The following is a 138,903-nucleotide window of genomic DNA, read 5'->3' as shown; positions in this document are numbered from 1 at the left end:
TGTCACTGATACTCTGACTGAGTTATATTTGAACAAAATGTCGGGAAAAGCACAGCAAAGATGCAAACGTTTCCACATTCAACCGCTTAGAGCAATAAAACTGATTTGACAAATAAAAAAAAAAAGGAAAATAACGTGGAAATGTCGCTTTCATTGACGTTCCGAAGTCTGAGAAAAGTATGGGATGACGATGCTTACATTAAATTAAATTTGTTTTACATATGACAATGCCGCCTTAAGTGCTCCATAATGATTTAGCAGACTGATCACATCCCTGAGATTTCCGGGAAATTTTAATTAATTGATGATAAATTCTTTGGGACACCAAATATAGTATCAAAAGTGATTAATTGGAGAAATTCGGCTGGGATTGGTCGTTGAGTAGAGACTGAAGGATATAAACAAACTATGAAAACCGAATTTAAGACTATTTCAATCAAAACTGCACCTTAGACAATAGCTTTAACCACGTTTTATAGTAGGCGTTGGCTTACAATATAACGTATGGTTACAGTGAGTAAATAAATAGTTGTCACTCTTGGTTGACCTTTGCCCTTTGTATAGTAGACAGTTGGTTTATAACATTACGTGAATTACTTGTAAGGATGACCTTCGAGTGGAACACCCCTACTTCATTTAGATATTGTAGATAAGATTGCTTTGTAACAAAGAAAGCTAATTGAGCAACGAGCTTATAACCTTTGAACCATCGAATATAAATTTGACTGTCACACTGAGAACTTTTAACAATAAAAGTGGAAGAATCTATTCACAACGTATTAAGCAGTGACATACATCCTAGACAATGCACAGAAGTACAGTTACCATTGAATGATGAATGTTGGATAAATCATTTCTCATATAAATTTAACTAAGTATTTTGAAATAAATAGTGTCATCTGTTACAACTCGAATTAATTCAATTATAAACATTCCATTGAAAATAATAGAGGAAAAGAAATTTTGTTTAAAATCACTTGAAAAGTACAAAGGAAGTAGTGTTTAAAAAATTACAGTCAGAAGGAAAAGAAATTAATGATAATAAATTAGTTGAAGACAACAAACTTACATCTATCATTGGTACTCTGAAATTTTAAACAAAATATCAAGAAAAGCATAGCAAATAAAAGAACAAGTCCACTTCAACTGTTTAGATTGATTTGATTACTTATTTGTTAGTAACTATTCGTATTTTTCGCTACACATAAACATAAGATCAACAAATCATTCTACTCTTATAAATTTGATTGATACTATAAAGTGTGCAGCAACTCGCTTTATTGTATGAAAATATTTCTTTCATTGGTGTTTTAAAGTGTGAAAATAGAATGGTATAATGACGCTTACATTAAATTAAATTTGTTTTACACATATGTTAGTGTTGCATTTGTGATTTGATAATTAAGCAGTGATATGTGGTCTAAAAGTCTATTAGTTTTAAGTGGATCTAAATTTGTCAGACATAATTGTTAAGTTTGTTATGAATGAAATACTGAATAGAGAAGAATTAATCGTCTAACTTCAAGAAATTTCTATTTCAATTTTTTCATTTTTTTTTTTGTTGAATTTACCCGCCGAATGGATATAAAATTGATTGAAAGGAGATTAATTGGCCGCACAATAATGTCTTAATCAAATTCAATGAACGCTGAAGGCATTTATTTTTACTTATTGCAATTTCAAATTCATTCTACTGGGAACAATTTTCGCTCCTATTTCACATTTTGGTAAATGAAAAGAGCGCAATGAGTTAGAAAAAATTGCAACATTTAACAAACAGAATTTTCTTTTAAAGACATAAAAGAAAGAAATATTTACAAAAAAAAAAAAAAAAAAAAAAAACTTTGCAAGAACAAAGTAATAAATCATGAGATCAAAAGGTTATTGAGTGGTACTAATATTTGGTTCCTTATATTTTATAAAATATAAAACAGGAAGTAAGTTTATAGTGCATACAGTAGGAATTATTAAGTGCAGGTGGTTTAAGTAAGAAGTGCAAGTATGCGTTTATTGGTGTCAAAAAAATTTTCCACACAATCAAAAAGAATTTCCAAAAATTCCAAATCTGATAGATTGTGAATTGCTTTTTTTGATTAAATTTAGAATTATTGACTCAGCCAGTTATGCTTTATAACCAAATGACTCATACATATGTCAAAACGATGAATTAAAACTGTCAACAAATGAGTGTTTGCTTGAATGATACCTGCCTGAAAGTGTATACCTTGAATTGTGTACATGTAATGCCATTCAGTTTTGATGAAAGATTAAAATTAGCTTAGTTAATAAAAGATTACTGTAGAGCCATAAGTTGTGTATCATTGCGCCACTTTGATCATTAGGGAAACAGACTGGTATATATGTATCATAAAACTTGAAATGTTTGATAAATGCTGTTGATAATATATATATATATATGTATACAATATTTTTTATTCCTTCGCTTAGATTCGAGTACAACCAAGAGAAGAAAAAAAAAAATTCATATGGTTTTCGAATTCAAATTTATTCAGAAAATGGAAATTCAATACCTTCGACAACAAGTAATGCCATTCCGTCTTCACAAGAAAACGAAAAAAAAAAATTGTGTAAAAAAGTAGGCTAGCTATTGTATTTTTCTATTTAGTACAAAAATGTGGACAAAAACAGAAATAAAGGCATAAATAGAAAATAAAAAAAAAAAAAAAAAAAACAAAATAGTATTACACTATTACCGGCCAATTATCAAACAATCAATTAAGGTGCAAAGTACTCAAAAAGGTAACTTATCATCACCACAGTTAAACATGAATTGCATTGATAGATGGAATTTTGCTAGGATTTTTTTTTTTTTTTATTAAATGTTTCCAACAGTTGGCCGAGGCAGATAGAAATGTAATATAAATCGCTGATATGGAAAATTAGATGTGCATTTGATGGCGCTAAACTTTTATCTCATATCTGCACTAATTTTAGCTTACGACCGGTCCCTATAGAGAAATAAATCATCTAATTTAGAAATAGTGAGGCAAAATCATTTAATTAAATTGGAATTGGATAACTTTTCAGAAAGAAATCGAATTCTTCATATGCTGCATTTACACTTGTATTTATTTTGTTTATTGGGTTTTTTTTTTCAGCGTTGACTTTATGCAAGATCTCTGAAAAAGAAAAAAAAAAGAAATATGTGAATAATTAAAATTACAAAATTAAAAATGTTTTGAAAGATGATACCAAAACAATTTGAATTATTTATAGTAATCATAAAAAAAAAAAAAGTATACAGTTATGATATTTTTTTATTCAGTAAAGTGAAATTATTAAACAAATTTTGATCCAAACTTAAAGTAAACCAGAATAGAGAGAAGTCAACATACGTAGTTTTCAAAGGAATGCCATCACCATCGGTTTTATTTTCCTTCATATAACTGGGCGGTTGATCTGGAATTTGAAAGCCAACGAAGATGAAATATGACCAAGCTGCAGCAATTGCGCCAAAGAACGGTGCCACTATTGGAATCCAGAAATAGTAATTATGATAACTGCAAAAGAAGCTAGTATAAGATATCGAAACGCTTTTAATAAATATTATTAGCGATCTAATGAGTTACTTTAAATATGACTTTACAAGTTATCAGTACAACAGAAAAATCTACACTTAATAACAATTCACTAAAATTTAATTAACATTAAAATAAATAAACATTAACAAACGATTATCAAAATATCAAATTATCAAACATAGATACTATCAAGCTATACGACAGCTATTCATACAATATAAGAAGTGTCTGTATATGAATCATTTGTTGTGATTATTTAAGAAAAAAAAAAAGACATCAATTCATCATACCTAAAAACTTCCCAACCATATCCGATCATAGCAGCAAAAAGACGTGGAGCAAAGTCTCGAGCAGGATTAATAGGATATCCAAGATTCATTCCAAATGCCATACCAATCATTGCAACAACTAATCCAATAAGAAGTGGATGAATTGCAAATGGAATTTCTAGACGTTTGTCCGTGATCACACATGCAAAAAGAGCCAAAAATCCTGTACCAACAAACTAAAAAAGAAGAAAAAAAAAAAAAAAAATGGATAAAATAAAATATTCCATTTGCAATTTTACAATATATATCTATTCCTTCAATTAAATTTAAATTTATATTTGAAAAGCATATAAAGTGATAGCGATAAGAAAGGCAAATTTTTCATACTCTTTTTTCCTTTAAATTTTAATAAAATTTTATTGATAAAATTCAATATTTTGTTAATAAAATATACATAAGAGGCCAATAAAGTGATCTAATACTGTAATATAAGAGCAAATATTACAAACACATAGAATTCAAAAAATTTTTGGTTTAAAAGTTTAGAAATGGAAAGAAATAAATTTGCATTAAATTACTAAAACTAAGCTTATTTACTACAGAATATATTTATAGTATAGAAGAATAGTGATTACTTGATCCCAAAATGCGATCGTATTTGAGACGTGAGGCGCAGGCATTGACGTGAACAATCCAGCTGTACCATTCGGACCTGCTACAATGCGAAGATCACCCAATACATGATGAGTTTGATCTGAAATCATTTCTTACTCTTTCATATGATATAGAAATTTATTATAAATGATAAATTAAAATAATATTAAATTGGAAACATTACTGAATTGGAATTAATACCTAGATAAACAGTATACGCAAATGCTGTGCCGACAAAAGCGCCAAGAACTTGCACGATACTATAGTAAAAAAAATGTGAGAGAGGCAATTTTCCAAGAGTATAAAACATTAGCGAAATTGCTGGATTCAGATGTCCTCCTTAAAATATCATTGCTGAACTTAAAATATTAATGAATTTAAAAAAAAAAAATAAAATAAATAAAAAGTAGAATATGGAATATATTTCTTCGTAAGATTAAGCATAAAAGTATCGTCACTAAGAGACACTGCTCATTTGAAATGCTAAATATTTTTAATGAATTTATTTTGAAATTTCATTAAATAATGATTTATTTAGAATAACTTTTGAACTTGTACGGAAATTTTTGAAAGCAATTTAAAAAGGAAATAAATGAAAATTTCTCAGCATGTCAGTGTCTTTTTCTTAAATTTCTAACTTATTGCTCTTTATCAATTATTCCCATAAACAAATAAACAAACAGAAGCTATTATACCTGATGTCTTTGAACAGGTATAAACACAGAACATGATCGTAAATCCCCATCCAAGATTGATTTGCATCCATGTATTCAACTGTTTATGAGATAAATCGAATTGATGTACTATACTGATTCCAAGAAACTAAAATATTTTTTAAGTTTAATTAATTTAATTTATTATCATTTGTTATAAGTTAATTTTTTTTCTTGAAAAATACAATTCGTTATTTGACTACATGATTTAAAAACCTAACAGATAAAATTTAAAAAAATTATAAAAGAATAAATTTACTCATTTATTTTTATTAAATGTATTTATAAATACGCTTCTAGTCAATGAATTGGGCTAATTTTTATGAGGACGAAATAAGCAAATCTCTAAATTATTATTAAGAATGTATTATTTCTTGTCAAACAATTGATAGAAAAAAAAAAAAGAAATAAACCATTAATTTTAACTTTTTTTTTTCTTTCATATTTCACTTAATACATTTCTTTTTTCGTTTAACTTTTTTTCACCTTTAATAAAATATTTAAAACTTGAAAAAATTTAAGAACTCAAAAAAACTTATAAGAAATTAAATAATTTCTTTTATTTAACAAAATAAATTGAGGAAGTTTCCTTAACTACAAAAATAACCAAAAATTATCAAAAATTCTCTATAAAAAAATGAGGAAGTTTTTTCACTTTATTTATCTAATTGTTCCTCGGGATAGTTTATAAATTTGACAATTTCATATTGAAAGCTATGCAAACATCAGTATGTGCATCAAAGGTCATTCTCGATGAAGCATAAAATATGCATGGGAAAATATAATATTTTTTGTTGAAAAAAAAAAAAAAAAAACATCAATATAACTCGAATGTTTCAAATAACTGATTGTAACATTACTAAGTTTTCTCCTTCAATAATTATAAATAAAACATTTTTTTAATCCAAATCAAAGAAAAAAATCAAATTTTCTTTTAAGTTTTTTCAGTTAAAAATAAGGAAATCTTTTATAAAAGAATTTATATTTTCTAACATTTTATAGTTAAATAAGGATGCTAATCAAATTGAATTTTCATGATAATAGTAACTATTGTTTAGCTATGCTATTGAGTTAGAATAGATCTTAGTATGAAAGAAATTTGTCAAATCTTACCAGTAATAGTAAAGAGCCATAGAATTCGGATAAACAATTAACTACAGTGCGATTTTCAATGTGGAATATTCGTCGAGCTTTTTCCAGTGGTGAATCCATCATTTTATCGCCCGATAAATTCTTAAAAAAAAAAAAAAAAAAAAACTTTTTAGAAAGAAAAAATTTTGGAAAAAAGAAAACGTCCGAACAATGGGTAAATACTTGCGCTGATCATAATTAAAGTTAATCTTAACATTCAAATATAATTAGATAATGGTAATGAATGATAATAGAGAAATTTGGTAGAACAAAAAAAAAAATTTTATTTCAAAAAGTTTAGCAAATTCTTAGCAAAATTTAATGATCTATTTATGCTGCTATGACAAATGCTATTCTTTAAAATAAGAATGATGCAAGAGATAACACTAAAAAAATGATAACTTATCACTTACAATAAATAGACGATAACTTATCACTTACAATAAGTAAACGATAACTTATCACTTACAATAAATAGACGATAACTTATCACTTACAATAAGTAAACGATAACTTATCACTTATAATAAATAGACGATAACTTATCACTTACAATAAGTAAACGATAACTTATCACTTACAATAAGTAAACGATAACTTATCACTTACAATAAGTAAACGATAACTTATCACTTACAATAAGTAAAGAGTAACCTATAAGTTGTTATTGTTAAAAGGCAAATATAATGAACTCATTGCGAAAAGTATATTTATACTTTGCTTCGTCTCGACCATATCCTTCATAATTTGTACTTTGCTTCTTCATCTTCTTCTTCCACTTTTTACTTTCCCTTCCTTCCAGTTCTATCATGAGGAAGTACACCCTACCCAGAATGACGACATTCCAGAAGAACAACTTGAAAAAAATTCATATAATTTAAACGAAATTCACACGTTTAACTCTAACAAAAAAAAGAAAAAAGAAAAAAAGAAGAAAGATTGGTCCGTCTTTTTTTTTTTTTTTTTTTGTAAAACTATCTTATTCTCTTTATTGAATAATAAATTAGACAAATGTTAGCAATATTAGTTCCTCAAGAAGTACTTCCTTTTTACAAGCAATAAACACATGATTAATTATATCTATATTGACAACTAATTAGTTCTGAAATAATATTCAATTTGAAATTTCTTTTCTTTCTCATTTAGTAAAAATGTTATGGAATAATATAAAGTATTACCTAAAAAATAATGAAAAACTTTTTAATTGAAGTTTTTTCAATCAAACAATTAATTATAATTGTTCCCTAGCTTCACTAAATTAATTTTTATTAATTTTATCAACAGCTTATAACATCTTTTGATGATATTTGAAGAGAAGAAGAACTAACGAAATGAAAAAAGCTAAATGTTATTTATCAAATTGTCTCATTTTCATATAGTTATGACTGATCTTCATTTATCGATTTATTGTATATTTAAATGAAATTTTGATAATTGAAAAAGATCAATGAAAAATGAATTGTACAAACAAAACAGTGCAAAAATTCTTTTTCACATTCATTTCATTGTATCTTCTTTCTTTCAAGTGCTATTTTACATGGAAATGTTTGTTTTTTTTTTTCAAAAAAAAGAAATTTAGCTCAAAATTAAGTGAAAAATTCAGGGTTTATTTAAAATAAATTTAATATTTACTCAAAATTAGGTGAAGAAAATTTTTTAAATTTACACTGAAATTTCGACATGAAATTTGTGCTTAAATAGTAATGATAAATGCAAAAAAAAAAAAGTTATGCTCTCTCCTATAAATGTAATTAAAAGTTTGTTGCTTATCCAAACAGATAGTTCCATCCCTTTCAATTAAAAAAAATAAAAAGGTTTTTTAACCAAATAGAATATGTGATAATTTAAAAACAGATTATCAAAAAAAAAAGAAAGAAAAAAATTCATTATATAGCTTATAGCAAAGGATTTCATATCTAATAACAACGGACAATCATATCCGTTACCATTTATAATATTAAAGCAATCTGTGAAATGTAAACTATGAAAATATATTTTCATTAAGATTTATTTGATAAATGACCATTGGTCACCATGGCGATGATAATAAGTTGAAAATAATATTAAATAATATGAAAAAAAAACAAAACAAAACAAAACAAAAAACAAAAAAATCTATAAAAAATAATGAGAAATGCTACAAGTGGTAGCTATGGTGAAAAAAAAAAAAAAAAGCGTCGATATGCGTAAGTACGAAATGAAGCATAGATGCATCAAAATTTATCGAAGATTTTCAAAAGAAGAATGGGACAAATTAACTTAGCATAATATTGAGAGGATGGAAGAGAGGCGCAAAAAGGATTTGGGCTGGAAGAGAGGCGCAAAAAGGATTTAGCTAAGTTAGAAAGGATACTTTAGCTTATGGCACCTGTCCTTCAAATCTCTATCTTTCATCAACAAAACTATAAATGCTACTGCTGCTAGTGGTGCTGGTGCTGGTGCTGGTGCTGGTACATTTGTAGTAAAAAAAAAAGAGAGAGGAAATATAAGCGCGCACAAAGCACTAAGTCGTTTAGCGCTTAACACTGTTTTCCTTTTTTTTTTTTTTTTCTTCTTGACTAGTACAGGCCAAATTTGATCAATATTCACTTCAGAAAATTGAAATAAAGAAGAAAAAAGTTTCCTTATAGCATTAAATAGTGTAAGCAAAAAAAAAAAAGTAAGTAAGAGATATTATTTTTGGCTCTTAAAAGGAAATTTTCTAATTGCCTCTTTGGGCTTTTATATTATAATGCAATTAATACTGCGTTTTTTTTTTTTTTTATAAAATTAATTATATAATCAATTTTTTTTTTTATTCTTATTTTTGTGCCTAATGTTTTATTCTATTGATTTTTCTATACATTTCCAATTTCTTTTCTTGTTGGTATAAAATTTCAAACACACAAACGATTATTGCGTATAATTTATCATTTTTTTTTTTTTTCTTCTTTTTATGTTCCTTTTCGTCTTTCCGTTTCTTTTTTTTTTGTTTTTTGTTTTTCTTTTTTTTTTTAAAATCCCAAAGCTTAAATAGCAGAATGCATCCACAAAATGATTGGAAGTTTCTTTTCTTTGTTTTTTACCGACTCTGTAAATTGCAGTTGAAACATCGGTCCATTTAATCATATTTTCAAACCTTATTTTGCTTTATAAAAAGACAATTTATTTGTATAAATTTAATTAAACTTATAAAAAACAGGAGTTAAAAAATTTTGAATTACATTAATTGCATGAATAGCAGAATTTTTGAGATTTTAAAAGAGTTTAAAAATATTCGCATGTTATTCGTTCCATAGATAGATATTACTAAAATGAAAATGACAACAACCATAAAAATCATATGTGATAAACAAATTTTTGAAAAGTTAGTCAATGCTTAATGTCATCCCTAAAGCATTAAGTGTTTTATAAAAGAAGGAAAAATCTCGTTGTCAACATGATGTCATGCAAAAGATGCGCAAGAATTTGAAATGAGCATAAATTATTGCAAAATGTATGCAAAAATGCTTACATCAAACATAATATTATACAAAATTTTTAACAGTAAAATAATTTTATGCAAAAGATATTAGCGAGAAAATTCCAATATCATTGCGGTAAATTCAATGTTTCAAAATTGTTCCTTCATGAATTGCTATCTCTTTTAGCAGCATTACTAAATACCCTACGTCACCAGAAGAACATTGGATAGAGATTTTATTGATATTAAAAAAAGATAAAGCTTGAATTCTTTCTTCTTTTTTTTTTCTTAAATTTATTCACAAATCATTGAAACGAACGAATGAATGAATAACAAATGATTTAAAAAAAAAAAAAAAAAATTAAAGTGATGAACAAAATTAAACGAATGGATGCAATTAATCAACATACAATTTTATTATTGATATTGTTATCTTTCCAAAAGATTAAAAAAAAAAAAAAAAGAAATCAAATTAGTAACATTTCAATTAAACTTTGCGTGAATTTATAAACTAAAATTATAAAAGAATAAAAAAATTTAGCATATCAAACATTTTTCATAAAAAAAAAGTATAGATTAGACTTCAAAATAAAAAAAAAGAAAGAAAGAAAGAAACTGTAGTTTGAAAATTTGAAAAAGTAGAAGGAATAAAATTCCCTAAGGTGGAAATAATTTGAATCATACCATTTTTCTTCCAATATTCTCTCTTCATCCCTCTCTCTCTCTCTCTCTCTCTCTCTCTCTCTCGCTGTCATCTAAATATACTTTTTGACTAGATGGCTCTTCATGACTTGAAAAAAAAAAAAGAAATGACATTTTTTTCCTTTTTACAAGCCTACAAATAATGCTGTCACAATGCTATTGTTTGCATTTTAAAAGAGATAACAATTTATCCAAATTAGAGATTTCAAACAAATTATCAACTTTTAAAAACGAAAAATTTTTGACATTTATAAAAATGGTATTTTAATTTATTTCCTAATTCATCTTCATTATGATTCATTATTAGTGAGAAGATACTGTGAAGTAACAAACAAAGCTTTTTGTGCTTTTTTTTTTATCAGAGCTTTTCCCAAGTTTTCTTGTTAAAAATTGATAAGTGAAAAAAAAAAAAAAAAAAAAAGAACTTTGAGTTTTTCATCAATGAAAATTTCAATAGATATTACCATACATAAACTAATTTTTCAATTTAAAAATGTAATAGAAAAAACAAAAAAAATTGCCGTTGAATTTTCAGAAAGATTGGAAAAGTTATTTACATCTAAGATTTTTAATTTTAAAATAGTGATTTCAACTCTGTGAACAAATGCATACAATTATTCCATAGAAAATGCAACATGAATCTTACAAATGTTTCCGGATCCTGAAATTCATACCAGTATCGAAGGAAAAAAAGAAAAAATATGAAATTTCTGGGACAATTAAATCAAAAAAAATCATTTTGCTTATCAAATCTGTATTTTCTATTATAAATTTGAATTTCTATCAATTAAATATACTTAAATTTGATGATCCGGAATCATCCGTGAAATTCATGATGCCTTTCATATCGGATATTATTAATTTTCTCATATATTTGATTATTTTATATTTTAAAATGAAAATCCTATTTAACATTAGACTCTATGGCAATAATATTAACCTCCACTACCACAACTTATGCTATTTTTATGAAACAAAACTAACAAATATTAAAAAATTTAAAAAATTTTTTTAAAAAATGTATTCCATTAATTATTGTTTAAAATATAAAAAAAAAAAAGTTGGAAAACGGATTTTTCAGATATATCATTGAGTAATAATAATCAGATGGGAAAAATAGACGTACTTCTCACATAGCTATGAGAATACAAATTTTTGTATTGTTTAAATGTGATTGATAAGGGAAAGTTTATTAAAAACCGTAATAGAGCCAAGCTAAAAATGAAATGATGGAATAACAGGTAAACATTAATAAGGCTAAACGTATGGGTACTTCATATTTAAATATAAATGTTAAGAAAACAAGCAAATTTTTAGTATCCCTTATTTAACTAGGTAGAATAAGTAATAATTAGGTAATAATCACAGAAAATTAAAAAGTTATTATTAATTACCATTACGCTAAATTATTATTAAATAACAACAATGAAGTATATAATGAATATATTATAAAAAAATTGCTCAACTATATATATATAAAATAGATGAAATAAATAAATTCTGATTAATTTCTTGGAGCTATCTTATAGCAAATGATCTATGAACTATTCTATTTAATTATAAATGAGTTATTAATTAGATGATATGATAAATGAAGAAATGATTCTTTCGTTACAGTTAAAAGAATTGCAAAAAAGAAAACAAATGAAGAAATTAGTGAGAGAGAAAGAGAGAGAGAATATTAGGATATCATTTGCTCTTATCAAATCATTGAATCATTCACGCTTACTTTCTTACTTTTCCGCTTCCATCATTAATTCATTATCAGTGATTGTCAAGCAATAACAATAACAATAACAACAACAACAACAAATCTGATTAGGTATTAACGGATGGAACTGAAATTGTAATAATTGTTCCCTTCTACTAGTCTTCCTTATCAGTATCAATGCTATTAAACTATGGGAGTGGCAAAGAGTATCTTCTGAGAAAGAAAAAATGAAAGATTAGTGAGAAAATGTTTGGTTTGTATTTGAAAAGAAAAGAGATGAATTGAAAAGGTTGCAAAAAAGTTGAGTCATATCATTTTTGTCTCAAAGAATGCAACCAAAGAGTGTTTTGCTTGTTTGTTGCATTATTTATTATTATTATTGTTGATTACTAAAAGCAGAATTGATGTGGCAATGATAAGAAATTGTTAATTAAGAAATGAATAAATTTATAAAATATTTCCTTTCATTTTACATATATTTCAAAGCAATAAATGAGAAGACAAGCTTTTAGAGAAGAAAAAAATTCAAATATTCAAGATATCATCAAAACACATTCAATAAATATTAATTAAATTTGAAAATGAAAAGTAAAAAAAAAAAGAATTTCCATAAAATTAGAGTATTAGTTAAGATTAAGTCGATTAATTTCGTTAAGTTTTTTTTTTTTTTTTTAAAAATGACCAATATAGAAATAGAAATAGAGAAAAAAATTCCATATGATTGATAAGAAAAAATGAAAAAATGATTGATTTCATGAGGGAATATTCGAGAGTCTACTGCACCATATCATATAACACATGCAGTACGGATTGATGATAACAGCTCAGAAGTGGTCGTGTAGAAACGGAAACATTCACAGTTCAAAACTCAGATTTGTTTGCTTTTTCATCCATCAATCTATCACGGAAATGAAACTTGAAAATGAATCGTTCCTAATATCACATAACATTTAAAACTTTTACCCTCAATTTTTAATTTACTATTTCAAAAAAAAATTCAACTTACATTTTGTATGCTATGAATTAGTAAAATTTCGTACACGTGAAAGATAATAAAATATTGAATTTATGAAAAAGAGATGAGAAAAAGTACAATCTAAGAATCAAAAATGATTGAAAAGTTTAACTGAAATTTGATAATTCATAGTTTTATTTATTGCATATGAAAAAAAAAAAAAACGAAGAAAAAAAGAAAAGAAAAGAGAAGGAACGAAAAAACAAAAAATTTGAAAATTTAAAAGTTTAAAGTGAAAAAATTATAGTAGAAATGAAATTGGTGTTAAACTGAAAAGAATTTAAGCTGAATTCATTGAAAATTACGAAATTTATCGTTTGATAAATGACGTGAATGACGAGGAGTGACGATGATGACAATGAAAAGTTTTGATTTAAACAAAGTTAATAAATGCTACTACTTGCTGCCACTGCCAATGCCAATGCTAATGCTACTGCTAATGCTAATGCTGTTTTCAACTTCATAACAATTTGCTGTTTTTGAAAAACGTTTAAGTTACAGATATCATTTGTTAAAAAGAAAGAAAGGAAAAAAAAAAAAAAAGAGAGAGAGAGATAAGATGAAAAGAGAAAAGATTTTATGAAAAATGAATTAGACTTTTTCGTTTTGTTTCTGAAAGATTGAAAAAATAAAAGTGAAATGAGTGTTTTTTTGTTTGCACTTTCTCAAATTTTACTCGCTAATTTTTCCAAACATCCTTTGATTTATATTCCTAAATCTTAAACCATCAAAAAAACAAGCGAAAAAATTAGCTTTATGAATGAAATAAATTGATAATCAAAATTTTCAGCGAGAAAAAAAAAAAAGAAAAAAGTATAAATAAATTTGAAGTTAGAACGCAAATTTTCACATGAAAGAATTGATGGAAAGGAGAAAGAAGGAAATAATTTTGATACCTTCGTTTGAAAAAAAATTGCTAACAATTTTAAAGTAAATCTCGAGAAAAAAAAAACGGATGCATAAAAGTTTCGAAATTCCATATTTACTATTCATGCAAAAAAAAAAAAAAATGCTATAACAATCTTTTTGAAAAAAATTTTTTTTTTAGAGCAATACTTTAATCAAAACTTATTATATTTTTGAGAAATTATTAAAATGATATTTCCAAAAACATTTGAAAAGTAATACACGAATTATTTAAAACATATTTCTTTAGATGATTCCAAATTTCTAATCATTTTCGAGATGAAAATTTAAACAGCAAAATTCTCGAATAACACTAGAAGCATTAGTAATTAGCAAAAAGATGACAGTGATTACTTGCTAGATTATCTTAACCTGTTAATTTCTTCTTCCGGAGGTTTTCCTGAAAACGGAACTACTTTTAGTAGATTCAAATTTGAACTCTCTAAATGATAAAAGACATTTAAGTTAAAATTTGGTTCAAATTGAATTCAAAATATGAACCAAAATTTGATGAGAAAATACATTACATTTATAAATTCTAGGCGAAGTAACAATTTCGAAACAATAAAATGAATGATAACTTTACAAATGCATCTCAGATTTTTTTTAAAATTAAATTTGAAGGATTTAATTCCATCAAAAAGTTCCTCTTGTCGATTGCAAAAAAAAAGGAAGAAGGATTTTCAGAATACTGTTATTAATTCCGGAAAAATCTCCGAATAATGAAATAATGAAAAACTTATGACAGACTAACAAAATATGATTAAAAATTGATATTATTTTATGGAAATTTAGTAGTAAAATAATCACTTAGTCACTTGCATTTAATGATCCCAATTGAACTTTTGTGTAATTTGCATAAATATAAGAAATCTAAGAAAAGTGATGGAATAAATCAGTGGATAATATTGCTAAAAATTTTATTGAATTAGTTAATCTTCTGGAAAATATAACTAGAAAATGTTATTACATCAAAGAATTTACAATTACCAATTAAATTTATGTAAAATTACAACCTAATTCGATAAAACTTAATAAGCTGAACTTAATAAGCAATTTGTGTCATACATACATCTATTGATAAAAGTGAAAATTATCATCCAGTAGTATTGTTAACAGTAATGATAACAAGAAATGAAAGGAGAAGAGAAATTTGTTTGAATCAGTAAATTACTCATTAAATACCTATGATCAGTTCAACGGTACAAACATCAAACACAACAAAAACTGTCACCGACTGTCATTTCAAATGAAACTTATCTGATAACTGACACACTATCACAACAGATAATAGAAATTATCAGCAATAACAAGGAAACGAGTAGAAGGAACTATCATTGATAACAGGAATGAATCTTCATCTCTCACGCAACTCACGCAGTCGTCAATTCGTGTAATCAGTAATACTAGCATAACAGTAAACTAAACTTACGTACGTGACAATAACGTAACATTAGGGAGGAGAAGCAATGATGGTCGAGATTGATCTCACAAGAAGATATTATGGTGAGGAATGATGGGAGAAGGATGATGGATGCTTGATAGGTAGGTACGAAGAGATGTCACATCGCACCGACCGCATGCATCATCGATCGGAACGGTCTACCAGTGATGTCATTGCTGGTTGCTTATTTGTATTTTTGCCTCGTTCCCTCCAATTTTGCCCTAATTTTTCTTCTTCCCTCCAAAAAATATCTCAAATTAAGATTTAGATTTTGAATTAGAACTAATTTACATTGTCACATTTATCAATAAAACAAAAATCAATATTATGTCTTATCAATAAATTCTTATCATTATTATCATATCATTTATTATATCAAAAATGATTCATTTCAATTTTATTACTACGCTTTTTCTTTTTTTTTCTTTATTATTTCATTTTATCAAAATATTAAATAATTATATCAGAAAATTAGATGAAAAGAATAATATAACAATGAAATGATAATTTTTTTCAAATAAGCAAAATGTAAAATAAATTAAAATGATAAACAAAAAAAAAAAAGAAATAAAAGGAACAATTGAATTGTCTTATCATTGTAATATTGTAACTGTTAGCTAATAGTTAATCACACTGTTAAAATTTGATAGATAACATATCATTTATTTATTTATTTTTTTGTTGATATATTATTAAATTTGATTCATTTGTGATTTTTTATTTTATTTTATTAATATTTGATGCAATTTTTTAAATTAAACGTAAAATAAAATAAAATATAGCAATGAGTTATTGAGAAGACTAAGCTAATTTAAACATTCTTAAGCTTTATTCTAGTAATCACTTCAATCAGTTGTCTCTTCTTTTACACAATAATATTCAAATTACACTTCAATGCTATCAAATATTCCATTAAATTAGGCCAATAAACAAGGATTAAATTACTCACATAGGCCAAGGATGTAATATTTGGTCCAGTTACTCACATGGGCCAAGAATGTAATATTTGGTCCAATTACTCACATAGGCCAAGGATGTAATATTTGGTCCAAGCATACTTTTTCATCAAAATAATAAAATGAATTAGTAATGTTTGTAAGGTTGCTTTTTGCTAAACTGGTTGTTTCTAAATTGTTTACGGTTAAAAAAAAATTTTTTTTTTTAGGCTGAAAAACATATTAAATAAATGTCTTATGATTTGTGTCATAAATATCATCAACATCATAAGTTTTTAAAAAATTCCTAATTTTTCATCAAAAAATTTGCAATTTAGATAATTCTTTGATCGAATAATAAAAAAAGAAAAACACATATCGAGCAGAATTCATTTCTGATCTATTCTTATTTTTTATTTCATTTTTTTTTCTTTTTTTATTTTGTTTTTTTTTTGTTGTTATTTTATTATTTTCACATTTAAACCTTTCTTCCTTACATTTTTTTTTCTTTCTTTTACACTTATTCATTCCTTATTTTTCTGTGAATTTATTCATTTGATAGAAGTCAAAATTTATTTGACTAATTTCAACTATTAAAATTTAACTGATGCATTTGATTTGATTTTCATGATTCTTAAACGAATTTGTATAGAAAAATATGGAAGAACGGAGCAATAAATTCAAATATTTAATGCTATATTATTTTGATTAGAAAATATGATATCATTTAATGAAAATAATATATTGGAATTATTGAAAATTATATTTTCTGAAAAGTTTAAATAATAAATAAATATATTATATATGAATGATTGCTACATTTGTTGTAAAATAGATTATTTCAAACTTTTTTGAACGATAGCATTTTTTTTTTCAAAACAAATAAATTGACTAAAGTATGTAAACAAACAAATGAGTAAGCAAATAGAATGGAAAAAATGTTAAAATTTTTCTATCCCATTTTTAACTAATTCTATTCCATTTTTAATTATTTCTATTCCAATTAATTCATGCATATCTAATTTTATTTTAATTTCAATTAATTTTAAGATAGTTGCATTTTACCTTTTGCAACGAATGAATGTCTCTTTTCATGTTTTTTTTTTTTTTATTTTTTTTTTGCTTTTTTCCTCTTTACACTTCCATTTCCGCCTAGGCTGCTGTATCGATGAAAAATGAAATTCATTATTTATTTCATTTTCAGTCTCTCTCTCTCCCTCCCTCTCTCTCTGTCTCTCTCTTTGTATACTTTGTCTTCCTTCCTCTTTCTCTTTTCTCTTCCTAGCACACTAATTTAACATTTGCATAAATAATTTTAAATAATTTTAATTTGAAAAGATGTTCGATGATGATTGTTGCAGTGTATGTATGATTGATAATAATGGCATTGAGGTATTATCAATCAAATTTCACTGAGCAAATTTCATTTCTGTTTTTTTTTTGAAAAAGTTCATATGAATGTTAGAAACAAACATCAATTAATTGTTAAAATATTAAATGAATTGATGATGCTATAAGCACAAAGAAAACAACAAAAATGGCAAATAATATTGATAAATTTTCGACTATTTATCATATTTCAACAAAAAATGAAATGATGACAGTGGAAATAAAAAATTTAAAAAAAAAAAAAATTATCTTCATCGTTTCTTTTTTTTTTTTGTGATTAAATTTTAAATTAGATATCAAAAAAGAAAAAAAAAAAAATTATACTGAAAAGAGACAAAATGAAACATTTAAAAGGGCAAGTAATATTGATAACTTTCTGACTATTTACCATATTTTAATAGAAAAAAAGACAACATTGGAAGTTAAAAAAAAGAGAAAAAAAAAAACTAAAATGATTCATTGGCTTTTAATAATTATTTTTAAATGAAATTATGACATTTATTCAAATAAAGCAATTGCAAAAAGAAAAAAAAAAAAAAACTTTTGCCATGATAGCATTTATTATAATGAAAATGTGCAGAAGGGACAATAATAAATATGAAAATTTTATTCTAAAATTTTCAGATAAGCTTAAAATATTACCCAAATGAAATTCCCAGGTATGAATAAGTGTAAAGTAAAACTTAGATATGAGCGAATTATTATTTTTATTGAGATTTACAATTAGGTATTAATATGTAACATAACCACAATTAAAATTTTTGGTTTGAAATAAATATTAAATAAATATCTTAAAATTACTTACTTAAAATTTGAGATAAACTTATTATTTGCAATAAAAGTAAAACTGAAATAATTGAAAATTAAAAAAATTTTTAATCTTTTGCTTTTTTTTTTTTTTTGTCTTTATTTTTTCATTTTTCTTCTTTCTTTTTCATTTATTTCTGTTGGAAAGAATTTTTTCTTTTTTTTTTTTTTTTTCATAAGAACATTTAATGTAATTTCATTCAAAACTTTTAAAGATGATAGCATTTTGATAAACAATAAAAACGATATATTTTTCTTTCTTTTTCCTTTTTTTTTTTTTTTTCTTTTTGTAACAAATAAAAAACAAAAAAAAAAAGAAATTCAATTTTTTGTTATTATCATTGTATGGTAAAATTGTATAATTCCAAGGATAAATTTTTGAAATAAAATAAGGAAAGAGCAAAGAAAAAAAAAAAAAAGAAAAAAAATTGTTCGTTCGTTGATTCGTTTGGTTGGTTGGTTGGTTGATTGGTTGTTTGGTTGATTGGTTGGTTGATTTTCGCTTCGATGATTAAAACCCAAATTTTACTTTACAACAAAACTTTTAACGTAGTAATAATAGCTCATCTTGCGTTCCTTATTCCCAGTTTTTCTTTTTTTTTTTTTTTTTTTGTTTTATAAATTTATTGATATTTTGATTATTATCTTATGAATCATCAAATCGAAGTTGTTTAATGCTTTTTCAAAAAGTATCACTTTTCATTTTTTTTTTTTTTTTCTTAACGAAATATATCACCATTCATTTTACACATATATTTTGAAATTCTAAAAACTTGAAAAACATTAAATGCCATTAGAAAAATTTCAAATTTAAATCATTACTGTATTAAACAAATGAATTTATTTTAACAAATTTTTATTGGCAATCAATTAATTAATTAATTAATTAATTAACATCTTTTTTCTTTGTCCTTTTTTTTTTTTTTTCATTTTTGATTTTTTAGTTCAAAATTAAAACTAATGAAATGTCATATATGAAGTGACAAAAGAACTGATACAAATGTCAAACAATTTACAGTTTACTGAAACAAAAATGTAAGAAACGATTGATTTTCAATTTTAACATTGAAACTAATCGTTCAATTTTTGCTTACGTCATTGAAATTTTCTTGGTAAATTTAAAAATAACTTTTTTTCTTTTCTTTTTTTTTTTTTTTTTCAAAAGGAAATAAAAGTACAAAAAAAGCATTTAACACTAATCTGATAGATAGCAAAAAAAAAGTGATAAGATTGATAAGAACTGAAGAAATTAACAGATCAGTCTTTTGAATATAATAATTAATAAATTTAATCAATTTATCTTTGTACACATATAATAGACCGAATTTAATTCCTTAATTTCATTTTATTCATTTCCGGAAATTTTATTTTATTCTATTTCTGATCTGACTTATTTCTTTAATAAAATTTTGCAAGAGAAAAAAAGGAGAGAGGAAGGGAGAGAGAAAGAGAGAGAGGGAGGGAAGGAGGGAGGAAAAAAATGAAAAACAAAAACTCATTCACTTATTTGTACGAAATGATTGACATTCAATACACAATTTAATTCCGTTTTTCAGTTTAATTATTTCTCAGAGATATACCGTATAACTGCTATATTTATTATAAAAGAACTAATATTATTATTATTTTTCAAGGAAATTATTTATATTTATTTCTTCAGAGCTTTAAATCACTTAATTATTTTCTTTTTTTGTTTTTTTTTTGTTTTTTTTTGTTTACATCTTATTAAATTATCACATTTCAATGATAGATGGATTACGGTGGTGTAAAAAGTTGAATGATATATACTTCTTAAAATCTAACTCAAATAAATACTATCATAAAATCATTTTTTAATTTTTCATATTAATTCCTTTCTTCTTCTTTTCTTGCAAATGATAATTAATTCAAAAGAAAAAACATACAAAAAAAGTGTGAAATTATGAATGAATTTAAAAAAGCACAAATATTTTATAATTAATATTAAATGTAAGTAAATTAAATGGAGAAAAAAAGAAAAATTTCTTCAAAACCTAACAAAATTGCATACATTACAATAAAATTTGATAAATTTATTTCTTCAGAAAAAAAAAAAAAAAAAAAAAAACGAATGAAATATTAAGTAAAAAATTAATTCTATCTCAATTTATCAAAAAAAAAAAAATTATTCAAAATTATAAAATAAAAGAAAAAAGAAAAAAGCAAATTGATCGTACTTCTTTATTTATCAAATATTCTCAAACTTTTCCGTCTTTTTTTTTTTTTTTTTTCTTTCTCAGACCGGTTAGGTATTCATTATTGAATCGATGTGAGAAACGGAAGAATCAAACGATCAGCAACTTTTTTTTTTTTCCTTTTTTCTTTAGTTTTATCTCATTGAAAAAAAAAAATTATTTTCAAGTATTTGAAAATAAAAAAAACTGAAAAAAAAAAAGTCCCAATAAATTTCATTTTTTCCTTACAAAAATTCCCATTAAATTTCATTTTTTTTTTTTTTGTCTCCCCGCAAAAATCCCCGTCAAATCGCACTGTTTTTTTTTTTTTTTTGTTTTTCGATTTATTCTATGACTAAACCTACGAATATTTCACTATTAGCTTACATCGTTTAAAAGCATATTGATTTGTTTTCTTTGTTTTTTTTCCTAATCATTTCAATATATTCTCGAAATTAAAAAAAAATTTTTGTTGCAATATTTTAAATTTTACTATTCAATTTTTAGTTTTTAATTCACAAAGTTTTTAAAGTGCTAAATTAAAATAAAATGGAAGATCATAAGTCAGCAGAATTTCTAAATTTTTTTTAGATAAATGAAGTGCAAAAAGTTGAATTGAAAGAAAACTTAAAAAAAAAAAAAAAAAAGATATATTTATATAAAAACACAAAAATTTCAAACAAAGTTTTGAGATAAAAAAATGAATCATAGAGGATGAGAAGACATTTGGTAGAATTAAAAGTTCTAAATAAACTATTTCGTATGAGTGAGAGTGAAATGAGTGAAATGATGCTTCTCCCAGATAATTTCTAAAAAGTTCACATCTGGCAGATAGAAGAATTTATGCTTTTCTAAGGAATCAATTGATCAGTTTGACGTAACGTCTATTTACGGAAAGTAATGAATTGTAAATTTCTCATCATGAAATTTGTCCATTGGTTGTTTACTAGCATCAATCAATTTATTATGCTAACCGGAAATGCATACCAAGAGCCGATTTACATTTCTGGTTGATATCTAAAATTCGCTTCTTATCTAATTTTATTTAAAAAATATTGCAAATTCTTATATATAAATAATATGATATTCAGATATAGAAATTATCAATTTAGTTTTCAAATTCATTAATTTCAAGCTCAAAGTTTTTTTGACGCAAAATTCAATAATAATTCTTACTGCAATTATAGGATCATTCTACAATGAGACAAATAATAATTCTTACTGCAATTATAGGATAATTCTACAATGAGACAATTTGAAGTCAAAATTTAAAAAAAAAAAAAAAAAAAAAAAAAAAAAAAACAAAGTTAAAATTTTAGAATTATCAAAATTTGTGAAATTTTCAAAGCATTTTATCATCAAAATGATTACTTACCGGTCCATTAGCAACAGTTGTTGTAGTATTGTTTTCCACTTTCGTTGCTACGTGTTCCATCTTTACCGTTTCTGTGTTATATTTAAGTTAGCTCTTTCTAAAAATCAAAAGAATTGAAATTTAAACTGCTAAATTTAATGATTTTACTCAATAACGAATACGCTTATTTCATCATTAGCAAATTTAATAAAATAGAATCTAGCAAGAAGAGAAAAATTTTTAATTAAGATTAAAATTTTTGAAAAATTAATTGCTGGAACTATTCTGATAATATTATACCTTTTACTCACTCCTATCAACTATTATTTATTTCATCAATCTTTTGTTATAGTGAAATTATTGTTAACTTAATTTTTTAATTTATTTTTCTTACTTTATTTTTAAAAAAAAAAAACTTCTTTTTTTGAACAAACAAAAAAAAAAAAATGTAAACAAAATAACGAGTTAAGAAAATTATATCAGATATATCTGTGATAAAATGCTTTTTTTTTTTTTCAAAAATGTTTAATTTACAATACTTTCAATACTTTTGGTATTTGAAGTAAAAGTAAATGAAAATTTAAAAGAATTTTTTTTAAAAAAAAAAAAGAAAAAAAAAATGTAAAAGTACAAGTTTAACAAACGCAAGAGAAGGAACTGATGAACCAATGTAATAAATGATTTCGAATATTTTACATACTCTAAAGTTTTTTTAATTTATTGTAATAACAAAATTACTGAATGTGACATTTTTATTTCCTTTTGGGACCTTTTATTTCACATTGTCGACCTTAAAATTTTTAACATTTTTCATATTTTCAATCATTTCAGCTAACAGCTAACTAAAAAAAAAAAAAAAAAAAAAAAAAAAAAGAAAGAAAAGCAAATAAATAACATTACTAGTAAAGTAATAAAATTCATTCTCAAACAGATCATTAATAATATTATTGTGAATGTTTTAATCATTAATTAATATCACTCAATTATTTCATTTTTTACTTAAATAATAATAATTCAAATTAAATAATGAAAATGTTATTTAAACATCGAGAAAAATAGCTATAAATGTTTGAATAATTTAATCTTTGAGCATAACTGTTGATATATTTGTTAAAATCATATGATTGAACTGTTATAGTTACAGTATTAAACGACTCAGTGATAAATATTATCAGTAACCTTTGACCAAAATACCTATTTATAGCTTCATTTATTACTAAAAATAACATTTCAGTAAATTTAATTTATTATTTCCTGCCATTTGAAGCATAGTTAATTTAATCGACCAATGCTAGTTGATAATGTAAAAATATATTGAAGAATAAGTGCAAATTAAATTAAACTTCGCAAATGTCCTTTTATTTTAATTAACTTTTATGCAACTCTGTTATTTGCTCTTAATTTCAGAACATATATTTATATAATTTTAATACTGATTAAAACATTCAAATATAGCTATCGTTTAAAAGAGAATTTAAAAAGTGAAAGAAATGAAACACTGTAAAGTAAATTAATTGCACTCATTGAACTGATAAATAATTTTAATATGAAATTTAAAATGAAACATTAATATTGCTTAAATATTAAATAATAACCACTTAGCATCGAAATGTAATTCACAACTAAGAGGATCAATGATTAGCATTTTAGTGCCATTAATTATCAACAATCTTCTTATCTGATAGCAAGCAATCATGAATGATTAATTAGATATGCAATATTTACTTTTATCATATATCACTGATCAATTCTTTCCCATATTCCTTTCTATATAGCTGTTTAATCTTATTAATTAATTCCTCAATTTTTTTTTTTTCTTTCATTTTATTAATTACGAATCGATAAAAACCTAAATATTCGGCACATATAGTTAAAGTAAATAGAAATATGAAACGAAATACAAATTAAACGATTTGAAAAACTTCATCGAATAATGCTGAAATTATCCATTTCAAGTCTTAAAAATTTCATTTAATAATAAATTATAATAACTTTTGAAAATAAAAAACGTTAAAAATGATTAAATTTGAAATTTATGGCAAGCAATACTATTTATAGAGAAACGATTAATTTTTATGATTTTAAACACGCTGAAAGTTTTTGCCAAATCGAAAAGAAATTCAAAAGTTTTTGTAAACATTAATTTAAATACTTCGAAGAGATTTAATTTTAATAGAAATAATTGATTATATTATAGCAAAAATGCACACAGTCAATGATATGCAATAAGCGATAAAAGCGGAAATTATTAATTTCAACATACAAATTCGAATTTCAAATTTCAACAACGTTAATCTTAAATCTTTTGAAGAAAAAAAAAAAAGAAAATTCAGGTATGTTAAAGATGTTTAATACAAATATCATTATATTTGTAATTTTTTACAGCCAGTTATTAAGACTAATTTTCAAACTTGAAAAACCACTGCTGTAGATTTTCAAAAATTTTCCAAAACTGGATTTTTTTTTTTTTTTTTCTGAAATAATTTCTTGTTTAAATTAATGTGGATGTAAGTAGATTGAGTAGATATAAAACATTTTAACTTTTCAATGTTAAATAAAAGTTTACTTCAGCAATACTAACCAAGAAAAAAAAAAAAAAAGAAATTCGAAAGAATCGAATAGTTATCCATCTTATCAACTATTTTATGATAATATCATTCGCAAAAAAACAAACATATCTCTGATAAATTTGATCAATTAAAAGTTTTTTTTTTTGTTCAATTAGTAATTCTGTCAAATAATTATTTTATTTTCCATTTTTTTGTTTTTTTTTTTTTTTTTTTTAGTTTTTTCCTGTGCAATAAGAAAAGAATATCGTTTCTACCATAGAATCTTGTTCGAACAACTATCTTAAATTTTTCATTTAAGAATAGAAATTAAAAAAAAAAAAAATGAAAAAATTTTTGTGACTTTTCAAAAGATTTGACAATATACACTGTAAGAAGAAAAATTAACCGAAATGCTATATGATTTGTAAAGTTTTATGTATATTTAGTGCGAGCAAATGTTGCAAAAAAAAAAAAGAATTAAAATTTTATAAATAAGAAATTTTAAGAAATAAATTAAATTAGTAATTTAACAAGTAAACTTATAGTAAATATGGCTAATATCTGAAAATGATAACTTATAATCCTTTAAAAAGATTATTGAATTATTATTGCTAACAATCAGAAGATAAATTAGTATGATTTAATAAAACAAATCTTTCATAGAATACAATTAATAATGGTAATCAAGAAGTTGCATTCAAATAAATCAATACTTTAAAAAAAAAAAAAAAAAAAAAAGAAATTTTTAACTCTAAAATGTGAACGATACGATGACTATGGTGAAATGGTGTGTGAATTTATAAATAATGCGACCAAACAGATGCTGCAAGAAAATTATAAATGTGTTCTAAAAGTTTGAATATAACTTTTTTGAAAAGGAAAAATTTTGATGATTAAATTTTATTGATTTTTATACAACAATTAAATCATTACATAATTAATTTAATTAATAAAATCGATTAAATTAATTGATCAAAATCAATAGATGCATATATTGACATCTAGTAGAAATTGTAACTTAACGATGGCAACAAATCACAATCATACATTCATCCTTTGGCATTATTACAAACGATGAAACGAATAACTTTTGTTTACACCATTCTCATTTCATTTCATTCATTCATTCATATTAGCAAATATTGTAAAAATTATTATACTTTTATCATTTTGACTATGTTGGTTCGATCACATTCGTCGTTGGTTTATTACTATAATATATTTCTGAATCTGTTGCAAACTATTTTTGTGTATTATCAAATTTCTTTCTATCGAAATACACCTCTTTTCATTTCAATATATCAATTCAGTTAACGAGTTCTATATTTCCGGTGGTACCTTATCCTTTAAGCCTTTTATTACCCAATAACGGTATGCTTTTACTGTCGCATTGATCAAAAATATGAAAATGCATTTTAGCAATGCAAATTCTGATTTATTTGCATAATATTTATCATTTTATTGCTTAAATTACCAACTTATTATTTACAGATGAAAGCTGCAAAAGCAATACATTTCGTTGTTAACATTTGATAGTTCATTTATTCTTGAAATAAATTTCTTATTTAATAATTTATGACAATACATCATTCATTCCATGAATATATATATATTTTCATAATTTCATTGGTGGAAATTTCAAAAAAAAAAAAAAAAAAATTCAATTCAGCTTTTTACTACTTTTCACGTTAAATCCGTGATATAACACATTTGGTTTTTTCTTTTTGTTTATTCCTGTAATTCAATCTGTCATTTGTCACATAAAGATTTCATTCGATTCTTTTACAATTATTAATTATTTCATTTAAAAGAGAAAAAAAAAATTCGATTCATTTCATAATATAAATAAATTTTGCACTTTTATTCTTAATTGACTACTCTTAAAATGTGCTATTTATTATGACAAATGTGAATGGACTATTAATTATCATGAATGACCTAATTTGAGCTGACAGTTGAACAGGTCATTTCCCTACCATATTCTCTTCCCTAAAATTTGTTATTCTTCTAATTGTTCAATTCTACTCTTCTAATTATTAATTCTAATTTATATCAAATCCAAAAAATGAAAAAAAAAAAAAAAAGGAAAATTTTTTGGTGATATGAAAAATTGTGGCAAAACAGAATTCAATAATCAGAAATAGAAATTCATTGTAGATATTCAGTATGAAAGACAATTAAATGTTTCATTTAAAATTTAAATATTGAACGACAACCGAATGAGAGTAAAACTATAAAAAAAAAATTGTCAACCAAAAGTAGTTGACAAAAAATACATGGCCAATCTAATGCTAGAGAATTATCAGTTATCTAATCAATAATTGGAATAAAACCTCTTGAATTGATTATCAATAATCAATAGTAGCATAATTAAATTGCTACTAATAGACGGATAAACAATAAACTATGATAATATTAAATTGAAAGAAGTGATTATTTGAAGTAGAAAATTTACAGAATACGAATTGAAGAATAAATTTTGATCTGAATTTTGCTTGAGCATTATTCAATCGGATTTTACTAAATTTATGATAAAAAATCACTTTGTTGCTTCAGGAAAATCAATTGAATTTGTCCCAGAAAAATAATATAAAATTGTGAAATGAGAAAATTTAGAATTGTGACAAAAAAAGAATGAATGAAATGTATGTTTAACGATGATGGAAATATTTGATTTAACATGAAAACATTAAATAACAATTGATGTCTTTATTGAATAAATATTCCACAAATATTTACATATCGGATTAAAAACTGATCAATGAGACAGGAAAATATTGTCAACCGTATATGGTCAGTAAGTAGTTCAGTCTTCTTAATAAAGCAAACTTTCTAAATAGCGTATTAAAATGAGAATAATAATTGCGAATTAGAACAACATAAAATGCAAATTGGAGTAAATTTGACAAATATAAATTTTACACAAGAAATTTGATACACTGAAATTAATAAATGCATAAATAACCAACTGTTATCTGAAATGATAATAAGTAAAATGATTAGAAGCTATCACTAATTTCTGATTTCAATCATTTAATATTGCAGAAAATTATTAAAAAAAAAAAAAAAGAAAGGCGAAAAAGCAAAGAATTAAGAAGTCTATTATTTTATTACTTAAATATTCAATTAATATTTTATTTTTTAAAAAAAAAAAAGAGAAAATTTGCATTACTATTTTTAGTAACATCAATACTTAACTTTTTTAGAATTCTTCGTACTAGACAACCCAAAGTTAAACCTAAAAACTTTTTGTCATTATTATTAGCAGTATTATTGGTTTTAGCCTAATATTTCATTCCATTTCACATCCTAATAGCTTCTCTTATCACTCTTTTGCATCATATCTCCATTTATCCATCGAAATATTCCAAATTAAACTCTGATGCTTACTAGTCAAAAATTTAAATCATAAATCAAACATACATTCCATTCCTCAACCATTCATCTTTTCTTTTTCTCTTCATTTTTAAACTAATTCTCTTTTATTACTTTACTTGTAACTTTCATTCTAAACAAATATTTATAAAAATCCTTCGTTAGAGCATCTTTCTTTCCGTTTTTCCGTTTTTCCGTTTTTTTTTTTAAGTTTATGTTCTAGTAAATTTTGTAGTTTTTTCATTCATTTGTGAAAAAAAAAAATTAAATACTCAAATTATTATTCAAATTTAGATAAGTGATTATCACTTAGGATAGAAAGATGAAAGGAGAAAATGTCAAACTATTAATCAGCTCGCATTTTTTACTTTGAAATTTAATTAAAGCAATGTTTTTCAAGTTAGTTTATTTATGAGTCATATGTCCTTGAAAAGCTATGATTGATGATTTTTGCTTCTGTTGGTATTTCTCGGGATGAATATCTGTTTACATACATTTTTCAATCCATCAAAATTTCAATTGTTCCTACCAAAAACTCCTTTGTTACAACATTTTTTTTTTTCTTCGAGAATAGTCGAGAAGAATTAGAATAGTGTTTTGGAAGTATCGAAATAATTTTATTGTGGAATTTAATCATATTAAAGTTAGATCAATTTATTATTAAGTTAAACTTAAGTCTAATTTGTTTATGAAAAAAGAAAATGTGACAAAATTTAGCTTTTCAACTTTTTTACCAATAATATTTTGTATTTTTTTTTTTTTTTAAATTTAAGTTTGTTGGGTAAAATTAAGTTTCATATCAGAAGATTTAAAAATTTTATAGCTAAATATTGCTATTATTTAATCGCTTCCTTATAATCTTATAAAAATTTCAAACGATTACACATAATATATCATTTCCAAAATTTTCTAATTTGGAATTTTCTAATCTAATTTCTAATTTGGCTAATTTTTGAAAATTATTGCACTAAAAATGATAAGAGTTTAAAAAATATTTGTTGTTGATTAACTCTAAAATTTCAAATTGTGTCATTTTAAAATTGTCATCGATTGCAATCTTTTTTTGATGGAAGTTTTTAGGACATTTTCCGGCAGTAAATTCGAGAAATTCATGAAAGATTGAAAAGGAATGAAAGGTGATTAATACTTTATTTGGGAAATTGATAAAGAGGCAAATTATAAGTTAATGCATTTTGGGAAAAAGTGCTTGCAAATTATCAAATTTTAATTCCAAAATTTTAAAAGTTTTCCGATTTACTCAAATTCTTATCTACTTTTTACTTTCGTATTACTTATTAAATCAATTTCACATTTAACAGTGAAAGTTTTTAAATAAACAAAAAGAATTTATCAACAATTACAAATTTGCTACTTCACTTAAATAAACATATTATTAATCGAAAACCAAATTTTGGTAATTAATCAATAGAGAATAAAGTTTTTTTTTTTTGATTTTATTTTACGAGTAAACAAATTAATTTAATTTAATCTTTTGTGTTTTTTTTTTTTTTTTTTTGGGAAAATCTAAAAAATTTTTGATAAGATCGATTGAAGAAAATGAAATGATGAAAAATAATGCATTATTTATTTAAGTAAACAATTTTAACTTAACACTAGCAGCTGTTAATTTAAAAATTAGATCAATAGAAAGTAATAACAGGAAGTTATTAATAACAGATAAGTTGCATTTTCCCTTTTTTTTTTTTTTGTTTTTATTGAACATTTAACAATAAGATTGATAGCATCGGATATTAGCTAAGGTTATTGGTGCAAAATTATTAATTTCAAAATAAAAGTTTAATAAAATACATTAAAATATTATAACAAAAAGTTGACAGTAAATGAATTTCTCATTAATAATACAACGAATAGAAAACTATGAAATAATATAAAAAGAAAAAAATTTTACATTCAAAATTTGAGTTAATTAATTGATTAAAAGAGATAAAATATGTTGAAGAATGAAAAAATTTTATTTTTGTCTTTGATAATAATAGCGTTGTTAAAAGTAAAATGATGTTTTTGTTCATAGCTACAAACTTATCGTTGCTAAGGAAGCATTTATAGACATTTCAAATATTGATAACATTTTAAGAAAAATCTAAATATATGCTAAATGTTATTGTTAGTATTGATCAGATTACTGATAATTTGAAATCAAAAAAAAAAAAAAAATATTCCACTGATTAGTAATTTAAATTTGCTGTTAGAGGAACAGATGTGAATCAAAAGTGATAAAAAAAAAATTAAATAATGTAAACATTTCTTTTGTACATTTCATTTTATATTTTCCTTTATATAATGATTGCTATTTGTTTTTTTTTTTTTTGAAAATGTTTCTGTTAAAATTAATTTTGTTTTTTATTCATTTGCTTATTTTATTTAATATTTGTTTATTTATCTCTTTTTGTTGCTATCGTTGTTGAATCATTTGTTTTTTCTTTGTTTGTTTAATTTGAGACTTACTATTTTTGAATTTGTGCGCATTTCATGAAAAAGCAATAAAATTTCCAAAAGTGATCTTTGTGTATGGGAAAAGAAAAAAGTGAAATAAAATTGAAATTTTTTTTGCCGGAAGTGCTTATGGAATTCATATGATCTCATTTGAAATAGAACCATTAAAAAATGATAAATGAAATTTAAAAATTCTCAAAAAAAGACATTGTCAGAATACTTTATTATTTCAGTTTTATTTTCATTTGCGAAATATTTCAAATGACTGTTTAAATTTAAAATGGCAGTTTTAAGATTTCCAGAATTCTATTAGCAGATGACAAATTTTAAAATAAAACAATTGATTCCTAAATTGGTTGAATCTGACTCGCTGCGTTTTCTATTTTTAACTCTCAAAATTTTCTAAAATTCTCGATTTTGAATGGAGATAATTTGAAATACAATTCCTTCCTTACTTGATAAATTCAGTTAAAAAAAGTTTTTTAAAAAGTAATCCGAGTTTTTTTTTTTTTTTTATTTCTTATCAGCGAATTTAAATGATAACCTAAAATTGTACATAAAGTGATGGATACGAAATACATTTCAAACTGAATATAAATTTTCTTTTTTTTTTAAAAAAATGATTGTCTTCTTACAAAAATACTTTTCTTGAAGCATTCTCGATAAAGTAATCATAGCTGAGTAAAATTTCTAGCAAAGTGATAAAGCGTTTAAATTAAGTATGCTTATAATCTCAGAATGAAGATTGAATAAAATTTAACAGTTAAATGGTAGGTCAAAGAGTTATCTTCAAAAATTAACTTACATAATTTCAACTTACTAACTTACATAATCTTTAAAAATTAATTTACTCGATTAATTTTTTTTTTTCAAATTTCAAAGTGTAAAATATTTAAAGAAATAAAAATTTGGAATAGAAACGTTTAACAAAATATTTTATTTAAAATTTATGTAAAATACTAGTAATTTTATTACTGTAATGATAAAACACACATTAAAAAAAAAATGCTGAAAATGGCTTTATTGTTGCAAAATAACTTTATTGATTCAAAAATAATTCATGATAAATGAATTTAAAAAAAAAAAAAATGAATTTCAAAATAATAATTTTCAGAAAATCAATCCTAAAATTTCGGCAATACCAACAAAACAATTTTGCATCGGATTATAATTCATTTTTTAACAAATACAGTTTTCATAACAAATTCCGATTTCTGACTATAACAAATGATTGGTATTGCTGGCACGATCAATTTGACAATGGCACAGATGTAACTTTGTTTTCTTTTTTTTTTTTTTTTTGTGAAATTTTTAAAATTTTAAAAGGAATGTAGCTGAAATAAAGTTTACTAATTTTTGAAATTAATCAGAAAAAATGTATATTGGATCATTTTATTACTTACTTATCATAGCTAACCTTAAAGTAAAGCGCTTTTTGATAAATTTAAAGAAAAATTGTAAAATCTACGTTATTTTGAGTTGAATCCCATTGCTACTATCCTATTTTTTTTTCTTCCAAAACTAACATTTCTTTCTCGAATATAAAATTTTCAATATTTCAAAAAAAAAAAAAAAACTAAACAGCATCCGAAATTAATGGTAAAATTTTATTCCTACACGATGTGGCAGAAGTAACAATTCTGGTTGCACTCCCTGAATCTATATTTGGTGTCACATATTGGAGTACCCTTCTTTCGGACACAATATTATGATCTAATGATCTACCAGCTTCTTGTGCTGATCCACTACTTACATCAAGTCGTAATTGATCTGGATTCAATGACTTTAACGTACCACTGATATTATTGCTAAACCTATCCAACATTGGAACAAAATTTGACTGTGTTCTTTTACTGCAATTTGGATTCTGAAAAGTAAACATTTTTTAGAAAATGCTAATAAGAATAGATTAATTTAATTTATTCTCAACTTTTCAAAGAAATTTTAACTTCATAATTCATTGAATTTTTCACTTTTCACTATTTCTCATTACAGCAAAAGAAAAAAAAATTTTTTTTTTTTTTTGACTAAAAAAGCATAATTAAAATTAACAATTAAAATATAAATTTAACGCTTTCATCTTTTTTCCAATCAATAATTTATGTTTCTTATTTGTTTCAGTATAAAACTTTTTGCTAAAATTGAGAAATAAATTCGAAAAATCTTTCATTTTATACTGTCCAAAAGATTATGAGAAATATTTCTTTCATTTCTTTTATCTATTAATTATAAATTTTTTTTTTAAAAAAAAAAAAAAAAAGAAAGTGCAATTCGATGTAAAAGTCATTAACTATTTAAAGTTTACTTTTTCATCTTCCTCCTCCATCCGTCGTTTTGAAGTAAATGCTGCTATTTCATTGATTTTTACACATTTAACATTATCTTCTTTTTTCCTAAACGGTGGCATAGAACGTCGATTAGTTTCTTTCGAAAAGTTTGATGAAAGTGATATTGCTGGCGTAGTAGACGTTTTTGTACGTGAAGGTGAGTTGCGTGAACGAATATGATGACTTAGTGAAAAGAATGCTAAAAATTAGAAATAAATCAATGAAAAGTTGTAATAAATATCAGTGAATAAAATGCCACCAATTACTTATAAAATATCATATGCAAATTTTAATGAATCAATTTAAGATATTAAACTTACCACCGTTAGAAAGTTTATTTTTACGTTGTCTCATCAGCATAGTACCACTATCCGATTCTTGTCGATATCCAAGTGCAGCATTTTGTTGACGTAATGCTCGATTAGTACGTGTTTGAATTTTCCATTTTGTTATTGCTTTTGTAACAGTCGCAAAAGTTCTGTACAGAAACAACGACAAATTCAAAATTTTATTCTAATTAATAAAATGATTTAATTTTTTTTCCTTTTTTTTTTTTTTTTTTTGTATATTTTAGTATGATATGTCAAGATAAAAAGATTTAATAATTAAATATAATATTTGTACAAACTTTGATGATAAAGGCTTTTCAAGATGATATCGAGCAATATTTGTACCAGCTAAACCATGTTCTACGACATCAGCGCCAATCTGCTCCTCGTAATCTGTAACCCGTATTCCAAGAGGACTTTTACCCAAAATCTGCAAAAAAAAAAAAAAAAAAAAGAAAGAAATGATTGATTAATTTGGGATTAATGTTACTGCATGGAAAATATAATAATTGGAAATATTACGATAGCAATAATATTTTCATTGAATTAAAACAAAGAAACAATAAGAAAAAAAAAAAAAGTAAGGAAATGAAAGAAAAATTGAAATTAAATTACAATTAGGGCAAGAAGTCCGGCGATAGCGCTATAAACGAGAATAGTTATTGTGCAAAGCATTTGTATTGCAAGCAATTTAAAACTTCCCGAATATATCAAACCATAATGTCCACTTGTTACTGCCTAAATTTCAGGTAATAATTTTAATAATAATTGATAAATATACAAAACATTAAGCATTATTACTTATTATCAAACTATCATTGCCTCTTTTATATTATTGAATTATTGATTAGCTTTGAAAATTTAAACAAATTTTTTTTTTTTTTTTTTGAAAAATAAATAAAACGTTGTCTGATGAAATTATACATACCAGCACTTGATCGTCTTCAGCAAAAATACCAACTGCGCACATACCCCATATGGATGATGTAAGATGAATTGGTATAATGCCAACCGGATCGTCAATTTTCAAAAATTCCAGAGCCGGTATTACTGAGATAGAAATGGTTGAACTAATTGCACCGATCAGCAATGCATGCCAGGGTCGTGCAACGGCGCAAATTGCTATATGAAATGAACTGTTTCAAAAATTGAGCTTCCTGTTATTTTTGTAGGAAACATTGGAAAATTTTAATTTGAAATTGATAAATTGTTTTAATATATCTTTTGAAAAAAATTTTTCATTAGAATTGTAAGGAATTTGAAATAAATTTGATCGAAGAAATCAAAAAATTTTCTAATATTTTTGATATTTTTTCTTTAAATAGATTAATAAACTTCAATTTTTCCTTTAGTAAGATATTATTGTTAACCAAATATTATTTTAAACTATAAATAATTTTAGCTAAACGAATAATTGCAATTAAAAATTAATTAAAACACTTTGAATTCAAAAAAAAAAAAACAGTTTTGATAGAATATTTAAATGTAATGCAAAATCAGTAAAAAAAAAAAAAAAAAAAAAATTAACCTGTAATTGCAACTACTGAAGAGAGTAAACCAAAAATTAAATAATTAACTTGTAATTTTCTTGTTTTAGCAAAACTGAATGTAATTGATGTGACACCACCTCCAATTGAACTCATTATTGTTGCCACCGATGCCCTAAAATATTTCTTTCCTCCTTTTTTTTTTTTTTTTCTTTAATTCAAATTGTTCAAATTTCTTTCCTTTTTTTTTCTCTCTCCTTCTCTCTCTCTCTCTCTCCCTCGGTTCCCTATAAAAAAATGTTTAATATTTCTCAAAACTAAATTCCAATGTTTAAATTGAGGAAATGATAAATGCTTTAAAGTAAATTGCTTCTTAGCTCAAAAATGCAAAAATGCTTTCAACACTTTTCATGTTTTTTTTTTTCAATAATTTTACATCTTTCCAGATGATATGATGAATTTATAGAAAAATATTGCATCATTTCCGGATTTGAAGTTTAATCGTTCATGCTGTAGTCATTAGTTCAACTTTTTCTAATATCCGTTTTTTTTTTTTTTTTTTTGAGATAACTGATATTTAACTCTTGATAAATGAAATATCAGATATGAATGTAACCTAGCTGCAAGTCGCCAACGACCATTTGTGACACCCCAAGCTGATCCAGAATTAATTCCGAACCAACCCCACCAAAGCATAAAAGTTCCAAGAAGCGCATTTGTTGGTGAGCTCATTTGATGCACCGAATTTTCATTGAATCGATTTCGTCGTGGTTTCAAATAAATGGTAGCTACTAACCCAATGATACCACCAACCATATGAATCTAAAATTTAATTAAAATTTGACAATATTTTCTCGTCTTAATAATACATTCTGTACAAAGGAAAGTTGATTAAAAATATGATGCGCTATTGACAGAGTTAATGCGCTATTGACTGAGTTAATGTGGTAATATTTGACAATTTTTTCTTGTTAATTCTTTTTACTTTCATATTCTCAATTGTACTTTTCATCAGTTATCCATTGATACTTTCTTTTTTTGCTTCATTTGTAAATATTTTAAAAATTGTGCAAAAGTATATGAAAGTAATTACTACGATATTTACATAAAATTAGTATGTTCTGCACTATACGCAATTGTTCTCACATTAAATTCATATATTTTTGATAATATTTTCAATTGTTGTTTTTTATTTAATAACAATAATAATTAATAATAACAATGATAATGATAATAATAATAATAGTAATAATAATAATAATAATAATAATAGTAATAATAATAATAACAAATGAATTACACATGAGCAGCCAGCAAAGTCAACGACGCCTAATTTGAAAAACACTCCTTGACTGTCCCATACCCAATGAGAAGGTAATGCTTGTATTAGAATTACAATACAACCCAATAAAATATATGATCTGAGTTTGGCACGTTCAGCTACAGCACCTGAAAATTTAAAATTATAATTTTGAAATAAAATCAAAATTTCATCGAAAAATTATTAATTATTAAAGATAAAAGTTTAATAAAACGAAAGATTTTCATTCATTGAATTTAGAAATAAAAAAGAAAACAAAAAATTTGCTCAAAAAAAAAAAGAAGAAAAACTTGTTTTTAGATCTAAATTCTTATTTAAATTAAGCAATTACTAATTTTAATATCACTAAATTTATAGAATTTTTTTTTTCTGTGTTTTTTCTTTTTTTGGGGACAGAATTTGATAAAAAAAAATATATCAACCGTACCAGAAACAATTGTTGATGAGGTTGTTGCAAAACTAAGCTGAAATAGAAAATTTGCATAAGCCCAGCCTTCATCACGTGGGGAATCAAAGTCCCTGGAATTGATAAATTTATATTAAGGATTTCACTTATCAGATAAAAAGTAGTGGAATGATAAGAAGATAGTTTAATGAAAATTTTAAACTTATAACTTATGAATTCTTGAAGCTTTTTGAAATTCTGAAAATTGAAAATTCTGCTGAGCCATTTTCTTCACCTTTTCTTAATAATGAAATAGTTTATAATCAATAACACAGCGTTAACTTTTAAAATTATTTCTTAGAAATTATATTTTAAATTAGAAATTTTTCATATTCTAAAATGCAATGTCTTTTTCATTTCGTCAATTTCACTTTTTTCCTTTCCAATATTTCAATTTTTCATATATCAAATACCGATACATCTTTTTTTTTTATTATCATAAGAATGTGCTGCACAATCTATTCAAATGATTAAAACATATCATTAATTCCTTTCAAAAATAACAATGAGGCATTTTTAATTGCATCAAATATTGATCACATTTGAGGACTTATTTGAAGAAAAAAAAATTTTCTATTTTTAAATTTCAAAATTTTCATTTTAATCAGTAATTCCTTCCAACCTTTTATTTTTGCAATAGGATTTATTATCAAATGATAAGTAGAATGATATGATATGATAAGGTGCGCTATTTATTGTAAGATATGTTATAGGAATAGATAAAATAGAATGAAAACATTAAATGATCACAGATCAAATTTGAAATGATTATTATTGCAAAAAAATTCAAAAATTTATAATACATAAAAATATTTTCATAAGTCTATCAGTTAATTTAAAAACAAAAAAAAAACTTTGCTCCAATGTTTCAAATTGTTTCATTCTCGAATGAGTAAATAATCGCCTGATTGGTTTCATTCTCAGATAAGTAAGTAATTGTCAATGATTACATTCTGTGATAAGTAGGGAATTATCAATTGCTTTCATTCTCGAATAAATAAGTAATCGCTAATTGGTTCCAAAAATGAAACAATACATCTACGTCGATGATTTTTCTTTTTTCGTCTTTTTTTTTCTTTGCTTTTTTAATTTGATTATTATTTTTTTTTTTTAAATATTATAAACTGAACGAAAGTTATTGATTGAAAAAGTAAAACAATTGAAAAATAGTAAAACATTTTGATAGTGAAAAGAAAATAGAAAGTTTTGTTACAACGATAAGTAGTGATAAAAAAGCAGTGATAAAAAAAAGAAGGAACTAAAGATAATTTCGATCTGATCTTCGCTTCAGACATTTTAACATTTTACTAAAGAGCAAATGATTAAATACACAAATAATTATTATAAATGATATGAATTTGTTTTAATAAATTGAATTCTCAATAAATTTTATTTTCAAAAATTTTTATAATTTATAATATAATTTTGTTACAATATACAAAGAGTTTAATTCTCTATTATAAAATTTGAAATTTATTTTGAAAATGAAACTAACCTTTGAGGATTATAAAAAAATTTGCCCCATCCTGTGATGGCATTACTGTATGGTCCGTTACCAAAGCTCAGTCCATAACCAAATGCCCAATAAGCTAAGCCACCAAAGACGACGTCAACAACATTTTTCACCATAATGTTTACTTCATCTTTTGCTGCCACACTACCACTTTCTAATAATCCAAAACCTAAAATAAGAAAAAAAAAATTACTTATTAATAAATTTAAAAAAAATTTTTAACTTTCATAAATTTTATTTTTAACTGGAATTTTTAGCAAGAAATTATAGTTTTAATCTTCAAAATTATTTCTCCCACTTCTTATTTTCTCATTATTTCTATTGTTCATTTAATATTTACAATATAATAGTGTAAGCCAAAGAAGTTAAAAATATTTTAGGAATGAATTTTTTTTTTTGCCACAAATAAAAATATTAAAATAATATTCACACACTTTTATCACATTATAATTTATTAAAAATTAATTTAAATCTATGAAAATTTTATAAAATTTAACAATTTAAAAAAAAAAAAAAATTAATAATTTAAATATGAGAACATTTACCTACCAGAATGCATAGTAAAAATGATGAAACTACTGGTAGTAATCCATACCGCATCATCTTGATATAATTTTTCAACTTCCACACTATATGGTAGTTTAGCATGTAATGAATAATGCTTCGTTTCTAAAATAAAAATTGTAAAAGTTTTAAAATATTATTAATTCTTTAAAAAAAAAAAAAAAATGAAATAGAAAAGAAAAAGAAGAGAAGGAGAGAGAGAGAGGAAGAAACTAAAAATTGAAACAGTAATTAATAGAAAAATTAAAAATTGAAGTAATAATCAAAAGAAAAAAGTTCGTAAAAAGTTGAAAATGAAATTAATAACTAATAAAAATTAAATTAATAAATAATTTTGTAACGTTGGATGCATTTTTTCTATCATAAATTTTGTATCAAATTATTAAGGTATTTCGAATTTCGAATACGTCTTTACAATGTCAAAGATAATTCTTTCATGTGTTTATAAATAAAATTTATTACATCAAAAATTTCGAAAATATATTTATACAATACCATTTCATTTGAAAAACGATAAATTTATAAAATTTAACTAACTCAGTCAATAAATGACCAAATTAAATTAGCATTTAGAATTTGACAAATTTAGTTTTTATCATAAAATCATCCAATGGAATTAAATATTTGATCAATTTTTTTTTTGGGAGGAAATAAAAACTCTCATTCTGTTTTTTTTTGATTGCATTAAAAAGAAAAATAAATTCAAACTTATTTGCATTTGATTTGATTTTCAAAAAAGTTTTCGTAAATTGAAATATTCTAATTTAATAATTTTTTAGCTCTTTTTTTTTTACATTCAATTTCTGTTTCTTATTTTTTTTTTTTTTTTTTTTTTTTTTAAAGGAAAATTCAACTATTCAATTTTGTATTAAAGTATTATGCATGAAAGGTTTTTCTTTCTTTTTAGCTTGAAAAAGTGAAAATACTTTCTTCTTCAATACATTTGCAATTTGTTATGTTTATTCTCAGAAAATATCAAATTTGACGCATGCAAGTAAGTTTATGATTGAAGATTTCTCGAGAGGACAAACAATTATAAGAAGATTTCTCGAGAGTACAAACAATTAGATATAAATTATTTAACTAAATTCATTATCAGTCCATACTAATTATCTGCAAAAAGATTATGCTATTCATGTGTAATTGAAATGCTAAAATTTGTTACTTTTTTTAGCTTTACTTGATTTGATTAAAGTTATTTTTTTGTGATAAAAATTAAATATTTTGATTTTTGCTGCAGCCGAATTGATATTTCTGCAAAAAATTTTAATAAATTTTTTCTTTTCATTTTAATAAATTACTTAATAAAACAATTTTTTTTTTTAATTTTAACAAATTACTTAATTAAAGCATAATTGTTTTTTGAATGTAATTAATGGAATGAAAATTAAAGACTGATTTTAATTGGAGCAATTTTATAACTTTTGAATTTAACAATATTTATTATTAAATTATATAACTTTTCATTATCCTCAAACATTCGTTTGTATCTTTGAATTTGAATAAATTTATTTATATATAAGCTAAGAAAGAACTGCAAGATTTATTGATTTGAAATTAAAAGATTTCAATTAATACAAATACATCTCTTTAAGTTTTTATTTTTTAACTTTTTAATTTTTCATTGAGCTTTTAACATCTGCGAAGGAAGTCATTCTTGAAGTTTTGCTTTCTTTACTGTGAAATTAATAAATTAGTAAATAAACCAACAAATTTAACACATATTTAATATACATTGATATAAATAAGCGATCTTACGTAGATTTAGTTCATTTCTTTTTTTTTTTTTTAATTTAAAAAATTATTATTTTACTTTAAAATTCAAATTCTTGAAATCATAATTCACTAATTTGAATAATAAATTTGTCTATGGTCAAATAATAAACATTGAAACGAAGTTCGCTTCATGAAAATTCAATTTAAATTACAATTTTAATGTAAGTTAAATGAAATAAAGTCGGCTATAATACTTTTTAAAACTTAGTGAAAAGCTACGAAGAGTAAATGTCGAACTTTTTGCATCATTGAATCATCGTTTTTCCGCCGTGGAAGATAATTAGCGAAGTCTAATACGAAAAAACTTTATAGAGTAGAAGAAATTTCAAGATAATATATAAAATTGATTTCAAAAATAGCTGATTCCTTAGTTTTTTTTTTTTTTTTTTTCCTTTTTTCTTCCTTCTACTTCTTTTGCAATGAAAAGTAAATATATGTTTCTATGCAATAAAATTATATAAATTTAAAATTTTTGTTAAACAATTTTCTTTGATAAAATTTTTTAAATTTTCAAATGCAAATTAAAAAGTATGCAAATATTTTTAAAATTTCAAATGCAAATTACTTTCATGCAATTTGATCAGTTGAAATATCTAATTTTAACGATTGATAAATGAATAACAGTAGTAATTCGGCAAACTATTCCAAACAGATTATTAAAATTTCATATTTCAAACGAAATGATTGATGTTTTCTTTTTTTTTAATATCAGCTGAAAATTTTGCTAATTTCAAATATTCAAATAATTATTGAGTGAATAAATTTGAGCAGAAGTTGAAAATAAATAGGAGAAAATTGTAAATTGGCAAAAATGAAATTTTAAACAAATATTTTTTTTTTGTAAACTTTTTTCTTTTCGAACATTAGAAATTTATTAATCTTAGAAAAAATCTGCAAAACTTTTAGGAAGAAAAAAAGTTTCTTTTCTTTCTCAAAAGTAAATTTGTGTAAAATGCACAACTTACATTCATAGATTTGCTTGTTGTACAGAAATATAAATTTCTGTTTGAACCAAAGAAAATGATCGAAAAAATTTTTAAAGTATGAATTTAAATTTTAAAAAGAAAAAAAAAATATAAAAGAGAAGAAAATAAAAGAATGCTTTAAGTGTGTTTTTGGATTATTTATTGAATGAAATTTTTAAATAATACATTACTTTACAATGAGGCAAAAAAAAAAAAAGCTATCAAATTGATGAAAAAGAGATATCAGCGCAAAAGACCAGCTAAAATATATTTTCTCAAATGATATTCCCAAAGAAATCTCAATCGTTTTAATGACCTAAAAAAAAAAAAAAATGTTAAAAATTTTTTTATCAAAATATTACGAGAAAAAAAAAAAAAAGAAACGAAAGAAATAATATGATTAAAATTCGAAATATGTTATAATTTAAATGAGTTCGAAAAAAAAATTTTTATAAAAAATTAAATTTGTTAAAATTGATCATTCTAAACATAATTTCATTAATAAATAATTTCATTTCGAATAAGTAATATGTATATATATTGGAAATTAAAAAATTAAAGTGCAAATTTTATTGCTAAGAATATTTTTACTGTTGCTGGCATAATTGATGGTAGTGATGAAAAGTTATTTCAACAAGTCGAAAAATTAGTTTTAGAAGATTAAAAAATTAGGCGGCAAGTTTTGTTATGTTAGTTAATTTTTTCTTTTTTTAAAAGTTATTTTAAGATTGAAAAAAAAAAAATAAAAGAAGGAATATTTTAAATGTTAATTTGAGGAAAAAAAAGACACAACAATTTCTTTCTCTTTCTCTCTCTCTCTCTCTCTCTCTCGCAATAAATTTAATTTTTTGTTTCTAAAATTTTAATTGAATGGAGGAAAATTTGTCGTAATTTTATATCTCAGTTAAAATATTTCCAATTATTGAAATTCTCTTAAAAAATACATTTCGGTATGTACGGTCCTTAACAGAAAATCATTTTTATTAAACGTAACACTTAACAATTAAATGAAATTTTATTTTATACGAAATTTTATTTGTAATAATTATAAATACGCTAATCAATCTTAAATATTTGTTAAAACATTTATCAATTTTATAAAATTACTATTTCATTTTAAATAAATAAATTATAACAGAAACAAATTTTTAACTTATTAAGAGAAAATATAAACTTACGTATGAGACTGAGCCTGGCGCTCGAGCCATTCATTAGAAAAATGACGTAGAGAAATTTTCTGATTAATCAATATTTGTTAAATTGAATAATCTGAAGTAATCTAAATAAATAAAATTTTACAAAATGATAAAAAGAAATGTTTAAATATATCACGTTTAATACGTTTAATGCCGTGTATTACGTTAATTTCATTTTCTCTTTATATGACGTAAAAAAAAAAAAAAAGAAAGAAAATTATAAATAATCAAAATTCATTCCTTAAATTAAAGTTCATATTTGAAGTTACATAATTGGAATCAATTTTGAAAACATAAGTTACTTTATTTTTATTTTTTATTTTTTATTTTTTGATCATACTGTAAGACAAACAGAATATTTAAAATATGCAATTAATTCTATTTATAACTTAAAATGTACTTTAAAGGATGAAATGAAAATTTTTGTATAATATATTTAATTATCACTAAGCATTTTTATAAAACCAATCAATGCTATTAGACATTACAAACATTTCAAAATAACAAATTTTAAAATAGAATTAATTACATAAAAGATAATAGTGTTTTTTTTTTTTGAAAACTAAGTTTTATTTTTTTTTTTTTTGAACTGCTTAAAAATTAAAGTTTTTTCGAAAGAAGTATCATTTATAAAAAAAAAAAAATTGAATTAAAAGGAATGATTTAATGATAATGCTGCAGTTTAATTAGGTTTATTTATTATAAGTTTGATAGAATTGAAATATTAATCTTAGATTAACATTTTGGATAGAAATGTGAAAAAATGAAATTAGTTTGAACATTTCGATGAGATATAAAATTTAAAAATTTATATATAAGATAGTCTTGAATGAAAAAACTTTAATTTATGATAAAGATAAGGCAAATAAACAAAATTGATAGCAATAGAAGAATGATTACAAAAGTAGCAATTTGATAACTTTTAATATAAACTGATACTGAGATATTTCGATAAATGAATTATAATTAAAAAATTTTAACTGATAAGATATGGATTTTTATTAACAGTTAAAAAATAATAATTAAAAATTTTAAATGATAACATATAGTACAAAAAATTGAAATTTAAATGATAACATATAGTTTTTTTAGTACAAAAATTTGTTAATTAATTAGGTATTAATTAGTTACATTTATTATTATACAATGATTCAACTTTTTGAAAGTTTATCAGACTTAATTGTTTGATCGTTTTATAAATAAATTCAATGCTGGAACATATGTATTATTGATTAAGTTAATTTTGATTATGATAAAAATCATAAAATCTGTTATAAGAATTAGCTGATACAATAAATGATAAGAAATAATTGTACAAGTATCATGATTTGATATTTAAAATTAAACATTTGTGAAGGGATGAAATCGTTGTTAGCAGCATTGATATTAATTTAATGATGATTGGAAAAGATCGGAAATATCAAAAAATTTACTAAAACATCTGGAAGCAATCAGTACAGTATAAAAAAAAAAAATAGCTTTAGTCTAGCAATTTGTATATATCCAATAAAAAAAAAAAAATTATCATTTCATTCTTATACTATTAAATTAGCTGTAAGAATTTAAAAAAATTTTAAATCTGAAGAATGGGATAAGCAATGAATGATAAAAATTGCCATAATGATAAGAATAATTATGATTGTAGTTATTTTAATTTTGATAATTGAAGTATTTTATGATAGATAGCTTAGAAAAGATAAGTTAGCATATGTAGCTAACTGACTAATTATGTTTTTAATTGAAGGATACTTCGATATTTGAAATGTTGTAATAAATGGGACGAAGTGCAAAAAGAACTTTCGAATTGCGAGAAATTAAAGTAAGCAAATAATGAGCCAAATTGTTGTTAGGGCCAAGAAAATTATTGATATCAAATTTTGATTGCTTGGCATAACTAACTTTAGCAAAAATGTCATATATAGTTTTGAAAAAGCTGCCAGTTACTAAGAAACTTCTTTAACATTATTCTTATCTCCTCTCTCTCTCTCTCTCTCTTTCTTTTTCCCTCTCTCTAATATACCATTCCTTTTTCGTTTACTTCAATCAAAGCTTTTAATCGAGAAAAAAGTTTTTTTTTTTTTTTCAAAAGGAAAAAAATTCGATATTTTTTTTTCACTATTCTTCAAATAGAAGTTGAAATTTTATCAAATTTAATTTTTTGAAAAAAAAAAAAAAGATTAAAGGTTAAATGAAATTTAATTCAATATGTATTTGTGTAAAACAATGATCAAAAGAATATGATTTTAATATAATTGTAAAATTAAACAATCGGAATAAACAAATTTCAATATCCAATGTAAAATTTTGTCTTTTGCAATTTTACTTACCAAATAAGCATTTAATATTAAAATTAAGTTTATAATTTTAAACTCAATGGTACCCATGAAATTACTTTATTTACCTTTATTTAAAACAAACAATAATTTACTTTTTAAAGGGGCAAAAAATATTTTTAATACACTTTTTAATAAACAAAAAATATTTTAATACATACTTAAATAAACAATGAAAATTTGAACTGTTTTGAAAATAAATTTGCAATAAATTTGACCAAAAATTAATTTTAACTAATTTAATAGTTATGGGCAAATTCGAGAAATAACTGACGCATATTTGATAATAATTTATAATCATAATAAAATATCAGATTATCATAAAGTTCCGTTTCAATTCCATTTCAAATTTTTTTCAATTTTGAAAATGAAAAAAGAAATGCATAAACAATAAAATTTGAGAAATATCTATGATTTTCCTTTTTCTTTTTCTCATTCAATTTTTTATTATATTTGTCATTTAATTTCTGTTTTATTTGAGAATAACTTATCAAAAATAAATAATCATTACTAAATTTATGGACAAAACTAAATCTTTAGCTTATTTTTCTTCACAATTTTCATTAAAACATATATTTTTGTTTTCAAATCAAATATTCTCATTAGCTTATTAACATTCAAAAAAAATGTATAAACAAAATATAAAACACTGCAAAGAATAATTAGCATTTGATCAATAACAAGAGTAATTAAATTTATAACTTAAATGTTATGAACAAAATATAAACTTAGTCAAACTTTACTACACATAAAAACAATCCAATTTGATATTACGATTATTTACAATTATTTTAATACTATTTTGTTATCAAATGAACTTTTTTTTTTTAATTTAAAATAAAATTTGATGAAGGAAAAAAAAATGAGAAAGCATTAATATTTAACATAAATATCAATCGTTTTTGATATTACTTAGGGAAATTAATTCAAAATATTATAAATTTATTAAATGCAGCAAATTGATTAGAAAATTGAATTTAGATTGCAAAATAATCACTTATCACAAAACAGTTAAATTTTATCAATAAATGAATCATCTGAACCTTCTAACATACAAATATTATCTCTGTGCTTTACTTTTTACTTACAATAGTTTTCAATTTCAAATAATAATATAAATTTATCAGTGAAGGATGAATTTTATCTAATTTTTTTATTTGGTATTTTAAAATTTCAAAAATTATCAAATTTAAAAATAAGTATCAAATATAGCTAAAATATTTCTATCAATTTTAATAATGCTTAGCACATGCATAAAGCGATCTAAGATTTAGCAATTGCAAATTAATGAAGAATTTAAATTGCAAATTATGGAAATAAGAAATTTATTAAAGAAATATTAATAAATGCTGATTTTACATTTGGAATTGTATTAATTTTAATTGAGTGAGTTTTTTTAAATAGAAATAATTAATTGAATTATAATTTGAAAAATGATTGCATAAAAGTACATTTGAGATTTTTACATTATAAATTTAACAATCCTTCTTCTTTTGTTTGCTTTTTTGATTGAATTTATTAAAAAATAATTATGTAAATTAGCATAAAGACATAAAATTACTATTAAAACATTTATACTTAAATTTAACTAACAAAAGAATCGAAAATTTGTAAGAATTTTACGAAATGAAATTAAAAGAATTTTTCAGGAATTTTTATAACTTCTTTAATTAAAAAATGATTAATTAGCTCATTTTGAAAAATTGCAAGAACAAAATTTTTAATTAAATTTAATCTTTCAGCTAGAATGCATTCAAATTTTGGTGACAAATGGGTCTGAATTGTTTATATATGACATTTTTTTTTGATACAATATTGTTTTTTAATTATCAAAATTTGATTTGAAATTTTTTGAACTGACGAAATTACTAACAGTACATTTGTATGTTTTAAAATTTGTAAAATTATTAGTGGCAGCAATATATCATATAATATATCATCTACTGATAATGATAATATCATTCATGAAAATTGGTAAGAAAATACAATTTTAAGAAATTCATTAAATCAATAATTTCTTTTTACATTTTTTAAAAAGTTACTTATAGTTGCAAAATTTAACACAGTTTAATTTATTTTTACCAAAAAAGAAAAATAAAAGTAAATAAATTTTGAAATGTTCATCAGTAAATTTGAAAAGCATACGACAAATGTTTGAAGCATTATGCAAATTGCTCATTTGAATATCTTTTTACATCATAAATTTCATTTAATTAAATTAAAAAAAAAAAATTTAATTCAACTTATTTTTAAACTACTCTATTAATAACTATTATTTGTATCGTTGCTATAATAATTCAATTCTTAATAATCTAATAAATTTAATGAATAAAATATGCAAATAAAGCTAAAAATTCTTTTTTAATATCAATAAATTATGCAAAATATTTTTTTTTTCTTCGTTTTGCTTCAGAATATTAAATGATTGTTTGATGGAATTTAGGAATAAAATTTAACAATTTGATGAATAAAAGTAACAATTTGAAGCATATTTAAATGAATAATTGTCATTGTAGAAAGAGCAAAGAAAAAAAAAGAAAAAACACATCAAAAGATTTATTATTACTTATTTTCTTACTTTTCTTTTTTTTTTTTTTTTTTTTAACTGTGACATTTTTAATTCAAAAAGTAAACAAAAAATTCATTAAATCAATAATTTCTTTTTTTTTTACATTCCTTAATATCTAACAAATATTCCTGAATATTACTTATTTATAAAGTTTTTTTTTTTTTTAAATTGACATGTTTATATTATTCAAAAAAAAAAAAAACACTTGAAAAAAGTTTGCGTATAAATTTGTTCAAAAATTTTTTGCTTTGATCAATTTACCAAAAAATTTTGAAACATTTTGTAATAAATTTTGCAAGAAAGTTTTCATTATAAATTATTTCATATTCCTTATTAAATAAAGAAAAAAGAAAGAGAGAGAGAGAGAGAGAGAAAGAGAAAAAAAAAGTTGTTTTTAATTAGAATTTGATTTTAAACAATAATTTATTTGAATTTGGATTAAAATATAAATCAATTCGTCAAATAAACACGCAAAAAAATTGATTCAAAAATTTTTAATTTAAAATTTTTTTTACATTGATAATTGAACCATTTTGATTTGAATATAAAAAAGATAAAATTAAGATTTTAAAGATATTATGTACATGTTTATATAATAATATTTTACCTATTTACTTCAGTTATTTTTCCTTCCGATAAGACAATTTATCAGTTAGTGTCCACTTCAGCAATGATTATTTTATTTAATTACATTATGCAGAATAAGCTTGAATAAGATATTAATGAAATTTGTTATTCAGCTAAGTCAAATATACTTTGGAATTTGTGTCACCAAAAATGATACATAATTGATAAGTTTGTCAAATTAGTGATTACAAGAAAAAAAAAAAATGTAAAATTTTTGAAGACTAATAAAAGCTCACATTCTGCCAAATTTTCTAGGGAGAAAAATGCTTTTTGAAATGGTTGACTTTTTTTTTTTTTTTTTTTTAAATCTAAATCTATGAAAAAATTTTAGGAAATAACTAAAATAATAATTGAAAATAATTTTATTATGATTAATTAAATCGCAAAATTTTTCTGTTTCAAAAACAAAAATGATAACATTATCATGCATTTTTTAAGCTCTATTTGCTAATTAAAACTTTTAAATCAAAATTTAGAAATGTAAAAAAAAAAAAAAAAAAAAATTCACTTCAAAATATGATTGTTTAAGTTTTTTAAAGATTTGTTTGAATTTTTTTTATTGTTCATATGTTTATCAAATATTTAATATTTTTGTAGATTAATTGAATTTTTTTTATTATTATCTAATATGTTGAAAAAAATCTAGTTAAAAAAGCATAAATTCATTTCAAAAAAAAAAAAAAAAATTAGACGATCTGTCTTTAAATTTTTGAACTCTTTGCTTTGAAAAGTATTTCATTGATATTTTATCACTTTTTATACTATTAGATTTACCTAATTTTTTTTTTTCTTTCCATCGAAAAGTGGAAAAAGTGAATATTTGAAAAAGAATAAAATGAGTAAACAGTGGTTTGGTTAGTAGTTTTACTTCCCCTAATTTCACTACATACCCGTACTTGTCATGATGCCTTCATCACTATTATTCAATTTCCAATTGAATTACCTATGCCTTACACACATGCCTCAAGAGCTTAATGGAGCATTAGTCTTAGAGGGCAGTAAGTAAGCATTAGACGATGTCTTTAAATATTCAACCAGATGGGCTTGACATTAGCTTAAGTACCCTTGTATTTGGTGATCCCTCCTATTTACAGCATACTGCTAAATTTTGCTATAAGCTTTTTCCTCTATATCAAATTCTTTATTTTTATTGCTGCTTTTTTAAGTGGAAATAAAATAAAAAAATGATGACAGTTGATGTTGAAAGTAAAAAAAAAAAAAAAAAAAGAATTCACAAACATTTCATTTATTTACGCAAAAATTTCAAAATTTTTTTTTTAATAATATATTTTGCCTAAAATTAGATTAGGAAAAGAAATCATGGTAATAAATAAAATGAAAAGTTTTAAATAAGATAAGAGAAAAAAAAATTTATAGATGAAAAATTTAGAAAAATTTTTTTTTTTGGATGAGCAATACGGAATTTCAGTTTTTTTTTTTTTTTTTTTTTTTTGGCCGTAAATTTCATTCAACAAAAATGGATGCATTTTTTCTTTTTTTTTTTTGTTGTTGCTTTTAGCAGTTATCATGTACCATAAATTATTTGTAAGCGTATTTTCAAGAATGGAAAAAAAAAGGAAAGAAAACTTTATTTTCAATTCAATAGAAATCATTGCACCAATCAATTCCATGGAGGAAATGTCTTCTTCCATTTTCTATTTTTTTTTTTTTTTTACGATGAAACAAAAAAGGGAACGGGAAAAAAAAAAAGGAAGAAAAAAAGTATATAAAAGAAGTATAATTATATTTAGAATTGGCGAAAAGTTTACTGAAAAGTTTACGAAAAAAAAAATATTATCCAAATATTCACTTCACACTTCGCATTTTCTTTTTTTTTTTTTTCGTTTTTAAGATTAAATATATTTAAGATTAAAATTATTTGTTGAAAATGTAAATTTCTACTTCATTACATATATAATATTACTGTTCCGAATTAATTATACCAAAAACATTAGCATTAATACTTAAAATTATAAATGGAAAGGATCGATTGATTTTTTAGCAAATCATTAAAAATTTCCGTTAATATTATATCTGAAAGATTTTACAGTAACAGATAAATCGCTCTGCTTAATTATTATTGCTTGTGATAAACAGCGGAAACATAAACGAAATCACTATTTGGACTTTAAAATATAAAAAGTTTCAATTTACTACCAATTTAAGACAGGTAGAAGATTAAGAAATGCACTTAAGATGTCAATAAGAGCAAGGGTAATTTTCTACGCCAACAATATTTTGTCTTATTTGCTTACCTTTAAATGAACAACTAATAAAGACTTGTTCTTTGGTGGTATCTTTCCTAGTCTCTAAAATTTATTGTAAAAAATATTGAAAAATATTAACAAAACACTAAAAAAAAAAGGAGAATTGACAATATTAATACAAATGCAAATACAATTAATACATTTAACAATTCTAGACAGATAGAATGAAAATTTCAATAAAAAAAAAAAAAAAATCAAACATATTTAATATACTTTCTGAGCAAATTGTTCAAATGTGGAAAAATGAGACATATGAGCAAGAAGGCAAGAAGTCAATTTAAATAAATGACTCTGTTTGACAAAAATTCATGTCAAGCAGATAAATGCGTGAAATTACTGCTGTACTCAATATGCAGTAACTTTACAAACAAATTTGTAAACTGTAAACTAAAAAATTGAATTATACGTTTGGAAGCTTATCAACTAATAGCAGTTTTTTAGCTTCCATTACATATCAAACATATGTTTCATCAAATTCTTGTAATTAAAACGAACAATATTTACTCAAAATATTGGAAGAAAAAAGAACCATTAAAAAAAAAAAAAATCATTGAATGAAACATAAGAAAATACGTCGCATCCATTTGCCTGAAGAGTAGGTTCAATGTACAAACAAGGAATAAACAGATACGAAAAATATTGAAAATGGAAATTTGTTTATCGCTTATTCCATGATTTAGCGCCACCACGCCCACCACCTCTCGCAGAATGTCGACCACATGGTCCACCTCTTCCCGAATTTCGATCGCGTCCACCGCGAACTGCGACACCCTGACTATGTGCTTGGCCCGAGGTTTTACGTGTTCTCCTTGTTTGTTGTGGAATATCAATCATCAGTGCATCCAAATTCAAATTGTTTGGAAAAATTATGTATCGTATGTTATTTCCTGAAGAAGAAAGGAAAACTCCATGGTCCGGAAAAATCAAACTACCACCTGCCTCATTCACTCCAAAGCTACCTAAGTTAACCGGCCTTTATCCCGAAGCCTGGACAGAAATAATGAATATCTCTGGCAACTGCCAGAATAGTACTTTTGAGCTTTCTATATCTTTTACAAAATCCAAGCAAATTATCTAAACACTGTAACCTTGTGCACCTTTACAGGATACAACCAAAGTTGATAAATTTGTGTATATAACACAAATATTTGAAGAATTTGTTAGTGGTCCTATTTTGTTCCACTTAGTTAATAATTTTCCTACATAACTTAGTGTCATGTAAATCTGACTTGCATTTTAAGCTTTTATACCTATTAGTACCACTCACCATTATCGTTTTTTAATAATCTCTATAGTAAATGTACCTCTAATTGAAACTGCATCCACAGAAGCAGGTTTCTCACTTTTTAACGTCATTGAAACACGGTTTAAATGGAAATTCATTGCTAGATCAACACTGCTAACATAACCCATCACCACCGTACCATTTTTTAGTTCTATTGTGACAAATTTATTACGTAATCTCATCAAAAAATGCATCAACATCATACTGAAATCTGAAATGAAACAGATACAAAGACCACAAAAATTTCTAGTGATCACGTTCCCACGAAAACGCAAAACGTGTGAACCTTTCCTGATTGCAAATTAAAAACAATGGTTCATACTCCATCTTTCATTCATAAACTGTATTCAGGACTATCTGAAGAATCTATTTTTAGCAGGACAATAGCACTCTCCCCATATCATTCTGTACTTTATTGTATCACGAACAAAATTAAAGGGAAACCATTAATTCGACTGATTGATGGCCATTTTTCTGTAACTTGAAGCATAATTACATTACTTCCGCCTTAGAAGACACATCGTCATGCACACAGCGATTGGAATCTACCCGTTAGTACAGGAGATAACAGACTTTAGCCACCTAAACTTCATTACCGCGAACTACGAAACACTTGCCCTATTAAATCCGAGATCACTGTTATTAAATATGAATGTTCATCAAATGTTAATGTCAATTGTAACGTAGCATACATCCATAAATATTTTAAGATGGAATGGCTGAGCAGTGGTGATGTCTTCGTGTTTGCTTAACGCTATCCGGAAATATAACTTACTTCTTGACATAACTTCATCCACCTCCTTATAAGCAAGGAATATATGGTCACGTTCGATGTCCTAGGAGCAAACTTTAATAGAGATCGTAAAAAGTAACAACAATGGACTGTAAGGATAATAATGCTACAAAATGAATCTGAACAATGTGGATAACAAGGATACAAATTTCAAAAAAGTGACAAAAATTCTCAGCCGAAAAGCTTTCCAGCGAAACATAAAATACATTTATATTTCCAGCATAATTCAAAAAATGAAACAATTTTCCAATTTTGAAAAGTATGAGAATAACTTACTCAACTGACGAACAAAACTGAACTACGTGCCTAGCTTCTGCTTACAGCATCATAACATAACTCATAACTGTTCTGCAGCTGACTGGTAATCTATTCCTTTACACAGCCATTAAAAGAAGTGTGAGATAGAGGAACATGAAGTAAATTACTTCTATAATCACTGTAAAATAAACTGCATTATGAAGAGTGATAGTGAAAAAGGATGTAACAATTAATTTCTGTTTCATTCTGTCCGTATAAAATTCAACGCATAAAAGATAAAGCATACATAATAGCCGCAAAAACTTATCGCCCACCCCTGAAACCACCACGACCACGAGGCCCACCTCTACCACGTCCGCGTCCTCGTCCACCACGACTCGGCGCAGATCGACCACGTCCTCCACGTGCCGGCTTTTTGCGAGGTTCATCATCAACCAATAATGTATCCAAAGGAATTGTGTCAGGTAAAATTATATACCGGATATTATTTCCTAAAAAAGATCCTTTGATAGTTATTAGTATTGAAAATTAAACCTTTTTTAAATAAGTTCATTAACCAACCAGCTTATCTAGATTACTCTGAATTTATCACAACGCTGAAATTAGATTCTCAGGAACTTATCCATGCTGTATACAGTACAATACTTAACAGAGAGCAGGACACTTAACTCTAAAAAATCATAAATTTAACCTCTGATGGATAGTGAATCTAGGGAAACGGGTTCTCTATTCTTGAGTGTCATTTTGACGGTCCGTAAATGGGTATTCATTGCTACGTCGACACCAACAATGGTACCTGTTACCAGCGTTCCATTCTTCAATTCTATTGTTACACTTTCGTGGGCCAGTTTCATCAAAAAACGCACCAGCTTCATACTGCAGTCTGAAAAGATAAAGATGTTAGACAAGCGTAAACACGTAAAGATTTCCGTTATAGTAGAAATTTGACAGTGATTTAAGAACATAATAAACGTGAGAGCAACGTGAGAGCAACAAATGAGAGCTAAAAACAAACGTGAGAGCAACAAATGAGAGCTAAAAACAAGTCGCCGAAGAGAAATCTGTTTACTTACATACAGATAAACAATAATCAAGAAATACAATCCCAACAAATTGATAAGCTGAATAAAAGTTACGCAATAAGTATATGATGAAATTATGTCTAACTGAAAACTGATCCATTCTAGCTGTCAACAAATTACACACAATCTATTCATAGCAAACTACGCATCAGAGTATACCTGAATAGTCTTAACACGAAAGTCTAGCAAGATTTCCGATCATAAAATTTTGGACCATAAAATTTCTAAACACTGACATGACAAATTCAGTGCTCTAACACTAGGCTATAGATAAGTCCTAAGGAATCATCGAGCACCAAAAACCTCTCACAACCTCGGGGGACACACCCCACCACCACCCACAATCACGAAATTCAAGACCATGATCATCTACCGTATCCTGCCCTGTTGTTGCATAGAAACAGCTATGAGAAATGCAATGAAATCTCAAATTGACGATTTATAGCTCCCAAACAATACTCCGGATTGATCGTTCGTTCTTACATTTTTCAAAATTTCTGGATATGTGTTCAAATACCATTTCCCTTTTCTAGAAAGTTACATATCATGACAGAAGGCTTACATTATAGGAATATGGTATAAAATATAGTTGGAATAACTGAATCAGATTTTTATTACCACTTAGTTTTATGCTGTAATGCAAAGGTGACACTAAATAGAGAGAAAGAGAGAGAAACTACTCTCGGAAGCTACAAAGAAGCTGAGAAAATAATATCACCTCGTCCGGTTAGTGAATTCATTCGGATAGTTCAGAAGCTGACATTGTCTTTCTCTCCAAACGACACATCTACTATTAACAAAAACCTTCTCTCTCTCTTTCTTTCTCCCTCTCTCTCTCGGTAGAGTAACACTTAATGTTTACGTCACTCTTAATCAATTACGTGTCCCTCCACCATCGTATCTAAGTTTATCATTCATCTCGACGACTCATCAGCACTCCTTACGCGATTGGTGTATGCTACGATGACGTATGGTTTGGGACTGGATGGAGTGTATGGGTACACTGACTTAAATGTAGCGATTACAGTTGTTGCGAGGGGTGTGTTGTGATAGATTAGCAATCGCTCAATAAATTGCTAATTTCTGGATGGGACACTTTGACCTCTTTTTTCAGTTCTTCATGGGGTCTCGAGTTTACGTGGGAAGATTGTCGTATCGAGCGCATGAACGTGATATTGAACGTTTTTTCCGCGGCTATGGTCGCATCACGGAAATTTTACTCAAGAATGGTTATGCTTTCGTTGAATTTTCTGATCGTCGAGATGCAGAAGATGCGGTCCATGATCTGAACGGTCGTTCCTTACTCGGCGATAGGTTTCTTTTTTTTTTTTTTTTTTTTTTTTTTTTGTTGCCTTTGAATATCAAAAGAATTGCAGTTTATTGTTCAGAAAATTATACATTAATAAGTCAATGAATGCTCGGACACCATAGTCGTTCACTAGATCAGTTCTGTAATATAAATGTAGTAGTTGTTGGTTAAGTGTGCTCATTTGGGTATTGAATTTATATCTGATGTTGTTTTTAGGGTAATAGTGCAGAATGCCAAAAGTCGTCCGCGCGGACGGGATATGTATCGAGAACGGATGCGTGAGAGATCGCGTTCGCGAGATCGGAGGCGCAGTCGGAGCCGTGATCGAAAGCGAAGCCATAGCCGCGATCGGAAAAAGAGGTTTAAATTACTAATTTTGAATTATATTACACACACTTTCTCAATTTCTACATTATTTTTTTTTTCTACTATACTTTTTCCTACAAAATTTTCGTAGAACTTCTAACGTTAGAGTATGTTCTTCATAGTAAATATTAAATTCAGGAGCATGACCGAATATCACGGTAGGTTTCTAAAAGCTCAAATAATATAGCTTTAAATTGTCTAATTTCCTCAGAAAATATTAAAGCAGTTTTTGGGATTGACTGATCTAAATTATTACTTTGAAGAAGTTAACATGTAAGAAATAATTTTCAGGGTATCTTCAGACTGCTTTATTTGAATAAAATATAAAAGGTTTGTTTGATTTGGGTAAATAAATTTTAGAAGACATTCATCAAGTGAAAGTGAATCTCCTGAAGACAATCGTCGCCGCTCATCATCAAGATCACAGAGTTTAAGTCCGAAAAAAAGCTCCAAGAAGTCGGATAGAAAACGAAAGCGTGACAGAAGTTCATCAAGTCGTTCCCCCAGTCCAGATGCGAGAAAATCTAAGGACAAGCGTAAGGAGCGGAAATATCGGAGCAGTTCAGAAAAGGTGAACTTAAAGCTTTTACTGATATTTCTAATAGAACATAACTTTGTTTCAGACAACGTAGAATCTTATAAAGTTTTTTTATACAGATTTTTACTTTTATAGAGGTTTCAATCATTTTAATATTAATTCTAATAATCTTTACTTGTTTTATTTGATTTCTGTTATTACAAAAATTATCACTAGTTGGTACTTTAAAATTCTTCCTTGTCGCCACATTCTGAACATTTATAACTAACATACGTTTGGATCATGTTAGATAATATACAATTTATAGCGAAGCCATAGCCGTGATCGGAAAAGTTGTACTTGATTTAATTTCATCTAATATGTTCTTTGAAAAAGATTAGCTGATATTGAATACCAACATTTTACATGATTACCAGAATTTTGGGCTTGCAGGAAGGAAGTTTGGATCGTAGCGGTGCAAATGCATGCAGCATCATCGTTCGTGGTTTTGAAAACAAGGGCAAATTTGAGAAGGTTCAGTTAATATTTCATTTTTATATTTTATCTTCCCTGTAGTTCATCATCTGATGAATTGGAACTTTGATCTATAACAAATCACACTAAACTGGACAGAATTCACTTTTCTTGACAACAGTGGCGCATCTCGCTTTAGTTGACACTATTTGACATGATGCCAGAATTTTAGGCTGGGCCTAGGACATTAATGTTGTATGATTTTTCAATGCCCGTTAAGGACTGGAAAATATCTTTACTTGAGGACCTACTTCGAGGATTACAAAACCAGTGTAGTTATCGAGAGTTTAACCAGATTTAAAAAAAAAAAAAAAAAAGCGTGTAACAGTGTGGTACCACTGTGTTAAGCATTGAAAACAAAATATTCGGATTCAGAAGTTTGATGGGATATGTTTTTATGCGTCACTACTGCTACCAGCGCATCATTGTCCGAGTGGTGCATAAATGTGAATGTTGTGTTACAAACATCTACCGTTCGTTCACGTTCATCCACACAGTTCATGCATTCGTTCGTTCGTTCGTTCGTTCGTATACTCACCGCGCACTCAAATCATCCGGTTCATCCAACCATATCCAAATCTTGCGTGTATTCGTTTTCCATGGCGTGACGTTCGTGCATACATCCGGTCGACAGACTATGCAACCGCCTCATCACGTGGTGCGCTCTGTTCAGGCAACTCGTTCCGTAGCTGCATTGCTCAGCCCTATATTATCGTCCGTAACCATTCATCTGGATTGTTGAGCACACGAAATGCATTATTAGAAATTAGCGGTACGCCGCATTGCTCTTGATTCTGGATTTCGATGGTTCTTTTTAACTTTTCTTCAATTTTTTTCTGAAAATTTTGTCTCAAAATTTTTTAAAATTTGTCCATTATTTCAACAAATTTGTTTTCAGCGTTTAAAGCATATTGCCAAGAAGTATGGCGATCTGACAGATTTTGAAATGCGCGATGACAATACTTGGTATGTTTGATTATTTGGTCCCATAAAAAAGAATTTGATTCTTGCCATTTTGTATTTTTTTTTTTTTTTTAAATTATTGCGCAACATGAATGCAATTGAGAGGGTTAAGGAGTTGTTTGCACATAGAGATTATTGATCTTTTTTTATAATTTTATTGGTGGTGTAACATCACAATTGTTGATTACTTATCTCTTAACGCACAGGCATTTTTCCGGTCTCATCATACCGGCGTTGCATTCCTAAATGTTGTTTAAAAAATATTAAATTTAAGTAGTAGATGGTTATAACATATTTAGATAAAAGTTAGTATAATTTTTTTCCAAATACGTAATTAAGACCACTTGTATTCGAGTTCATAGTAATCCTTTATGTTTTCAACTTTTTGTATAATATTCCTTTCGATATCTTTTCTGGTCAAAGAAGTTTAACCCACTTTTTTTCCCTCTAATTTTTCCATTAGTAACTGATACAGGAAGGAAAGAAGTAGTGTTCAGTATAATTCATTGAGATCGATTTTTTTTTTTCGAAAGATAAAGTAATAATTTAGTTGTTTTATGAGGTATTACGGTTTTGGAATGAAGTATAATACTTTCTTATCGTTAGAAAGGTAATTGTCTTCAGAAAACGGTTAATGATTTAACTCCAACAAAAATATGTATGCATGTGTGACGTGCATGCATGTAGTGTCTTAACGGTTGGTTAAGTAATCGATTGATCCATTTTGTTTCTGTGCAGTGTCCTTGAAATCCACATCCACTGTTGTGAAGACCTTAATGTTTTAATGACCACCTTCAAGGGTCTTAGATTTTTGAATTAACGTTTGAATAATTTTTTTTTAACAATGAACCGCACAAAAATACACGGAGTAGGGATAATAATAATGAAACGTACATTTGAAACCAGTCATCTTAAACTTTAGAATGAGGATGTTTATTCAGTGTAAAAAATGTTCTCTATAATTGGTATGGCGCAAAAATAATTTTGAGTAAGCTAGAGGAAAAATTATTTGGATCAGCCGTAATTTGTCACTCACCTGAAACTTTGATATATCTATTTTCAAAAAATTTTATCTTTATCACTTCGAATATGGCAGTGAATGATTAAAGCAAATTCCGGATTAAGGACTGCAATCCAAAAGGTTTTTTTTTTGAAAATTAATGATATTTAAACAGTATCTAAATATGCTTTTTCAAATAAAGACTCCGGTTTTTTTATTATTTCATCAATGGATTTTTCACCAAATTAATGTTTAGAAAAAGTTTATCCATTCATTTTAAAAGCCTATTCCATTTCTGAGAACAGTTATCTATTTCGACACTTACAAAACTACCATATAAATGCTTAAAAACAAAAAAAAAAAAAAAAAAAACTGTTCTTATTTGAGTAAATTAAAAGTATCAGCAAAGTGCTAATATATTTGACAACGATGAAAAATCTATACATAGCTTATGTGCCGGTAGATTACTATATGTGACTGTTACACTTTTCTTTGAGTTTAAAATAAAAACTGCTTACCTCGTATAGAATTATTTGGAACTTGAAAATTTAATAGAACTTATTGCACTAGGAGAGAACTTTTCTGGATATTAGTAAGATAACTCTCCGAGTTAAACAAAACTGTAAAAACTGACGTTGATGGAAGCAGAAGACACACTTATATCGCAGATGTATTCGTAACTGCTAGCGTATAACTAATTTATCTCGAAATGTGACATGATTTTCAGTTTAAGTATACTATCACTGTTGTGGGGAAAACACTAAGGTTATCTGCTGGTATTGTACTTTGAAAAAATCAATTCGGAGTTCATTTTAAGTACGTTGTAGAGAATGAATGAAGCCGAAAGACTACAAGTGGGATAGTAGGACAAAGAGAATCTTTCCACATTAACAGTAGATTAGAGGAAGAAGGGAGGAATGGAAGTATTTGAGAATAACAGATGAAACAGATGAACGTTGTTTAATCATATGAAATAATTTTTGCGAAGTTTCCATTTTGCACAGTAGGGACATAATGAGGACAGTATTGCACAGATTAATAAATAATGTTTTTATGTATATAATTGTGATTCGAAATGATTCACAAGCAGTTATCTCTTCGTGAAATGTACAACAAGTAACTTGTGCATGAATAATTGTAACTATTTTGCTTAATTCAAAAGATGCCATTTCCTCCGAGCAGTTCTAAAAATCATTGAGTGATTTGTTAGTTACATTCATATGACTTATCACTTATAGCCAACGAGTTAGATCATTGATAGCCAACATGTGAAGTTGTTTGCAGACAATCTCTCTTAGTGTGGTCTGTTGCTAGGCTTTCACTCACAACGACAGCTAAGGCTTTGACTCATTCATGGATTGTGCTGAAGACAAGTTTTGAGACTATATGGCTCAGTCGTACGCTTTTTGTGAACTACATTGATTTCGTCATCTACATGCATCATTTTGTGACACTGAGAGAGAAGCTTTGAAAAGTTGAGGTAATTCCACAATGTGTGAAGAATATAATTAGATGGTATGTCATTGTGCTTGAATGATTCTCGAAGAAAGTGTGTAGGAGATAGGCTCATCATACGTGTGGCAAGTGAGTGGATTTTCTTGTGGAAAAATGAATGAAATAGAGAAAGAGCGGCCTAGTGAAACGGTTATAGAAGCGCGAATAAAAAAAGATGGTGGTGGGAGGGAGGGACAGAAAGGAGGAAGGGTAGGGTAGAAATGTATGAGGTCGGGAAGGTATTTAAAGGGTGGGTGCTTGGCTATGGGTTGGGTGGATTTCGTAAGAGAAGTAAAGGAAGCCTTTGAGGAGCTGCTGGCTGATGCTTCCAAGGGAAGAAAAGGGAGGTATGGGATAGGTTCTGCTTGCGAGGGTGTGTCTGTTGGCTCTGATTCAAGGGCATCCCGTCCGACCTTGCCCAAACCATTAACATCAATGCAGTCAGCGTCGTTCGCTTCCATTTGTTTTCAAAATTGTTGTCAGAAGTGCGACTTCTGCCCGCCATTCTTTTTTACGTTGTTGTGCAATGCAGTCTACCCATGCTCCGGGTATTTCCGTCATTCATCTCGGTCCGAAACCCGATTCAGTTGCTTTACTCCTGTCAGTTGCTCAATGACGACTAATTTTGGTTTATTAATAGGCTATTTGCCTTTTACATTTTCTACCCATCTCTCTGTAGTGAACTTACGCCCTATAACGCTAATTTGGAAAAGACAATGGCCTAGAGGTGGACACGCATACCTTGTCGAGAAATACTTACTATTGATATTTTTTCCTCCTTTTTGTTCTTTCATAGATGGTAGCACTACAGTGCTTGAAACTAATTAAAGTATTGGGCACTTATGTTGCTTCCTTCTCCTTCTCCTTCTCCTGTTGTTTCTTGTTTCCATCAGTTCTATTCCCATAAATCTTTCACTCTTTTTCTGTATCTTCTCATACATACTATTGCAATAAGAATGAAAGAAAAGTTCTGTTTTTGATAGTTTTGGTGGAAGAAAGAAGTTGAAAATCAGGAAGAGCAAGTTCCAAAATGCATGCACGGATGAGATGAAAACGAATGAGAAGAGAAAGAGTAGAGCGCTCCAGTAAAGCTGACGGCCAGTAGTTAACTATCATATCTTACGGGACGTTGAGGAAATGAAGTGGGTTGCTAGTGCTGCTGCATCCTACCATCCGATAAGCAAGCACATTTTCACAGCGAGCAAGCCACCATCTTATCTGTCACATTATCCTTCTTCTTCACTCTTTTGTCTCCATACATTGGCTTCTTGAAAATGAGGCGTACTGTTTCATTTTGTTCATGGTAACTGGACATTGTCTCTTTGTACTCTTCGTCACACCATTGTCTTTTAATTCCACTTGTCCTCACTTGCACTAGCACTATTACTCTAATCACCGACAAGTTTTCCCATCGCTAGATTCTTCGTTTTTTTGTTCTCATCAAAATATTTCCTTTGAAATTAACTGCACACAAAAGTGTACAAATGGTTGTGTGTTTCAATGTTGCATAGGCGTAGTATAATAGGTAAAGGAAATGAACAGAGTAGGACGAAAAGAAATTGAATTTCCTGTTTTCATTGATTTACACATCATTTCGAGTTTGCGTCTGAAGTGTTCCTTTGCATTATTGTGTGCGACATCTGAAGGTAACTTTCTCGTAATGTATTTTTTTGGATATTGATAAGGTTCTATGGCAGCGCTTGCTAAATGGTAAGGAAATTTGTCATATTAGCAATATCTGGTGACAGGTTTCATCCGGTTCAGATCAATCTCATGTGATAACTTGAATTTAATTGACATTCTGAATAACCAGAGTGATCAGTTAAAAGGCTTTTTTATCCGTTCAATAACTAAATTTTCAGAAAACAAATAAGGGATAAATTTTGCACATTAGTTGAAAAGTTATATTTATTAAGGTTACGAATCACAAGTTGCTTTGTTTTTCCAAACACGCATGTGTTTATTATGTCGGCAAAGAGGTGAGCAAACAATGTGATGATTCTTTCACTTACTGTAGTTGTCAAATCTCCCATATTAGGAAGTTGGAATGTACCGATAATCAAATTCGACTTTGCTTATTGTCAATCCAGTGTTATTAGCAGTTGCATGTTTGTGCTATATTCTAAAGTATTTCCTGCTCACAGCGCAAGTTCTACTGTTTTTTACTTTGACGTATTTTCGACGTTTTTATTGGAAGTAGATTTCGTCTTGCCGTTTCTTTCATTTTTCTTAAATCGTGTGTTTAAAATTGGTGGTAATATGTGCTTTAAATTGGAATTACTCTTGTTTGGATACAGTTTATAACTCATTTAACGTTTATAGTCCAAGTGGAAGAGATAATGGAACTGTAGAATACTCGATTCACTTGCCGCATTTTCTGAAGCAGCTCTTTTTAGGATTTGTTTATTCTTTAAAACTATTTTTGCTAAGATGTGCATGGGTATTTTATTTCTCTTAAATTAGGTGTTCACATAAACAGGAAATTTTCGTCATTCTACTGCGTTCCTGTTCAAATGACCCCCGACGTGTATACACATTCTTATCGTTTTGTACATTACACACTAACAATGCATTTGAATCAAAAATCTAAGCAGATCTGCTTTCACTTGTTTACTTCTTTCTGGATTCCTATTTCTTACTTCAGTTTTTGCTGCACTTCCTTCCTTCAACAAATCTATTACATGGTGGTGCTCTTAGATATGCGTAATTTTGAGAAAAACTGAAATGTAGTGTTCACATTTCTCCAACTGTATGCATTTTTCATTTTTCATATTCGTCATGCTTTCTCTTGAGTATATGGAATGGATGACTATGTCATGGTTTCATCTTTTAAAAAGTTTTATTGGAGAGAAAGGAAGCAGGAAAATGACGGTTGAAAGGGACGGGGCTATGGATCGATTTGAAGAAATGTATCGAGGACGTTGCCCGTTTGTAGCTCCTTCCCTTCGACCTTTTCGTATTCTTTGTGAAGGATTGACGTATCGTTGCTCTCACGTTCTATTTAGGATGTTCATTTTAATTGACCATATTTTATCCTTTATCGCTCATCGATTTCTCTCCACTTTTAACGGTGAAAATAAAATCCAAAAACAAATCAGTCAGGAAGGATTTGTTTAGTTGACTTTCTGATCCCTAATGCATTTTTAATGCAACTTAAACGTATAGTTTCATATAGTGAATTCACACTGGCAGTTTATTTCAATAAAGAAAATCGAGTAGAATCTATTTGCCTGTGCGTAATGTTTCCATAACTGTGTATTTCTTTTTTAGTCAGTTTCCTGAATTTTATTGCTTCGCAGTTTTTACGTTTCCGAAATGTTTCGTATGTTCTTCGTATAAATGAGTTATATATTTTCATTTAATAATTTTTTAAGTAAAATTAGATTGACATCCATGGATGATATACATAATACTTTTCTATAGTTAGTAGTTGGTCGCATGTTTCATGTTGAACTAAAGGAAAAATGCACTTAGTATCGTATGCCACGCTTTTTCTGTGTGCTGCTGCCATAGTTGCTTTTGCATATTTGTGAATTTTATCATCTATAGATGGGAAATTTAATGAAGCGATTAGGTTGGATTAGGATATAATTTATTGCTATGCTGTGTGATTTTGTTAGAAGTTTCATTGTGACGTGAAGGTATTATTTGTAGGTATCACCAAAGGTGAAAACTTATCATACTGTCATGGATTGATATGGCAGTTTAGATTAATTTCTCTTTTTACTGTTTCCTGCTGAATATGCTCTTTATTATCTTAAGTAATTTGTTTGATATTAGATTGTTAAGAGTTACATACAAATATTTGATATTCACTAAAAGTATACTCTGTTTGTAGGCACCTTGGATGTTTCCCCTGGAAAAACCCTCCCAAGGCGTCGAAGTCTCGAAATAACAGTTTTAATTGTATCAACTAAAACTGTTATTTCGATATTATCTGCTGATAAATTTATAGAATCTTGATCCGGATGATTACGAGTGCTTTTCTGTGTAATATTAATTATATACAGATTAATTATTTTCAGTGTCATTGGGTATACCTCTCGTGAAAGCGCAACAAAAGCACTTGAGAAAATGAGCGGCAAAGAAGTGGATGGACAAACTGTGCAGGTGTGTGACATTGTTCATTATCACTGTGCGTTCCGATGCTTGCAATGCATTTTTATTTATTCTGCAACTGCATCTGAATTGCATTTGTCTGCACGTACTAAAGGGTACGGACACGTACGTATATGTCCAGAATCCAGTCAACCTTATGTTTGGCCATCTTCCAGGTTGCTGCTGTCGAAGAAAAGCAGGCAGGAGCGGGGGGAAAGCATTCGGAAACCACGAAAGAAACTGAACGAAGCCCATCTGAGGAGAGAAGGTTTGTATAATGAGAAATTGTCGTTAGTTTTGAATTTTTGTTACATTTATATATATTTTTTTTTTCAGTCTTAAATTCTAAGTCAGTAGTAGATCCATATTACTAGTTATGGATTCTAATATCCATCAGCTATGTATGGACTGAGTTTTAGTTTCTGTATGCCTAATAAATTTTCGATTACCATTTTTGGTAACTTTGGGAATCCTTCGTGTTGTGTGTGTGTGTTTTTTCTATCATCTAATTTTCTTCGTTTCCGGTTACAACAAAATGAATTTGTAGTGTAATATCATTTTGTATAAGCTTTCTTCAGTTCATGGCAGTTATAGGTGGATATTACTGAAGTTGACGTACACTAGGGTCATCATATTTTAGAATTATTATGCTGTTGGGGTATTTCTGCATCCCAGTTATTTCTTAAGAAAAAAAAAAAAAAGATTTCTTGATAGTTTGTAATGGTTTGGTGATAATCAGGTAAGCTTAGCTGTGTTATAGCTGCGCTCTCTAGGTAGACAAAATTTTCGGTTCAGAATATGTTGATCTCGATGATTTGTAGTCGATCGCGTACCAACTCGGGCTCATCAGCGGCATCGGGTGACGAAGAGAAGAAAAATGGCAGTGTCGACGGTAACGAACATTCAGGTGTAGCAGCAGCTGTAACTGATAGCCACAAGAAAGCAAAGAATGGCGAGGAACATACTGGAAACGCGGTTACTGCCAATAACACAAGAAATGTTCCTTTTCTTTTAAATATTTCAAAAGTTTTTTGTGCTCAAAAGAAGAAAGATATTTGTTACGAATTTCAACTAACTTTTAGCTTTTTCTACTCTTCAATTTTTTATTTGGTTCTTAAATCTTATTTAATATAAAGGGATGTCGATTGGCGGGAAAATATAAGCGTTGTGATTTCTTTCGGGTTTTTTGTTTTTGTTTCGTTTTATTTTTTCATTTTTTGAAAACATTGAAGACATTTGCTTACTAAGCATTTGTTCAACTTCTCTTTAATTTCTCAGTAAAAGTTATATTTAAAAGGAAGAGCCATTTATTCGATGGACAAATGTTTTATTCTGTCAGTTGATTATCTTTTAATTTGAATTGGAATTTTAGAATCGTAAGCGCACATCTGGTGCAAATGATGACGGTGAAAAGAATGGTGACGATTCGGAGACCAGTAACGATGCTGTCACACCGGAACTGAAGAAAAAAAAGAGTGACACAGAGGAGGTTGGGGTTTTTGCTTCTTGCAGTTAAGTGAAGCTCATGAATATACATAACATATTTATGTTGAATAGAAATGAACGAAGTAGGTGTTTATTATAAGCATTCATTTCCTTTTTTAGTATGTTATGTTGTCCTTTTTAGATTAGATGGAATTTTTTAAATCTTGCAGTAGGTAATCATAGAGGTGATTTTTTCTGCTAGCAACACAATAATGGGAATTGCTTTGGAAAGTAGTGTGTTTTTTTCAATGTTTATCTACATTTCTTCTCTTCAGGTTTTAAATATAGTTTAACATAGGCCAAAATTTTTGAATGGTCTTTTTCTCTTTTTGTTCAAAAAATTCACTGAATTATAGTTCTTTTTTTACTATTGTTTTCAATGGTTTTAAGGTCAAAATTCTCTTTTTGTATCTTTAGACTGAAACTACAGAAGTCGACTCTACTGCAACAGTTGGTGCTGAATGAGCTGTTTCTTGCATTGATTTGGTTGATCGATTTAAGAGAAAAAGGAGAAGATGGAGCAAAGTTTTTTAATTGTAATCTCTTTTGTTGTTACACGCACCTCAAATGCTAATTTTCATATTCACTGAATTTTCTGAATTCCGTTTACACCTGCTGCACTTGGTTTAATTTATTAGATGCAATGTCTTGGCTAAAAATAATATTCAACGGTATTTCGTTTTCACCTACAATGAATTCTCATAATGACGATATTTTTTGTTTAATCCCACTATTCCATAATATAACAATCTATATTCATTGTTTACTCATGAAATCCCTATGCCTATTCAATCTACGTTTTCGCGGGCGTGATTTTTTTTTATTTCATACATCGTTTTCTTGTATACCTAAAAGTGCGTGGTTTGTTCTGTAGTTCTTAAGTTCATGGTGTAATGTTCATTTTTTTCTTTAAACTTAGTGTTGTCCTAATGTAATTGTTGTAGTAGGAAGCCAAGTCATTGTTGTTGCTGTTTTTTATAACTAATTTGAAATTTAATTTCAATTATGGATTTCTCTTATTTTTATCACCATTTGGGATAACTTGCAATTGGTTAATTTTTCTCATCTTTCCAGATTTTAAAGAATTGAGATTTCTAGTTATGCAAGAATCAGTTTAGCTTTTTGTTTTAAACTGTATTTGTCAGTTTTCTAGACTTGGAATTTAAAATTTTGAGATTTAAATTATGTTACTCTGTGCATCGTCTTTAAATAAATGAATGTCCACCGTTACCTATATTTTGATATCGTTACTGGCAAACTTATTATTTTTCCGTTATGGAAAAAATAGGATGTGATAGAAAAGGGCAACTTTGAGGAAGGCGAAAAGCAAGGGTTGCTATTTCAAAAAGAAAAAAAAATATCGAGAGATGTCTGGTATATAGACTCAGTGACAACAAGTACATTGCAACAATGTTGTTACTTAGCTGCCTTGATCTCATTGGCTCTAATTTTCCATCGTTTGAGTGCGTTACTGCAAGTCATAATCGGTCGTTGTTCGTGATCGATGTTGTCTTGAATTTGTTACTTTAAATTCATGTCAACTTCACACTTTTCCTTAAAAAGACTTCCATTAGACTTTTTTCTTTTGACTCAAAAAGTGGATGAAATAAGTGAAATGAATCTTTTCTTTGTGTAACGCAGTTATACTCCAATAAAACGGTGGGATTTCAAAATTGTTCTGAAATCATTAAGCATATTTCAGGTTGAAAGCATTACTGAATAGGTATACCATCATCATAATGAAATGATATAGCTTCTTTTCATCTTTTTTCGTTTTTATTTTCACTTTGATCAAAGTTTTGGAAAAAAGAACTTTCAAAAAGTCAATATAATTTCAATTTATTTTCCTTCCTCTTCCATCCGTTTCTCATTTATCTACCAAATATCCATTCTTCTCAACATTTAATAATTATTCATCAGCCAATATATATCTCATAGCACTTCATTTATCCAACATTTCACTACTAATACATTGTAATTGAAATTATGAGTGGTAAATATGCATAAAATATTTATGATTAATGAGAAAAACATTAGCTATTAGAGAAATATTTTAATAATTTCTTGTTCTTATTTTCGTTTTAAATGGCTTCTTTTATTTTCAACAAAATTCTGACAAATTTGATTAACCATTTTATATTAATTGACTTGTTAACATTCAATTCAGATTTTATAAATGGCATAAAATATCGTTGTTTATTTGTCGATGAAAAAATGCGGAAATATCAAAAAGCTAAAAAGTGACTGCATGCAAATTATTTGTACATAATTGTACTCGATGAGTTATTGAATTTAAAATTTAAGCGATTTGAAATGAAGAGGCTTTCTTGTTTTTTCAGAGGAAAAAGTTTATGGCGAAAGTTGTAATGTAAATGGAATATTACATAAATTTAAATATCAGAATTTGAAATTCGTAGATCAAAGTTCACATGCATAGATGAGAATAATCCAAACAAGTAAGAAAGATTTTTATGATTAGATGAATTGAATCTTTATAATTTGCTACGTTTTTTAGTTTTGATATATGAAAAAATCAATAAGCATATGGGGGGGGGGGGGGGGGGGGGGGGGGTTAAGAATGTTGACAATTGATGCCACTTGAGTCATTCATTCATTATTAAACATTGAAATATAAGTGTCACAGCTATAATGACAATCTTTTAGGCTCATAGATTTATTAATATCAGATAGATAATCCAGATCTGATGATGAATGTAGTAATAATTAATTTGATTTAAAACCAGAATTCCTCGGTTTTTTTTTCACCTAAAAGATAAATAAAAGCAAATTAGCGCAATTGCTTTTTCTTTAGAATTTTAATCTACCTTTAAAAAAAAAAAATTTAAACAAACAGATGTTGAAAAATATAGATTATCAGCAGTATATATATATATAATTCATAAACAATTTTTATTTTTATTAATAAACAATATGCAGTAATTTCAGTGAATTTTCAATACGATACTTTTCCATTGGTACTGAGAAATTCGATCACAAAGAAAAAAAAAAATAAGAAAAATAGGAAAGAAAGTGTTGTAATTAAAGAAGATAATTCAAAAATTCTTTCAATAATTTGAAAAGGCACTTCATTTCTTTCATTATAAATGGTCTTTCAAGAAGTATGAAAGATTTTTAGAATACTCAAAATAGATATGCATAAAGCAAATTTCAATCCTATTGAGTGCTTCTTACTGTATGTAACAAAATATATATATATATATAATATGAAAGTTTTCATATTTTGTCATTAGCTTATGATAAATTAATTACATTATTTATTGTATGAATTGCTGCTATACAAGAATAATAGACTTTTCGAATTATTGAAAATTTCAAAGTAAAATAAGTTTTAGCTCACAGAATTCTTTTAGACTTACCGAAGAACTAAATTTATCAGTGCTAAAAATCCAACTAGATGACATGTCATTTTCCGTTTGCTATTATTAAGAATGAAGTTGACAATCTTCTTTGTTAATCTTGATAAAATCTCGATAAAAATTTTGTTGATCATTTAAGATAAGACTGAAACATTAATCACTTTGTTCTATGACGATACAGTATCGTTTCGATTAATCAACACAATCATTAAATGTGCCACAAAATCAACCACTAATATGTTTAGCTTACAGTTAACCATTTCATTTGTATTACAGTATACCGAAATTGATTCATCGATCATTGAAATATAATTTCAAGTAGTCACTGATTGCATACAGTGATAAGCGAAGAGAAGAGAGTAATACGAATGATAATGATATGATAAACATTGCAATGACATAAAAAATAGGCAAACAATAAATAATTTAAAAAATATTGCAGAACCTTTTATTTTAAAAGTTAATTGAAATTTTCAACGTATCATTACATCTATTATCTATTCTTATGTACTAATCTTATACCTTAAAATAATGCTTGGTAATTAATTATTAGATGGAAATAATGTGAAAATTAGCAATGATAGGATAGGAAATATGAAATGTTCAGAAAATATTTTAAATTGACAATTATAACAAAGTGTAATTTATATAGCAAAATGTAATTTATTGAATTTTAAAAATTTCAATATTTGCTATCAAATTGACTGAATGAATGCAACTAACATATCGATTGTTACTTAAATGTTAAACAATATGGTTGAAAATATGTCTTTGATAATATGTTTACGATGAAAATCATTTCAAAAGTGTTTCAAACAATTTAGATGGATGAAAAAATTTTCTCTTTTACAAGTTAAAAATAATCAAAAGATATTTTCAACTGTATCACTTAATTTGATTCGTTAAATGCATTTAAACAATCGTTGAAAATGTTAGTTATTTTATCAAATTGATTGAAAATTTTAAAATTCAATAAATTGATTGAAATTAGGATTATCCATCAACAGAGATCGATCTTTTAAGATGGGGGAAAAAAAAACATGTTTTTTTTTTCCCCCATTTTGAATAAACAAATTGATTGATTCTTTAAAATCAATAATTATCTTAAATGGTGACAAACTAGACTCTCACTTAAAAAAATTAGTAAGTGTATTCAGAAAAGCAAACCAGGATGACACCAAATGGCAGAATATTGATATTTTGAGGAAAGTTGAAATGTGAAAAGGAAATGAATGCAATTCAGTTGTAATCAGATAAATAAACCAAATTTGATTGTTCGGAGGGTGAGTCATTTCTGCTGATTTTTTGCATTCAAATTCATCAAATTTAAAGTCGAAAGAAGAAAAAAAAATCCTAAATTTCTTCAATCCTAAAATTTATGCTCCAAGAAAGATCACCTGGAAATCTTAAATGTTCAAATGCGCTCTTTATTTGTCATTTTTTTTTTCATTTAAATAAATTGATATCTATCATAACAGTTTATGTTCTTAGTTTTAGATCTTCTGAAAAACTTCTATTTGGTATTAAAATTAAAATCAATTTGGTAAATGTAAAATGTAAATACAGGTAGAAGTTACTAGTAAAAGTAAATTGCTTACATAATTTTTCCACTCTGATAAATATTATGACAATCAGTAAATGCTTTTCAGTGATAAATAATTTAAAAATATGCTGTATAAATAAATTGCAAATAGCTAATACACGTAATGAAATTACGCTTAATTTCAAAAATCTAAACTTTTGGGAAGGATTTACCTGTGAAATTAGAATTCATTAATCACTAGCAAAATAATTTAACGATTAATGACAAAAGATTATTTTTGATTTATCGATTGCTAAAGAAAGAATAAACAGATAGTTGCAATTTTATTAATTTAAATGCTAATTTAGTAAAATTGAACTGACTTTATTTAATATAAGTGATTATGAGATTTCAACAATGAAATTTTTCCTGCAACTTTCTCCGATAATACTTCATGGAAGGAAGCTCCGATAGTAATATTAAAATATTTATCAATCTTTGATTAAATTTTTAGAAATTATTTAACAACTAGCATTATTATACGTTAATAAATGACAAATGTATTCATTGGAAAGTAAAACTACAATGAATTAATATGTTATGAGGTGATAACAATGAAATGAGTGATAACATATCCAAACAATTACAATAATTTTTAAATGCTTAATAGAATTGCTAATAATTGCTCAGATATTATTTACAATATTTTTCAATTTTTTTTCCAATAATATTTTTTCAATGAATGTTACTATCACTGAAACAATAATATTTATTGTAAACACAATTTGTCACTTCAACCTTTATTTGTTTACAAAGCATTTGTACTTCATTTAAACAAACAATGTCAAATTGATTAACTTTCTAAATCATGACAATAATATGATTCATCCAATTTTATTACTAATTTATGCCAAAATATGAATCGCATAAAGTAACTCTTCATAGCAAATATATTTAAGTAAAATAGTTAATTATCAACTAGATATGGATCAGATAGGGTAGCTTATTTGTTTAAGAAATAGTTTTTTAACCATTTAAAAAATAAAGGATTATTGTTTTATATTGAAAGTTTAAATAACATAATACATTTAAACGAAAGAAAAATTGAGAAAAAAGAAAGTTTAAGAAAAAGGAATGAATTTTGCTTAACAAATAAGCGGAACTTATTGTTAGAGTTCAAAGTCGATAAGTAAAAAAGCTTATTTGCCTAGCAGAAAAAATTTAAAATTGTATCACTAATTAGGGAATATTTGCAACATATTACTTTTTATGCATTTATTACATTCATTCTGCAAGTTATAATTGCAATCTTTTTTTTTGTATAAGCAATTAGCATAATATCCTTATCACATAATATTAGCAATGTGAGCAATTGCGGTATTTGCAACTTTAATTATTTTTATTCCAGAAAAATAATATAATAATAAGGTTAGCAGAATATAAAAAATAGTTGTTGAATTTCATTTGTAAGCGGAAATGTCGAATTAAGCTATTCATTTAATTTCTGCTAATTTTTTTTTTTTTTGCATTCCAATTATTTTTTCGTCATTATGTGGAGGTTGTTTTCATTTTCTTTCAAACAAAATAAAATATATTAAAAAATTAGTATTTGATATTAATAGTAAATTTGATATTTGATAATAAGTAACAGTAATACTAGTAGAAATAGTAGTTCTATTCCAATTTAATTAAGTAATTTTCATCAATAGAACGGAAAATAAACTTCAAAAACTAATCCATAATAAACTTTGATAATTTATATAGAAAAGATGAATTTACTACAATTGAGAATAAATCAATATTTCATGAACAACTGTTCTCCAATCCAACCCTATCTATTAGCAATTCTTAGTGTTATTATTATTTCGTTTAAATTTCACATTTTTCAAATATTTTCTCATCATTTGAACAAATATGCGTCTTCTTGGCTTCATTATTTTTATTCTTTTAATGGTAATATCAATTGCTGAAATTCTGGTATGCTTTATAAATTAAATTTCAATAAATCGAAAAAAATGAAAACATTTGAGAAATTTCATATTTCACATATAATTTATGCCTAACTTGTATGCAATCATATTGGAATATATAATTTTTAAACACTAAAATTCATTCATTTTATTAAGAATGATTAAATACTATTGTTTAATTGATAATATTATCAGTGCTTCATTTAATGATACATACATATTATCAGATGTCATACATATATATAAATCTACTTTCTCTCTTAATTGATAAAAGCAATTGTTAGTTATCAGTGATTAAAATGTTGAAAATGTAGATGAAAAATATGCCTATTAATTATTCATTTGTTATGTATTTGCTAATTTAATTAACATAAAATTTTATTTTATAAATTTTTTTTTTTTAAATTTACTTTGTTAATAATGCAAATTTCAGCTTAATATCCATTATTTCATATTTTACTGAAATTTAATTTATAGATCCAAACAAAAGTTATTTTTAATTAATTGACTAAATCTTTTTCCGTTCCGTTTCGTTCCTTTCACTTTTTTTTTTTTTTTTTTTCTTTTGAAGAAATGCAACGATATAACAACACGAAGAGCAATTGAGAAACGCGGACGACAAATTAATTTAAAATGTCTTGAAAATAAGGAGCAGTTGGAGAAGTGTAAAAACCATACAGCTGTCGATATTGCCTGGAAGAATTTTGAACAAATTAATGAAAATTACTTTACGGTTAGTGTAGAAAATTTCATTAGAATTGAACTAATTTGAAAAATTTTTCCTTTCATTTCTCTTCAAATTTAAAAAAAATAATTGAACATATTAAAATGTAAACTTTATCTTATTTTTATCTAAAGGCATTGGATTCTTGTAAGGAAGGAAGACGTAAAAAGCGACAATGCGCATGTAGCAGCAGTTCATCAAACATACATCATGATGATCCTAACTTAAATCATGATTTTAAATATTCTAAGAAATTAGAAAATCGAGTAAGACGAAATGTACATGGTAGTAGTGATAATAAACATGATCAGGTAAAATTAATCATGTATTTTATGAGATTTATGTTAATTAAATCACTTTGCAAACAACAAATTTAGGAATGATACCTTTCAAAAAGTTTATATTTCTGAAATTGTTTACTTCGTTCTTTTTTTTTTTTTTTTTTCTTCATTTTTAGGAAGTTGACAATGATTACTCCAAGGATTTCATGCGATTTAAAAGAAATGATTGTTTGAAAGATAGTAGACGAGAAAAAACTCGTTTGCTTGAAAAATTCGCAAGATCATGTAAACCTGATACCCTGTTAGTTTTAGTTCATTATATTGACAAATTTAAATCTTAATAATACTCTTAGAAATTCAAGAATTGCTTCACATAACAATTATTTATGCAAATTATTTTACAAAGAAGTAAGAAAACATTATACATACACTTATTCTAATTACTTTCTTAATTACTTGTTAGAATTTTCATTTCAATGGCTAACCCAATTTATTATTTGAAATACTATTCACACCATACGTAAGCTAAAAAAATTCAAAAAACTCCCCCTGCTATTATGTTTAAAATTATTAATTCTAACTTATTTTCTATCCTAATATAAAATAGACTTCAAGTATTAAATAGGCTTCTTCACACAGATTAACTGGAAAATATCAATTTCACATAATTTCAAAAATCTACAAAAAGACTCTGGCAATATAAATAAAAAATCCTTAAGTTCTTGAAAAATTTTTCCTCTTATTCCTAATTTTTTGAAATATATATATATATTTGTTCTTTCGAAACAAGTAACAATGATTAAAAATCAACAGTTTAACTTTTGATATATTTTACGAAGTGACATTTACTAATTATCAATTTGCTTAATTTACAATAACAAATGAGCTTACCTTCTTTTCAGATACGATCGAGATAAGATAAGTAAGACCTGCAAAGATAATTTGAGCAAATTATCGAAAGAAAGACACAAAGCTTATAGCAATTATGTGACATCTTTCCGAGTTTGCTATGGTTCTATCAATTAAAGTTATTTATCACATGCAAATAATATCTATTTTAACTAATATAATTTCGTTGCCTCTAAATAGCTAATTGCAAATGAATTTTATTTCAAAATGTATTATGGATCATTATCTTCTCTTCATTTTATAATTCATTAAAGTTGAACATGTCTAACATCAATAACTATTCGCAGAATGTCAGGTGTAAAGCTCTGGCAATATCAAATACTATGTAGAAAAATACAATGAAATTTTCATGCATTTTTTTCGTGATATGATTAAGAAAACTGTTCTTTTATTAACTCAATTTATTACTGCTTAGGGAAAACACCTAAGATATAATTGATAACGAATCGAATAAATTCGAAAAATCAAATTAGTTTAGAAAAATCACAAATGATATTGGCAAAAAAAAAAATGCACTGCAAGCATATAATTTAAAGAATAGAAAGTGTAATTTGGATAGCATTCTTCAAATAAAAAAGAAACAGTACAAGAGAAAAGAAGAAAAAATCATTGCAACGGATTAAACTACAACAGATGATTTAATTTAGTCAATGAAAAGAGGTAACACAGAAGAAATAACTAATATACATAGTAAAATTTGTGACATAAAGTAGCTACTCCTACGTTATTCTCATAAAATCGAGAAAATATGAAAATAAAAATGATAACAGTTGTTTATGATAACAAATCATTTGAAAAATGATCAAAGTAAGCAATATCATATTGACATGACTAGTTAAATTACATAATCAATATGGATAAAAAAGCACAAAACTAGATTGACAGTGTAAATGTGTATGGAACTTAAAAATTTTGCTTTAATTTTGAACCTCTTCCTATACCGAAGCAATAAAGCATAGCAATGCAGATAAATATTTGATGTTAATTAATAATAAATTATAATTAATAATTTTTGTAGAAATTAATAATTTAAGTATAAATTAATAAATTATAGATGAAAAGCTGAAACTAATAATTTTAAACATCTAACATAAGTAATTTCTGACCAATAGAAGAAGTAATTGGAAAAGGAGAGAATTTAATGAAAACAGAATATGAGTGAAGAGAATAGAGAGAAAATGCGAAAGCAGATGTACATTATGCATATATAAACTTCACCGCCTTTTTTCATTGCCACCGTTTTTATTTCGAGAAATACTTAAAATGAATCAAGAAATACGCTTTTCGCCTACTCTTTCCAAAACAATAGCAACACGGCATGGAACATATACGCAAAGATGATTTCGTCGACCAGCATAACCTTCCGGGAAAGTAAAATAATGCTGATTTTTATCCAATCGATTAAAACCACCAAATTCAGAGTCATCAGTACTCAATGCCAGTGCATATCTTAAAATATTTTTCACCTATCTGACACTGTCACATATTATTTATATTAATTTCAATTTTTTGAATCGAAAAAGTTCTTAAAATTAAATTGCTGTTTGAGAAGTTAGTAAAACTTTCATTATGACCATATTTCTACTTCTATTTCTTCAATTTCACAGTAGCCAAATTCAAAACGCTTCTATTGATAGCTCGAGTAAGCTCCCTTCCTTTCCAATTTTTCTTCCAACCATACACATGGACAATTAAAAAAACTGAAGAAATGCAACAGTATATATTATAAAAACTTACTCTCCTGCCACTTCGATACCAATTTTGTAATCCGAGAAACTCTTGTACGTATGGAAATTGAAAATAAAAAGAAGGCCAGCACGTTCGAATGCTATAACTTTATCATCCTGATGCTTCCACGAAGTATATGCCTATAAAATTATATACCATAGTTTCATTAAAAATGATTATTCATTTACAATGCAACTGAATTCAATGAATCAATTGTTCTTTATAGAATTTCCCTATGATTATTAAAGAATTTATTTATACCGGCCCACGTGATAAGAAATGATGTTTCTGTTCCAATTGGTTCATAGCACGATCAAAATTATTCAAGTATTTGTATCGAAGAAGCTCATCATCTACTAAATTCCATTGCCTACGGCAGTAATAAAATGACTCGTTGTTACCCAAACGTGGAAAATCAAGCCATTCTGGGTGACCGAATTCGTTACCTGAAAAGGAGAAACTAGATGAGATAAAGTTGTGAAGTGAAAATTTAAAACCAATAATAACTATGCAATGTTATAGTGATTGAGCTTGTCTCAGTTCTTACAGAATTTATTTATGGAAGACTGTATAGGATTATCACTAAATTTCATGACAACTTTCATCTATCACATACTTTTTGGGAATTACTATAAAATTTCATCTAGTTTTTGCTGAGAAAAAATAAGGATGAAAGAATTTCTGCTCGGAAATTAAACGAATGAATTAAATAAGACAGTTCTTAATGGTTGACATTAGATAACAGATGATAAGAATGATCAGATAACAGGATCAAATTAAAAAGATAACAAGCATGTGTAGTACTTACAAAAATTTATCTTTTAGAAGAAATTTTTTGCCACAATTAACTTATTATTATCAAATTTGTTCTAAAAAATTTTTGTCACTGAGATTTTTTTCCAAACAAAAAAATATTGACAAATGTCCCAATTTCTTTACAAATAATTCATTTGAGAATTTCAGAGTTTCAAATGTTTTCAAGAAAAAAACCGACAAAGCAGCTAAAAAAGGACCAAATGTTTAATTCATCCTATTTTTTCTTCCTGCTGAAGTAACTTTCTATCAGTTAATTTGTTACTACAACAGTCATTAGATGTTTAAAGCGTTGTTTAATAGGAAGAAATGGCTAAGGGATGTTAAACAGTAAACATTAAATATATAAGGTTGACATATAGACCACTTATACACACAAACAACTGTTTTTACAACCAGGCATTGTTGGTGCCGGTGAAAAGAGAAGCATAATTAGGGATTTAAATCCATCAAATAAGTATTAAATTTTAGAAAAGCACAATTTTTTTTTTTTTTTTTTTTTTTTTTTAGAAAAGAAACTTTACCAATGAAATTCAACCATGCTTCGCCACCTAATCCATATGTGATAAGACGAATCATTTTATGCAGTGCTATACCACGCTCAATTATAGGAGTTAATGGTGATGTATCAGACATGAAATCGTACATTTCTGAAAATTCGCTCCCTGATGACTATTAAAAATTATTTTTTCCCCTCCTTCCAATTATAAGTTGGATTTTTTTTCTTTTTGAATATATCTTATTAAGAAATCATTCGAAATGTAACATTTATTGAAGAGGAAATAATTAACAGAGTTAACCTTTATCCATCAACCAAAATGCAATCGTCTTATCACCAACAAGAGCCTGATCGTGTGATTCAGCATATGCAATATGCTTCTCAGCGTATCTGAAATTGGTTAGCAACTCTAGAGATGTTGTCAAGTAACAAAGAAATGTTGCAATAACAAGGAGTAATAACAAACAAAGAAAACCTTGAATCTTGTCATCACCTTCTATTTTCCAGCGTAAATACCAAATTAGAAATATCCCAGTCTTCATCAGAGAAATGTTTGAGAAGTTTAATCCACAAATCCGGTGCTGCCATCGCTAAGCGATAATCGAAACCTTGTCCACCTTCTTCAACTGGTCGACATAAGGCTGGCATGCCACTTACTTCCTGAAACGGAAAAATTATTAAAACCTGAATGCACCGTTCATACATTGCAAACAACAATTATTCGCATTGTAAGGGAAGAATGTAAATAGTAAAGGATGTGAATTTTTTCCATTTTTGAATTCCAAGGGAATCTGATTTTAAAAGAATGAAAGAAATGAGGGAGAAGATCCTTATTTAAATCGAAGATTTAGCGCTATACACTAGATATATAATCCTGAAAAATAGACCAAAATAATTCTAGCAAACTGTTTATTAACTGCACAAAAAACGTAAAATATTGGTTTTATTATAGCACCAACGACCATATCAGTTAAGATTTGAAGTTTAAAAATTGATCTATGTTTATGTGTATATGTCTGCATGCAGTGATGATAAAAATTGAACTAACTTCAGCAATTGTCACGACATTGGGAAATTTACGGTGCAAAAATGAATTCGCAAGCATTAAATAAACAAGTGAGTCAGTATCAACATTCAGACCGAAATACATATCGTAACCGCCATCTAATGCATCGGCTGAAATAAGAACCTTTTTTTCTAAATTATTAATGAAATCTGATAATTTTAGCGATTATTTGATCTAAATTAAAAATTCGAAAAATAAAATAACTGAAGCTAAAAACACAGAAAATTTAAACGGTCGATAAAAAATATAAAACGTTGTTGGAGTGAACTTTCTTTTTCTTGATCGGAAAAACAAAGTACACTGAAACATGACATTATTTTGTCACCGACTAAAAATGAAATTCGAAACAGCGGTGGAAACAGTCATTGAATCCCTCTAGTATATCTGAAGAACATTTAAAATTTCGCCTCCCTAACTTGTCCGATAATAAACTTTTTGTTCGCAGAATTAATCATAACTGTCTAAAGCTAGTTACAAATTGCTAACAAAACTTTCTTACAGATATATAATGGTTCACTGCTGGAAACAACAATAACACCAATTATACAGTTATTCACCAAAATTATATACCGAAAACACGGTTTAACGTTTTTCAGGAAATCTCTCTCACAACACAAGAAACTACTCCATATTAGCGTGCTATACGATTAAAATTAGAATAAGCCTGATGTGAGCCATTCTTACCCCATACATATGGTTGTATTCGAGATACTAAAGTATACTTCGTATCAAGCAAAATTTTGGGATGGAACATATAAAAAGAGCATTTCCGGTCACTAGAACTCATAAATTAACCTCTCGTTTTTCATAAAATTAATAAGTTATTTCAGTTTATCATTTACCAATTCCATGAGAATGGTATAACATCGATGTTACACCATCAAATCGGAATCCATCAAAGCCGTATTCTTCAATCCACCATCGAAGATTGGAAAGTAGGAAACGAAGAGTTTCAATCCTGAAATAACTTTTCAATTAAAAAAAAAAAAAATCAGAATGTCCTCTAGTGATATTGTTATTAGTGCTTTTATTAACAATCTTCAATTCGATTAATAAAATTCCAATTAAGGAGAGATTTTGACAAAGACTTCAAGAACTTTCTGTGTGTAATCGAAAAGTCGTGAATCCCAAAGGCTATGATATCCACGATTATTGTCATGAAAATAACTATTCTGAGTACCATCCCATTCATTCAATCCATCTTCTACATTCTTTGAAGCATGCGAATGTACCACATCAAGTAAGATTAGAATACCCGCTTCGTGTGCTTTATCCACAAGATATTTCAGGTCTTCTGGCGTTCCGCAACGGCTACAAAACATTGCTCATTAAAGTTTTCGAATTTTTTTGAAGACAAATTTGTAATTCACAATATTAGTAAGCTTAGTTAGAATAATCACCACTTCTTCTCTTCTGTTCTCTATATCTCACTTAAAATATAAGCTCCTAAAAGGGTAATTTAAAAAAGAAACCTTGATGGTGCGAAGAAACTAGTGACTTGATAGCCGAAACTAGCATAGTAAACGTGTTCCATAATAGCCATTAGCTGAATAGTATTATAACCTGAAACATATTACTTGCTATCCGCAATTGAAAAATATCCTTTGAAAGGGAAAAGAAAGTACCTTGTTTCTTGATTCTCGGGATAACATCATTTGCAAAATTCTTGTAGGTATTGACTTTTCCTTCCGAACTAGATATTCCAACATGCGCTTCATAAATCCGTAATGATTCAGGTTTTGATGGTCTTGGATGTTTAAAACGATAACACTCCGATTCAGGTGGGTTATAGAAGGGCTATAAAATGAGGGAACATTTCATTTGATCCTTTGAAAATAGCAAAAATGAGGGAACATTTTTTCAAATATTCATTTGATCCTTTGAAAATAGCAAAAAAAGACAAACTAGGAAGTAAGAAGTAACTTTTTAAGCTTCATGAGAATTTTTTGCTTTTTGCTCTCAAACTTTTTTGAACTTTATTTTCACACTTTCAATTTATCTTTTGCTTTAAACAAAATGAGGAAAAAACAAGGAAATCGATAGTTTACCATGTGATAAACTGTTGTTTCTTTCGGCCGTGTAACATAGTGTGCCCAAGGAGACAGTTTAAAATGAAATACGCCATTTTTTTTTACTGCGACCTAAAAATAGCAAAAAATAGTATCATTTATATTATAACTATTTAAGTCATGCATCATTCATTCATACAATTTTGAAATTGGAAATATTATCAAAAAAATTGCCTATTTCACCAATATAATTGCACTATCAATAATATTGGGAGCATACGATTAATCCTAGCATATCACTCTTAATAACAGAAAAGCACCTTGATAATCGATCCATGTTTAATCGGACAATTACCATCTTTATCAGCTGGAATAATTAATTCCCATTTGCCATATTCTAGTTTCTTGTATGGATGAGATTCAGTGTTCCAATCGTCTGCAGCAAAAAATAATTACATTCATTAAAACTACTCATTCTATTACTTGCATTTCCTTAACTTTATTTTGCTTGGTGCAATTTGCATTTTATTAAAGATGTAGTGAATTTCCAAACTTACTAAAATCTCCCACCAATGATAAAGCTTCTGCTCCTGGTGCCCATTCCAAACAACGAACTGAATTATCCCTCATCACCACAACACCATATTCTCGATAAGCTGTTGTGAATGTTTCCCATCCACCACACTAAATATGAATCGTGATTGACTATCACCAAAATTTAATTCTTGAGAATTAATGTAATGAAAAGAAATATACTCTTCCAACCAACACAATGCTATTTATCAAACGAAAACAGCAAAATATTCTAGGAGATCCAACTTAATAACATACCTTTAAGAATAATGATTACTGATTCAAGATTTTGCTATATGGCATTACAAAATCTTAACCTCTTCAATTCTCTTCGAATAATCAAGGAAAACTCCATATCTGCGACATATTTCAGTCTGATAATTCCATAGGTATCCATCCAACTTCAACAAATTGTCAAGTTGAGGAGGTCTGCTACTGCTGCTACTCATCGATGATTTCCTACAAAATGTTACCTGTTGTTTATATTGTAATAATGAAATTCTATATCATCAAATTTTGATCTCTGAAAGGACACTTTTCATTACGAAATCAAAAGGACAAATCACAGTGCAAAAGAAAAAAAAAAATCATAAATAAGCCTTTCAACCTTAACTAAAAATACCGAAGTAAGAGGAAAGAAAGAAAGAGAAGAAGAAATAACTTAAGCGAAAAGAACTCTAACGAAAGAAATATTTTAAAATATCGATCAATTTATCTAAATGCTGACAATAACAGATTACACTATCTCGAGAAAATTCTCATCACACTACGAGAAATTCTCATTATTTTCATATTACCAATACAATGGCACTATAAACAACCAAAATCAGATAATTTGAAAAGCTTTAAGACTTAAACATTTGTTGAAAAAAGAGAGAAGAGAGGAAGTGTTATGGAAAACTGCTGGGAACTTCATGAAACAATCAGAATGAATTTTAATATTGTAGAATAGCTAACATACACATACATACACACACACACACACATACATACACATACATACATACAACTGTTGATCAATACCACTGATTGATAGCTAAGTAAAAAAAAATACACACACACACACACATACATACACATACATACATACAACTGTTGATCAATACCACTGATTGATAGCTAAGTAAACAAACAGAAAATGAAAAAAAAAAAGAGAGAGAGAGGGGGAGAAAGTAAAAAGGAAGATGAAAGATAGATCCGCTCTAATTCTTAATGGTTTCGCTTGGCAAATAGCAGCATACCGTCATTTGCTAAGGTCGAGAATTAAGTATTGAATATGGTCGAAATGAAGAATTGAAATAGTAAAGTTTAGTATGTCTCATCTTTTTTTTGTTTTGCTTAACCGTTCGAAATTGTTTTAATCCACAATAATGGCAACAATTTATGCTTTATTTACATTTGTTTCATTCAGTATTACAATTACAACCACTAATCTTCGTCCATCGTTCTCACTTTCCCTCTTTCTCTTTCTCCCTCTCTCTCTCTCTCTCTCTCTCTCTCTCCCTCTGGTTGATTCATCAAACTGAGAAGAAAAAGAATTTTTTTTTTTTGAAAAGAATGTAAAATTGCAGAAATGAGACCGAGTGGAATCTCATTCTCAATGATATCAATCTCTTTTCCATTTTGACAATTTAATATCACTGAAAATAATTAGCAATTCAAATTAATTTTGTAAATTCAAATAAATGAAAGAAAACGAAAAAATTAAATTAATTAGAAAAACGTGCAAAAAATGCAACAAGAAAAATATAATTACTAATTACAATATGAATATAAGTATTGAATGATAATAAACACTAATAAACTTAATCACTTTTTCTATCACATTTTGATGCTATTTTGTTATTGTTATTATTATTATTATTATTATTATTATTATTATTATTATTATTATTATTATTATTATTATTATTATTATTATTATTATTATTATTATTATTATTATTACTATTATTATTATTACTATTACTATTATTGCTACTATTATCATTATTATACGGGATTTTTCTCTAATTCTCGCATTGTTGCATATATAATTTTGTCCAACTTTTTTATTGCTATTTTCTAATTGAATTGAAATTTAATTTCTTCAATCTAATCCTTTCCACTTTGTTTATTTGAGTAGCTAAATTTGCTTTGCTTTTATATGAAATTTCAATAATTATTGGAAGACTGTGTGTTGCATTTAATCTGATAAAATCACTCCATAATTTATCGCTGTAGGAAATAGTTAAAGTTTATTAGCATAGCTGTTCAATTCTGAAATAACATTTTCAGCTTTAATAGTTTCAGATCGATAATGATTTATTGGAAGAGTAAGAAAAAAGAGCTATTTTCCAACACTAATTAATCACGAACTTTTCGAACTAACCAATGTCTTGCCTTGCTTCAATAATAGATCGATCTGTTATTTAGATTTACTTCATTTAAAAAAGAAAAAAAACGAACGAAATTTGGAATTGCTTTAAAATAAATGAAAATTTTTCTTCTTTTTAAATAGGTTTTTATATTTGATAGACTTTTGCCTTTTTTTTTTGTTTCAATAAAATGTTTGTAAAGTGTTAACTTGAGGAGTATTAGAAATAGAAAAGAATTTAAAATATTATATTCAGAAGTTAAATTTTAATTTGATATAAATAAGAATTATAATTTCAGCTCAAAGTTTTAAATGTTGTAGAGTAAGAGATGAGTAATGATAATCAAAACATTTTTGTTTATTGTTCAACAATTTTGATTTATAATGAGACTTCTCTCGATAACATCAACAGAAAGCGCTATAAGAATTTGAATTTAACAAACTTTATGCGTTGATATGTCGTTTGTCCTTGCTCTATTTTCATTATTAAACTTTAGTAAAATCTTCCTGTGAAATTTCCATCGATATTTCATATTTTTCCTTCTAAATTAATACTAACATTACTGTTACATAGATGAAATAACTTACAAATTAAACAATGTCGGCTTAGACTACCAATAATAGTTAATTTGAAATTTAAAAAGTGACATTTTCCTAGTTCTGATCATTTGTCATCAATTTTAGAGGTGCTTAAACGTTTGACAATTGGAATTTTGATATTTAATTTAATAATACTTGAACAATGAACCACAGGAAATATTTGCATTTACTACTAGAATATTCGTTTATCAAAATGCAATGATAATGATAAGTAGAGAAGAGTATAATGCTAGTTTCTTAGCTTCAGTTAATTATTAACTAGCTTAACTACTTTGTCGACGCTGTATTATAGCATTAGGGAAATATTAATAATGACTAATACTTTTAAAAGTAATCAACTATGTCTATGAAGTACTTAGGTATTTAAATATATAATCAAATTAGTAGATTGTAAACCATAATTTATTGAGGCATTGTTAATGCTTATTTCCAACCACTGTGACTTTATTTGTTTACTTTGTTTGTTTGTTTTGTGCTTATCAGTTTAATCACAGAATGATTTGATGCATTAATGGTCGAATAAAATGTAAACTTTTTAATTTACGTTCTTTTTTTTTTTTAATCATATCATATTTTCGTTTAGAAATTTCTTTAACATTTCCAAGTTTATTCATTCTATTCTATCGATATGAAAAAATATGTATATATATATACATATACATATGTACATAGCAATTAATGAGAAAAAAAAAAAAATGATGTGAAATAAATACATTAAATTTGCTGGAATTTTTTAAAAGTTCAACCATTTTATTTGTTTGGTTTTCTTAAATTTCCTTTTTTTTTTTCTTTTGTTCCTACAAAACTCTTTGTAATTTTTGCTGACAAAAATCAAACATTTGAATTAAATTTTATAATCGTATACATAATATATAGCAGTGTAAATATTATTAATATGAAAATGAAAATTTCGCAGTTTTCCGAATCTAATTGAATGATTTCACATAAAAGTTGAACAAATTATTTACTGAATAATGTTTACAAATGCTACTACCACGCAATGGTAAACGTTCATTCAGCAAAATGTTTACAAGAATGATACGATTATTTCCAATCATTTTTATCAATCAATTAATTCATTACTGATTCACGATCTCTTGTCTTATTCATTTTGTTAAAAATGACAATCGATATTTTCTCCATCAATCATCCAATCTTTCTTTTTTGTTAATTTCATGTTCAATTTTCTCTGTGTAAAAGTTCAATAAATTAATCGTTCAATTGTACATATCGATTGTCTTTGCATGTCTGTATGTATTGTTCTTAATATATGTATCAGTATCTATGCATCAATCCCTCCATCTATATACTCTCTCTATGTATATTTTTGTTAATTGGTTAAAATAATTTCAAGTTTTTTTTTTTTTTTTTTTCCAGTTTGGATGCATCCTACTCCTACTGTAAATGAATATTTTCATTTTTTTTTCTTTTCTATTGTATTTTATGAGAAGAATGAAAAGAAATATAACTGATAAAACATTTTAAAAGAATTTTAGAATGACATTATGATGGTATTTTTAAGCAAGTGATCACTTTTTCAACTCTTTCTATTTTTCTAGTTTTATTAAATAGTAACAAAGCTTAAAAAGAATTAAATGCCATAGAACTTTCAAGCAAAAACGATAAGGGAGAAAAATCACAAACCAATCACTGTTGTCAACTGGAACAAAATACAATAACTGGAACTGTTTGTGATTAATTTGTTATTAGCCTAAGCAAGATATAATGATCCTATGTACTCGTGCCGCGGCCGTATCTTTCATTTCTTTTTACTTTTTATTGATGTTAACAAGAGAGCTTGGCGGGAGTTGGTGCAAGAATAACCTGTTCTTAATTTGGTGGAGAATTCTTGTTTGAAATCTATCAGCATTATATGTCTCAGTTAATCAATCACGTTTCGCCATGTTTTCCTACGTTACGTGATAATTTTTTTTTTATTATGCGATAATATGTAATACGTGATGCATATTACCTCAAACATGAGTTTATTCATAAATTTATTATTTGAAAGAATATGAAAGGTGTTGAAAGCATCACGATTAAAGATTATGCTTTATTGCTTTTCCCTCTCTCTTTCTTCTCTTTCCATTTTTCTTTTTCCCTATATCTTAATTTGATTTACAATTTAGTTTCTCAGTTTGAATTTAAATTGAAATTTGGATTAAAAGGCTCTTAGTAAAAATTCAGGGATTGAACATTAAGTTATTTTTATAGTTTCATATTCTTTCTCGGAAACATATATTTGATCTCACGCATGTTGAATATTCATTTTACTAATGTGATGATGTTTTAATCATATTCTTTTATTTTGAGAATTTACAATTTGGCATTAAATGATGGTAGGGAGGCAAATTTCGCATGGTTTTATTGATCTAGAGAGATGATCCTTTCCATTACAACAGCAGTGCATATTATGGTAAACTTTTTTCAAATTTTTGTGTAAAAATTCCAGACTTAATATAATTCCAAAATATGAAGTGTAGTAATTAAGATTCAGTTGTCTGAGATTACCCCATATAAGACTTCGTGCTTCATAAACTTTGTAGCAAAAGCCTCTTTATCTTCTTCCGAATAATATATAATTTTGAAGACCGTTGCATGAAGTGTAACGGTCTTCAAAATTAATTGTCCATGTATGGTAAATATATTTTGTGGTTTCCATGAATATCGTAAAATTTTATATTATGCCAGGAAAAAAAAGTGTTTTTTCTTAAATATGGGAATAGAAGAACTGCAGTTACGTAAATTCGTAAGCCATCACATTAACCATCGTTTCTTCACCAGAGAGAACAGTTTATTTTGCTATTCTGTTATCAGCAAAAGTAGTCCCGGTAGTTGAATAAGCAAATATTGAATTATATCCAAAGAAATGTTTATGCAACGGCAGTCTGTGTGATGTTCCTATCAGCTTTTACGCTTAGTATACTGTCTTTGTAAAGCAAAAAATAAAATAAGCAAGCAGTCCATTTGGTAATTGTTTTTATCAAACGAAAAGAAACCACATTTATCATATCACTTATACCAAGTTCTCATAACAAATACAAAGTATTTACTTTTGCACTTCATTATACTTCGTTATATGTTTACAGTTTAATACTAGTATTTCAGATCAACAACATTATATTTCTACCAAACCGTCTACGAATTTGCAGCCACTAATCGTTAATGCTGTAAAACAGAATGGCAATAAAATATTTACATTTATCAATGAAGCAATTACTCCTGCTTCTTGCAATGGCAACTTGTTCTTATTTAATCATTGGTAAATCAGTCATACCAACAAGGTCTGCTACCGCATTATTTCTGAATAATAAAAACGGTCTGTGCTAATATAATAGCTCTGATTAGATTGTGCATATGTTTATGTGTTTCATGCTGATGCACATGTGTGTTTGTATTTATATTTCATATGTGTACAAACAAGCATTTGCAGCACTAATTTGTTTGTCCATTTGCCCAAATCATCATATTTCAATTTTGATATTTCATTTGTGATGAAAATATGTCTTATGTGGTAATATGGTAAATCCGTAAACTAAAAAGATGGTAGCGGATAATATATTAAACAAATGAATGACATTTCAATGACTTTTCAGATTGAAAACCACAAAACCGCGTGACATTTTAAGTATCGAACAGCAACAGCAGAATACGGTTAACAAAAAATCACTAGTTCATAAAGAAAAAGCTGAAGGAGATGAAAAAAGCGTTGTTGAGCTTGTTCAGAATGATCATGAAATAATACTGGAACGAATAAGGTTCATTTTTTAGTCGCTTATTTCTATTAATATTGCTAAATTCTTTGTCATAATTTTTCCGATGTTTAATTTCTGTTAAGTTAACTAGTATATTATAAATAGAGATTTTTATTATATTTTTATAACTCTCCCAAAAGAAGAAATAGATAATAACAAAGAAATAATTACCACTGAATGTTTTTTATATTTTTTAATTCTTGTATCCACTAAGACTAGCAGACAGTATAGGAGGAGATATGGTGAGGGAACTAGAATCCTGATTAGTGTATGAGTAATTTTTGTATGAATGATTATCATAAAATGCATTTGCTCTTCAAAGTTGTCTTTTTTTCTAGATCACCGGATATTGATATGCAACGAAACGGAACATCAACCACGCTAATTGTTAATATGGATGATAAGCCACTTGCAGAAGATATTCCATTATTTGATGAACTTGAAAATCGCTTGTTAAAAAACAGGTCGGATGATCTAAAAAAGATATGTCCAGATCCAGAAGATAACAGGAAGTTGAGTAAGTTGTGTAAATTAGTTGGAAAATTTTGTTTTTTTTTTTTTTTTTTTTTCTCCATATAACTTTTATAAGCAAACTGTACAGCTGTAATACTGTTTTTTTTTCTTTTTCTTATTTAAGTATGAATTTTAGTTTGTAACCATATGTTTCCTTTAACACATCATCCTTTCAGTTGGGCAATTGCCACAAGCTGTGCTTTTAATAACAAACTTAAAAGAAGCCGAAGTAAAGAAACATTATCCATATTTAAGACCTGGCGGACACTGGAAACCAGAAGATTGCATGACTGAACATAAAGTTAGTTGATTGAGATTTGAACTTGTGTGAAACAACATGCATTTATTTTTGTTTTCCATATTCAGGTATTTTTTAATTTAGATTTCGTTTTTTTTCTCTTTTTTAGTGACTCCTTGTTTAATATGAGGACTTCAATACTTTGTAAGAGACTAAGTAAACAGCAATTTCATCTGAAATCTTAGCATTTCTTGTAACCTTGTGGAAATCATTAAGTGCTATAAGAAGAGAGGAACTGTACATAATTGTTTTTTTTTTTTTTTTTTTTTTCCAGATAGCTGTGATAATTCCATTTCGAGATCGTCAAACACATTTGACCCGTCTTATCGATTTTCTTATTCCAGTGTTTAAAAGGCAGGAATTGGATTTTCGGTTTATTGTAACAGAACAGGTATGGTAATCTAGCTAACTTCAATATACATTCAGTGTGCAAAATTCTCAAAAATTTCAAAATATGTCTGAAGACATTATCACATAATTTTCTGAACTTTTTAGTCCTTAATGCTGTACGTTGCATATAAATGCTGTATATAAAAGAATCATTCAACATAATTTCGTCCATATGATTTGATGTGTTTGACTAGCAAGCAAGATTTTTGTTTATTAGTTGACGTGAAATTCTAGTATTTGTGAAAGTTGATTTTCCAGTATGGCAATGGTCTATTTAACAAAGGCCGAATAATGAATGCAGCGTTTCGCTTAGCTGAAAGTCTCAATGTAAGCTGTGTTATATTTCATGATGTTGATATGTTTCCACAGAATGATCGTAATTTCTACGGTTGTCCACCAACACCACGTCATATTGGTGCTTTTGTTAGTAATCTTGGATATCAGTAAGTTTTTTTGAAATGTCATTACTTTTTTATTATTTAATACTGTCAGTTTCTGATTCATTTGCAAATTCTTATTCTGTAACAACTGTCAGTCCGATGCTTAATATTAACACTTATACTTTGCTAAAATCATTACGAAACGTTCCATTCCAAAACAGCGCTTAAAGTTATATCAAAGTCAAAAATGATCGTTCACAAAATGAATGTCTATTTTTTTTTTTTTAACTTCCCTAATTATTTCCTTAAGCAGCTGTGTCTTTTTTGATTCTCCCGTGTCTTTTGTTTCGAAGTGAATTACAGTATGATTGCATACAGCTATTCCATATTGAAGCTTACAGCTTTCTTGGAAAAAATATCTGGGAAAGATAGTGATTCGGTATGACAAAAATTATCTTTTGTAGATTATGGTATAAAGAAATAGTTGGTGGCGTTCTAGCAATTAGCATGGATGATTACCGAACAGTAAATGGTTATTCGAATATGTATTGGGGATGGGGTGGTGAAGATGATGATATGGGTTAGTGTTAACAGTTTTGCGTCTTACTGTAAATCTTGGAACTCTAGTTTATGCATTTGAATTTGCGACTGCATTCATAATTTTATGAAATGGTTAAAGACAATGTCGGAAGTCTCTTTCAAATGGTTGTTGTGCCGACATGCAGGTGCGCTGCAAAAGAGCGTGTTGTGACAAAAGCTATAGTCTTTATCAGAAATGGTCTTAAATATGCGAAATTAAAAGAAATCACATGCTTTAACTTACTTTGGTTTGCAGGGAAACGAATAATGGCACAAAATCTAACCATTGAAAGACCTGATGTTACCACAGGTCGATTTACCATGCTGAAACATGTCAAGAGGAAACGAATTGCACCAAAATTAGTGTACGTCTCATATTACTACCCTTTTTCCATAGCCATATATTTTTTTATTCACTTGGAATTGTGGAAATTCGAAACGAGATTCAGCCATGTCTAACACAATTTAGCAATTAAGATAAATGATATAATTGTTGATTTGTGTCTTATTTAATATATTTTAAATATTTGAATGCGCAGTTTCAAGTAGATTAAATAACACGCTACTTACTACCATTAAAGTTATGTCATCTTAATGCAACAAGCGGTTATATTTAGACAAGCAAAATCCTATTCTTTTTTGCAGATATAAATTGTTAGATGATGCTGAAACACGCTACCGAACTGATGGTCTAAATGTTACTTCATGGAAAATATTAAAAGTTTGTTTTCGATAATTCAAATAACCAGGGGCTTTTCTGCTGTTTTCTATTTAAATTTAATTTTTTGATTTGAAGAAAAAGTTTTCGTTTCACAATTTCATAAAAGCTGGCAGTTGAGTTATTCCTCTTTGTTTCAAGCTCTGATTAGAACTTAATTCGGAAGTGAGTAATTTTTAATTTTTCAGGTTACATTACGGCCATTATATTATCACATATATGTTGATGTTGGTAAGCCCCCATCAGAATGGGTATGAAAGTTTTTGGTGCTCTACGACTAGGAATATTTTTTCATTTTGCGAAGTTGTATGGTCTTGAAAAGACTAGATTCTGCTCGTTATATAATAACGCTAAAGAAAATCCGAAGGTGGGCCAATATTCTAGCGAAATGGTAAAATAAATTTGGTCCATTAGACGTGCAGAATTGACCATATACTTTTTTTTAAACATTTTTTTTTTTCAAAACAGTTTTTGAATTCATCACATGCTGAAGTGGTATCTTGTCATTTGTCGGATGAGCTTGTTAGTGGATTTGCGTCCAACTCAGATCTTCGTCACTTGTCACGAGTTTCTGTTTTACTATACATATCTTTTTTTAAAATGCTAATCTAACTTATTCCTCTGAACAATTCACGACTGCGATTGCTTTTGTTGAGGACATGTTAAGGGCATTATAGTTGTTTTGCATATTTCATGGTACAGTTTCATATATATATATATATATATATATATATGTCTCGAACATAATGTGCAAAGACCAGACTTAGTGATTTCAATATGCGCATAATACTAGTTTTTTCAAATGTTTTTCTATCAGTTTTGCTGTTCCTTCTGCTGCATACACTGTAAGACATGGTAATACATTTGTTTCCAAATATTCGAAATATGTATAACTGGTAAACATGCATATAACTTCAGTTGCCATTAGCCAGCTCTACGTCGTGAAGCTTCTTTTAACCTAAGCGATTGAAATGCACAAGTTATTCACAGTCAAAAAAAGATGTTCTAATTTTGCATTGACTTTGTTGTTTAAATACTCACCACTCCTATGTTCAATTTCGATTTTTGTCGCAGGCAGGGAAGCTCTATCAATTTTCTGATCATATATTGTTGTTTACTATGAACTTCATAATCCGTAACTGATTTATTATTTTTGATTTTTTGCTTCCAAATTTCCATTTGATCTCAAGGCTATAATTATTGTCCTTATCTTTAGATTTTTCCGATTCAATTTTTCAGTTGATCCCCTTTTAACTTCATCTTTATCCCTTTACAAACGACGATGATAATGGACGAAGTATGCAATGACAATGAAATAACTGATGTATCTCAGAAAATATATTTCACTGACATTCATCTTTCTTCCTTTGTTAGCTTTCCTCCAACCCCCTATCGTCGATGACAGCATATTTGTTATCATAGTGATATTTCACCTCCATACTGCCTGAAATCAAGAGGTTATTTATCAATATTTAACCATGTAATTATCGGATATTAATTTTTTTTTTATAAATAGTAGGTCAAGCAACATTTTTTTTTTAATTCTAAATATTACTTCCGTTTTATAAATAATAGGTTAAACGACAATTTTTTTATCATTATAATTTTGCGATATTGTAATCAATACATCTTTTTGTAATTTTATATAAATTCTGGTCGAATTGAATGATAAATGAAGTAGCTAAGATGTGATAAAGCATCGTTTGCTATTTCATGTAGTTGCCTATATCAATGATTGTTTTCTTTTTTGTTTTAGACATAGTACGAATTTCTTAGTTTAGCTCATAGAACTATTCTATTGTTTTATATTTCTCCCCATTTTTCCATCATTTTAGTGCTACATTTGCTAATTTATGTTAATTTTGAGTTTGGCATATTCAAAAATTTCAGTCATAGAGTAATCCAAATTCCGTGTATAATTTCTGTATGAAAAGATTTGCTGACAAATTTCTCATATTTTTTTTTTATGAAATTTTAAATTGAAGCGGTACAGACTTGAAAGAAAATATTGATCATCCTTGTGTCATTTCAAATTGTTCATGTTTTGTCGATAGCTCAACTTTTCAAGCATATTCAGAAACACACTCAGGTAAGCATTTGTGTAACTGGTTTTTCTTTCCAGAATTGAATTGATCGGTCCATTGAATTGAGTGTTGCTTTTAATCAGGTATTATTTCCATCTGTTAACTGATTTCTTTTTTCCTTTGATGAGTACTAGTGTTGGAAAGCGATTTCATACCAGTAAAGAATACATAACCGGTGAAAAAAAAAAAAAAACTGCTTTCCTCTCGTGAAAATGTGTATTTCTGTTTTTAGTTCTGCTCTATACTTGATGTAATTTATAGGAATTTAGTTTTCTTTTTATATTTGATGATATTATTCTGAAATTTGTTAGTCACATTGCATTCGGAGCTTGTTTGAATTCAATTTATAAGCATGTCAGCATTTCAATCTTATGTTTTATTTATTGTTACTACGTAATATTTATAAATTATTGCAACATAAAACTGCAACAATAAGATTTTTTTTACTTTGTATCAAATAGAAAAGGGGTTTTAAGAATTCTAAAGTTTGTCCTATATATACTAATACCCTGTATATCCTATTTATCATTTGGTTGAATCATGATAACAATCCTGAGAATATTAGTCCATTAGTTTTAGTTTTGTTTACTATGTTCTGTTGTGGCAAGGGTTGTTTTAAAAAGGGAAAGCCATAGGTGAAAAATCGGATTTAAATTGTGGAAAGTTCGAGAGCGAGAGACAATATGCAACCAAAATTTCATTCGTCGAAAACCGCTCAGTCAATAGGAGATGGTGTATTATTTTACTAAAACAAATGATATATAGCTCAAAAAAAAAAAAACCAAGTTAATAAGCCGGGGTATTAAGCTTTATACTGGAATTATTAAATTAAGCTCAATAAATTCGACAGTCAAGCTATATTTGGCTTAAGCTGATACTTATTGAGCTTATTTGACATTCAGTGGAATGGAAGTCTCGTTTGAATAGAGTAACTTCGTTCCATTATTGCCAGAAGCTTAAACTTAAATACCTAAGGATTGTCGCGTCAGATTGAAATTTTATACCTAAAAAATTTAGCAACGTCAAAAATTTTATAATTCTTTAAAAGATTTCAATAGTTTTAATCATTAGTGTGCTATCCTTCAACACAACACATTATTTTAGATTAAGAAATGTCAATTCTAAATTTCTTGGCATACTTTTTTTACTTTTTAATGGATAGCAGAAAGTGAAAAGATAAAACTTTCAAATATCAGTCAAATTATTTGCCTTCTAATGACATTAATAAATATGTTGCCATTTATAATATCAGACTAAAACTTTACATTATCGGTTCAATTTGATTTCTTGTTAGCAAAAAAAGAAAAAAGAAAGCTATGTTTTATGTTTAATATCACTTCAAGAAGTTAAGAAAGCTAATCTAATTAACGATAACTATTCGTCCGCCAAATGATAAGGAGTTCAAAAATTAAATTCAAATAGTATTACTACCACTAAGCTTGTTTACTTATTCAGATTATACTTAGTATTTGGTATTTTATATTAGGTATTATAGACAGTTAGAAAATGTTGGAGGACAAAGTAATTGACATTAAATCAATCAATGCAATTCTTACATTATCATCAGTGACAAAATTGGATTTGCAACTTTTCTAATTTTATGCAAATTTTTTTTTTTTAATTTTTTTTTTTTTTGAAAAAAATTTGATTTATATTCACATAGATGAATCACTGATATGTAAACAAGATGACATATAGACGGTGCTGTCGACGAAATAATATTTTAATTGTGATTGTGTTCGATTTTATATTGTTGTTTATTTATTTTGGCAACAAATATGCGTGCGTTTCGTAATGAAATTTTAAAAGCAAACTTAATTTTTAAATTGATTGAAAATTTCCTTTTTTTAAATATGCTAAATGAATGGGAATAAAATGATAAAAAATATTTGCTAGCATATATAGTATTACTATTTGCAGAGAATACACAATCATTGTAAAAATAACAGTAATATAATAAGTTCAAAAAACAACAAATTTCAATTTATTAATCAAACTGTAACATATATGGAGATCTTTAATCTTTAATAATTAGGGCTAAAGTTCACTTTCAAAAATTCAAAAATTAACAGAATATATTACTACGATACTAATTAACAATATAAATGCTAATTAAAGAACGAAATTGCTTTATTCCTCTTCTTTTTTTTTTTTTTTTTTTCATTGAATTTAGTCTTATAAAAAAGAAAAAATTTTCAAAATAAGTAATAAATTTGCACTATGGAAAAAAGTAAATTAGATAGAATTCATGAAATAAAAGATATTCATTAAATTTTCAAATTTTTGTTAATCATGTAAATTTAGAAAATCTCATGAAATTGATTTTAAAAAAATACAAAAACTCTCCGAGAAATGAAGACTTTATATAATTTAAAGTTTTTTTTTTTTTTTTTTTTTTTTTTTCAATAGAATCTCTGACAGTTGCTTGGTAAATGATTTTGGGAATATTTTAGTAAAATACAAAGTGATTACATGGTGTATACGGAAAGAGAAATTTTGAAAAAGGAAATGAATAATGAAACTATGAAAATGTTTCAAAATGAATCGAAAGCTCAAACAATGCTAGTATTTTGGTAAAGTTAAAAATGAAAAAGAAAAAAAAAAAAGTAGCATATTTTTTAAATTGTTACAAAGATGGAAAAGGACAAAAATATGTTTTAAAGAATGAATAAAAGAATTTTTGAAATCTTTCACTATGAATTTTTTTTGCAGATTTTGTAGTATTATTGATAAAAAAAAATATTTTCCAATGAATTTTTACAGGATTTCAACATCAGTACTGAGACAGAAATTTTTAAAGCTTTTATTGTCATCTGTCATCCATCAAACAACACTATCAAACTTTATAAGACATCAATTTAAAAGGCCTTTCAAAATTGATCAATTTAAACAAAAAGATTACATGAATGCTTCCAATTTCTGTCCTACTTTTGATGAAATTACAGATTTCTGTTAGTAAATTATTTTTGATGATTTTTTCGCTTTAGCAATTTAATTGCAAAAAGTGAAAGAATTGAAATGGTGCAAATGTGTTTGCTTCATTCCATTTTAATCAAAAATTTTTATCAAAAAAATTTTTTTATGATAAATAAGTTTATTATATGATAAAATATTGCTATCTTCTATTATTGCAAACTTCTGATATGTTGTAAATAATAAAATTAACATAGACAAATTTGACACTGATCATAAGCACTCTTTTAGCTGGGCCATTATCAATGGGTCCATTATTGATAAATAATTTGAAAGAGCAAGAAGTAGCCCAAAGACATTCATATATTAAATCAGGTGGTCATTGGAAGCCAAGAAACTGTCTAGCAAGACATAAGGTTACTTACTTTTGCTTTTCATTCAATTATTCCATAAACATAATTATTAAATTTTAGAAATGATTTAAAAATCGCTTATTTAATTGATCCTACAAAATATCATCTTATGACGTGTTTCACGTGATGAAAAGTGTCCTAATATGTGATTGAATGTATTTACACTTTAGATATTAATTTATAAAATTATGATATCAATTTGTAATGTTTTACAGATAGCAATAATAATTCCATTTCGTGATCGACAATCACACCTAACACGATTGCTTGACTTTTTATTTCCAATTCTGAAACATCAGAATCTTGATTTTCGATTCATCATTACTGAACAGGTTAATTACTCAAAGTTTTGCTTACCTTTAGATTATAAATATGCTCATTCATTTGTCACAATTTATTCTATTAAATTATATTATCTAAATTATATTTACTTCCTCATACATTTTCTTATGACAAGAAAACAGAAAATCAAGTTAAAATCAACGAAAATAAAATCTTAAAAAAAAAAAAAATTTAATATTATAAAAAGTTAACTCTAAGAATTCTAGAAATAAATTTCACTTATCTAAGCAAACCTACTACTTATCTCGTTTAGGTTCATTCATCATTTGTTTGCATACTTTTGTATAAGCCTACAATAACTCTCGCATATAGTTCCTTTCAAATATTATTATTTACTTACCTTTTTTTTTTAGTACGGGAAAGAATTGTTCAATAAAGGCAAATTAATGAATGCAGCATTTTCCTTTGCGGAAAAACTAAGAGTAAATTGTGTAATATTTCATGATGTTGACATGTTTCCAGCAGATGATCGTATCAATTATGGTTGTCCGGATACACCACGACATATCGGAGCTTATGTAAATACTTTGGGTTATAGGTTAGCTCTTTTAGTAAACTCTCCTCTATCTGATATAAATTGAAAATTATGCATTAAACATTTATTTACATACTTTTGCCATTTCAAATTATATCTGTGAAATATGACAGTGCCAAGTTTTTTTAAGTTTGGGAAAAGAACTTTGTTACACTACAAAGATTCTAACAAAAGATTTTAAGGTCTTATATTTGGGATGCTTAGAAATTACTTTTAAGAATATTTGAATGTAATTTTTGATATTCAAATCCGTTTCCAGAGTTTAAAAAAGTTTAGAGTTTGTCAAGGTTCATCTTCACTATCAAAAGCTAGTTTTCAGGACTGAAACATATATATGTTTGTATAATAATTCTAATTTAAAAATCATTTAGATTAAAATATAATTTATATAAGCATCATTTGTTTTTTTATATGTTGACATATAAAAATAAACATATTATTACCTTATTCATTATTCGAAGTAATTATTATTAAATATCAGAGAAAATAATGATAATACTAATAAGTGAGTTTAACAATTTTAGGTTAATGTATGCTGAAATAGTCGGAGGTGTACTTGCAATTCGTATGAATCATTTTCATGCTGTTAACGGATTTTCAAATGAATTTTGGGGTTGGGGAGGTGAAGATGATGATATGGGTTAGGAATATTACAATTTCGTTCATTCTAATTCTTGTTTATTTTGAAAAAAAAAAAAAAAAAAAAATGTTTGATGTTAATGAAATATAACTCTGTTTGACTTACATAATGATTCATATGAAAATATATAAGTCTTTATATTGTAATTTTGAATAATTTTTTATTAATTATAAATTATTCAAAATCAACTCCATCTAATATTTGATTTGTTAGTATGGGAATTTGCAACAAATTAAGAAGTAAACGTTCAAATTTTTCAGGAATACGTATCTTAACGTTAAATATGACAATTGAACGACCGGATGCTCTTATTGGACGTTATGTAATGTTACGGCACATCAAGAGAAAAGATTCTAATAATCAGCTAATGTTAGCATATTTGTTTGAGTAGAAAAGCATCCATTAAAATTTAACACTCACAAGAAAATTGACAGTCATTGTATTGTAAACATTAAAATGAAAAGAATTATTTGTGTAAATACCTCTCTCTCTCTCTTTCTCTCTCTCTCTACATATTTACTATTTAATAGTTATTGAATTATTCAAATAGAACTAATTGAATTCATTTTTAGTAAACGTATGCTAAAAACTTCTCACATTCGTATGCAATGGGATGGTGTGAAGAAGCTAACGTGGACAATTCTTCAGGTATGCATTTATATTCGTAATTAATTACATTTAATATAGTCTAACAAAGTTATTTAGTGTGAATTCTGTAAATTTCAAATCATTCTATTATATTTCATTCACATCTATTTGTCATTGTAAAAAGTAGCCAAAAGTTATGTATTATAATGGGCCAGAAAAATGTAAGCCAAAGAAAGACTTATATATAAAACTTTATTGTTTTTCCTAGCAAATTTGTGCAATTTTTATTTGAAAATTTTTGAAATATTAAAATGTCAAATTCCAGGTTGTTGAACGCCCTCTGTATTATCATTTGTATGTTGATGTAGGTAGGCCACCACCTGGATGGCATTGAAAATCTCAGGAAATTTAAAATGATCTCTTTTTATTTAATACTTTCTGTTCTTCATTTCAAGCTGTCATAAAGTGGATAGCAATGAATGAAGTAAGCTGAAAAAAAAAAAAAAAAAACGTTTTTTAATTGTCATTTTAATTTTTTTTCTTTTTTTTTTTTTTTTTTTTCAAATAAGATTGAATCAATCCTTGTCAAAATTAAATATGTTTTGTACAAAAACAAAAAAAGGCAACAAATTCAATAATATGATAAAATTCATTAGGAATAAATGACAATCCTCATAGGATCTCATCATTTTCAATGAATTTGCATTTAATTTTTACAAGAAAAATCAATTTTCCATTAATTTGCACCTCATTTGTCTTTTAAATTTATTTTCCATTCTAAATTAAAGATGATGAGATTGATAAGATTATATTTAACTATTTACTGAAGCAAAATCGATCGTATATTTGGTATTTTTGAACACATATATATTAATAGATGATGCCTTTTTTCCGTTTAATGATAGCAACGGAGAAATGAAAATTGGCAGTTCTTTTTGTCGAATTTGCAACTTTCATTATAAATAATGAAATGAGAAAAGATAGAAAGACGAATGTGTAAATTAATCATATCAAATAGAAAATGATAAAGATAATAAAGAAAATAAGGAAAATAATCGGAAAGAGTAAGCGTGAAACAAGATCGATGCCATGATTGTGCTTGAAATTGGCGCATTTCGTATCATACGCAACTTCTACCGTCTAAAAATGATTTATCAAAATAATTAATCTGACCCTATTATCACTAATTCTTTGTTATGAATTTTTCATAACTTTTAAATTGTTTCAATCAGTTAAGAAGGATCGAATTATTACTCTCATTTTTTATGCGATTAGAAGAAAAAATGGAATAAAATCTTTATAAGACTCAAAAAAATTATAACTAAATTAATCAATCTACAAGATGAAACAACGGGATAGGTAGAAATAAACAAAAAATACCTGAGTAGGTAAATTAAGTGAAAACACTTACTTCTCTAGTAACAGTAAGAGGAGATTCATCATCTTTCATGATCTTTCCATTTCTGTACCGAATTGTCCTTCTTATTCCGCAACAAATAACGATGAAATATTCCACCAAAGATGCGAATGTCAAAATTAGACAAAAAAGAAGCCATATTTGTAAGCTGCTCACACCATATACTGATAGATTAGGCTGTGGATAGAATACCTATAAAATAGCCTAGTTGATTTATTAGGTGCAGTAACTAAAGGCTTTATGAACATTCATCATTTTCAATCGATCATTATCATAGTTATCAACTTATCAATATGTTCTGAACAACACACAATGCTAATTTTGATACATATGTACATATCTACACAATTATAATTACAGCTAAGATAACATTCTTTGCAATGATTATGATAGCACTTAAAAATCAATTAAAATTAACCGTAATAGAAGCAAAGATGAAGAACGGCACCGCAGCACTGATTGTTCGTGGAACTGACCATGAACCATGAACCCAAAAATGAAGCCATGATGCTAATATCTGTAAGCATAATTTAATTTTAAAAAATATACAATTATAATTAAAGATCAGATTTGTTAGTTTAATATTTATACAAGTATGCTCAGTTCATATTTTGCATAAAAATCTTCCATTCCATTACATTTTTCAATGTTTTTTTTTTTTTTTTTTTTTTCACTTTCAATAGATTAAGTCATCTAACATTAAAATATGCTTTTAATTTTTATAAAACGCTAATGCTATATTCTTCTCTTTGGATAAGCTGACATTATATAACATTATTTTGTCTATCGAATGAAGTACCCCTAACATTTGCTTAGATTTGTTCATAACAAAATTCCTTCCCACAATTACTTCTACATATTCTCGCAAATGGATATAATTTTAAAACGGAAAAAAATTAGAAAATAATAAATTCATGATGACTTTTGTTTGAAAAATTTTCCTAAAAATATGAAATTTTATTAAATAATTATTGTTCATGTTTAAAAAAGCACTTTTTTATGTTCAATTTTTACAATAGCTAGGAAAAAAAAAAAAAAAAAATCAAAAAATTTAAAATAACATTAGAATACGTAACATTCGAAGAAAAGATGAATTACGATCGTGAAAATATTCAAGAATTATAAAAAAGATTCAAAATTTTAAACTGAAATAGAATTCCAGGACAAAATGATAGTAAGCAAATTAAAATATAAGACATAACAATTTGACAAAGTTAAACACTCTCGATTAAAGTATAAAAATTTTTGCATTAATTACCTATCAAGAAATATCACCATTATTACAGAAATTGAAATTTCTAAATGTTACTGTTATTACTTTTATTAATTGAATTTGTAAAGCTTACCAAAAGTATTGATGGGATGAAAATACGCCAAAATGCTTCGGATGAGGCACCAGTGAATGTTATGAGAACATCAATACAAGAATATATACCTAAAAAAGTTAAATCATTTGATCGATAAACGACAAAAAAATTTAGCTTTCGTTGTTGCTTTATCATTTAAAACAAAAGAACAAATACTTTAAATTAGCTGATAAATTGATAAGTTCAATGCAACAATTTTACTTTCATTAAGTGATTAGACGAAGCAAAAATGAAATCATATTCTGTAGAAATTAGAACAAAAAATCTCAAAATTAGAACTCTTGAAAATCACACATTCCATAAAAATTTGTAAAATGAGTTATTTCAGGAAATTTTAAATAAAATTCAGTAGAATTACACGGAAGAAAAAATGAACAAATAAGCTAAATTCATGAAAACTTAAAAGAAACTAACCAACTGTATAATTTCCAGCGCAATCTTCAGCTACCGCTTCTTTAAATTCATAGAAGCCACTTAGCAATTCTTGTGATACTTCAACCGGTATCACTGTAGGCGGTGAATTTGCCCATAAATAGACAATGTCTTCAATTGGATATTTATCTGTAAGTAGAAAGGTTAACATTCAGATGCATCAATTACTGCGGCAATCTTTCAATAATTTTAAATAAACCAGCAGTTGACCTTTCAACTTTCTATGAATCAAGCATAGCTATCAGTAAAAATTCATCCCTGTGATATATCCTTGATAATTTATTCTATGATATATCCGCAAAATCAGTTCAACTTTTTGTCATTCTCGTATTTAATCATATATGAAGTAATTATGAATACACAAAATGATTCATTTGTGAAGAAAAGTAAGTAAGAAAAGTACCAAATTTACAGTTTACAGATGTACCAAAAGTACCATCTAGCAAACTTACCCAAACTGATTCTATTAGCTTAGTAAACAGATTAGATTTAAATACATTAGTGAATGGTTTATGTAATTATTACTTATTTTAAAGAAAAAAATCATTAAATCATTTATTCCAAGTATCTTTTTTATCTTTTTCATTTATTTTTATTTACTTTCATTTTTTTTTTTTTTCAATTTTCATTCTCTTTTATTTTATTTCATTTTTTCATTATTATACAGAAGATGAACTTACAACTTGATAATCTTAGTTTGATCATTCGAGTGTTTTCAAATGGATACTTGGAGCTGTATTCCACTGGTACTGTCACTGTACGCCTTCAATTAATTCATTAAAAAATTGCAGTAATAACAGGTAATTTGAGTATATTAAGAATTTAAGAAATATTCTTAAGTATAAATGCATTATGCAAAGTAAACAAACGTTTATAATGTAATAATAACGTTCCAAATTGAAATGACTTGAAATGTTTGAAAAATTATTTTCTTTTTGAGATACTGTCATACGTAATTATTATTTATTATGTATTCCATAACACTAAACAATTACTTTTTGAAACAATACTGAGATGAAAAATATCGAAAAAAAAGAAAGTGCAAACAGTTTTGTAATCATTTGTTTGATAAGTAAGAAGGAAAATAAAATTATCTATTTAGTGTTTTTTATTTTGTTGAAAAATTGAAAAAAAATTAAAAAAAGAAAAACTTCAAAAGAACAACCATTGTAATATCAAAGGTAATATCTTAATTACAACAATTAATATTTTTTTAAATTAAGAAAAATAGCCTCAAAATGAACGTTAATGTCTCTCTCTAAGAATATTACTTCAATTATGACTTTAAAACTTTACAAAAGATACCGTCACAAGTAATTGTTATTTATTATGTATTCCATAACACTAAACAATTACTTTTTGAAACAATACTGAGATGAAAAATATCGAAAAAAAAGAAAGTGCAAACAGTTTTGTAATCATTTGTTTGATAAGTAAGAAGGAAAATAAAATTATCTATTTAGTGTTTTTTATTTTCTTGAAAAATTGAAAAAAAATTAAAAAAAGAAAAACTTCAAAAGAACAACTATTGTAATATCAGAGGTAATATCTTAATTACAACAATTAATATTTTTTTAAATTAAGAAAAATAGCCTCAAAATGAACGTCAATGTCTTTCTCTAAAAATATTACTTCAATTATGACTTTAAAACTTTACAAAAGATACCGTCACAAGTAATTGTTATTTATTATGTATTCCATAACACTAAACAATTACTTCAATTTATTAAATGTTAAATTAACATTTTGTTGTATGATAAGGGAAAAATAGAAAAATATGCTTAGCTGAGATACTAATTTTAACTATCTTTCAGCTTTGTAATAAAAAAAAAAAAAACTGAGATCTGAATTGACAAATGCAAAAAATGGCAATTTCCATGTTGACCATTTCTGAATACGAATTTTTAGCATCCTCAAATGAGATCTTAAATGAAAAACTTATTGTCACCTTATAATTTTATTTTGCTGATACATTTGAAACATTTAAATGTTAATTTCAACATTTTATGCTTACAATGCTTTTTCTTGGCTTTACCACCAAAATATTAAAGCATCAAAAATTTTAGCTAAAAGTAAATAATAACATTTCGGAAGATCGAACATATCCTGTTGGTTCGACAACCGTTCGATGACGTTTTTCATGATTTACATCATGAGCATTCGAGAAATAAGTATCAGGTATCCAAATTCTTCTATTATGTGGCACGACCACCTCTTCAATTCCATCCCGATCGTCTACTTGATATACAAGTCGACCATCTTCCCACTGTTGTCGTAGGTATAAATCGACAACCTAAAAAATATTCAAAATTAAATTATTTATAAAGTGGAAAAATTTAATTAGAACTTAAGAATTATTTGATTCAAAAATTTAGTTAATAAACACTAATTGAAATGTTAAAAGGTGAAAAATATAAACCGCTTGGTGATCGTGCCATAAGATGCGGTTGATAAAGATCGATGCGATCACAACGATTGCGGAATGATCGGCCGAGTCTGTAAAGCATACAATGAATGGAATAAAATAAGATTTAAGTGGACAACCCCTGACTGGTGGTCGTGTCTGTGGATCGTATTCCGAGAGGATCCTCGACAGCACCTGCCCCTCGAGACCAATTTGACGTGATCGTAATACTTTCGGTGATTGTCCACGTACTGATACAATTATACCAATGCTGAAAAGAAGAAAGAAAGTAAAAGACTTTTTTGAAATTAAATAATAAATAAAAATAAATTAACGAAAGTTTCCCACTTGAATGATTCATTTCATTCATAATATACTAAAGATACTGAATATTAATTAGATTTATATCATTTATCTTTTCTAATTCTAACACAACGTTATTACATACATATACACTATATAAAGCTTATCAGTGCTGATAAAGTATGAACCGTATCTTTAGTCTAACGTATCTATGTAAATTTTTGAAAAGAAAAAAAAATTTGTTAAAATTCAAAAATAGTTATTCTAAATAAATAAAACTTGAAGATATCATCTTTAACTCAAAGATTAAAAATGACTCAAAAAAAAAAAAAAAAAAAAAAAAAAACTCATTTCTTTCAATCTTTCCCATTTTTTTTTGTCATTTTTTCATTTTATTTAAAATATTTTCGTTTATTTTAAGATGCAACAAAAAAAAAATTACACAAAATCACTTGATGAATGCAAATAATGATGAAGAGAAGAGGGAAATTTCCTGAAGAAAAATAATTTGATGAAAAAAAAAAAGTTGAACGAACGCGGGAATGGGAAGAGATAATTAATAATAAAAGAGAAAAAGGATTGAAGATTGTAATTTTGAGAGAGATTTAAGATTGAAAGATTGAAAATAAACACAAATGCTAAAAGTTTGTGTTATCTTTTCACATATTCCTCTGCTATTTTCAGGTTTTCATTGTTTGTTGTTGTTGTTGTTTTTGTTTTTGTTTTTCTCTCTTTTTTTCTTCTCTGATCATTATTTTCACTTTTTGTTCCTTTCTTAAATATTCGACTAAGAAGAAAAAAAAAATTAACTTCTAGAATTTTATTTATTTTGTTTTTTTTTTATATTCGAAATCACTGATTTATTTTATCATTTACATTATGTCGAAAAGTTGAAATATTTCTTAAAAGCTTCACATATCAACTATGAATCATTAGTTTTACATTTTAAATTTTAAAAAAAAGCTGGAAATTAAAAAAAAAAAAACTGTTTCTTTTTAAATTTTATTACGGTTGCAAATTTGATCGCATCTGTATTTATAGTTTCTGCATAGAAACTATCAAATTAGTTGATTTCTCAATTAAAGAAATTTTTGATTACAGCTATGAATTTTTTTATAAATTAACGATAATTAGAAAAACTCATTTAATCAAAAATTTTTTAGCATTTTAAAAGGCATAAAAAATAATTTGAAAAGTGCGATTCAAATTTTTCATATTTATAAAGAAACAGATTTGTCGCTAGGATAAAAATAAATTGTAATTGCGAAAATTTGAATTTTCAGGTAAAAAAATATGCAGCACTTCTTATTCTTTACTTAAATCCTAATTTGAAATCAGGACATTACTGATCGTGTCACATCAAATATCATCCTAAAACAACTGATGATATGATAGTTGACAATTGATAGTGACAAATATCTCGTCGTAAGATTTAGAGAAAATTAAAAACAATTAAAATATTTAATACTGTCCGTACGTACTAAAATATTGCAAAGAATTTAATTTTGCCATTATTTATTAAAAGATTTAAACCATACTGCCAACTTTGACTTAAAATCCACAAAGTTTATGCTAAAAAGAAAGATAGTATAATCGATTGCAGCTTTATCACTTTTATCACTTGCTGTTATCATTATTATTACTGAACCATCAAATTATTCACTTATATAATAATAGACTATAATATTACTATTATTATCAGCTCTACATTATCAGTGTTATCAATCTTACTATTTGTTATCACCATTATTAAGCGTTACTTACTGCACATAATTACGTATTTAATCACTATTCTCGACATATTTTCGAATTACTCATTGCTAAAATAGTGCGAATTTCATTTTTATTCAAACAAGAATGAAAAATTTTTATCAGGAAGAGAAGAAAACGAATGAACTATTAATCAGAGTCTTTGATAAAACAAAAAAACAAAAAAAAAAAAAAAAAAATCAGGTTTAGCACTATTTGTGCTATTAAATTCGTTTCGGGAAGTGTACTATTTTCCAACTGTTCTAATAAAACAAAGATAAAATTCTCTAATAGTAAAAGAAAACTAACTAAAATATTAATCAAAGCAGAAATCTCATCAAAGAAACAATTTATTCGACTTCGAAAAATCTTTAGCAAAAATATTTTATAAAATTAAAAAATTGCATCAAAATTTTGGCATACAAATGCGAGTTTAAATTAGATATGAGACAAATTTAAAATATGGCACGGAAAATTTTCCGGTTACTTTAAAAAGTTTGTATTTACAAATAACTGGAAGCTTAAGCTTAACAATGCTTAAATGGTATTTTAATAAGAGTTTTTAAATTATTCAAAAAATACTTGAAAAATGAACCACGAAGAGATATATTTCAAGCGGTAATGCCTTTTTTGATCATTCAATATCGAACATTTATAGAAAATAAGGACGAACATATATTTATTTGTTAAAATATTATTTTTAATTGGATGAATTACAAAGTATTCAAGAGGTTAAAGTTCACAAAATCAATCAATAATTCATTTATAAGAAACAGTTCTCTTTTAGATTTGAAACTGAATATGTAATTTTGTTCTTTATCAATTAAATGGAAAATAAATTGAAAGATTGTATTGTTTGAAAGTTTTCAAACAAAAATTTCAAGCATTTCGCATACTTTGGTGAGAATTTTTGAGAGACAAAAATAATTTAAAGATAGATTATCTTGAAATCGATGAAATCGATGTGAAACAAAGATGAAATCATTACTATCCAATAAGATAATAACCTAGTATCATAGCTATTCTTATCATAATTCAAGCATTATTTGATCTTTCTGGATAAATTATTAAAATCACTGATAATCCTGATTACAAGGAATACCTTTTAATTTAATAAAAACTGATAAGATTTCTATACTTATTTCGGAAATGAAATTTCGGAAAATTATTTTTTTATTAAATTGATAATTTTCGGAATGTAAAAAACAAATAACATTATATTATACTTAAATAAAACTGTCTAAGTTTATTGAAAACATAAAAATACAAAGCTCGATTAATAAACTTTATATTCAAATATTGCATATCAAAGAAGGATTGAAAGAGAATTAGCAATATATACATATTTTTTTTCATTAATTGTATTACATCTTATTTGCATAATAAATTGTTTGTTGAGAAAAAGAAAAAAAATTTTTGCCAAAAAAAAAAAAAAAAAAAAAAAAAAACGATTCCAAATTAATTGTAAATTGCTGTGAAGTAAAGATAAAAATTTTCAGTGATAAGAAAGAGAAATGTAAAATAAGCAATGAGTGATTTAATCATTTTGATAAATGGAACTTCTAGAAATGATATCAAAGTGAAAGAAACAGAAAAACAAGCATATATTTCACAATGATAATATATCATCATCAGAAATGTTATCATTAATAATTCAGTCCAAAAATAATTTTCAAATGTTAAACATCTTTTGACATTTGAATATTTCGAAAAGTATGAAAAGTTGTTGAATTTAAGAGTCATTTATATCACATCATTTTAATAAATCTAAAGAAAAAAAAAAAAAGGAAAAACACCAATTTTTGCATTATTAAATTTGTAGCTTTCAATTTGAATATATTAGCGAAATAAATTATTTAATTACGCACTATTTTAATATTCACTTCTTGTTTATTATTCAAAATTTAGCAAAGTTTTGACTTCAGTTCAAAGTTTGATTTTAGGTCATAAAAAAAAAGATTCGGCAGAAGCAATTCAGAATAACAGTAATGCATTATGTCTAACAATTGATAATGAATGCACAGTGCAATGGTCATTTAAGAGAAAGTAAGAGGTATAGCGATTGGCTATCGGAAGCAGACAATGACCAATACGGGAATATCAATCATTCAAGCTAATCCTTTTATAATTAATTGTGTGAAATTTAACGTTAATTAGCTAATGGTTATTCAGATTTGAAGTAATTTGAAGGTTTAATTTGCTCATATTCTATGTAGAAACAACGAATTACTTCTCTACCTGATTGCTGTATATGATGAAAAGTAAAGTATATATGACAATCGGTAGGGAAACTGAGTGAGAAAAGGCGGAGAAAAGGCATTTTTAAAGGTTTCAAACGGAGAAAAGGCATTTTTAAAGGTTTCAAGGTCACTTCTAAGGCTAACGCCCAAAAAAATATTACGCATATTATCTGTCCATTTGTCAATCTATTGCTATTAAACTTTTCAAATCGAAAAAAATAAAAATAAAAATCTCAACGAATCGATAGAATATATCAAAAAAAAAGCAATATTTTCTACAACAAAGATAACAAATACTTTGAAAGTAGAAGAAATTGCGCTCTGAAATTTAATCTTAATCTTATGTTAACTGCTATTATTTTTTTAATAATCCTAGCAATATTATACAAAAAAAAAAGAGAAAATATTTCCATAATTAATTAATAATATATTCAAATTTCAATTCATCGGATTTCGGAATATGGCTTTTCTATATTTTACAGCAATAAGTAAGCTAATTTTCTTGTTTTTTTTTTTTTTTTATTTTTTTATTATTCTAATTAAAAAAGCTTTATTTTAATCTAGCTTACCTATGATAATTAAAATAAATTCACAATTTGAAGAAGTTAAATATGCATTTTATTTAATTATTTAAGTAATTTACCTGATGAGTAATAAAATCCAAAAAATCCGTGGTGCAATTGTTGACCACAACATAGCAGCTTTTGTTGTTGTTGTTAATAATAATAGTAACAATAAATTGCTAATTGATCGTAATGCTAATTGATGCTGATAATAGAACAACCTGTGAAATGACAGATAATAATAATAATAATAGAAAAATGAAATAGAAATAGCACCAGCTACTAGCAAATGCTTCAAATTCAGTTTAACTCAAACAGCTTAATGATATGAGAGGAAGTGATCGAATTAGAATGAATTGCTTCAGCAATAGTAACTTTTTGAAGCGCAAATGTGTTATGCTTGTTGAAGGTGAAAAGAAAACCCAAATTTACAATTTAAATCTTTTCTCATTTTCAACCAACAAAAATAACAATAAATGACGAAGAGGAGAAGAAAGAGAAAAGAGAGAAGAGAGGAAAGAAGATGACGAGAATGAGAATGGAAATGAAAATGAAAGTGGATGATGATGATGATGATATATTTTAATTTTAACTAACTTTTCACGAAAAACAAACATATGTTATATAGTTTGAGCAGTAAAGTAAAAGAAATATCTTTCTCCTAAATTTCATCGTTTTTGCGAATTCATTTCCTCTAAATGCTCCTTTCCTCTTTTTGTTACATTTTTCAATTTCTTTTACATCTTATTTTCATATTTATTCATTCTATTCTGCTAGTTTTCTACTACATACACACACACACACACACACACACACACACATACATACACACACACATACACATACACACACATACACACACACACATACATACACACACACATACACATACACACACATACACATACACACTTCCGCACTTATTGTGTAATAAAAATAGAAATTGCTATTTCTTTTTTGCAGATTTACTGTAACCGATAAGTGATTAGTTTAAAACTTTCTGTTTGAATGGAATGAATGTATTACACTTTATTTTGTTTTGATTTAGAAAAGAATGTGAAATGATCGAAGGGAATGTTAAAATATAGTAAAAATATATGAATAAAAGAAAGTAGTAAAGGAAGAAAAAATTATTTCAATTTTATTAAATGTTTTCAAGAAGAGTAAACGAAATGAAAAAAAAAAAAAAAAACATTACAAAACAGCTTAAAAAGATTCTTTTGATAGAAAGAGATAGCATAGGAACAGGTAAACTAGTAATTTAATAATAAAAAATGAAAGCAAAAAAAAAAATGAAAAATTTCAGCAGTTCACGAATCAATTTGTACACTTTTATTATAGGGGTATGTTATTGAGAATAGATATTATGAGTTGACAAAAAAAAAAAAGTTGAATGGAGCAAGTTGAAAGGTCAGACTGGAGATAGAAGAAAAGAATGGAACAACAACAACAAAAAATATGACATTGCAGAGATGAATCGAAAGTATCGGTTGGTAAAAATGTTGTAATGTTTGAAAGTACTTTTTAATAAATTTCAAATGTCAGGTAAAACTGCTGAAATGCTAAAGGAATGAAGTAAAATAATTTGGTAATGTTGACTGATACTGATCATGTTTAATGAGGTAGCGGGAAGATGACAAGAGACAAGAAGAATAACTATTTTGACTAATAAAGGAAGTGATGTAAGTAATTAAACTAAAAAAAAAATTGCTACTCGATAAAATGTTTTTTTTTTGAAAAAAAAAAAAAAACTGTAAATGAAATATGTAATGGATCACTAGTTAAGGGGTAGTTAGTTTTTCAGTTATTAGCATCTAATGACAACATGATTGATTGATTTATTTATTTATCACTATCGAATTCCACAATGTTAATAACAACACTATGACATTTCCGACAACTAACAGTGCAATGAAATTTCTGACTGAGAAAAAAATTCTATTTACATTTACTAAACCCATAGCTGCTCTAAACAATTATTTGACAATGCATAACAACAAAATTTGAAGGTTAAAATGAAAGGTTACCTTATTGATGAATGACTCCACTGTACTACTGAATACCTTACTTTTTTTTTTAAAAAAAAATCTTGCTTTATCACCAAAATCTATTCAAAAAGTAATCAATGTACCCTACTCAAGAAAGATTTAATTGTCTTCTCGAAAAGCAAAAGCAAAAGTTTCAAGGCCAAAATAATTTCAGAATCGTGCATGTATAGGTAAACTCAAATTTGCTTTAAATGTTTAAATCGTATACCTACAAAGATCAGGGAATATGTTATAACACGAAAGTTATGCATATTTGTATGTCTGCCTGTGTCAGTCATTTTAATTCAGCATCAGATTTTACCAGTATTTCCCAAGTAAACAGAAAGAAATTATCAACAATTCAGAACTGTTCGAACCTGAGATGAGATGATTGTCAGTTCTGATACTAAATTAGTAATATGCACAGAATTATTAGAATTTATTAGATATATTAACCTGTAATAATATACCCACTACAAGAATGACTTATACTCACAGTGAACTGTGTTAATTCACTCGCATGGAAACATTAATTACATCAAATATAAATAGTGGTGCAAGACCAAAAACCAGAAATTACATTACCCGCAAATTCACACAAAAGACAATGGCACGATGAAAAACATAGTAAGTTTGAACAAATTGAAATCAAAATACATTAAATTGGAATTCGTCTACAAACAATTATTATGCGTCTCCATATTACCTAAATATCTTTTCCAGCAATTTAAGATAAAATCTAACTTGCTAAGTTAACAGATCAAAATGTTTGTACAACTGACACCACAAACTATTTCTTGAAAGTTGATGTAAGACTCTGGCACGCAGCAAGTGGCTGTTTTGAACAACAAACAATTTCAATAATTTCAAGCTCTTCGAGGATAAGAAAGTGATAACAAATAAATTTTAAGGTAACATATAACTAATTATGCTTTGCTCTGTGACCTGTCGCATAAGAAACCCATCGATTAGCAGTTACATTAAAAAACTCATCCTTTGTAATGATATAAAGCCATTTCAATAAATAAATATGCACGGAGTGATAATCCCAACGCGCCAAATTTGGTGCCGTTTTTAGACCCAAATGTCTTAAATCATAAAAAGTTCCACTTCCGGTATCAAAAAGAGGTAGGAAAATTCGCAAACTTTCTAAACCGGCAGAAAATAATGCAGCTGAATCGTTGTCACTATCATGTGAATTAGAAATTTGTGCAAAGTCATATAACCCAATAAGTGAATACAAAAAACCATTCAGCACAAACGTGCCTGGCGTAGTTGGATATTCTTCAAACCATGGATGACCGAAAAGTTCATTTAGCACTCCACCTTTTGAAGCTTTCTATAAAAAAAATTTTAGTTGGATAAATCTTCCAATTCTCATGAGAATACTAAAACAATAAAAAAACAAAAGATTTTATTACTTTGAAATGAAAGTAGCACTCTTAAATTATAGCACGAGAGTAAATTCCATTATTGGACATTATAACTAGAAAAATATGAAATTCACGCTAATTCTACTAAAGTTAAGTAAATTTCTTACTCTTTCTGAATGAAAAATACAGCTTAGCACCTCATTAAATCTTCCTTAATTAGACAGTGGTCAAGAACACTTGCCCAGTTAATTCTTCTTGATTAGGAAATTTAATAATCCTAAGTAATGAAGACGCAATTAACTCACTATTTTAAAAAGTTGGAGTGCACGCTTTGCACCCTGAAAGTACTTCATATCATTTGTTACAACATAAGCTCGTGTAAGCACACTTAAAGCATGCCCCTGAGCCATAGCACTATACCAGCCTGCTGGCAAAATCAAGCGTTTATCGGCAATTGAGCTGTAAAAATATCTGAATCATGATTACTTGTATGAAAATTTGAAATGAATTAAAATTATTGCATTTTGTTCAGTTCATCATGCTTATTTCAAAATAGACATAAAATCTTTTAGTTCAAATCTTAAAACTTACCGTTCAACAGGAACTGACCAACCACCATGTTCATCTTGATTATTAGTTAACCAGTCAGCTGCTACGAGGAAGTGTTCAAGATGTGCAGAAGATCGTTGTTCAAAACTACGAATTACCGAATGTCCTCGAAAAGTAATCGAATCCAAAATTACATCTCCTGAAAATCATCCTCGGTCACCTAATCATTTTTCACTTAGAAATAAGTGGTGCACAGTAAAAAACTTAGTCAAAGGAAAACACAAATTATCTTTGAACTGTAAAAGTGCAAGCAATGTTATACCACTAAACATTAAAAATCTTCAGAAAGGAAGAAAATAAACTGCAATTTCTTAAGCAGAAGTATCCCTCAGGCATTGTATTCTGTTTTACTGCTGCAATTTCAACTAAGTAAATTCATTTTCTTCACAATTTAAGCTAGTCACTTTTCATAAATTATTCTATCAGAATGTATCAGAAAAAGAAAAAATAATAGAATGCCTGGATGTAGAAGGATGGTTTCTTTTTTTTTTGAAGTTGATGCGAGAGCACGACCAGTATCAACCAATAAATCACGACAAATCCAACGCCATTCATTTGGATTTGGTTCTGCACCCAAAGAATAATTATACTCAACCTGAAAACTGATCTTTACAAAGTAATAACACAGACTGTCATCAGAAACGTAATACATAGAAACTGATTATTATATTATAATTAATGATTTAAAATTCACCTTTCCTTCAAAAAACCTCTAATAATAAAAAAATTTATAAGAACTCTAAAAGATAATGAAGGTTTTCTCTTAAGAGAAAGTAGTACTAGTACAACTAGAACAGTTTAATAAACGTTTAATAAGTTCTTTAACATCTCGATAAAACACTTTTAGACAAGTCATCTTTTCAATGTTCAATTATATATATATAAAACAAACTTTGCTTGTCTTCTTGTTGTGTGAAACACACTGCTCATCATCGTTATGAACGTAATGCAATAGTATAGTTTTCTGACTCTGCAAATGAAAAAATACTTTATCATCTCCAAGTAAATATTAGATATTAGATCCAGCTTAGATATAGCCAAACCAATCTATAGACTTACTATATGCATTCAAAAATTTTAAGCGCCGGAATTTATATTCCCACAAAAACTTCCATACATTATTTTCTAACGAAAAGAAAGTTGATGATTACATAAGCAAGCTTCAAGCTGATCGTAAAGGAACCATCTACGTCAGCCAACCAAAAGAAAGACAGTACTGAAAATGCCGGATCACCATCAAGTACCAACGAAACACCATGATCTATAATCTTAAATAATCAACATCCTTCGAAATAAGAACTAGCAAAAAAAATAAAATAAAATTAATTGCCTAAACAACACAGAGAGTGAAGAACAAACAGACCGACAGAGTTAATTTCAACCCTTGTAGAGTTCGCTTCTTTATCAAAACCTAATTTGAAACCATTTCCACCAAGCGTGTTGTCATTCCATTCCTCCGCTATTGTGCCTTTTGTAAATACAATCGATGATGGAGCTGGAATTTATAAAAAAAAAAAAAAAAAAAAAAAAAAAAAAAAAACTAGCAAATTCAGAAACTTCAAGTTTCATTTCACAATTACAGATTTTTTGTTTCGAAAATCTGAAACATTTACCAGTTTTGAATCGACTGTAATGCTGCAAAGCATACTGGGCGATTTGTATGGGGTAGAAATAAGGAACCGCTGACCACTGCGTTGACAGTGGTACACCTGAAAAAGAGTTGAAAGAGAGAGAATTCGTTATTATGAGACACAAATACACTTTTAACTCTTCATCCAACTAGTTAAAAACCAACCGTACTGAGCACTAATACAACGTACGCGATCTCTAGTTTCTACGCTGTATGATGCGAAATGACCAAAAACTCCATGGTAGTCATAGTTATTAAAATCTGGAAAACGAACTCGAGCATGTGATGTTGACCATTCAAAATGTCTCGCTACCGAATCTGAATATTACTAAGGAAGAAATTTTCAGATGATTTCTTTAAAATTTCCAACAACGGATCGCTTTACAATCCTTCATCATTGTCGGAAGACTCTTTTCTAATAACAAAATACTGGAAAAATGGAACGAAATAACGCTCCAACCTTTGAAAATCATTCCAGAAACATCGAAATGTTTCTTAAGAAAAGCATTGAAGGGAAAATACACTTCATTTGTAAATTCTTCTTCATAACATTGGTATGTTTTCTCGTTATCAACTGTACAAGAAATTTCCTTCAAAGTAGAACTTCTACTTTCAATTTCCTCATTCTGAAATCAAACAAGGAAAATGAAATAAGCTGAAAAAGAATGCTAATATCATAAAGGGCATGTGTCCTATTTTTTGTTAATAATAAGTAATGAGCAGAACAAAAAATGAAGAATGTGTTAATTACGTCCTATTGATATTTTTCACCACTGACTTTTAACAATTTACAATAAATCGTTCGCAGCAATTCTCATTTATGCATAATGCTTGTTCTAATTGTAAATTTCATGTATTTTAGAGAAGGAAAAGAGAAAAATAGCAAAGAATTGTTCATTAATCCTTGTGAGAATTCCGGAATTATTCAAATAAAGCAATTAATAATTGGAAGAAAGCTTACTGCTGCAGTACAGCATGGTTGCAGAGTATCGGAAGAAACAGTTTTGCGAGATGATTGTACAATCCAAAGAATTGAAAGTGCGAAAACTGTAAGTAGAATGGTGATAATATGTCGTAATTTAAATCTTATCATAACAGCTTTCGTCGTCGGGTAGCACCGTTAACGGATATGGATATCCTGAAGCCATCAGCTTATTCCATTTCCGTTGAAATTTACCTGTTATCCTCCAGCTAAAAATTATTTATTTATTATTAAGCATTCTTTTATTTTTATTTATTAGCCAATTTGGACATGAAATATAGCAGAAATGAATAGTTTGTTCAGCATACGATAAAATGAACAGTAAGTAAGTCCTAAAACATGATGAAAATTCTCTTTCAAAAGAGAGTCAAAGTATCGACACTATTATACCTTTTTTTTTTTTTGGTTTATACATAAAACGCTACATAGAAACCACAACTTATAAAAAAACTGATCAAATAATTCAAAAAAATGAGAAAAGCATGCTAACAAAAAATTTTTTTTCCAAAAATTCTTCCAAAAATTGAAAAAGCTATACCTTTTCTCCACAATGTTAGCATTACCAATGACCTTTGATCGTTTGCTCTAAAAAATTAAATGAAAAAACAAATAACCACACTGATCTTTAGTGAAAGAAAAAATTCGAGAAATAACGTAGAATCATAACGAAAATCCTTTTCCTACATGAAAATCAAACCTTCGGCTGTTTTCGATCAATAATTGATGCATAAACAAAAATAAATTAATTAAGATAATTTCATTTGTAATTAATAAGCTTTTCCTTGACAGATATCACTTCTCAACTGTCTTTTAAATTAAATTTTTGTTGTTTCCTATGTGAATCGCTTTAAATGATAGTATAGTGCTTAGTTTTAATGTTGCTAATAAAAAAAGTTTTATATCTTTTTTCTTCATTAAAGTTATTGAGTTAAAAAACTGATTAAATTTCTGCTTAGAAAATATCAGAAATGTATTGAAGAAGAAAGATTGAATTGATCGTAAACTACTAATCTCTTAAATTTTATTTTATTTTTTTTTTACTTTTAAAAAAAAATTTTTTTAAATTTAAAATCTATCAAATTTAAATTGAAAGAATTTACGGGAAAATTACTTCAAATATATCAGTAATAGATATTGGTAATTGTAAGTTGTTGTCAATCTCAAAAATTATTGTGATAATATATATACATATATATTTGAAAAAATTTTATATCTAGTACAAATAATAATTTAAATTTTCTAAAACTTAAAAACCATTTCATTCAATTAGCAGAAACTTAAACCTTTGTTTTAAAAAAAAAAAAATGAAAATATAAATTAAATTCTAACTTTTTTAGTTTTAGAAAATTGATTAAAAAGTTAGTAAAAGGAAATGGAAGGACAGATGACACATTTAAAAATGCATGCAGTGACGATATGATATCAACTGATACACTTATATTGTTGATAATGAAGTACTGATAGTATCATTAATATTATCAGTTTCATTTGTCTGAGAGGATTGATTAGACGAAGGACAGTGATATGCACGGAATGATTTAAAATTTGGCCTTCAAATTTTACATTTCATTTACACTTCTCATCTATCTTTGGTTTCCTTTTACCTAAAATTATATGTGTTACTGTTAAATGATTAGAAAATTTAAACAACAATTTGGATTAAACACAACTTTTCATTTATATTAGTTTGAAGTAAGAAATTAAAATTTCAAAAAATGGTGAAAAATGCTGCTATTGGAGATAAATATGTGTAAAGTGCTCTATTAACTGATAACAATTGAAAAAATTAAAAAGGACTTTTAAGCAAAAAAAAAAAAAAATTTGAAATGAACTGTAAAAACGATAAACTAATGTTAATTCTATTTTTTTTTTTTTTTTTTTTTTTTTTTTTTTGTTCATTGACACTTTTTTTTAATAACTGATTTTAAAGAAGCTCTATCGCCATAGCAATAAAAATACGTTGCCATGGAAGTTTCAATTTAATTCAACAAAATGAAATTTCAAATTTCTCAGTATGATTTAGACGGCAGTTACAGTGAGGAGACCTTACCAATTCGCTATTATTTATCAGACAAATCTAAAACTGTCACCAAATTAGACATTAATACAAATAAGGCAATCAATCATCGGTTTTGATTCCTACTCTCTCTGATTTGAATTTTCTGCTAAACTTTTTAACAGAGCTTTCAAATACCGCATAAACAGACGATCAGCATAATAATTATGATATGTAAATTTGAAATTTGAAATTTTTGATAAAAATTGATTTTCAACTAAGATTAAAATTTGTAGCAAATTAATGATAAGCTTAAAACTAGAAGAAATATATACATGATGGTGCTTCTTCGACAACTAATTAATCAAAAGTTTATTCTTTTTCGACTTTTTTTCAATCAAGAATTACCACTCAAATTTAATTAATTTTTGATCACTTTAATAAACGAAAAATATTTATTGTTTTATCCTCAGCTGATGGAATCAAAAATAAACAAAAATTTACCCTATTCCTGGGCAATGTTATTTCAGTATGCAAACATAGTATAAAATAATTGCTTTGGTGTGCGTTTGATTTTAAAGGTAATGGTGAAATTGATGTTTTCATATTTAGAAATTAAATGAGCTATAAATATTGTTTATCAGTGATAATACTGTGCATGTGTGTATGTCTGTATGTGTGCATGTCTGAATATCTGTGTGTGTGTGTGTGTGTGTGTGTGTGTCTGTATGTGTGTATGAGTGTTAAATTTAGATGTTTTTATTTTCGTAAATATCCTACCATTGATAATAATGATATCATTTTTTTTTTTTTTTTAAATTTATTGAAATCCATTGAAAAAGTTTTTATTTCATTTTTATTATTTTTGTATGATTTTTTTTTTAATGAAAGAGATTGTTTATTATAAAATTGATCGAGTTTGTTTTATTTACAAGTTTTTTTTTTTTTCTGTTTTGATTTTATTAAACAGAAAGAAGCTTCATTGAAATCAACAATGGAAATTAAAAATGTGCTCATTGGTGCCATCGACCAGAGTACTTCATCTACTCGATTCATCATTTATCAACTGAATTCTCAAGCAATTATCGCAAGTCATCAGGTATTTTTATTTCTTTTTCCAATACAATAAAATAATATAATTAAAATAGCATCACTGTTAAATTTATTTTCTCTAAATTATGACACAAAAGTTTTCCTAATAAAATAATAACATAAAAATGTTTCAGATCGTTTAAAAAATTATGAGACGCATCAAAGTCTGAAATTTATTTCACCCATTTAAAAAAAAAAAAAAAAAATTGTTTCTTGAAAGATAAAATAAACAAAAATTCTTGCTTGTTTTTTTTTGTATATTTCTATAACACCTAAGATTGCAAATAATTTATTACTGGTACGGAATTTAATAAATAATATAATCGGTGTTTTAGATTGAAATTCGGCAAATTTTTCCACATCCAGGATGGGTTGAGATTAATCCTGAAGAAATAATCACAACAACAATAAAATGCATTGATGAATGCTGTAACATTATCAAAAAAACCGGTTTTGATATTAGTGGTATCAAAGCAATTGGGATTTGCAATCAAAGAGGTTGTTAATTAAGTTTAACCAATAATATAATTTAAAAATAGATTTTAAAAGATGAAAAAAAAAAAAGTTGCATGAAAAAATTTGATTTGATAGCATTTAGTGTGTTTAATTTTTAGAAACAACAATTTTATGGGACTGTAAAACAAGCAAACCTCTTTATAATGCTATTTGTTGGCTTGATAATCGAACAACTGATCTTGTCAATTTGTTTATTGAAAAAACAAGTAACAAGTAAATTTTTTGTTAAGACATTTTCTAATTAAATTTCAACAACAAAATTAATAAATAATATTGAATCTTATAAATATTCTATGTAGACACATATATATGATGAATACGGTAAGCTTATGAGAGAAGAAAAGGTAGTTAAAAAAAAAAGATTATTTTAAATCTCAAATTTAGAATTCAAAATGATTCGAAAGGATAAAATGCTTAATAACTTACATCACTCAGTTTATTTACCATTAAGTTCCATTTTAATAAAAAAAAAAAATTGAAAAAAAAAAATAAAAGAGTTTGTCAATCTATCAGAAAGCTTAATTAATTAAAAAAATTTCTCCTTTTTTTTTTTTGAAAAAAGCAAACCACTACATTCTAATCTTACAACTTGAAAACTTTGCTAAATATATATCACATTTGAAGAATTAGTAGAAAGAATTTTTAGTGTTATTTTTTTTTTAACATTTTAGATCAAGAGAGCAATTTAGAGAAATGACGGGTCTTCCAATATGCTCATACTTTAGCGCCCTGAAAATTCGTTGGCTTCTGGATAATGTTGATGATGTGAAAAATGCTTTGAGACAAGGTGTGTTTTCTTTTTCTTGCATGAACAATTTAAAGAAAAACAAAGAAAAAATGTGATGATTCATCTTTTTTTTTTTGTAAAAAATAATTGACAAGTTAAAAGACTAGTTATGATAATTTATTTAGCTTTCCTAGCTATCAATTTATCCAATTGTTAGATCTATATAATTTGATTCTAATGAAACAGTTTCCTTTTTTTTTTTTTTTTTTTTTTTTTTTTTAAATTCAATTTTTAAAAAGTATTTACTGGGAATGCATTTCAGTCAAAGGATTCAAAAAATTGACTGACAGTATAAATCAATGACATTAGCATTTATCATTGACATAACATCATGAAATTCCATGTTTCTCATTAAATGTTTTTTTTTATGAATAATTTGAAAAGTTGTTGGAAAATTTAGTTCTTCTAAGATTTACTTTATTAAACTGAAATGCCAAATTATCTATAAATAATTAGTAGATTATGATAATGACATAATGAACGTTTTTTTTTTTTTTTTCTTCTAATTTCACAAATAAAAGATTTATATTAAGGAACATTGATGTTTGGTACCGTAGACTCTTGGTTAATTTATAAGTTAACCGGAAAACATATCACCGATGTAACAAATGCTAGTCGCACTTTGTTAATTTCGATGGAAACGTTAAATTGGTCTGAAGAGCTTTGCAATTTCTTCGAAATTCCAATGAGCATTTTGCCGAAAATTCATTCTTCTGCCGAAATATATGCTACAATATGCTTAGGTTACAAAATTTAAAAAAAAAAAAATAAAATAAAAAGAAACTTATAAAACATTAAGCTAAAAGCAATAAATAGAATTACGTTATATTATGAATTCATAGCAATGTACACTTAGAAATGATTAAACAGACTAAGTTTCACTTTTATTTGACCTTATCAGTAATTAAAAAAAAAAAAAAAGAAAAAAATTTCTTTCCAAATAATTTAAATAACTTGAAATTACTAAAACACTAGGAGTGATAATGAAGCAAAATAGTCAAATAAATCAAAATTGATTTGATCTGTGCAATGGAATAAAAAATCATTTTTGAAATTTATACTAAGAATTATTTTTCATTTTCATTGATGAAATTTTATAGATGATAGTTAGTGTATAATTTAGGTTCCCTCACAGGAATAGCAATATCAGGTTGTTTGGGTGATCAACAAGCTGCTCTGTTCGGTGAGTACTGCTTTGAACCAGGTGAAACAAAATGTACCTATGGTACAGGCACATTTATGCTTACTAATATTGGCAACAATATGATCATCAACAAAAATGGACTGATAACAACAGTGGCTTATCAAGTAGCTAAACATTTCTTGTTCTATTTGTATACTATTATATAATAAAAAGCAGAAAAGCGATAAAGAATTATCAACTTGATAATTTCTTGTAAAGGATTCTTTGTTCGTTGATCTTTGTTTCATACAAAATGAAGAAGGAATGAAAAAGAATAAAAAAGATAATTATAGTATGACATTTTATTCCTCAGCTTGGTTCGGAAGGAAAAGTCTGTTATGCATTGGAAGGTTCCGGTTCCATTGGTGGAAATGCAATTCGATTCCTTTGCGATAATTTACAACTTATCAACGTAAGTGCGCTTTTTCGAGGACATATTGTAAAAGTGGCTTCATTAATTACTTTTTTTTTTTTTTTTTTGTTTTAAATTTATCAATGAATATTTTAAGCTAAGATATATTACTACTAGAAGACTTCATTATGCTTAAGTATGAAGAAATTTAATTTAATTAAATTTTGCAGAAAAAATTTCTTAAACTTTTCAGGATGTTTCCGAAGTGGAATCAGCAGCAATTTCAGTATCAGGAACAGATGGCGTCATATTTGTACCCTGTTTTACCGGTCTTTACACTCCACATTGGGACTCAACGGCACGTGGCATTATATGCGGACTTGTACAGACTACCAAAAAGGAACATATTATTCGAGCTGTTCTTGAAGCTATTTGTTTTCAGACGGAAGAAATGATTGAAGCTACATGCACTGATATGCCGTATAATCAGAAAATTAAAGCTCTCAAAGTTTGTTCTTTCTATTAGCTTGTAAATTTTCGAGATTTAAATTATTTTTATTAAAGAAGAAAGTGTAATATAGATTTTCCTTCGAATAATATAGAATTTTAATTTTAGGTTGATGGTGGTATAACGGTAAATTCATTATTCTTGCAATTACTAAGTGATATTCTTGGAATAGATGTGATCAAATCACCCAATGCTGAAGCTTCTTCTTGGGGTGCTGCAATGGTAGCAGCTATTGGTGCTCAAATTATCAGGTTTAATTATAAAGGATAGTAACTAAAGCACTTTGAAAATGTTTCCTCGTCAATTCATTATGAGATTTAAAGAATTTAATTTTATAATGTATCAAGTAAAGATGAAATTATAACATAAACAATATCTGTTGTTGTTTGATATTCCAGGTTATGAAGTTTACTGCGATACTTTGATGAGATAATTAATAAGTATAGCTTGCACAGGTACAGGTAAATGTAAATTGAAGAATGAATATAACAAATAATATAAATTAGAAATTTACTCTTAATATTCATAAATAATTTTCAGTTTCAACGAAATTAGAAAATATCACGCAGAAGATGGAATTATCCAAAAACCAAACTTAAGTAACAATCAACGTGAACTGATGATTCGTCAATGGAAAAAAGGAATTAGTAGAGCACGTGGATGGCTTCAAGATGATTAAACAGTATAAAATTACGAACTGTTCTGCAATAAGAAAAAAGAAGAATAAACGTAGAATTCAACTTTTCTACAATCGAAATGAATATTTTGCATTGAAGCAATGTCGAATTTAATCATATGAATTTTAAATTTCAAAGACTCCCAAATTAATATAACTTATTTTCAGAATTTGATATCAAATCTCACTAGTATACTATAGGATCTAAAGCAAACAGAAGTTAAACACGTTCCTGACTGTAAAATTTAAATAAGAACTTGAATCGGACTTAATTTTTTAGTAACATTTTAATCCATTTGAATAACTGTTATTATTGAAGACTGTTGTTTAAAAAACTCTATATTAATTGCAATAATTAAATGGATTTAAAAAGAGTGCTATAAATAATAAACAATAATTTATTGCTGCCTAATTTGTTCTACTCTTTCAAATCAAATTTCCTCACAAATTTGATCGCCATAATAATTTGTTACCTTTATAGCAACAAATTTTTGAACTTACTGCTTAATACATCAACATCAGATTGATAGGAACAGAAGTTAAAAGTGTACCTGCCTTTGTTTACTATTATTTCAAATGAATCATTCATTGAAAATAGAGTGGTAAACACATGAATCAGAAATTAATGAGAGATTCTTCACCTGGCTTATTTTCTGTACTATTCATTGAAAGCTACTTCATTATGCTGTTCATCATATAGCAATTCAGCAATTTATTCCGTAAAAAGGTTACATTCATTTTAAAACAATTCAAAAAATTACAATTTAGAATATAACATATTACATTGTTAACCGATCTAAAAAAAGATCTCAAACAGAGATTCAGCGTTTGTCGTGCAGACGGGCAAAGGCAAGGAAACTTACATATATGAAAATAATATAGCAGAGCATGCCAGTAAGGTAGATGGCACAAAATTTCAAAAATAAAACGGGAACAAGCAATATCTACAAGGGAATCCGGAATGATATACCGTTTAGCAATTAAACGAAATCTGTCAATCAATGCCATAGATGGATCTACTAGCTGAATTTGTGTTAATTTCGTATTTTGTTCTAAAAGTTAATTTCTGGTTATAGTATTTACATAGTGATACCATCAAGAAACAGAAAAAAAAAACCTCTTGAAATTATGTTAACATAAAAAAACTATCACATATGAGATTAAGTTTTTTAGTGTTCAAGCTTTTCAAACACTATTGCTTTGCTAAAAATTTTAATCGATTCAGAAAGACATAAAAAACTATTGTTCAAGAAAAGAATTAAGCAGATAAAACAGCAAAATGAATTCGAAAAAATCGGGAATATGAGCAACGTAAACTGATGGAATGTTAAGGGAATAATAATTAGTTAAATTCGAAAAGATAAAAAAGCCTCCTATCATGCTTGTTTCTCGTTTTTCCAAAACAGTATATTTACCACATTAGATGGTATAAAGAAGCCACTATCAATTCAAAAATAAGACAAAATTTCAAACCAATGAAATAAACTATTTAATTGCAGAAAGAAAAAAAAAAAATTCGTCTTGAAGGTAAGGTGTTATTGTCCGAGTATATGTGATTTTCTGAATAATCGCTTTTTAAAAACTTTGCAATGCTGAATTTCTTTTCTAAATCAAGAAAAATTAAGAAAATATTAAAAAAACACAAAATCGAGAAGGCAGAAGCGAAGGGAAAACATATGAGGTATGCCAAGAGGCAGTAAAATAAAACTGTTGGGAACATTCCCTTCTTTTCCTAAAATATCCCAAATATTAAGAAAATTCACCTTATTTCAGATAGAAGAGCATTTGATTCCAAAATTCTTTTTCAACTTATAACAATTTCAGTAGTATTAGTCAAATAAGAATGACTTCAGATTCTCCCATAAAATTCCTTTTGCAATACTAGCTTTTCATGAAATCAATTTCTGTGAAGAATAAATTATACAAAAAAAAAAAAAAAACAGATCTAATTAATCGAATTTTCAAAGCTGAAAATATTTGGTAAAAATAAAGCGACAATATGGGTGGCAGTAATAATAATAACATAAATAATAAAACGGCATGAAAAGTGCTGCAATATTTGAAGTGAAAAAAAAAATCAAAGAAAAATTTAATTTTCCTTTAAAAATCAGTAGGAAGCTATAGAACATTCATATTTTAGCCAAAAGGATGAAGAAGTGTAAATAGGACAAAAGAAATTTATCCTTAAGACTTTTTCTTTCAATTTAAATTCGAGCAATCAAAATCTAGGCAAACAATTTTAATGAATTATTCAATTTTCTTTGGAAATTCTTTTCTTACCTAAAACCAAATATGAAAGTCTCATAATTTAGAAATGAACATTTTTAAATTGCGAAACAGTTTTTGATCTTCTCCCATGAGAAATACTACTATCACTACCATTTTTTGGATAATAACGCCTTTCAAACTCCGGTGATGATGCCCCTGATTTCTGCCTCTGCTGTTGCAATTCAATCAAAGATGATGGTAGTAGTATAGGTTGTCCAGTACCTGGCAAACTTCGACTGCACGTATTTGGTACATTACGACGGTATAACGGCGCTGATCTACATGAAATAATAGTAACTTCGCTCGAATCCTGAAATCAGGCAAGTTAGTTAAAGACAAAGTTAAATTAGAAATAAATAACTTCGAATTTATCTGGAAAGAATGATAAGAAACAGAAAAATAAAACCTGCACGGAAATAAGGGAAGGATAAGAAATTTACTCCTATAAGTCTATTACACAACCATGAAAAACCTGTACAGACTTACGTAGTTATGTATAAGTATCATGTCCTCGGAAAAGTATTTCAACGCCGAGCATGACTATGCTTTACGATTCTAGTCAAAATTATAACATAATTTTGTAATGTAATGAACTGAATTGGCTATTCCCCTATAAAAACCAAATGGAAATTTTACAAAACATACTCGTTCCTTATTACCACTCTCAACGATTCGATTAGGACGTACGTAATGAGTACGCCAAGAACGTCGACGAACGATACCACCAGCTATCCTAGATGTTGGAGACATTGCTGGCTGTGTTGCTGCAGGAAGTTCTCCAGATACATTAATTGAAGATGAGGTGATTGCTCCTTCGCATGTTTTCTATAAAAGTTATAAAACTTTTTGCAATGTTAGATTTTTGAATCTTTTTGTGGCGATAACTAGAAATTCGGCAAGAATTAAAAAGAAATAGTTTTTTTTTTGAAGTCAACAACTAAATTCATTTAACGTGTTTTCATACATAATACTTGCCGATAAAGGTAGTTTTCGAGTGACATTTATGAGACATTCATCAGCATTATCTGAACTTTCCGTGCGTCTCTCACGTGACCTCACTGTTGAGTCATCAAACTGAGAATACGGTTGAAGCATGCTAGTAGAGGAAAATTCAGAAGCACTTAACTGTGATGTGCCGCTATTTTTTGCTGATGATGCAGGCAAAAGGAACCTAAAAACAAAGCAATTAATTCCACCTCCATAAGAATATCAAAAACTATCTAGATTTTAATCCATAGAATCGGAATTTTAATGGATTTTTTGAATTACTGTTAACATATGTAAACAGTATGACATTTTGTTCTAACTTCTGAGCAATTAATAAATGTTGCAAAGTTATGGAAAAATGCACTAACCATTCAGACCGTGTACGCATACGTCTTGTTTGCCTTTCATGTACCCATTCAAGATAGGTAAGTGAATGAGTACTTTCCAACAATCCACTACCATGAACTACATTCAACGAATATTTTTCATCATCATCACTATGCGAATGTTGAACCTTTAATTGAGATGAAATAATATTAAAAAACAAGAAACTGCTTTCCAGAGTAAGTAAACTACGACTTTTCTTTTACTGGAAGTAATAAATAGAAAAGAAAAAAACTGGAAGGAATCAGAGGTTTAGTCACTGATGAAAAAATTCAACAATATTTAATTCAAATTCTAAGAGATTTAAATTAAAATCCTAGGGAAATTATTTCATCTTATATATTTGATGCTAAATATTTCTGAAAACAAAAATTTCTACTGAAAAAATCTGTTAAAAATTAAATCAGAAAATCGAAAAAGAAAATTGCGCGTGAAAAATTTGAAGCACGCAACTGCTGTGTGTAATTTCAAGATCACTTAGTCTTGCAAAAACTATTTCATATCACAAAAGCAAAATTTCCTCAGCATTTAACCGACAAATTAAACAAATTATACCTCTGCAGCTGAGCTGCTTAGTCGTTTATATCTCAGTCCGTGATGACTTGTTGATTGCGTTTGTCGACGCGAATAACACCGATAATTCCGGTCTACCGCACTTCTATCATCAATGGCATCAGCACTCATAAGTACCATATCGGATTGACTGTGCGATTCCGGCAAAACTATTAAATAAAATATTATTAGTTTAATCGTATTTCTTTCCGTTGAAATGAATTTGTATAACTTTAAAACATTATTGTATTTCAAAAAGAATGAACTTCAGTTTCTTTTTAATTTTCACTTTTTTTTTTTTTTTATTTTGAAAGCAACACAGGCAATAAATATTTAGCAAAGATTAAAGCTCAACACTTTTTGGCGTGATGAGAAACCAACTGACTTAAAACCAGTAAAGGATTAAGGTCTTAAAGTCCTGTTAAGATTAGTCTTCGTATATCTTAGAATGAATAAACAAATTTCCTACACTATACAAAAAGCAACATCTTCGCCTTCTAGTAAGCTTGGCTTCATTGAAGTATTAGGATCAATCGATCAATCTTTCCTTCTTCTTCCCCTTTTGCCCTTGGTCCTTTTTACGATCTGATATTTGGATAGGCCCAGTATCCACACCACATGCTTATGACACTGCTGAGCGAGAATTCCTTATCTAATCATTTTGCAATACTTCTGCTCTCTCATTGTCTTTTAAAAGACCCACTTGCTCTCACAAACTTATTTACGCAAAGAGAAAACGAGAAAATGTTATTTTGTAAACATTCATTCATGACAGTTATCCGATTGAAGTAACATAAGAATAAAGCAATGTAAGCAAACCGGAAAAGAAAAAGAAAATTATTTTGCAGTCAATAATTAGAGATTTCATTTTACCAATTGCTGTAATTCACACAAACACTGAAAAAAGGGAAAAGGGAAGAACGAGCTAACACTTTCAATTATGTCATTTAGTAGGTCACATCATATACTTTCAAGATTAATTCCAAGCTTTGCCACAATACAAAGACTATTCCATTAATGAATCAACAAGCAAATAAGTATAAATTGCACAACTCTATTATGTGATATATTTTATTGATCGGTTCTTTTTTGAGTTCAGAATTATCATTCCTAAACAGTATTTCGTCAGTATTGAAAGAAAATTAGAAATCATAAGCAAAAATTTTGGACTTGTGCAAATATCAAAACACATAGTCATAAAGCTTTACAAGCATGAACAGCAAACTCGAATAGGCATGAGAAGAGATAGTTTTACAAATAGGCAGAAAACAACATCGGATATGGTTTAGATGAGAGTATTTATCACATTGCATCTGTACTCCTTCACAGTGTTATATAAATAGCGTTGCTAACTCACGTGGGATGTAACTTAAACAATGTGGTACTAGTGCAAATTTGTTTGGTAAGTATATTCAAAGTAATTGAGTGATTCAAAAGCAGAAAGACACAAATAGGAAATCTGTAAAACGAACAAAGAAACAAACGAGGTATATAGCATTCATTCCTTATCTATTTGCTATGCGCTAATGTCAACGGATTCCACACCACATGAAATCAAACATTATCATGTAAGTATCAAAAAGTCAAAAATAATGGATTGGGCAATAAGTTCACTGTAGGGAAGGAACTGATATTTCGCTATTTATCAACTGAAAAATGTTTCAAATTTTAGACTCTTAAATAAAAATATAGCATCAAGATGAATACAGGAAATTTGTTACACGAATTTAAATTGATATAGCGCATGCAGGAGGCAAGAAATGAATTGGTAAGTAAGCTTAAATGGAACTTACGGTTGAGAACTTAACTGAAATAACCATGGAGATTCTAAATTACAGTCTCTTCTTATAAGCCATAAGTGAAGCAAGACGAAGATATGCAGTACAAAAAGCATAGAATTGATGTAGCTTACATACAACTACAAATATTGCACCAATAACTGCGGTTCGTAAGAAAGAAGAGTATTAAAAATGAAAGAAACGAAAAACGCTTCTGCTGAACATAAATAGTAAAATGCTTCTGTTAAACTTCAATGGTCATAAATAACAAAATTAGAAATGAAATTGGTCAAAAAATAAACTCGATTACCAATGAAGAAATACTTGAAAATTTAATTAGAAAAACATTTGAAAATGTAAAAAGATTTATTTGCTGAGGTCATAAGATTTCCAAATGGCTTGGAAGAGGAAAACGACGCCAAGAAATAAGTTGTAACAGAGACAAACATAAGAGTATAATGCAACTTATTTGAGCGAATGATTATTACAGAATGAATGAAGGTGACAGTTAAAATTGTTACATATAGCAATTTTGGTAAAGAAATAGATTTAAATCAGCTGAAACTAAAAGTGAAGGAGTTTACAAATATAGTCAGAAAATATCCTAGATTACATATATAAGATAGCTCTAGTTCACTATTTATTATACTAAATAAACAAATAATGATCATTTGTTGTCATTACTTTCCAAGAAATAATAAGAAATAATCGTCAGCAGCAAAATAAAATAGCCCATGAACAATGCTATCTCGATGTTCACATTTCATTAAATTGTATATATTTATTTGAGCACCCACAAAAAAAGAAGGGAAGGACTGATATTTCGCTGCTTACCAACCGTTGTGAAAATTTAGTCAATTCTTCTTAATGATAAACTGAAATCGAAATTTAACTAAAAAAAAAAAAAAAAAAAACAAATAGAGGCTAAAACAATAAGCAATTATTTTTGTTAGAATTAAGCTAACATGTCACAAAACACAATTCTCTCCCACTTCGTGCATGGTTATTTTTGCACTCACAAGTTAAAATTGCAGAAAAGAAGAGTGAGAGAAGGAAACAAAGATGGAAATTATTGTGGATTGAAATGACAATGCTGAAGTAGGGCCCGCAGCCCTTAAAAATTGTAACTCCTTAAGTTGCGCAATTATACACCCAAAATTGTCGAAACTTCTGTATTCCTCAGACAAGTCGGTAGCGTTTGATGTTCATTTCCAAATGCAGTGGTAATTTCACTATTTGATGTTCTCAGGACTGGTTTCTGGTTTTTGCTTATCAGTTCATCGTCAGCGATCGTCGCAACTGTGATATGCTGAGGTCCAATTCCGAAAAATGTTCGTTTACAATCGGGTGCCGCCATAAGCGGATAACCTCTAGTTTGTGGTCGAGATTGTAGATTTGTAACGGATGTTAACAGAGTGGGTTCAAGTTCATTATCATCCACAGCAGTATCAACAGAAATACAATGCTTTCTAATGGGATGATGTATTGTTCTCACATTATTATTTCCGTTAACTTTCCCTGTTTCTCCCTTATCTCCTAAGCATTCAGTTCTATTAGCTGCCCAAACTGAAATATTTTCAACATTTTGAAGAAATTTTTGTTGATGATGATCGGAGTGCCTACCACAGTTAGAGCTAATGTGGTCGATCGCTGCAACGGTACTCATCGAGTATCTTCCAGCACATTGGGCAGCCATAATCGAGTAAGTACTGGGCGATGGTACTGGCCAATCGTGTACATCTAAAAGAAAAAATGAACCAGACAAAAAACGTCTTAAAAATACAGGATGTTCAGAAAATTAAAGTACATTATCTGAAAGAGAAACATCCCGGAAAAAACAAAAACCCAGAAGCATTCCCAAATAAAATTTCTAAATTAGTGCAGACAAGCTGGTGCTTTACTAGCTTCTTAGTACGGATTACAATGACTACGAATGAACTGGGAAAAATATGCTACGAGAAATAATAAATGACTTTTTTATAAAGTAGATGAAATGATGCATAACTAGTCTGCAATTTACGATAATTCATTCAAATCTAATAAAATAAACATACAATTACGTGCCAAAAAGCAAGATGTCACAGTTAATAGATGTTAAATCATTTTAAGTGCAAGAAAATTTGTTAGCATCAAATAATTAACCCTTGAAACTCAGTACCAAATGCCAAAGGTACTGGTCGAATATCAACACATCAAGCAATGTGGCATCAACCAATTCAAAGCAACATATGCAAAAAATCTAATAATGTTTCAAAGAAAATAAATTCTTTAAATGTCCCATCAAAATTTTTCGACGAGAAGCGATTTGATTATCCTTCTGACCAATTTAAGCTTCTTTATTACAGAGAAATCTATCTTTAAGTATTTTACTGAACCTTTTTTATCTTATTCCTAAAAAAAAACAAATAGGGTACAATCATTATCTCTCTTTTCCCCATACCAAAGTGATAGTGTACTGAGAATTTATAAAACTATATAAAATTATCCTAACTAAACAAATATTCTTTTAGCGATAGTTGCCTCCCATGAGAGCAGGTATATTTAATTCCGACTAAAAAAATTTTTTTTTTGATATTTTGATTCGCTTTACTCCTGAGTATTATCAAAATGTTTCTGAACTATAAAATAGAAAATAATTCCATCAACTAAAAAACAAACTGGACTGATATCTAATAAGAAAAAAAAAACATTCTTAGCAATAAAATAATGTCATTCAGATAATATTCAAGCTTTAAAGTAAAACGATGACTTACTAGCTGGTGTAACGAACCGTAGTCGTGAATCATTTTCATCAAATCGTAATGTTCGTCCAGTTATACGAGCATAAAATTCGTAACTTTCTTGTGGAAAAAGATTTGTATAACCAAAATTTTCAATAATTCTTGAGATAATCTCGGAAGCAATTTTGAATCGTATCACATCTTCTATCTTTGCCTTAAAAAAGAAAAAAATGCGGCAATGAGAGAGAATGATAAAAACTGAATAAGGAAACTGATAACTTACATAGTCTACCTTTCAAGAATTCCACTTTTGCAATGATAGCAGCATGCTTTGTCTCTAGTGTTGTGGAAAAAAAATCCTAACAATTGATTACTCCAAAGAATAATGCAATATAAAGTTTGAAATTCAACACAATCAATACGATAGCACATATCAAGCTATACTAAAAGTTCTATTGAATCAATTGATGTAAAATCGGAAGACATAAAATAAAAGTATACGAACCCGCTGCCCGTCATGAATGCATGAATGGAAAAGTGAAGGCGCTACGGAAATTCCAAGAGCTTCCGTTGTCATTCTTGAGCCAAATGAATCGGCTGACTCTGAGATCATATAAAAAGTGCCAAAAAGTAGTACAAGTAAGTGTTGTGATGGAATCGGTAAACTGCTTAATACTCTGAAATTGAAATTCACTTAATTTTTTCCACTTTAATAACTGAGTTTCAATAAAGTCAAAAGGATCATACTCCTACAAAGAACAGAAAAGTTGAATATTAGTGGTGGAAAAAATATTTATGTTTTATAAGCAATCCTTCTCTAGTGAATAAAAAAATTAACTTTTTTAACTAAAAATGTAAAAAATTTCATTTTTTTTTAACTGGAAAGTGAGCATATAATTTGCATCAAAGAAATTATTCAATATTAAAACTTACCGACAAAATGACTGTCGCTGCAGTTCAAGATCTGATGATATATTATACAAATCAAAAAGTTTCTGTTCATTTCCGACACCAAATATGCCACCAGGTAATTTCGATAAAAACTTCTAAAACGAAAAGATTAAAAATTATGGAAAGGAAAGAAAAGGATTGGTCAAGCAATTTAGTGGCCATATTCTGTGTATGGCTTTTAGAATTTAACTGCATCCTAAATATAATTTATATCCAAATCCAGATCCATACTTGAATCGTACGACTTTTAATGAATTTATTAGGTTAAAAATTCCAGTCCAGACGTGACTAATCGAAAAAATTAGAAAGATATTGCGGAGTAAAGAATAAAGAAATCTATACTTAAGGACATTAGAGCTACCAATTTAAGGACAACTGTAATGATCTAATGAATAATGATCTAATGAACACTGGAAAACTATAAGCAGTATCAAACAACAACATGCAATCGAAAAGATGAATCTTTCATTAATAGTTCATAAAAAAGCCTACACATCACCTTGATAACAGATGCGGCAGTATAAACACTGAAATTCGCAATATTTACAAGTCTTCCGTGTTGCATGATATGTGAAAGCTTTCGTACTTGAGCTTGATTACCCGGTGCACGCCAGATATCCTTTTTAGCAGGACCATCTTTATGTACTTTTAATAGCAATACCTGAAAAACAAGTTTAGTTGAAAAATTTTATGTTTAGTCATTAAATAGTAGTTGGCTTTGAACGATGAAGTATAAAAAAGAGCCTAAAATATCGCACAGTGAAAAATAAGCTGGGAGAATACAGAGAGCCCCAGCAATTTCTTTTCATTTTCTTTTCTCTTCATGCCAGAATATATTATTTTTGTACCAAACAGTAGTTAGCTTACTGATTGGACTTCTTATATTCAAATACAAGGAAAACATTCAGTAAGTAATAAAGAAGAATTTAAACAGTCTATCCAATTAATAAAAACAAATAAATTAAACTCAAGCTCATTAAACATATCCTGAAGCACACAACATAAAAATATGACTTACTAATAAAGTAGCGGGTATATCATGAGCAAAGGCTTCCTCAATTGGGACTCCAAATTTGACCCTGCAATAATTTGAAGATACTGAAGCAATGAAATCCTCCGTGCAAAAATGGTAAAAATGTCGTAAATTAGGAAAATAACAGTAATTTTTGTATTTATAAAAACAAGTAAAAATAATGACGATGAACAAATGATATTAATTATTTCAAACGTAAACTATTGGTTATCAAAAATCTAAGCAATTCTTTTGCGAATCTTCAGTACCCCTGAAATATGAATAAAATAACCTTTTTATCATTTCAAGCATGAATGTCATTGGTGACATTTAAAATTTAATTTCCATCTCATCAATAGAAAAAATGGAAGTGAAGAAAACTGGAGTAAAATGATCAAACTGTGATACCTCAGACTGAATAGTATGGTCGTCCTTAGTCTCTTGAATAATGAAAAGAATGGCTAAGATTAAGAAAAGAAGTTAAAACTCTCATACCAAGCCTACTGCACCAATCCTTCCTTATTATGATTACTCTGGGGAACAACTGGTAAATAAATCAAAATTCATTTGATAGCTTACCAACTTATGTTTTATTTGAAAAAATTTAAAAGATAGGTTCAATGCACTGACAACTTTCTAGTAAATTATGAAAGTAAAATCACGAGCACATATTTATATAATTACTTGTTGATAAATTTAGTAAAATAAACAGGACTAACTTTTCGATCCGTCCTCGATACCTATGTTGTGGATCATCACTATTGCCACAAATGACCATCGTGTAACCTAATGTAGCCACAGTCATACCGCTCTCCTCCGCTTCTTCGCGGTATGTTATTATCACTTCTTCCGTTTCCTCCGACTTGTATTCCAATATGTCGAAACGATCTCTTCACTGCTCGCAACAGTTGGTATTTCTGCCTTATCACACTTTTAACAGTAATAGAGCTAGTGTACTTATAACAAAGCGTTTGCTTTAATATAATGTCCTTCTCTTTAATACAGTATTAACTAAATCAGTTAACCGAAACAGTAAAATAGTCGTCAGTATGAAATCCGTTGACAATATCCAAATTAACGAATGATACGACAACCATTCAATAGAAAATAAAAACAGACAATGACCAATTAAATGTTTTTTCGAGTAATAAGTTACCGCTAACCTCGCTTGTTCGAAATACCTGAACTTCAATATAAATGAAACGGGATGACAGTGTAACGAAAAACATAAATAATAGAGATAAAATCTCAACTGAATAAAACGACAAAATCCTTGATTTATTATTAACATGTTTAAAGACAAATTGCTGAATGCTTTCACAGATAAAAAAAATATTACGCAAACCAAACAATTTCAATACTTAATATGGCACTGAACACAGAAACAATATCAAATTAATGACAAATGAAAATTATGGAAATTATTGTTAAATACATATAATATTAATATGTAACATCTATATATTTTATTCTTACTTTATGTTTAATTGATCATGATAATCGATTAGATTACCTATTTAATATACAAATACTTCGATTTAATTTAATCAACCTTGTCAATGTGTGCTTACTTTCATGAATTATAGAGAGGGAGAGAGAAAGAGAGGGAAAGGGATGGATGAATATTTACGTGAAAGTGTCTATCATTCTAAAAGTATTCATCCATTACTAATGAATAATATATTACAAAGTTACATTAGGAAAATTAAAGAAAAATCCCATTCCCTCCTATTTGCAAACACCTAGCATATTCCCACCGTATGTCGTACGTGAATTTTACAGGTAAATTGTTCGGATTCGACGGCTACAGACGACGGTTAAACAGTCGCGACATCATTTTATTGTGGTGATGGGTGATGGTGGTACGACTAATGTTGGTTGGTTTGTTTATTACATGGGCTCCCAAAAAGATATACGTAAGTCTTCTCACGTCATTCACGTTAACTGTACGATTACTATACTGATTGCGATAAGAGGGCATATAAAATGATAATGATAAAGCAAGGGATTAGAGCATTCTTGATATCGTAAAAAGGAAGTGTTAAAATTAAGATCAAAGACAAAATCAAAAAATAATTAACACAGACAGACAGTATAAAAAAAGGGAGTCAAGTAAGAAGTACAAACAAATATATTAGCATCAATTGATAAATTGATGCTAATGCTTATGTGCTAAAATACTACCTTTAAATTTATGAGTAAGTCTATCAGATGCTCTTATTTCAATCTTCCTTCTTCTCTTCATCAATTAGACTTAATTAAACCTGCTCATATCTAGCTAGTTCATAGAGTTTAACTGTATGAAATGAAATAAAATTTGAAGTCATTCATAAATTTGTGAATATAAGAGAGAAAAGAGTATGAACATCCTTTGACAGAATAAGCTTAGTAATGCTTCATAGCTATTCCCATATTTCTTTTCAAATAGGCTTGTTCAACTTTTTTTTTCTTTTTGTTCTTTCATTCTCTCAACACTAGAATTTATATTTGCAGTATAAATAAATAATTGATACAAATTATGAATGTGGATAGTACATTATGCAAAGAGAGAGAGAGAAGAGGAAGAGAGAGAGAAAGTGAATAGGTACATTTTGCTAAAATCAGAGATATGAAGCACCTCAATTCTTTTCGAACTTCTGAAATACATAGTCTTCGAGATGGTCATTACCGTAATACCTTCTCTATAGACCTTACTTTTCAGTATTTTAGCTTTCTCTGTTAGTTAACACAATGTGAAATACTGATTATAGGTAAAACTAATACATGTAATGATGATAATGAGGATAATTATTGGGTTAGAAAGTAGTATAATTATAGAAAGAGTAATCAACAATAATAACGCTCTGATAGCAATGATAAGGATAATGAAGAAGAAAGCGTTTGTCATCAGTAACTTATTATAATTATCCCTCTATCCAGTAGTCATTCTCATTATCAAGGATGAAGTGAAAAAAGTATTGCATATTTCTTGTATGTTTTATCCAATACTGATGTGTTATTTTATAAGCTGTCATTTGTTTGGAGTGTATTGGAAAAGCTTATTCACACAGAACCCATAATTTTGCATCATCAGAGTAAATTAAAGTTTCATGGATTTCTAAAGTTCTGTTTCTTCAAATTCGAATTATTTGGATGAACGAAAGGGTTCAATGAATCAATTGATAGGCATTTTGATAACAAATGACGTAAAAGGTATTAGCATAAGTTTACTTTTCTACTTCTCTTTTTTTCGACATTTTTTCAATTCAACTCATTTTATTTTTCTCGATGATTAATAGTGCTACTATTAAATGATGATGTGAAGAGTTCTTTTACGTTAAAAGATTTAAAAGTTATTAAAAGAAATTTGAAAGACTTTCATTTGAAATAGGAGCCATTGCAAGATTATTATAAAATGGAGTGTGGAAAAAACAAACTAGATAATTTGAGTTCAATTCATTTTTTTTTTTATACCGAGGATTATACTACCGTATATAACGAAGAAAAATTTGAAAATAAAAACACCAAAAATAATCATTCAGAGATTGTCATAAATAAATTAGTTAATTTATTTCTTCATATTATTCATTACCTTCATTTCATTCTAAACGATAAAATTTTCATAGTCATAATAATAATAATAATAATAATAATAATAATAATAATAGTAATAATAAGTAACAATAGTGTAAATAAATTCAATAGATATTTTCGAATTTTCTTACATCGGACGAATAATGCTTCTGAAAATAAAAGCACCAGAAGTAATTATTCGGAGATGAATTATGCATTGATTGAAATTTGGCTAAATTTAGAGTCATGAAGCAATGCTTTTAGGTGATGATTGATATGAAAGCAAGAATGCAACGTAATTACGATAACAAATGTTGTCGACGAATATGCGTACATAATGATTAAGTGTCAAAATTGTGAAGTAATTAAGTCATCAAGTAAGTAAGTTAAGTGAAAAGTAAAGAGAATTGCTTGAATAATTATTATCATAATTATCATTATCATCAACAACAACATAAATTAGAAATGTTTGTTACTATGAAATAAGAGTAACTTAGTGAATAATTTTGTGTTACTGCAGTTAGCTTTTTTTTTTTTAAATTCCAAAAAGCATGCATTATTGATAAATTATGAAAATTTTAGAAAATCTGGTATAAAAATAAAGAAATTTGAGTGGTAAATAACGACAATAAAATTTATGTAGAATTCATGATATCAGAATTGGAAATTATTTTATCAGCTAAAAGCCTTAAATTGCAAGTTAAAATTTACATCAAATGTATATATTTGAAACTAAAATTTTTTAAGATCGAGCATACATTTCAGATATCACTGATAGCTCTGATCAATTTATGTGCAAACATTTCATTTTTTCTGTTTATTCCTGAATGTTAGGCACATTAATCAAAATTTTCTCAAACAGCAGGAAATCTTGAAAAAATTTTTGTAATTTTTTCGATTAAGAATCAATTATCGTGCATGTAAGATAAGGTAAAATAAAGTAAACGATCAGTTAGAAAATATTGGTTCGACTTTATGTAAAAGATGATGTTAGAATGATAAAAGTTTTTTAAAGTTAACTAGACCAAATTGCTCATTAAATAGATAGAGTGATGAGTGATAAAGCTAACAAAAGTTGCTGATATCACATGCTAAAATGCGATTATGATGCGAATTAACCGCTCTTGAAGATTTCTTTTAAAAAGTTTTTTTTTTTCAATCTTTTGATGATATATTGAAAAAATTTTTGATAAGAACTATATGGTCATGATAATCCTGTCGTTACTGATATATTGTGGTCCAATAGAAAGATAATTTCAAACACTGTATGTAAAATTAAATAAGAATTTGTTAACGAATTAAGCAGAATAGTGCATTGTTGCAATCAGAATTTTATTTTGATTTCATCTTTATTCTACGATCCTTAAGTTTTGTTGTTGATGAAATTTAAATTTGTGAGAGGGATGAATTCACACAATATGATGTTTGAATGGAATAAGTAAATTCTGAAACGTTTAGAAACAAAAAAAGAAAAGAATTCTCTTCTTTAATCTCAAAACATTAGTAGGAACAAGAAAGGATGCAATAAGCTTGCAATTCTTGTCAAAATGAAATTTAAAGTTCCAAATTTCATTATAAAAGAACAAAACAAAAAAAAAAAAAAATTTTTGCTTTGCATTTGCAAAAATCCATCAATATTGAAGAAAGAAAAATGAAAACATTGTTTCACATACTGATTACATATATAATAAATGATATTCATCTTAAAAATATTATCAAACGATAGAAAGTGATAGTAAAGTAAAGTAAATGTCAGAGGTCAGCCGAATGTGTACTTATGACAGAAAATCAAATTATTATTAAAAAAAAAAAAATCTTTCAATAAGAATTATATAATTTTTTGCATCTTAAAGATTTTTTAATTTAAAATATATGCATACATTGGTTTTGCACGACAAAATGGTAGCAAAGAGGAAAAGAAAATTTTAGGTTGGCGAAAAAACAGGAAAGATTGAAATTCGTACAGTGGCCACAATTATCATTAAATGATCAATTTATCAATTTATAATTTCGGCATTTCGCATACAAAATATGAAAATGAAAAAAAAAAAAAAAAAAAAAAAAATTAAATGACGAAAAAGGAAATTGTGACCATTTCAACAATGATGGATGAAACTGCCTTTGCATGATGAATTTAAATTTTAAACGCATCACTCATCATAAAATTCATTCTTGTTTCTGCTGTTAGATCAAGAGAAGAAAGAGGGAGAGAGGGAGAGAGAGAGAGGGAGGAAGGGGAAAAGAAAAAAAGCGAGAAAGAAATTTCAATTGTTGATGAACTAAAATTGGAGTATTTCGATTTTCAACAGTGTCCCAATCATTTCTGTATCATAAATTTAACCAGCTTAGAATTAGAGGTCACTGGAATTGATTACTGGTGACATTTCAGGGAAACTCACAAACAGTCGTCAAAATAGTAATGAAAATTAGG

General features: G+C 27.0%; 14 protein-coding genes across 16 annotated transcripts; 5 read left to right on the top strand and 9 right to left on the bottom strand.

Moving 5' to 3' along the window:
• Window positions 1-3,127: 3,127 nt before the first annotated feature.
• On the bottom strand, window positions 3,128-6,393 carry Bma-aqp-7 (the record flags this gene model as incomplete). 2 transcript variants are annotated; one of them, XM_001892087.2, is made up of 7 exons in its annotated part: window positions 3,128-3,140; window positions 3,357-3,521; window positions 3,833-4,047; window positions 4,447-4,565; window positions 4,667-4,804; window positions 5,161-5,287; window positions 6,292-6,393. In XM_001892087.2, the coding sequence occupies 7 exons, from the start codon at window positions 6,391-6,393 to the stop codon at window positions 3,128-3,130; spliced, it is 879 nt and encodes a 292-aa protein (XP_001892122.1). The 2 variants fall into 2 exon arrangements, with proteins under 2 accessions (XP_001892122.1, XP_042934181.1); XM_043078247.1 differs by lacking the exons at window positions 5,161-5,287; window positions 6,292-6,393 and having other exon boundaries at window positions 4,667-4,775.
• Window positions 6,394-21,821: 15,428 nt separating this feature from the next.
• Bm17482 (Uncharacterized protein) lies at window positions 21,822-22,287 on the bottom strand (the record flags this gene model as incomplete). The annotated part of the gene is made up of 2 exons (XM_043078246.1): window positions 21,822-21,869; window positions 22,228-22,287. 2 exons carry the CDS (start codon window positions 22,285-22,287, stop codon window positions 21,822-21,824), a joined length of 108 nt encoding a protein of 35 aa, XP_042934180.1.
• A 9,873-nt stretch (window positions 22,288-32,160) lies between these two features.
• Window positions 32,161-38,565, bottom strand: Bm5149 (Ammonium transporter 3, putative; the record flags this gene model as incomplete). Its single annotated transcript, XM_043078245.1, has 12 exons — window positions 32,161-32,451; window positions 32,890-33,110; window positions 33,232-33,389; window positions 33,540-33,670; window positions 33,856-33,978; window positions 34,169-34,362; window positions 34,769-34,902; window positions 35,344-35,549; window positions 36,028-36,176; window positions 36,476-36,567; window positions 37,989-38,175; window positions 38,556-38,565. The coding sequence occupies 12 exons, from the start codon at window positions 38,563-38,565 to the stop codon at window positions 32,161-32,163; spliced, it is 1,896 nt and encodes a 631-aa protein (XP_042934179.1).
• A 12,395-nt stretch (window positions 38,566-50,960) lies between these two features.
• Bma-snr-3.1 (Sm protein) lies at window positions 50,961-51,791 on the bottom strand (the record flags this gene model as incomplete). Its single annotated transcript, XM_001902848.2, has 2 exons — window positions 50,961-51,190; window positions 51,608-51,791. 2 exons carry the CDS (start codon window positions 51,789-51,791, stop codon window positions 50,961-50,963), a joined length of 414 nt encoding a protein of 137 aa, XP_001902883.2.
• Window positions 51,792-52,942: 1,151 nt separating this feature from the next.
• Bma-snr-3.2 (Uncharacterized protein) lies at window positions 52,943-53,514 on the bottom strand (the record flags this gene model as incomplete). Of its 2 annotated transcripts, none has more annotated exons than XM_043078243.1 (2): window positions 52,943-53,130; window positions 53,331-53,514. In XM_043078243.1, 2 exons carry the CDS (start codon window positions 53,512-53,514, stop codon window positions 52,943-52,945), a joined length of 372 nt encoding a protein of 123 aa, XP_042934177.1. The 2 variants fall into 2 exon arrangements, with proteins under 2 accessions (XP_042934177.1, XP_042934178.1); XM_043078244.1 differs by lacking the exon at window positions 53,331-53,514 and adding an exon at window positions 53,174-53,192.
• Window positions 53,515-54,841: 1,327 nt separating this feature from the next.
• On the top strand, window positions 54,842-65,952 carry Bma-rsp-5 (putative RNA-binding protein T28D9.2 in chromosome II, putative; the record flags this gene model as incomplete). Its single annotated transcript, XM_043078242.1, has 10 exons — window positions 54,842-55,035; window positions 55,247-55,390; window positions 55,757-55,967; window positions 56,367-56,447; window positions 57,346-57,413; window positions 63,930-64,014; window positions 64,179-64,270; window positions 64,824-65,001; window positions 65,375-65,491; window positions 65,905-65,952. The coding sequence occupies 10 exons, from the start codon at window positions 54,842-54,844 to the stop codon at window positions 65,950-65,952; spliced, it is 1,218 nt and encodes a 405-aa protein (XP_042934176.1).
• A 6,348-nt stretch (window positions 65,953-72,300) lies between these two features.
• Window positions 72,301-74,387, top strand: Bm10358 (Uncharacterized protein; the record flags this gene model as incomplete). The annotated part of the gene is made up of 5 exons (XM_001892023.2): window positions 72,301-72,363; window positions 72,928-73,089; window positions 73,215-73,391; window positions 73,538-73,662; window positions 74,264-74,387. The coding sequence occupies 5 exons, from the start codon at window positions 72,301-72,303 to the stop codon at window positions 74,385-74,387; spliced, it is 651 nt and encodes a 216-aa protein (XP_001892058.1).
• A 1,151-nt stretch (window positions 74,388-75,538) lies between these two features.
• On the bottom strand, window positions 75,539-81,407 carry Bm5528 (1,4-alpha-glucan branching enzyme, putative; the record flags this gene model as incomplete). Its single annotated transcript, XM_043078241.1, has 15 exons — window positions 75,539-75,719; window positions 76,008-76,138; window positions 76,260-76,444; window positions 77,336-77,461; window positions 77,612-77,700; window positions 77,804-77,970; window positions 78,359-78,486; window positions 79,219-79,334; window positions 79,478-79,687; window positions 79,849-79,939; window positions 80,002-80,173; window positions 80,425-80,517; window positions 80,706-80,821; window positions 80,943-81,069; window positions 81,276-81,407. 15 exons carry the CDS (start codon window positions 81,405-81,407, stop codon window positions 75,539-75,541), a joined length of 2,064 nt encoding a protein of 687 aa, XP_042934175.1.
• Window positions 81,408-87,094: 5,687 nt separating this feature from the next.
• Bm6128 (Galactosyltransferase family protein) lies at window positions 87,095-90,804 on the top strand (the record flags this gene model as incomplete). Its single annotated transcript, XM_001892021.2, has 10 exons — window positions 87,095-87,198; window positions 87,511-87,672; window positions 88,008-88,186; window positions 88,359-88,483; window positions 88,755-88,871; window positions 89,129-89,313; window positions 89,715-89,830; window positions 90,086-90,194; window positions 90,475-90,550; window positions 90,736-90,804. 10 exons carry the CDS (start codon window positions 87,095-87,097, stop codon window positions 90,802-90,804), a joined length of 1,242 nt encoding a protein of 413 aa, XP_001892056.2.
• Window positions 90,805-95,103: 4,299 nt separating this feature from the next.
• Window positions 95,104-98,456, top strand: Bm10357 (Galactosyltransferase family protein; the record flags this gene model as incomplete). The annotated part of the gene is made up of 9 exons (XM_043078240.1): window positions 95,104-95,192; window positions 95,395-95,582; window positions 95,836-95,960; window positions 96,173-96,289; window positions 96,653-96,837; window positions 97,359-97,474; window positions 97,735-97,843; window positions 98,047-98,122; window positions 98,388-98,456. 9 exons carry the CDS (start codon window positions 95,104-95,106, stop codon window positions 98,454-98,456), a joined length of 1,074 nt encoding a protein of 357 aa, XP_042934174.1.
• Window positions 98,457-99,067: 611 nt separating this feature from the next.
• Window positions 99,068-108,670, bottom strand: Bma-lgc-34 (Neurotransmitter-gated ion-channel ligand binding domain containing protein; the record flags this gene model as incomplete). Its single annotated transcript, XM_043078239.1, has 10 exons — window positions 99,068-99,202; window positions 99,474-99,671; window positions 99,898-99,996; window positions 100,826-100,914; window positions 101,261-101,407; window positions 101,959-102,041; window positions 103,363-103,571; window positions 103,698-103,774; window positions 103,823-103,953; window positions 108,618-108,670. 10 exons carry the CDS (start codon window positions 108,668-108,670, stop codon window positions 99,068-99,070), a joined length of 1,221 nt encoding a protein of 406 aa, XP_042934173.1.
• A 2,816-nt stretch (window positions 108,671-111,486) lies between these two features.
• On the bottom strand, window positions 111,487-115,269 carry Bma-hse-5 (D-glucuronyl C5 epimerase, putative; the record flags this gene model as incomplete). Its single annotated transcript, XM_043078238.1, has 11 exons — window positions 111,487-111,903; window positions 112,243-112,396; window positions 112,529-112,685; window positions 113,006-113,141; window positions 113,439-113,516; window positions 113,698-113,807; window positions 113,910-114,041; window positions 114,160-114,255; window positions 114,342-114,494; window positions 114,637-114,802; window positions 115,138-115,269. 11 exons carry the CDS (start codon window positions 115,267-115,269, stop codon window positions 111,487-111,489), a joined length of 1,731 nt encoding a protein of 576 aa, XP_042934172.1.
• A 2,879-nt stretch (window positions 115,270-118,148) lies between these two features.
• Window positions 118,149-122,271, top strand: Bm5353 (Uncharacterized protein; the record flags this gene model as incomplete). The annotated part of the gene is made up of 10 exons (XM_043078237.1): window positions 118,149-118,253; window positions 118,582-118,744; window positions 118,861-118,975; window positions 119,434-119,549; window positions 120,083-120,292; window positions 120,673-120,857; window positions 121,046-121,144; window positions 121,338-121,592; window positions 121,701-121,843; window positions 122,133-122,271. The coding sequence occupies 10 exons, from the start codon at window positions 118,149-118,151 to the stop codon at window positions 122,269-122,271; spliced, it is 1,530 nt and encodes a 509-aa protein (XP_042934171.1).
• A 2,305-nt stretch (window positions 122,272-124,576) lies between these two features.
• Bm1668 (RhoGAP domain containing protein) lies at window positions 124,577-133,725 on the bottom strand (the record flags this gene model as incomplete). The annotated part of the gene is made up of 12 exons (XM_001895058.2): window positions 124,577-124,846; window positions 125,182-125,361; window positions 125,512-125,707; window positions 125,892-126,037; window positions 126,463-126,629; window positions 129,861-129,977; window positions 130,991-131,171; window positions 131,463-131,634; window positions 131,891-132,003; window positions 132,408-132,569; window positions 132,927-132,987; window positions 133,640-133,725. The coding sequence occupies 12 exons, from the start codon at window positions 133,723-133,725 to the stop codon at window positions 124,577-124,579; spliced, it is 1,851 nt and encodes a 616-aa protein (XP_001895093.2).
• Between the last annotated feature and the right edge of the window lie 5,178 nt (window positions 133,726-138,903).

The sequence above is a fragment of the Brugia malayi genome, assembly GCF_000002995.4.
Source record: "Brugia malayi strain FR3 genome assembly, contig: Bm_v4_Chr2_contig_001, whole genome shotgun sequence".
NCBI classification, from domain to species: domain Eukaryota; kingdom Metazoa; phylum Nematoda; class Chromadorea; order Rhabditida; family Onchocercidae; genus Brugia; species Brugia malayi.
Note: the sequence above shows the minus strand (reverse complement) of the source record. Positions and strands in the feature narration are given on the sequence as shown.